Genomic DNA, 144,179 nt, shown 5'->3' on the forward strand with positions numbered 1-144,179 from the left:
CTCCTACACTGCGAAAACATTCAGGTTTGCCGGTTAAATTGGCTTCAGTGATATTGTAAATTGTCTCTAGTGTGTAGGGTAGAGCTAGTATATGGGGATCGCTGGTTGGCACTGACTCGGTGGGCCAAAGGGCCTGTTTCTGTCCTGTATCTCTAAACCAGATGGGCTGTAAACGTTCAAGCAGGCAGTGACCCACCTGGCCTGTCAAGGGCAATGAATGACAAGCGAGTAATGCGACCCTTGTTTAAAAGGAAATTACAAAAGGAAAAGCTAAGGGAAAGATACTGAGTGCAGATTAGAGTGTGTGCAAACTAGATTTTTTAACCTGACAATTTTTCTTCAATAGAAAAAGAATTTTCACTTGTCATTCAAGAAGGAAAAATAGCCTTGATTTCATCGATGTTTTTTATTAGTTTTATTCATGTCTTTGAATGTCTCAAGCTGAAAGTGAATGTGCGATCCTGTGCAAGTTATTTGTAAAATACTGTTTAAGATACTGCACTGCTGCCTGTAAATGACTGCCTGGGGCATGAGTCATCCACTATCCCAGAAATCAACTGGAATATGACTGCACTTCTGCAGTCTTGTAACTGTTCACAGTGACCTTGAAAAATTACAAGCTGTGGTCCAAAATAAGGTTTCATTCAATATTTGAAAGTAGCTGACAAAATGAAGAATGCTTATAATTTTTGGGGCAATATATATTTAGTATTCACAATGACATAGTTATGATTTTTAGCAATAAAACTGGTCATTGTTGTATTCACCCACACGAGTGTGAGAATGGTAGGTTCCAATTTTTCCAGCACATAGCTGGCTCTCCAATATACTGCCTCCTTCCCATCTCGACGATATTGGTGCAGCATCTTTAGATGGCAGGCCAGCTTCTTTTGCAGTGAGTTAGAACGGCTGTGGGCGTCACTGGGTTGCAGCAGAGAACGAGACGAATGACTTGGTCCCAGAGAACCTGAAGGAAAGGCTAAGCAGAAACAAGAAGGTAGGACGACTTACTTAAGAAATAATCGTCAAAAAGCATTTAACTTGCCCGATGCCTGTCGATGGTGGGGAACTGCATTGCATTGTCTTCAGATTTGAATGGATGGGACTTAGCTAGCTGAGGTCTGGCTGTTTTATCCCCACACAAAAGCAGTCGTTCTGTGGATGGGGGGTGAGGCGTTTCATGGATTAAGCCTCAAATAAAATGTAAGAACCCCCTCTGTGTGAAGACAGTCAGAAGCAAGGTCCTTCAGGACAATCATTACAACGCAAATCTATCTCCAAATAATTTATTTGTTCACAATGTGTTTGTGGCAAGCTTATTTTTCTTCCACAGTGCAGATTTTAAAACAGTTTAATTTTTTTTAATACATTACGATGATTCATTTTGGGAGGATGCTCATTTAATTCGAAGTAAATATCAATCCTTCCCACTTTGTTACGTGCAAAGAGGAAGCTCTTCAGAATATTGTTTTAATAAATTGCCTGTCAATTGACCTTTCTAAAGCTGCTCGGATGTTTGTCCTCAGTTTCTGGACTTGACCTTGAATGCTTGGGTTCCATTATTGGGGCGATTTCTGGATCAATATTGCTGCCCAGATCATGGAGATTTGAGGATTGAGCGAAGTGGAGGAAAGAGAGAGAGAAAAAAAGACAATGCTGGAGATCTTTTTTACTCAATGAATAATGAATGTCAATAGGCATGGAAGGGCCTCTGACTCTGTGTCTCTGATGGTTGAAGGTTGTAGCTCATGGGGGGGGGGGGGGGGAATTGCTTAGGAAGGAACTGCAGATGCTGGTTTAAACCGAAGATATCTCCGGGGAAAATTACTTAATGAACCACACTTACATTTGCAGTGTCTCTCAGACAGATCAGCAAACATTAACACATTAGCAGATTATGTGGTGCGAAGGAGATGTTTGCGTGGCTCTGACGAGAATCAAATCAAATTTAGTAAACGCAGATGATATTCCAAATGATTGAGTCATTTTAATATACTCCCGTGAGCAGCTTGCCTGTCCCCATTGCCCAGGTCTTAAGTCGCATTTAATATTTAAATGCTCGCCCGGCTGAGTAAAATGTTGTCCCGTCAAGCTGCTGGGTTCACGGGTCAGGCTGACACCAGCCTTTGTCAGCTGGTTTATTGTATTCCTCCAGCAGCAAATGCCTTTGTTAAGAGGGGCGGCCTGCAAACTGTAAACAGCCAAAGTGGAACTGGTTGCTAAGGACCAGGCCCTTTTATGTTGCGCAGTCGCTAATTATCTTGCAATCCCCTGTGTTACGAGCATTGCCACACATCAGAGTATGACATTGGTCTGGATCCTGAAGGCAAATCTGGTCCTGTCTGATGGGAAACGCACCAAAATAGTTCATAAATTCAAGTTCTAGGAGCAGAATTAGGCCATTCGGCCCATCAAGTCTACTCCACAATTCAATCATGGCTGGTCTATCTTTCCCTCTCAACCCCATTCTCCTGCCTTCGCCCCATAACCCATGGCACCTGTACTAATCAAGAATTTGTCAATCTCCGTCTTAAAAATATCCATTGACTTTTCCTCCACAGCTGTCTGTGGCAATGAATTCTGCTGCTGGTTGCAATGGTTGCTTGTGTTATGCAATAAAATTGGTGTTGCAAGCATTAATTACTGGCAGCAATTAACTAACCAACCACAACTCAAATTAATGCGTCGATAAGCTTTTGTTTGCGTGCTATCCAGTCAGAGAAAAGACGATATACGTGAATATAATCAATCTGTGCACAGTGGAGGCACAGAGTTGTTGCCTTAATGCGCCAGAGACCCGAGTTCGATCCTGACTATGGGTGCTGCCTGTACGAAGTTTGTACGTTCTCACTGTGACCACGTGGGTTTTCTCCGGGTGCTCTGGTTTCCTCCCACACTCCAAAGACACACAGGTTTGTAGGTTAATTGGTTTCTATAAATTGTAAATTGTCCCTAGTGTCAAGGATAGTGCTAGTGTATGGGATGATCGCTGGTCGGCGATTACTCGGTGGGCCAAAAGGCACGTTCCCACAGCGTGTCTCAAAAGTCCAAAATGCACAGATACAGGGTACAACATTCAGTGCAAGATATAACATTGATGTTCAATAAAGTCTAATTGAAGATAGTTCAAAGGTCTCCAATGAGGTAGATGGGAGGTCAGAACCGCACTCTAGCTGATGAGAGGACCGTTCAGTTGCCTGATAACAGTTGTGAAGAAACTGTTCCTGAACCTGGACATACGTATTTTCAAACCTCTGTATCTCCTGCCTGATGGGATAGGGGAGAAGAGGGAGTGACCGGAGTGAGACTGGCCCTTGATTATGCTGGCGGTTTTGCCGAGACAGCGTGAAGTGTAGATGGAGTCAATGGAAGCGAAGCCTGGAATTGGACTACACTGGGACCAGTTTATCGTAGTCTTATACAAGCTTATTTTTCAACATTCCATGAATTTCACCCAAGCATTTTGGCTGTGTACATCATATGATCCATGAGTATACTGTGGGATGTGAATTATTCTACATTAGTCATCCTTGATAGAAGCCTCGTTAGAAAGCAGGCGTCTCGGTGCATAATTTAAATCACCCCCACAGCAATGACAAGCTCTCACTTCACTTCATTGAGTGAGGGAGGACCAACTGTTCCAGTGGGTAGGACGCTAGTTTGTGAGACCGTAGCCGGTCCTTAGTTCGATGGTGTTGAATATTCAGTAATGAGGTCCAGATGAAAGTCACATTGAACATTGCCTTGTTTTAGACAATAGGCAATAGACAATAGGTGCAGGAGTAGGCTATTCAGCCCTTCGAGCCAGCACCACCATTCAATGTGATCATGGCTGATCATTCTCAATCAGTACCCCGTTCCTGCCTTCTCCCCATACCCCCTGACTCCGCTATCCTTAAGAGCTCTATCAAGCTCTCTCTTGAATGCATTCAGGGAATTGGCCTCCACTGAGAATTCCACAGAATTCCATAGAATTCCGCAAACTGCACACAGTACTCCAGGTGCAGGGGGGGGGGGCTCATTGAAACTTACCAAATACTGAAAGGTCTGGATAGAGTGGATGTGGAGAGGATGTTTCCACTAGTGGGAGAGTCTAGGACCAGAGGGCACAGACTCAGAATAAAAGGACATAACTTTAGAAAAGAGATGAGGAGGAATTTCTTTAGTCTGAGGGTGGTGAATCTGTGGAATTCATTGTCACAGACGGTAGTGGAGGAAAAGTAATTGGATATTTTTAAAGCGGAGATTGACGTTCTTAATTAGTAAGGGTATCAAAGGTTATGGGATAAGGCAGGAGCATGGGGTTGAGAAGGAAATATAGATCAGCCATGATTGGATGGTAGAGTGGACTCAATGGCCTAATTCTGATCTAATAATTTATGAATGTATGAGCTTAGTAGTCTGGGGCTTGCAAATGGTCCTTAAAGATTAAAATGGCATTGTGGGTAACCATCATACAGTTTTCACAGCACAGTGAAGAATAACACTGGTTGTGGACGTAGCCCAGATCATCACACAAACCCACCTTCCTTCCATTGACTCCATCTACACTTCATGTTGCCTCATCCCCGGTCACTCCCTCTTCTCCTTTCTCCCATCAGGCAAGAGTTACAGAAGTTTGAAAACACACACCTCCAGATTCAGGAACGGTTTCTTCCCAGCTGTTATCAGGCAATTGAACGGTCCTCTCATCAGCTAGAGTGCGGTCCTGACCTCCCATCTACCTCATTGGAGACCTTTGAACTATCTTTAATCGGACTTTATCGGACTTCAATGGTCTATCTTGCGCCGAATGTTGTAACAATGTTGTAACCTTCATTCTTCATCTGTGAATGACTTGATTGCTTTCATGCATAGTCTTTTCTTTGACAGGATAGCACGTAAACACAAACCTTTTACCATATCTCAGTACACGTGACAATACCAAACTAAAATAAACCAAATTAAAGTTGAACTGGTCTCACTGAAGAAAAAGAAAGATCAGTAATGAGTAAGGATTTAAATGATTGGTTTTCCACGTTGAAATTGATATTGTCGGTTTTGGCACAATGCTCTTGTGCCGAGTGACAATAAAGTGTTGTTATGTTATGTTATGTTATATTGATAGGTCACCCAGATGTCAAGATGTAGCAGATCCTACAGAGACGTACAAGGGAGAGCACCTAGGGACGAATGAACGTTGCAATGAGAGCAGGGGGGTTGGGAGCATCAAAGGCACCTCATGGGCTTGGTGAAGAATAGCTCCCATTGGAGGCATGCGCTTTAGTTTAATTTAGAGATACAGCATGGAAACAGGCCCTTTGGCCTACCGAGTCCGTACCGACCAACGACCCCTGCACACTAGCACTATCCTACACACGAGGGGCAATTTACAACTTTACCGATGCCAATCAGCCTACAAACCTGTACGTCTTTGGAGTGTGGGAGGAGACTGGAGGACCCGGAGAAAACCCACGCAGGTCATGGTGAGAATGTACAAAACTGCGTACAGACAAGCACCCGTAGACAGTATTGAACCCGGATCTCTGTCGCTGTAAGGCAGCAACTCTATCGCTGCGCCACCGTGTCGCTTTGTGGAGGGACACAGAGGTTCTTCAGGACCACTGTCAGGGACTCATTGTAAGTAGTTTCCAGAGGTTCTCCACCAATGAAGTCCCTGAATGTCTGCACTTTGGCAAAGCCTACAATGCTGGACTATTATATAATAAAAAGGTACTGCAGATGCTAGCTTACAACCGAGCAGAATGACCGTTGAATTCTCTAATTCTCTAACATACACTCCCTTCCCCCTTGTTCCCCTCCCCCTTCCTCCATTAAAAGTCAGTTAACCCACAACCCCCACCCCCTACAATCAGTCTAAAGAAGGGTCCCGACTCAAAACGCTGCCTGTCCATTTTCTCCAGAGATTTTGCCTGACCGGCTGAATTAATCCCACACTTTTGTCCATCTAATGCTGGACTATTGTTACATTCACTGGCCCCTACCATAGGCTAAAGGAAAAGCAGAGTGAGTCTTCTGTCCTTGCATGTAGAAGTCTGGTGACCTCCTCAAGGTAGTTGTGAGCAGTAGGCTGAGTGATAGGGCAGGGAACAGCCTGACTGACCCTGTTGCAGGGAGCTCAGGGAGACCCTGACCCTGACGTATTTGGCCAAAGCACACACATCAGGCAGTATCTGGTATCACAGGAGGTCACAAGGCCCAGTGAAGCCAAAACTTTGCCCTTTGAAAGACCTTCCATTCCCGTCGGCGAGACCAAGCACAGGCAGGGCGATCGTTTCGCTGATCACTTACATACAGTCCGTCTTGGCCTAGGCGATCTCCTGACCTTTATGGCCTGGACCTCCTTCTCTGTCAGAGTGAGGCCACATGCAAATTGGAGGAACGGCACCTCATATTTCACTTGGACAGCGTACAACCTAGTGGTATGAATATTGATTTCTCTAATTTCAAGTAACACCTGCATTCCCTCTCTCTCCGTCCCTCCCCCACCCTCGTCGTCCTACTAGTTCCACTAGTTTGCATCCCTGTATCCCTTCGTTATCACCTCTTCCCCAGTCAACAATGGGTTATTATGGGCTCCACCCTTCCTTGGTCTTCTGTTGCCAGCACTTATTTGTTCTGCCGTTTTCTTACCTCTAGTTCCCCCCCCCCATCTACTTTCAGTCTGAAGAAGGGTCCCAACCCATTCTCCAGAGACGCTGCCTGACCCGCTGAGTTACTCCAGCATGTTGTGTCTATCATATCATATCATATATCATATATATACAGCCGGAAACAGGCCTTTTCGGCCCTCCAAGTCCGTGCCGCCCAGTGATCCCCGCACATTAACACTATCCTACACCCACTAGGGACAATTTTTACATTTACCCAGCCAATTAACCTACATACCTGTACGTCTTTGGAGTGTGGGAGGAAACCGATGATCTCGGAGAAAACCCACGCAGGTCACGGGGAGAACGTACAAACTCCGTACAGTGCAGCACCCGTAGTCAGGATCGAACCTGAGTCTCCGGCGCTGCATTCGCTGTAAAGCAGCAACTCTACCGCTGCGCTACCGTGCCGCCCTGCTGCGCTACCGTGCCGCTATCTTCAGTCTAAACCAGCATCTGCAGTTTCTTCTCACACACTTTCTATTTGAAAGTTTCTCCCAGCTTCCCTTTGAAAGTCACTACTCGGCGTGCTTTCACCATTCTCTCTGCCGCCATATTCAAGAATTCATTGCAAAGATGTTGCTCCTCATCGAGTCATGGGTGAAGTGTTTCATTGCCGTGTGTCCCCACAATGGAACAATCAAATTCTTACTTGCAGCAGCTTAACAGGTTGGTAAACACAATACACAGAGATAATATATAAATGAACAAAAATTCAATAAATTAATAACCACATTACTGGTGCAAATAAACCCCACAAAGTCAGTGGAACCAAAGACAGTCCATTGAGGTTCATCGTTGAGGTTAGTGTAGTGTAGTGTTCAAGAGCCACCTGGTTTCTGGGAAGAAGCTATTCTTGAACCCAGTTTGAAACTAGTTTGCAGACTTAGAGTCATAGAGAGTCATAGAGTCATACAGCGAGAAAACAGGCCCATTGGCCCAACTTGCCTACATAAACCAACATGTCCCATCTGCACTAGTCCCACCTGCTTGCTTCTGGCCAATATCCCTCTAAAATGTGCCTAAATGTTTCTTAAACGTTGCGATAGTACCTGCCTCAATTACCTCCTCTGGCAGCTCGTTCCATACACCCACCATCCTTTGTGTAAAAATGTTACCCCTCAGGTTTCTATTAAATCTATCCCCTCTCAACTTAAACCTATGTCCTCTGTTTCTTGATTCCTGTACTCTGGGCATAGATCTGTGCGTTTAACCGATCTATTCCTCTCATGATTTTGTACACTGCCATACCTTCTTCCCAATGGTAGGAGTGAAATGAAAGTGTGACCAGGGTAGTATGGGTCTGTAATGATATTGGCTGCCTTTTTGATGGCACACCCCCTATAGATCCTTTCGATGGTGTGGAGGTGAGTACCTGTGATGGACCGGGCAGTGTCCACGATTCTCTTTAATCTCCTTTGTTCTGCCTACTCTATAAATCTTGTAATTTTGAACCCGCCTGTTAAATCTTCCCTTAACTTTTACTTCATAGAAAACTCATGTGGTGATTGATTGCTCTGTCTTCTCTTCTCTCAAGGTTGTTCCATCAAGACAATGGAATGTGAGAATTGAAGAGAGAACAGAAAAGGAGAGACCTGTTCATTTAAAAGGAATACATTTTAAAAAGACCATCTGATAATTTTGCCTTTGTAGATTGAAAAACACTGGGAAGCAGCCTTAGGGAGCTCGGAGCCAGCCATGGAAACAAGAAACAGGGCTAAGGCAGAAGCAAAAGAATCGCCCAAGTCTGCCACCTCAAAGGCAAACACTGGTGCTGCCGATAAGAAAGAATTTGCCGGCAAGCAACCGGAGCCCACCAATGTACCCAAGAAGGCAGCCGCTGAGGCTACAGCGGCCAGTGAAACGAAGCCCGCAGCGGACAGCTCAGTGACACTACCCGCCGTCAGCTCGGAGAGCAAGAAGACCGCAGACGCAGAGTTCGAAACCCAGGACACCAAGGAAGAAACGTCCGAAGGTCAGCCCAGCAACTTGTTTGAGAATATGAAGCCGTACATACTTGGAGGGGTTGCCATCACAGGTCTGGCAATCCTGGTCGGAGTGATCTTCATCCTCCATAAGAAATAAAGAAAATGTATAAAACTGTATATTGATATTGGTTATTTTCTGCATGTGTGTACATTGGCGAATATCTTCTCTCTCCTGAACTAGTACTTGTACAACTCTGCTCACCACTATAATCTTGGTTCAATGTGATTGTATTTAACTCACAGTGTCCATACGCATTGCAGAACATTTTGGATTAACTTGTATATTGTAAAGGTTGACTCTCCACTCCCACCCCTCCATCCCCCCCTTTCCGCAAGGCCCATGGCAATGTTGAACGGGCCACCCTTGTTCCCATGCTCGCTTCCCACTGAAGATGATCACACACTGTAGATCCCCCCCCCCCCTTTAAGTGTTGAGTGTTTATCTCGTAGGAAGCCTTGTAAAGCTATTCCATTCTCTTGTGGCGAATAAAATAAGACGCATTTCAGCAGCATGCAAGCCAAATTTTTATGCCCTGGGCTCTTCTACCATACACACACATCCCTCTTTCGTTTGACCCTTGCTATTATCGTCAGTGATAGCAACCACACAAAACAAAATACTTTTGAATTGGATGGAGGGGACAAACTGAAGCTCCAACACTGTCGGTAGAAAGAGAACAAAATGGTGGCAGCAATAAAACCAAGTTCATCCCGAACTTCCCATTCCCTCTAGGAATTACTAGTAGATTCTCTGTGTGATTTGTTCTTGGGCCCACGATAGTATTTAATTCAAATGATGGTGTCACATTTACTTTGACTTAAAACAAGCGTATACATGCAATAAAAGTTATGTTTAAAAAGAAAACAAATTACTAGTTGGAAGTTGATAATAGTTAGAATAGCTGTGACCCAGGCTGCTGCTAATGTTCCCATCCCTCGTTTACTCATATACTCTGGACACTGCTTGTTATTTTAGGTGTTGTATCCGCTTGTATATGGACAGTAAGGTTGCCTAATGGATGTGCTGTATGTGGACTATGTATTCTTTGTTCTGTACATAATAAACTATTGGTCGGATTTTAATGTTTGACTACCTGATTGCTCCGAGGAATGTCATTAAATAAAATAACATTTCCGAAAGTTGAACGTGATGCACTGCCGCCAAGTTTGAGCTGATGCATAACAAGAAGAGAAAATGCTGCAAACCACTCATGCAGTGTCTAGAGAAAGGGAAATGCTTCGATAGAAGGCGTTTCAGGTCTGGGGCCCTACACGTGTTATTGTTGCAGATTTTTAGGCTTAGGTTTATTATTGTCACAAGGGCGGCACAGTGGCACAGCGGTAGAGTTGCTGTCTTACAGCGCCAAAGACCTCGCTCGGTTCGATCCTGACCAAGCGTGCTGTCTGTATGGAGTTTGTATGTTCGCCCTGTGACTGCGTGGGTTTTCTCCGGGTGCTCCGGTTTCCTCCCACACTCCAAAGACATGCAGGTTTGTAGCTTAATTGGCTTCCGTTAATTGCAAATTGTCCATAATGTGTTTAGGATAGTGCTAGTGTACAAGGTGATCGCTGGTCTACGCCGACCGAAGGGCCTGTTTCCACACCGTATCTCTAAAGTAAACTAAAGTATACGTGTCCCGAGGTACAGTGCAAAGTTATATGGCTACTGTAATTCACCACTTGGTTTAGCTAATTGGCAAAAGATTCAAGGGGGGGGGGGGGGGGGGAGCTGAGAGTGAATAAGTTAGCGGAGGGACAAGGAAATAAGGAGAGGGGGAATAAGGGACTGATTGGATTGCTCTGCTGGGAGCTGGCATGCACCTGACGGGCTGAATGGGATCCCTCTCCTCTGTGTCATGAAAAAATCAATAGCATGCAGAACAGAACACACTAATGGACAAGCCTTCCACTATTGAACATCTAGAAGCCACCGCGTGTAAACAGCATAAAGCATCTACAAGGTGCACAACAGCAACTCACTAAAATGGAGACACAAAGAACTGCAGATGCTGGAAGCAGAGTGCTGGAGTAACTCAGTGGATCTGGCTGCATCTCTGAAGGACTTGGATAAGCGCCGTTTCAGATCGGGACCTTTCTTCAGACTCGCCAAAGTTCCTTTGGTGCAAAGACCATAGAACAGTACAGCACAGGAATGGGTCCTTCGACCCAAAATGTTTGTGCCAAACATGATGGCAAATTAAACTGATCTCATCTGCATGTACATGATCCATATCCCTCTGCAACTGCCATGTGCCTCTCTAAAAGCCTCTTAAACGCTACTATCGTATCTGCCTCTTCCTCTACCCCAGGCAATGTGTTCCCAGCCCCCACTGCTCTCTGTGTAAAAACCCTCTCATCTTACGGCTATGCCCCCTAGTGTTAGACATTTACACCTTGGGAAAAAGGTTCTGATTGTCTGTTCAATCTTTGCTTTGCTTATATTTTTATAATTTTATCGTAATTTTATATTTTAATTAATTAATTAATTAATTTATAGTAGTAATTCACAAGCACACAACATTGAAATCTCAGAAAACACCACCATCTCCCCCTCAAATGTCCATATGATATTGTAACTTAGATATATTTTGCTGATCATTCATCTTCTTTAGGTTTTGCAATGTCATTGTGGACTTTGACAACTGGGACTACAGTGGTTCAAAATGATGGCTCACACCATCTTCTCAAGAAGAGGGAAGAATATCGACCTGCAGTAATAATAATAATAATAATAATAATATTCATTTATTGTCGTTGCAACGAGTACAACGAAATTAAAAAATAGCAATCCTGACGGTGCGTAAAAACATATATGCAATAAATGCAAAACAAATAAATACAAATATATTAAATACAAAAGTTTTAACAGTCTGACCTAGTGCAGAAAGTAGTGTTCAGTTTTCGTATGGCCCTGGGGTAAAAACTGTTCTTAAGTCTGTTTGTTCGGGATTTGATCGACCTGAAACGTCGACCAGATGGCAGAAGAACAAACAGACGGTGGCCGGGGTGGGATGGATCTTTTATTATTTTGCCTGCTCTACTGAGGCAGCGTAGGCTGAACAGGTGCTCCAGGGAGGGCAGTGAGCAGCCGATGATCTTCTGGGCCGTCGTGATGACCCTCTGAAGGGCCTTCCTGTCCTTTTCTGAGCAGCTAGCATACCATGTGGTTATACAGTATGCCAGCACACTCCCGATGGAGCAGCGATAGAAGGACATCATGAGCTTCTCCTGCAGGTTGGTCTTCCTGAGGATCCTCAGGAAGTGGAGTCTCTGCTGTGCCTTCTTCACTGTGGTGATGGTGTTGGTAGACCAGGTAAGATCCTCTGCGATGTGCGTACCCAGGAACCTGAAAGCGGGTACCCTTTCCACACAGACCCCATTGATGTAGAGTGGGTCGTGTTCTGCACTGGTTTTCCTGTAGTCTATTATAAGTTCCTTTGTTTTGGAGGAGTTCAGGACAAGATTGTTCACTGAACACCATGCTGCCAGTCTTTGGATTTCATCCCTGTAGGCTGTCTCATCTCCTCCTGAGATGAGTCCAACCACAGTCGTGTCATCCGCGAACTTGATGATGGTGTTGGTGGGATGGGTGGGGGCGCAGTCGTGAGTGTAGAGGGAGTAAAGGATGGGGCTCAACACACAGCCCTGTGGTGAGCCGGTGCTCAGTGTAATGGTGGAGGAGAGGTGAGGGCCTATTTTGACGGTCTGGGGGCGGTTGGTCAGGAAGTCCTTGATCCATTGGCAGATGGTTTGGGAAAATCCAAGGTCAGAAAGTTTGGTGACCAGTCTGCTCGAGATGACTGTGTTAAAGGCAGAGCTGAAGTCTAGGAAAAGCATCCTCACATAGCTCCCCTGGTGTTCAAGGTGGGTCAGTGCAGTGTGAAGAGCAGTGGCGATGGCATCCCCTGTAGACCTATTTGCTCTGTAGGCAAACTGGTATGGGTCGAAGGTGGGTGGGAGGCTGGCTTTGATGTGCTGCAGGACCAGCCTCTCGAAGCACTTTGTGATGACCGGTGTGAGTGCTACCGGATGGTAGTCGTTAAGGCCGCTGATGACAGACTTTTTCGGCAGTGGGATGATTGTGGCGGACTTCAGGCAGGGAGGGATGGTCGATTTTAAAAGGGACAGGTTGAAGATTTTTGTGAAGACCTCAGATAATTGGTCTGCACATTCCCTCAGCACTCTGCCCGTCACACCATTGGGGCCTGCAGCTTTCCTGGGATTCACTGCTCTGAGCACGCGCTTAACATCATACTCCTGCACAGTGAAGGTGTTGCTGTCAGTTGCTGGAGAGGGTGTTATGTCTGCCACTGCAGCTTTCACCTCGAAACGAGCAAAGAAACAGTTAAGTTCCTCTGCCAGCGAGGCGTCGCCGTCGGCAGTCATGCGGTTGCTGGTCTTGTAGTTGGTGATGTGCTGGATGCCTTGTCATACCCGCCGTGGGTCATTGTTGGTAAAGTGGTCCTCAATCTTCCTCTTGTAGGACGCTTTGGCATCCTTGATGCCTCTCTTCAGGTTGGTTCTAGCAGCACTGTATAGAGCTCTATCACTAGACCTGAAGGCGGTGTTACGGTCCTTGAGGAGAGACCTGACATCCTTTGTCATCCAGGGCTTCTGATTGGGATACAACCGGATGCGTTTGTCGACGGTGACATTGTCAACACAGTTTTGAATGTAGCAGAGTACAGTTGATGTATACTCCTCCAAGTCCTGATCCTCAAAAATATCCCAGTTGGTCCTTTCGAAGCAATCCTGCAGCTGCGAGGAAGCTCCTTCAGGCCATGTCTTAACAGTCTTTATGGTGACTGGAGCTTTCCTCCTGAGTGGGGTGTATGCAGGAGTTAAGAATATGGACAGGTGATCTGACTGCCCCAGGTGTGGTAGTGGTGCTGACCTGAAACCCTTCTTAATATTTGAATAAACCTTGTCTAGTGTGTTTTTTCCCCTGGTAGCACATCTTATGTGTTGTTCAAATTTCGGGAGAACTGACTTTAGGTCTGCATGATTGAAGTCCCCGGCTATGATGTGGGCTGCTTCTGGATATGTGCTCTGTTGTGAGTTTATTGCACCGAGCAGGTAGCCTAAAGCTGTGCTAGCGTTAGCATTCGGTGGGATGTAGACTGCTGTTACTATAACCACTGTAAATTCACGAGGAAGGTAAAAAGGCCTGCATTTAACTGTCAGGAACTCCAGATCAGGAGAACAGTGGCTATCCATAATTTTGGTGTTAGTGCACCAGTTGTTGTGCACGTAAATGCGTAACCCCCCCCCCCCCCCCTTGCTCTTATCGGAGTCGATGGTATAATTTGGTATAGTTTTGTTTAGTTTAGTTTAGTTTATTGTCACGAGTACCAAGGTACAAATGCTTTTTTTTTGCGTGCTATCCATTCATCAGAAAGATTATACATGATTAAAATCATGGTGGCATAGCAATAGAGTTGTTGTCTTACAGCACCAGAGACCCGGGTTCGATCCTGACTACAACTACTGACTGTACAGAGTTTGTACGTTGTAACCGTTGGGTTTTCTCTGGGTGCTCTGGTTTCCTCCCATACTCCAAAGATGTGCAGGTTTGTAGGTTAATTGACCTTGGTTGTAAATTGTCCCTAGTGTGTATGATAGTGTTAGTGTACAACGATCGCTGGTCAGCTTGGACTTGGTGGGCCGAAGGGCCTGTATCTGCGCTGTATCTCTAAACGAAATTAAACAAAAATAAATCAAACCATCCAGGGTGTACAGATACAGGATAAAGGGAATAACTTCCCCTTAGAGCAAGATAAGGTCCTGTGAAGTCAGATTAATGATAATCCGAGGGTCTCCAATGAGATAGATGGTTCGTCAAAACCGCTCTCTAGTTGGTGAAGGTAGATGGTAGGACAGGACCGCTCAAAGTCTCAGTGATGAATAAACAAAGGTATTGAAGAAGGGTAGAAAGTCCCTGGGTGGAAATGTCAAAAACTAGAGGGCACAGCTTTAAAGTGAGAAGGGCAAAGTTTAAAGGAGATGTGCAGGGCAAGTTTTTTTTACAGAGTGTGGTGGATGTCTGGTGGTGGAGGCAGTTGCAATAATGGTGTTTGAAGCTTTTGGATAGGCACATGGATAAGCAGGGCATGGAGGGATATGGATTTTGTGCAAGCAGAGCACAATGTGAACGGCATCATGTTTAATATGACCATTATGGGCCAAAGGGCTGTGCTAAGCTGTTCTAAGGTGAAGACCTGTCCCTTTACCTCCCCCCTCGACTCCATCCCAAGGACCCAAACAGTCTTTCCAGGTGAGACAGAGGTTCACCTGCACCTCCTCCAACCTCATCTATTGTATCCGCTGCTCTAGATGTCAACTTCTCTACATCGGCGAGACCAAACGCAGGCTCGGCGATCGTTTCGCTAAACACCTTCGCTCAGTCCGCCTTAACCAACCTGATCTCCCGGTGGCTGAGCACTTCAACTCCCCCTCCCATTCCCAGTCTGACCTTTCTGTCATGGGCCTCCTCCAGTGTCATAGTGAGGCCCACCGCAAATTGGAGGAACAGCCCCTCATTTCTCGCTTGGGCAGCTTATGGACATTGACTTCTCTAACTTTAGATAGTTCCTCTGTCCCTCTCTTCCCCTCCCCCTTCCCAGTTCTCCCAGTGTCTTCCTGTCTCCACCTATATCGTTTCTTTGCCCCGCCCCCCCTGACATCAGTCTGAAGAAGGGTTCCGACCCAAAACGCCACCCATTCCTTCTCTCCAAGATGCTGCCTGACCTGCTGAGTTACTCCAGCATTTTGTGATACCTTTGATTCATTCTTGTTTCTCAGTCTCATAATGGCTTCTTTGACTTTCATTGGCACAACTTAGGTCCTCATCTTGATAAACAGCAATAAAAGTTTCCAAAGGTGATGGAAAGACTGGAGGAAAGACGAGATGCTGAGAGCTCTCTTATACCTACATTAAGGAGGCAATTAAACACACCTGAGCATTAAAGACACCTGTGACGCCATGTGTCCCAAACATTATGGCACCCTAAAATGGGGGGACAATGTTTAAACACTGCTGTAATTTCTACATGGTGAAACCAAAATGTGTAAAAATGGCCTTCAATAAAATCTGACAATGTGCACTTTAACCACGTGATTTTTTTCTATTACAAATCTCAAATTGTGGAGTAAAGAGGCAAATAAATAAATGATGGGTCTTTGTCCCAAACATTATGGAGGGCACTGTGCATTTCCAGCCATGCAGGGACCAACATAATCTGTTCAACAGAAATTCAAAAAAGGATGGAAAAATGCTACATTTGGCTAAAAGTAAGTGAAATTAAATATGTAAATGTTTACAATTTACAAATTTAAATTTCTGTCACTTTCCGTAAACAAATATGTCAAGCATAATCCAAAATCTACGAGTTAGTGGCAGTGATTATCAGGAAAAGATTACACTCTATGTCCCTTTCTCTCTCCTGATCTACCCAGGTCCTCTTATACACCCCTCTTCATTGGAAACCTCCCATCAGCCCTCTATCAACTGATTTATTTCCCCTTGCTCACCTACTCCATCTGCCCATCACCCACACATTCCTACCACTCCGTCCCTTATTCCGTCTCACCGTTTCCCTTTGCCTACCAATCTTCCAACTTTTTATCCGATTCTATATTCTGCAGCCCTTTGTTGTCTCCTCTTATAATCTCCCAGCCCGTCACTATGTCCATCCTTCTGTCCCCTATCCAACTCCATTTCCCAATTAACCCCACTTCATCTGGATCTACTTTTTATCCCTATCCTTCCTCCTCAGTTCTTTATACTGACGAGACCAGGTGCAGTATTTGCTCTCGCTGGCAGTCTGTTTGTCCTTTGTCCTTTTTGTTTGTGTGTTGGTGGTGGGGTGTTTTGTTTTGGTTGTGTATGTGGGGGGGGGGGGGGGGTGGGGGTGGGGGGTGGGGGGGGGGTGGCCGCGGGACTGAACAGCTCCCGGTGCGGCTCGGCCGCGGGGCCTTCCATCGCCCGATGCGGCGCGGCCGCGGGGCCTTCCTTCGCCCGGCGCGGCTCGGCCGCGGCTCGGCCGCGGGACTGAACAGTGCCCGGTACGGCTCGGCCGCGGGGCCTTCCATCGCCCGGTGCAGCGCGGCCGCGGGACACCATTCTGCTTTAGTTAAACATTTTGTTCAAGATGGCCGCGCCGTTGTGTTTGGCTGCCTGCCACTGTATGTTTCTTTTTTTTTTTTTTCCTAATCAGTTGTGCAGCATGGGTTGGTCAACGTGGGTTGTTTTTAAATGTGCTATACAAATAAAATTGACTTGACTTGACTTGACTTGACTGAAGAAGGTTCTCCACCCGATACGTCACCCATTCCTTCTCTCCAGAGATGCTTAGTGTTTGCAAGCAACAGTTTAAAAGATTTACTATCAGCAGCAGATTTTATATGTGGTGGGAAAGGATTCCAAACAGGGATGGTTCTGGGGTACAGCAAGTAGCGGAAACAGTCTTTGTTGGTCTTGATGGTTATATAATTCAAGGATTGGTTTAGTCGAGTTCCTGGTCTGTTGTTCCGACTGTATGGAAGATGGGCAATGTTGGATGGAGCTAATGAGTGGGTTTCTTTGTAGACTGTAGTAAGCCTGATTATTATACGGCGTCTTTGGAGGGTGTCCCATTTGAGTTCATGAAGCATTTCTGTGACGCTACTGGTCTTTCTATAGTCATCGGTCGCAAATCTGGCAGCTCTTCTCTGGGCCTTCTCAAGGTTGTTAATGTGGGTCACTTGGTAGGGATCCCAAATGGCACAGCAGTATTCCTCAGGGGTGCTGTGGGTGCGGGGCAGGGATGGTGCCATCGGGGGTTGCCACCTGTCCCGTATTAGCCGGGACATCCTGTATCTGGGCTCAATTTGTTTGTCCTGTACAGGACTGCCCTTGTCCCGTATTAGGCCCGGGGGGGGCGCTGTAGGCCCGCACGCAGCTGTAGGTTAACTGAGTGTGTTCGGGGAGCGGGGCTGAGTGTGTTCGCCTCATTGTGTGGAGGTTGTGTGGAGGGGCGCTGTGGGTGCGAGGTGGGACGGCTGGGGCCGCTAGGGGCGCTGTGGTTGCGGACAGCTGGGGCCGCTGTGGGTGCGGGGTGGATCTGGTGCCGCTAGGGGCGCTGTTGGTGTGGGACGACTGGGGCCGCTAGGGGCGCTGTGGGTGCGAGGTGGACGGCTGGGGCCGCTAGGGGCGCTGTGGGTGCGAGGTTTGGACGGCTGGGGCCGCTAGGGGCGCTGTGGGTGCGGGGTGGAGCTGGGGCCGCTAGGGGCGCTGTGGTGCGGGGTGGAGCTGGGGCCGCTAGGGCCGTTGTGGTGCGGACGTTGGGGACGCTGCGGGGTTGGACGTCTGGGGCCACTAGGGGCGCTGTAGGTGCGGGGTGGAGCTGGGGCCGCTAGGGGCGCTATGGGTGCGGGGTGGAGCTGGTGCCGCTAGGGGCGTTGTGGTGCGGAAGCTGGAGCCGGGGAGGCTGCGACGCGATGGCGCGGAGGGTGATGTGAGTGACCGGGGCTTGCCGCCGCTGCAGGGGGACGGGCCCGGGCGGGGAGGGGAGGCCTGCAGTGAGGAAATGGCGACCGGTGAAGGTCAAACCCAATCTCCCAGTCCCGTCTCCCCTCATCTCATCTCCACCCTCGCCCTGACCCCCCTCATCTTGATCCCGCCTTCCCTCCCCGTCCGTCTCTACCCCCTCATCTCCCCTCATCTCCCCTTTTTGCGCCTCGTCTCCCCCGCCTCCCCTTCCCTCCCTCCCTCCCTCCCCCAGTCCCTACCTCCTCCTCCCTTCCACCCCGTCCCTCCCCCTCTTGCTATCCTGCACCACCACTCATACTCCACCCTCCCCTCCCTCCCCATCCGGCCCTATTCCCGTCTACCCTCCCTCCACCGAATCCTCCTTCCGTCCTCCATCCTGTCATCTCTTCCTCCTTCCCATTCCAGTTCTCTCCCCCGTCCGTCCCCTCTTCTCTCCCCCCCCCCCCCCCCCATCCCGTCCTGCTTTCCCCCTCCATGGACCATGTCCTGTCCTCCCTTTCCTCTTTCCCATCCCAGACTCGTTGCTCCACTGCCCTTCCTCCCTCCGTTCCTCACCTCACCCCCTGCCCCTCTCTACTAAGATGGTCCTTTCCCTGCGTAGACGAAGATCTATGAGTCTCCCAACAATGCCTCCCATCCCCATCCTGGTCCATTAAAGCTCAGGCTCTGAGAGCCTTGTATTTGCCAGGCTCTCCTGGTGAATGGGGTGAGAGCCCATGTTTGGAGACTGCAGAACTTGCATTTTTCTAGACATCAACTGATCTGTGTACTGTTTTACAACAAGACCTGAATAAATCTCGTTTGGTATACTATGAAGGAATATTTTTGACATGTTCGACTTTGAACATATTTTGGGGGTTTATTTCCCAATAAAATGCATTGAAAATCAAAAAAATCAGGGATATAAATATTACGTCACTATTGTATTTACATTGTAAATTGGGCTTTCAATAAAACAAAGGGAGGAAGCTAGAGTATATCCTGAGGTACATTGAGTTGACTGAAAGGAGTGGGCAGCTTTGTTGGCACTACCTTCCTCCCCTCCAATCTGCCCTCCCTTCCCCTCCCAATCCTGCCCCTTCGTAAGATAGACACAAAAAGCTGGAGTAACTCAACGGGTCAGGCAGCATCTCTGGAGAAAAGGAATAGGTGATGTTTCAGGTCGAGACCCTCCTTGTCCTTCATCCCTTGTTAGACTTGAGAGATACAGCACCGACCACTAGCACAATCCTACACACTAAAGACAATTTACAATTTTACCAAAGCCAATTAACCCACAAATCTGTATGTCTTTGGAATGTGGGAGGAAACCAGAGCACCCAGAGTAAACCCATGTCATAGGGAGAACATACAAACTCCGTACAGACAGCACCCATAGTCAGGATCGAACCTGGGTCTCTGGAGTTGTAAGGCAGCAACTCTACCCCTTCCCACTGCACGGCTTATTTCCTGATGCGGAGAGTTTACGATCTTGGCACCAGACTACAAAAGCCAAATCCCTCTGTTTCACCCACGAATGCTGAATGACCCACTGAGTTCCTCCAGCACTTTGCGTTTTGCTCAAGATTCCAGCGGCTATGAGAGGCAAAGACAAGGTCGACAATCCCAGGGTGGAAATGTTCAATAGTGGCGGGCATAACGATAAGGTGAGAGGAGGAAAGTTTAATGGAGTTGTGCGAGGCAAGTTTTTTACACAGAGAGTGGTGATGACCTGGAATGCATTGCCAGGGGTTGTGGAGGATGATACGATAGTGGGGCTTTTAGATAGGCACGCAGAAGTGCAAGGAATAGAGGGGAAATGTAGAAACAAGGAACTGCTGATGGTGGTTAATACACAAATGAACACTAAGTGCTGGAGTAACTCAGCAGGTCAGGCGGCGTCTCTGAAGGACATGAATAGGTGATGTTTCGAGTCGAGGCCTAAAACATCACCTATCCATTTCCTCCAGAGATGCTACCTGACCTGCTGAGATACTCCAGTTCTTTAAGGAATAGAGGGATATGGATCATGTACAGACAGATGAAATCAGTTTAACTTGGCATCATATTTGGCACAGGCATTGTGGGCTGAAGGACTCGTTCCTGTGCTGTCCTGTTCAATGTTTTAACCACAGTTGCTTGTGTTCCCATTTTGCTGCTGCTTTTCAGTTGAGCCTCAGTGTGCCTGGTCAAGTGTGGATGTCTGAGATGAGCTGGAGGTCAGTTGCACTTAGTCTTCTGGTCGGCTGCTGAGCTCACTATTGAGCCCAAACGGAGAGCACTGATGTGTTTACAGGATCTGGATGTGCTTTATGCTGTGGTACAGAATGGCGCATTTGCCTCCATTCCTTTTTCTATGGGAAGGAATCCTCACCAACCGGTGATAACCCCTTCTCTCGTCTCCAATTGCCTCCTCTTGGACTCCCCCCAGATAGCCTTCAACCCTCTTTAGACCTTTTAATTTCTAATTGCCGGCAGTACATCAACCATCAACATCAACTACCCTTACCTGCTCTAACCTCACTCCCTCCGAACGTACAGCCCTCCGTTCACTCTGCAACAATCCAGACCTTATCATCAATAGGAGGTGCCGTGGTAGTCTGGCGGGCTGATCTCTACCGGCTGAGGCCAGGCACCAGTTTTCGGACACCTCCTCCTACGTACCCCTAGACCATGACCCCACAGATTAACACCAGGCCATTATCTCTCACACACTTTCAGTCTGAAGAAGGGTTCCGACCCAAAACATCACCCATCCTTTTTCTCCAGAGATGCTGCCTGACCCGCTGAGTTGCTCCAGCACTTTGTGTCTATCTTTTGAATGGCGATCCTATTGATTGATTGAAAGATACAGTATGGAAACAGGCCCGTCGTCCCTTGGAGTCCACACCAACCATCGATCACACCGACCATTGATCACATCGATAGATGTATGTTACCCTTTTCGCACTCCCTATACACAAGGGCAATTTACAGAGGCCAATGAACCTACAAACTAACATCTTTGGGAGGTGAGAGGAAACTGGAGCACCCGGGGGAAACCCACGCAGCCAAACTCCACACAGACAGCATCCAAAGTCATGATTGAACCTGGGTCTCTGGCGCTGTGAGGCAACAGCTCTACCAGCTGCACCACTGTGCAGCCCCATTAGAGTGACTTTATTTGAAAGGCAAGAAATAGCAGATGCTGGAGATATGAAATATCATATCATATCATATATATACAGCCGGAAACAGGCCTTTTCGGCCCTCCAAGTCCGTGCCGCCCAGTGATCCCCGTACATTAACACTATCCTACACCCACTAGGGACAATTTTTACAATTTTTACATTTACCCAGCCAATTAACCTACAGACCTGTACGTCTTTGGAGTGTGGGAGGAAACCGAAGATCTCGGAGAAAACCCACGCAGGTCACGGGGAGAACGTACAAACTCCTTACAGTGCAGCACCCGTAGTCAGGATCGAACCTGAGTCTCCGGCGCTGCATTCGCTGTAAAGCAGCAACTCTACCGCTGCGCCACCGTGCCGCCCTATCAATCAGAAATTATTGCAGATTCCCAGTAGGTTGAGCATCATCTCTGGAGAGGGAAAGAGAGTTATTGTTTAAGGTCAGTGCCCCTTCATTAGAGTTGGAAAACTGAATTGCTTCAATGTTTTATCCCATTCATTTGAATGGTGTCAGTGACCCTGCAGATAAAGCTGACTGCAGCTAAATAATTGAATTACTTTACTCTGTTGACGCATTTCTAATTAGCTTTAATTTAATGCATTTCTAATTATCGGTTTTAGAAACGGTAACTTTTAAAAATCAATATAAAGTGTTCTTGCTATGGCCATATTTCACTAAAGCAGTTAACAACCCAGCGCTATGAGTATTGATTTCTCTAATTTCAAGTACCCCTTGCATTCCCTTTCTCTCCCAACCTGGTCGTCCTGCTAGTTCCACTGTTTGCATCTATAGATCCCTTCGTTATCACCTCTTCCACAGCCAACAATGGTCCATTGTGGGCTCCACCTTTCCTTGGTCATCGGTGCCAGCTCTGATTTGTTTCCCTCTCTGCTGACTCTCAGTCTGAAGAAGGGTCTCGACCCGAAACGCCACCTATTCCTTTTCTCCAGGGATGCTGCCTGACCCGCTGAGTGACTCCAGCATTTTGTGTCTATAAAGTGTTCTCGAATGTCTTTGACAATTAAAAAGTCTCTGACAGCCAAACAGTCATTGGGATGATACTGGGGCCTGGCCTTGGGATATGCTGCCCCAGTCCTGCTTGCCTCTTGCTGCTCAATCCATCTCATGGGTAACTTTCAGTCCACCTCTCCCTCCTCTTTGGGCGAATGGGCAGGCAATACAGGCAGCGATTGTGGCCTTTAATTGGGTCCAGCATGTTGTGCCCCAGGACAGACAATGGGACTACCAGATAGGGAAATAAATGGGCCTTTATTACTAATCGTTTCTTGGAGAAAGAAATCTTCTGTCCTTAACCCAGTCTGGAGTACATACATATTGGCTGCTCAAAATTCGACGGTGCAGCATTAGAATAAAATTGGACAGACTACTCGACAATCAACCTTTGTTTAGTTAATCGGACTTTATTGGACTTCAATGTTATATCTTTGTACTAAATGTACTCTTTATCCTTTATCTGTGCACTGTGGAGGGCTTGATTTTATTCAATCTTCTTTGACTCGATAGCACAATAACTTTTCACTGTACCTCAGTATACGTGACAATAATAAACTAAACTGAAAAAAACCCTATTTTAGTTTCAACTTTCTTGTTCTAACATATGTATAAGAGTGGCAAAATGAGTAATTTCGCTTGAGATTAAGGGAATTCTTGATGGAGTTTGGCACCAAGAACCCATGAGAACACTGGTCCAAATGGACCACAGTGTTCTTGTGTGTCTCTAAGAACATTGAACCCAATGTTTTGTGTAGGAAGGAACTGCAGATGCTGGTTTAAACCAAAAGACTCAAAAAGCTGAAGTAACTCAGCAGGCCAGACGGCATCTGTGGAAAAAAGGAATAGGTGACATTTTGGGCCGAGACCCGAGTCTGAAGAAGGGTCTCGACTCAAAATGTCTACTATTCCTTTTCTCCATAGATGCTGTCTGACCCGCTGAGTTACTCCAGCTTTTTGTGTACATCTTCGGACCGAATGTTCTTACGGGCAAAGCAGAGTCCTTTTGGAGTCATACTGTGGTCAATCTTTTCATAAGTTCATTGAAAATGCCATTCAGTTTCAGGTATCTTAACTGCATTATCAATGGCCTCCTGAGGAATGCAAGGTGTAAATATTTACTACTGCTTGTGCAGTATTTTGTCAATGGAACTGATGCACTCCAATACTAAGAACTGAATTCTTAGCTCTGCCTATTGTACTTGAATTTGACTTGATTGTATTTATGTATAGTATTATTTGCTCTAATTGGACAGCATGCAGGACAAATCTTTTCACTGTACCTCGGTAGACATGACAATAAAAAACCTACATTTGATAAAACAGTGCTGAATGTCTGAAGAAGGGTCTCGACCCGAAACGTCACCCATTCCTTCTCTCCCGAGATGCTGCCTGACCTGCTGAGTTACTCCAGCATTTTGTGAATAAATCGATTTGTACCAGCATCTGCAGTTATTTTCTTATACTACTGAATATTGTTTGGGCTGGTAAGTGGTGTGGCACAATGACCATCACCACCATGTACTTCTCTTAATGTGGCATTATTGTTGTGGCATTACCATCTGACATTCAGAGACATTTAAAAACAAACCGGAAATAAATGCTTACAAAAATACCAAATGATTATAAGGGTAATCATTTAACTTGATTAAATGAACACTGACAGTTTAACATTTGTTTGCATTCTTATGCTCAAAGTCACATCCTCTCCCTTTGGAACCTCCTGCAGCTCAATAACTTGTATCTTCATGACTTTATTTTAACCTTTCTTGCCTCCTTTCACTCCTTTCCAAATTCTCTTGGTTTTGTATTTCCTCTTTTGCACATTTTCTGATTTTCCTACTAGAAGGTTCTCTTCCATAAAACCCATTTTAACCATTTTTTATTCTCCTATTGGATCAGCGTTGATTATTCTACAACGCACCTTGGGACAGTTTTCAACGTATACATATTATTCAAATGCAAGTTAGATGTGGTGGTGAAGCCAGTGTAGATCAACAAGGCATATTTGGATTTAGCTGAGGGAAAGCTTTGTAATTTGTGGAGAATCCATTTGGAAGTCTGATGGGAAGGGTTCAGGGGTGATGAAAGCATGGATTAGGAAATGGAGGTTAGAGACATCACCGTTGCTAGAATATGGATTTAAAGTGCAATTTGAGATAAACAAAGGGCTACGATTGTGTGCAATCTATTTTAGCTTGAGTGAATAATTGGTGTAGGGTGGAGAAATGGTGATTGGTGGAGATTTGTATATTGGGTGGAGAATGAAAACATAGGCTTTGCTATCCTGTAATTGAATTGGGACTTGTTGATTCATACCTTGATTCTAGATACGTAGTTTCAAAGGGAAATGAATTGTTAGTTATGGCAAGTGCAGAGAGATAAGTATGTTGATCTCAAACTCCGTGCAGAGACTGCATGAATTGGTGTGATTTTGGAAGATGATGGATTAAAGTCCTCACAAAAAGAGATCACTCATGCAACCTAAAAGTTAAATGTGTTGAGTTCAGGCTGCATCATTTCTACTTGTTCACAGGATGTGAGCAATACGTTCCTTCCTAATTGCTTCCAAAGGGTGGCACAGCAGCATAGTTACTGCCTTACAGCACCAGAGACCTGGATTCAATCCTGATTATGGGTGCTGTCTTTATGAAGCTTGCACGTTCTCCTTGTGACTGGATAGGTTTTCTCCTGGTGTTCCGGTTTCCCCCACATTCCAAAGACGTGTAAGTTAATTGGGCTCTGTAAATTGTCCCCAGTGTGTAGCATAGAACTAGTGTACAATAGACAATAGATAATAGATGCAGGAGTAGGCCATTCGGCCCTTCGAGCCAGCACCACCATTCAATGTGAGCATGGCTGATCATTCTCAATCAGTACCCCGTTCCTGCCTTCTCCCCACACCCCTTGACTCCGCTATCCTTAAGAGCTCTATCTAGCTCTCTCTTGAATGCATTCAGAGAATTGGCCTCCACTGCCTTCTGAGGCAGAGAATTCCACAGATTTACAACTCTGACTGAAAAAGTTTTTCCTCATCTCCGTTCTAAATGGCCTACCCCTTATTCTTAAACTGTGGCCCCTGGTTCTGGACTCCCCCAACATTGGGAACATGTTTCCTGCCTCTAATGTGTCCAATCCCCTAATTACCTCTTAATAATCTTATGTGTTTCAGTCAGATCCCCGGGCGATCGTTGGTCATTGTGGACTCGGTGGGCCAAAGCGCCTGTTTCCAGGCTGTAGCTCTAAACTCTAAACTAAGGGTTAGTTCCATGATACTGATACTGAGATTATATATTTTTTAAATACAGATTTATTTAGTTTCTTGAATTTAAATTCCCAGGTGCTATGGTGAATTTCAAACATGTCTTCAAGATTCTGTGGGACTAGTTCAGTGATTTAACTACTACATTCCTTATTTGTACAACTGATGCTCCCATACAGATATGCTAGTTGATCCTGTGGTTGACAATAGACAATAGACAATAGACAATAGGTGCAGGTGTAGGCCATTCAGCCCTTCGAGCCAGCACCGCCATTCAATGCGATCATGGCTGATCACTCTCAATCAGTACCCCGTTCCTGCCTTTTCCCCATACCCCCTCACTCCGCTATCCTTAAGAGCTCTATCCAGCTCTCTCTTGAAAGCATCCAACGAACTGGCCTCCACTGCCTTCTGAGGCAGAGAATTCCACACCTTCACCACTCTTTGACTGAAAAAGTTCTTCCTCATCTCCGTTCTAAATGGCCTACCCCTTATTCTTAAACTGTGGCCCCTTGTTCTGGACTCCCCCAACATTGGGAACATGTTTCCTGCCTCTAATGTGTCCAATCCCCTAATTATCTTGTATGTTTCAATAAGATCCCCCCTCATCCTTCTAAATTCCAGTGTATACAAGCCCAATCGCTCCAGCCTTTCAACATACGACAGTCCCGCCATTCCGGGAATTAACCTAGTGAACCTACGCTGCACGCCCTCCATAGCAAGAATATCCTTCCTCAAATTTGGAGACCAAAACTGCACACAGTACTCCAGGTACGGTCTCACCAGGGCCCGGTACAACTGTAGAAGGACCTCTTTGCTCCTATACTCAACTCCTCTTGTTACGAAGGCCAACATTCCATTGGCTTTCTTCACTGCCTGCTGTACCTGCATGCTTCCTTTCATTGACTGATGCACTAGGACACCCAGATCTCGTTGAACTCCCCCTCCTCCTAACTTGACACCATTCAGATAATAATCTGCCTTTCTATTCTTACTTCCAAAGTGAATAACCTCACACTTATCTACATTAAACTGCATCTGCCATGTATCCGCCCACTCACACAACCTGTCCAAGTCACCCTGCAGCCTTATTGCATCTTCCTCACAATTCACACTACCCCCCAGCTTAGTATCATCTGCAAATTTGCTAATGGTACTTTTAATCCCTTAGTCTAAGTCATTAATGTATATCGTAAATTGCGGTACCCCACTGGTCACTGCCTGCCATTCCGAAAGGGACCCATTTATCCCCACTCTTTGCTTTCTGTCTGTCAACCAATTTTCTATCCATGTCAGTACCCTACCCCCAATACCATGTGCCCTAATTTTGCCCACTAATCTCCTATGTGGGACCTTGTCGAAGGCTTTCTGAAAGTCGAGGTACACCACATCCACTGACTCTCCCCTGTCAATTTTCCTAGTTACATCCTCAAAAAATTCCAGTAGATTTGTCAAGCATGATTTCCCCTTCGTAAATCCATGCTGACTCGGAATGATCCCGTTACTGCTATCCAAATGCTCAGCAATTTCGTCTTTTATAATTGACTCCAGCATCTTCCCCACCACTGATGTCAGACTAACTGGTCTATAATTACCCGTTTTCTCTCTCCCTCCTTTCTTAAAAAATGGGATAACATTTGCATGCTATCAACAAGAACTGCAGTTGGAATAAGAGACAAAAAGTTCTGGAGTAACTCAACGGGGCAGGCAGCATCATTGGAGCACATGGATAGGTGATGTTTTGGATCGGGATTCTCTACAAACTGATTTTAAGGGGGGTGGGTGGGGAGAAAGCTCGAAGAGAGGATGAGTAGGACAAAGCGCGGCTGATGCTAGGTGAACACAGGGTTTATTTATAGCAGATGGTTGAACAATGGCCAATGGCGAAAACAAAGGGATGGGACAAAAAGAATGAAGGGTTCTGAATTGTGAAGCCAAAGGAAGGACTAGATGGAAGGGGATGGGAGAAATAGATGCGAGTCTAGGTGAGGCGCAGGGGAGTGGAGGGGGAGAAAGGGGTGTGGGGGAGAAAGGGGTTGTTAGAGGTGACTTAAAATTGGAAATTTAAATATTCATAACTTTGGGTTGTAAGCTACCCAAGAGAATAAGAGATTCAATTTATATTAGGGGAAGCGAAGATGAAATATCTTTTTGTCCAAAAGTTAGTTCCCTATTAATTATACAATATAATACCCAGATGCAGGGCATAAAGTGGCCATATGTGTGAATGAGAGTATGCTTGTTTTTTTAACTGGCGAGACAGCATGAATTGGCATGATTTTGGAGGCTGATGGTATGAAGGGATTATTTAGGCACACCATCGATTTTCCGCTACCCTTGATTCCAGAGCCTTGCTGGATTATCCATTTTGTTGGACCGACAGAGATCATGTAATAATAATCCAACAATACACCTCTGACCCATTAATTATGCCCCTCCCGTGTCTCTAAAGCACCATGGACTGCTAGAAACTTAAATAAAGGATTCACAAAGGTATTAACAAAGAAGTAAACAATTAACTCTGAGGTAGACACAAAATACTGGAGTAACTCAGTGGGACAGGCAGCATCTCTGGAGAGAACGAATGGGTCACATTTCGTGTCGAGACTCTTCTTCAGGCTGATTGAGTCTCGATTGAAGGGTCTCGACCCGAAATGTCACCCATTCCTTCTCTCCAGAGATGCTGCTTGACTCCAGCATTTTGTGTCTACCTTCGATTTAAACCAGCATCTGCAGTTCTTTCCTAAACAATTAACTCTTTCAAGATGGAGGCACACATCCTGAAAGAGCTTGTGCCAGATACAATACTTAATTGTGAATTCTTTATTTAACTTTCTAGCAGTCTATGGTGCGTTAGAGACTCGAGAGGGGCATAATTAAAGGAGGTGCCGGACCATCAGTTACCGGAAAATCAATGGTGGAGCTTTATTAATGCAGAACTTTTTTTAGTGCGCTATTGTTAAGAACCATCTTTGCCCCTTAAACTGCCATGAATTTTGAACGTTTAAAAGGTATGCTTTAGAAGTTCTGGTTTTTGTGAAATAATGTTCAAAATTTTAACTGCTGTACCTCACATTTGTCACAGATATATCACACTAATTGTCTAAAGATGTGGTGTTATGCAAGCTGTATTCCAGAATTAATTGAAGGAATAGTTGTTTGTTGGAGCGCCCCTGAAGAGGTTGCCCACAAATTTGATCAGTTCTGCCCGATAGTACGGCAATCGTTTTTGTTTTGTTAATTTTGTGCCGTAAGCTCTTTTCTAATTATTTTGACTTCCACCCCAACCCACCCCTTCAACGTTTCTCGCTTTAAGGTGAAAAATGGACGGTGAAGTTAATAATTAAACAAAACTCTGGCTTTTTAAAAGAATCCAGATGGTGAGAGGCCATTGCACCAAGTGGAGTATTGCCAAAAACAGCTTTCCATCTGCCAACTGTTGTGAATTAAACTGTGTGTGAACTGAACCTAACTGGCCTCAACCTCGTACAATAACGGGAATCTGTTTATTGCTCCCTTTTTTAACAGCCGCATAATCTTGTTCATTTTGACTTTTACCAGATAGGTAGTTACCATGCTATAAACTGTGAATTTAAAAATGGCAAAGCCGAACGGTTGGAATGTAAGGTAGAGGCTGATATGTTAGTAACTTTCTAAAAGGTATTGGGATAGGCTTGGGAAAGGTTACAAGGAAAGCACACTTAAATCTGGAGCAGGATCGCCCTCCAAGCCTGCTCTGCCATTCAGCGAGATCAGAACTGATTGTAACCTCACCTCCATTTTCCTGCAGTAATTTCTCACCATCTTACTTACCAAGAAGCTGTCTCTGCCATAAAATTATTATAAACTCTGCATCCACCAACCATTGAGGGAGAAAGTCTCAAAGATTTACAAAGAGAAAATGTCACCATGTCTTTGCCTTAAATGGTTGAACCCTGCCTTTGTAGAGTGATTCCTAATTCTAAACTATCCCACAAGAGGAACCATCTTCTCCACCTGTTAAGACTCTAGGATGCTTTATGTTTCAATAAACATAGAACAGTGCAACACTGTAACAAGTCTTTCAGCTCACCATGTCTGCGCTGACCATGATGCCAATCTAACTAATGCCATCTGCCTGCACGTGTCTGTATCCCTGTATCCCAGCTCGTTCATGTTCTGTCGAAATGCTTCTGAAATATTGCCATCGACTTGCTTCCACCACTTCCCTTGCAGTGCGTTCCAGGTGCTACCACTCTCTGTGTAAAAAATACTTGTCTTGTACTCTGTTTAAACTTTCCTCCCTTTCATTTTAAAGCTATACTATCTGGTGTTTGACATATCCAGTCACTTTTCTTCAGGACTCCTGTCAATAGATGCATAGTTTGTCCAAACTCTGTGCTAAGACAACCTAACCATCCCAGTCTAGTAAACCTCAATTACTCCCAATGTGTGAACATCCTTTTCGAAATGTGGAGGCATAATAGTGTATGAAGTAGTCCAAATGAGGGAGTGGAATAAATCAGATAACTTTGATAGATCAGATAACACTACTGCTACAACAGCCCACATAACCACCTCTTGTCTGTGATTGTAAAATCTGAAATAGATATGAAAATCTTAGTTTACTTTACAGATGAAAATCTTAGTTTAGTTTACAGATGCAGCCCTGAAACAGGCCCTCAGCCCACCGAGTCCGCATCTCCGGAGAACATGGTTAGGTGAAGTTTCGGGTCGGGAGGTGATGTTTGAGTCTGAAAAAGGGTCCCGACCTGAAACGTTCCTTATCCATGTTCTCCAGAGATGCTGCCTCACCTGCTGAGTTACTCCAGCACTTGTTGTCCTTTTAAGAGAATGCAGTGTTTGTTACTGCTTATCTTTATTTATTATATCTTTCTTTATTTTTTCTATTGTGTTCTGTTTACCTGAGCATATTTCCTTTCTTCATAGCTAACCGGTGTTTTGGTACAGTCGACTGAGAAATCTCAAAGGCTGCTGTATTTTCCATAATTATATTCATAGAGTCATACAGCACGGAAGCGGATTATACAATTCATCTTTACCCATGTCCACCAAGCTGCCCCATCTACATTAGTCCCACCTGTATGCATTTGGCCCTTATCCCTCTAAACCTTTCTTATCCAGCAAGGTTTGCTTCTGTCAGTATGCTTCTTACTTGCACCTACATCAAACGTAATTGGCTAGAAAGACACAATGTACTGGAGCAATTCAGCAGATTAGACAGCGTCTTTAGTTCAGTTTTCAGTTCAGAGATACAACACGGCAACAGGCTCTTCTGCAATTCCGTACTGCCCAGCGACCCCTGTGCAATCACACAATCCTACACACTAGGGACAACTTACAATTCTTACTGAAGTCAATTAACCTACAAACCTGTACGTCTTTGGAGTCTGGAAAGAAACCGGAGCACTCGGGGAAAACCTAAGCAGTCACAGGGAGAACGTACAAACTGCACACAGATAGCACCTGCAGTCAAGATCAAACCCAGGTTTTTGGTGCTAAAAAGCAGCAACTCTACTGTTGTGCCCCCTTCCTCTGGAGAACATGGATAAGTGATTTTTCGTGCCGGGGCCCTTCTTCAGTTTGCATTCGCTAGTCTTGTTCAACCTGTGTGCTGACTCCTGTCATTTTAGTTTGATAATGTTCTCAGTTTATTTGAAGCTTTGATTGCTTCATTTTAAAATAAGTACCTCACTGATAACACACCATTTGCAACTTGTTTTGGCTGAGCTTTCTTCATGACCTTCTCTTGGTCTCTCTCTCCTTGCTAATCCACAGCCTGGTCTGTAGGCCAGTTGCATTCCTTTGTATCAAGCTATCAGCTGCAGTTTTCTGTCATTGACCTCGTTCATCATGTAAACATTTTTCTTCATAATTCTATGAAAATTTAAAATGTTACAGCAGATAAGTGATTTAAAGGTTTTAGATAATGATGACCATCGTGGCAGAGCAGCTAGCAGCAATAGAGTCATGCAGTGTGGAAACAGGCCCTTTGGCCCAACTTGCCCACCCCGACCAACGTGTCCCAGCTACACTAGTCCCACCTGCCTGCGTTTGGCCCATATTCCTATCTAAATGTCTCTTAAGCATTGCCATAGTAACTTTTAGCTCTCTCAATAAGTGAGAGAAACACCAAGATGTAGATGAGGTGAGGGTTGGACCGAGGTCAAAGATGGAAGTAAACAGCTGAAAGGAAGAAGCTTCACTAAACTCGGTCATATCGCCGGGACAGTTGATGTCAATAGTTAATTAGCGCTGCGGTACCCATACAAGTTACTAACAGGGAGTTGAAACGTATGGAATGTGCAATGATGGATCGTAAGGCAGGGCATTAGGGGGGAAATATGTCAGAGCTGCAGCCAAAAGGAGCTGAATAAAAAAAACAATTTGCAGGAGTGGGTGAGGTCTTCGTTGAGTTCTCAGTGTTTAGGTAGTTTAAGTTGTAGTGTTACATGGCACTGTGGGGATTGTAGGTGGATCGTTTTTAGGATTATTAGCGTGGGAGTCCTTTGAGGATCAATAAAAGACACGAGGGCAAGTTAAATTGTATATTTTGTAATGCGTAAACTAAAAGTTTGTAGAATGGAATGATGCAGCCCGTCCTGATGATTATACTTCATAATTCCCTCTTCATTGCACTAGTTCTGTCAATTTGTCTCTGTGCCTTGGCGTTCATGTTCCAACAAGCCTGTGAATTGATATCACTCACCTCAACTACTCCCTGCAGCAGTGAGTTCTACTTCCTCACCTCCCTCGAAGCTTCTCAATTCCCTAGGCGGCTGTCATATTCATGGCTGAAGATATTGATGGTCACGATATTTTTTCTACCTCATGTGGAAAATAACCCTGCACCTACTCCTTCATGATAAATATGACCTTGTACTCTGATGTCATTGTAAATCTCTTTTTTATATCCTTCCTGTGCCTTTATATTCTTTTACTCTCTTTTGCGATCAAGACATGCAGTTAAAGCTGTGTGGTCTAACTAAGGTTCAATAGAAGTTTAACAAAACATCTAATTTATCCTATCCCCCTTGTGTTTGGTTTGTTTTGTTCCTGACCTTATTAACTGTGTTACTCCTTTTGGTGATTTGTGTATTTGTACTCTCAGATCCCTTTGCCCTCTTGTCCCATTTATATTATTTCTAGTTTAGTTGATCTTATTTTTATTACCAAAAATGGCACCCCATTTAGTGATGTTGCAATTCCTTTGCCTGTTATGTGACCATTCTACAGCAGTATTGGGTGGCAACATTCGTTCAACAATAGAGCTGCTGCATCACAGTGCCAGAGTTGTGCAATCCTGAGCCCTGGGTGCTATCTGTGCGGAGTTTGCATGTTCTCCCTGTGACTGCTTGGGTTTTCTCCGGGTGCTCCCGTTTTCTCCCACATCCCAAAGACTTGCAGGTTTGCAGATCGACACAAAGTACTGGAGTAACTCATTAAGCATCTGTGGATAGAAAGAATAGATGACGCTTTGGGTTGAGACCCTTCTTCAGTTGTGGCGATTAACAAACCCATGCGATCACAGGGAGAACGAGCAAACTCCATACCTGCAGCTCCCGAGGTCATAATTGAACTTGGGTCTCTGGCGCTGTGAGGCAGCATTTCCACCCTCTGTGCCACGACTGAACACTGGCATCTCCTATTGACCAGTGGTCAGTAGATATGTAAATCTCTGGAGATGTTTTATCTCTCATCTTAAACAAGGTAATTATATTTATTTACCAGTCCGTTGACACTATATTTTAACCTAACAGGTTACTGAGTGTAGAAACAAAAAACTCCCAAATTTGGTTTATGGCAAAGGATATAAAGTTATTGGAGTAACTCAGCAGGTCAGGCAGCATCTCTGGAGAATATGGAGAGATAACGTTTCAGGTTGGGACCCTACATCAGATCCTTCATGAGTCTGAAGAAGGGTCCCAACCAAAAACCTTACCTATCGATGTTCTCTAGAGATGCTGCCTGACCCGCTGAGTTACTCCAACACTTTGTGTTCTTTTCAAGTTATTGTACCTGTTTGCTTTGTGATGGATTCTACATTGTGATGGAATAGGTTAGGGAGTAGTGGTAGGTGTGAGTCTTGGGAGAAAAGGAATGGAAACACCTGGATGAGAGAAGAGATTGAAAAGCAGTGCATTTAAATCATGCTTGAAATGGGGAAGAAAAGTTAGGGATGCTTTCAGAATTTGTAACGTGTTGCATTCTCTCTGTGGCAGACTGCAACCACATTATTACAGTAGCCCCCAGGGCAATGTGTGGATGGAAGGCATGCTTCAAGTCTTGGGACATCCCAACCACTTAGCAGTTCAAAAGTTACTTTGAAAATGTGGCTAAAGTAGTACTCCTGAGAAATATAGCAGTTAGCAAGTATGTAAGGCCCCATGAAGAATAATGAAATAAATGACTGGAAAATTTGATGCGGTTTCATTTGTTGCATAACTACTGGGCTGGAAGTCAGAAGAAGCCCCCTTGACTTGCCTCAATGGAAAGTCAGGGAAGTATGGAGAAGCCAACAAAATGAACAAAGAATGCTGGCTTTCACATGATTTATGAATGTAAGCCCAGTGGCAAAAAATGTTTGTATATATTTTAAATCGCTATTATTTTTGTTTCTGCAGCTATCCACTGTATCAATATGGAAACCCTCAACTCAGGATATTTCGAACCAACTTTATTATGACCCTGGTGAGGCCTGGGAAGGAGCAACCAGAGGATACAGTCCAGTTTAGGATCCCCATAGAGTGAGTAGGAGGAGATAGAGCCAAGCCAGCACAGTGGTGCAGTGGTAGAGTTGCTGCCTTACAGCGCCAGAGACACTGGTTCAATCCTGACTACTGATGCTGTCTATACAGAGTTTGTACGTTCTCCCTGTGACCACGTGAGCATTTACTGGGTGCTCCGGTTTCCTCCCCCACCAAATATGTGCAGGTTTGTAGATTACTATTATACTAATAATCAACTATTCACACTGGTTCGCTGGAGCTCTCAGTTATTTTACTGAGGATGAACTAGTCCGCAAACGCTACTGTGCTGTGGCTTGTGCTATAGTTAGCAGGACATGACACCAGGATAGCCATTAAACTGATTTATGTATATAGGATTGTGCTTGGATTAGTGCATTGTGATTATTCCTGAACCTGTTGGGAAGCTTTTAGTTTAGTGTAGTTTAGTTTAGAAGCAGGCTCTTTGGCCCACCAGCGATCTCCGTACACTTGCACTATTCTACACACTAGGAACAATTTGCATTTTTTTACCAAAGCCAATTAACCTACAAACCTGTATGTCTTTGGAGTGTGGGAGGAAACCGGAGCACCGGGCAAAAAGCCACCAAGGTCACGGGGAGAACGTACAAACTCCGTACAGACAGCGCCCATAGTCAGGATCAAACCTGGATCTCTAGCACTGTAAGGCAACAACTCTACTGCTGTGCCACTGTGCCGCCCTATTTTTCTATCTCAACCCATTCTCCCGTAATCTTGGAAGCCCTTACTAATCCAGAATCTACCAATATCCACTTCAAATGCACCCAATAACGGCCTCCAGAGCCATCTGTGGCAATGAATTCCACAGATTCACCACTGTAAGACTGTGCTTCCAGCAGCAGGTGTAAAGCCATTTGTCAAACATGTCCTGGGCTTATTGTTGTTTTGTAATTCCAAGACTTATTTGTAGTGGAACCACTGGCTATAACTAACACAACTCGGCCACATTTGTGTGCTTCAAACTTTATTTAACAGTACTGGGTTTCATCCACTAGAGGACTCAAGAGAGCTGTGCAAGAATTGTAGATCCACCTATATTAAAAATGGGCACATCTAACTTGCAGTGCATTGTATATAGAACTGGGAGCCAGTGTGCAAAACCTTAATGATCATCAATCTATGATATTTTAGTTTAGAGATAAAGCATGGAAGCAGGCCCTCTGCCCACCAAGTCCACGCCAACCATCACACCCGTTCACACTATGCTATTCTATGCTATCCCACTTGCTCATTCACTCCACAATAGGGGCAATTTTACAGCAGCCAATTAACCTGCAACCCCGCACATTTTTGGGATATGGGAGGGGGCTACAGTAAGAACAAAGGGGAGGCCATTTAAAACTGAGGTGAGAAGAAACTTTTTGACCTAGAGTGTTGTGAATTTGTGGAATTCTCTGCCACAGAAGGCAGTGGAGGCCAATTCACTGGATGAATTTAAAAGAGAGTTAGATAGAGCTCGAGGGGCTAGTGGAATCAAGGGATATTGGGAGAAGGCAGGCACAGGTTACTGATTGTGGATGATCAACCATGATCACAATGAATGGCGGTGCTGGCTTGAAGGGCCTAATGGCCTCCTCCTGCACCTATTTTCTATATTTCTATGAAACCGGAACACTCAGAGGAAAGCCCCGCTGTCACAGGGAGAATGTGTAAAATTCACACAGACGGCATCCAAGGTTAGGATCGAACCAGGATCTCTGACACTGTTAGGCAGCAGTTCTGTCAGCTTTGCCACTGCCCCCTTTTGATATGCCAATAAACTTCTCCAATAATTAAATGGCGTTCAACTAATAGCCTGTAAAACATCTTGTTGAATTAACCACAGTTGATTAAAGCTGTAAAATTCTCATCTATTTTAAAGTTGCATAATGGTCAGATTCTAACTCCTAGATTAGCAGAAGCCTTTGATCATTTTCCCCCCTCGTATTAACATACTAATATTCTTATTTCTTTTTTTTCCAACTTGCATTGAACAGGATGACAAAACCTGATGTGAAAAATTACCTACAGGACATCTACAGTGTCCCAGTGGCTGCAGTTAGGACCAGGATACAATATTGTAAGTGACTGTTAATAACTTGTTTAGAGGCAAAGCCTACCTGCTGTGTTTATAAATCCTACTTTAATATTGACTGGGGTCTGGACATTCTTGATGAGTCAACAGATTTTGCCAAATGTTCTAGATCTTTATCTTCTTTCTGTCCAATAGACCATAAACAAGGACATAATCTTTGATTACTTATTTCTCTTTGTCTTTCATAACTTTTTTAGGTACTAACAAGAAGAAAAATCATAAGAATCAGAAGGTGAAGCGGCCTGATTATAAAGTTGCCTATGTTCAGTTAGTAAGTGCAATCAAATTTCTCTTCATTTAATGTGCTCTAATTCTCAAGTATTAATCACTTTAGTGATTTAATCCACTTGTTTCGATCCACGTGTTTAATTTAGAAAGTACAGGTTACATTTTCACGTGCTCAAAGCAGTTTTTTCCTTTGTTAATGTTCGTTCTTCCTTTGGCAGCAAATGTTTTTCTTTTATTTCCACTCATATTTTCCTATTCATCTTCCTACCCAAATAAATAAATGGTTAAATAATGGTCTTCTAGTACATCTGGTATGTGTGTACCAGCTTAACTAAATATTTAATTTATTTATCATTATGCGAACTAAATTTGTAGCTCTTTTCTCCCAGGCTAACCCCAGTGCTGTGGAGATGGTATTTACAGTGAAATGTTGGCACGGTATATATTTTAGGATACTTCAATTTTGAAATGTTGAATATCTTTGTAGATTTTAATCTGTCGGAAAAAAAATAGGGTTTGAATTTGAACACTCCTTTCAGCATGAAAATGCTTAGATTACATAACTGCTGCAGGTGCGTAAATAAGTGATACAGTCAATCATAGCTCATGTCAAAGAATATCATGACCTTAATCACAGGCTTCTCCTGGAAGTGATCACAACTGAACGTGAGCCACCACGCTAGTTAAAAAAAAAAAAAACAGACTTGTGAGCGTACAATAGTTGACATTGCCTCATAATTCAAAATAATGGATGGTTGCATCAGGATGTGCCCATGAAAAACTGACCTTCAGCGTGTGTTCCAAAGAATGCCAGACATAGACAAACGAAATGCAGTGTTATAGGATATCGATCCACTTAATTCATCCAGGTATGTTATCCGTAGGATAATGGACTTTTTTTTTGTTGCTTTGCTTCCTGTACTGAGTTGGATAGGTACTTGAGAGGGAATGAGTATAAAAGTGAGTGAGGGGATAATTGTCTAATTTCAGAGAGAGAGTGCAGGAATGATGTGATGACCAGCCTTTACTCTTGTACAATTATTTGATGGACTTATACCACCAGAATGTGACACCCTGTTCCTTCCCAGTCCATCTAGCCAATTAGGACAAATAAAGATGACTGAATCATCAAATCTACGTGACATTTAAAATTAATATAGACTTTTTAAAGAAATAATTTCTTAATGAAAGATCATTGTTGCTTGTGCGAACGTTTCTAAAAAGATCTGAACATGTTAGAGCGTAAGGGTGGTGGCACAATGGTGCAGCAGTAGAGCTGTTGCATAACAGCGTCAGAGACCTGGGTTCGAACCTGGCTATGGGTGTTGACTGTACGGAGTTTGTACGTTCTCCACCCTGACCATGTGGGTTTTCGCCGGGTGCCTCGGTTTCCTACCACACTCTAAAGACGTTCAGGTTTGTATGTTAATTAGCTTTGGTAAAAATTGTGAATTGTTCCTAGTGTGTATGATAGTACTAGTGGTCGGCGCGGACACGGTGGGCCGTAGGGCCTGTTTCCATGCTGTATCTCTAAACTAAACTAGGTGTTAAGAGAGTGGAGGCAATTGGGCAGATACATTGAGAAGTGGTTTGCCAGTCCTGAAAGACAATATCAAGTGGCTAATAGAGCCTCTGACCAACGAATGTCGTGAGGTGTTTTGTTCGACGTAGAATAGTGTTAAATATTTCTGGCAGATAAATCAGATGTAAATTGAGGCAGGTGAAGGGTTAAGGCTTCACTCGTGCAGTTTTTTTCTTAGTAAACAGGAAATGTTACCATTTTTATTCCAAGCATTTTTTTAAACGATACACTGAGCTGGTTGGAGCACAATGCCAGGTCAGTCGAGTCATGCTTGCTCACTTGTTTACAAGCTAACAAGCAATGAAGTTGGAGATGTTTCAAAGACCTCTGAATGGCAATAAAATTGCAAGGAGAGGGAGAAGAGTGTTTAAGAATTAAATCACCATTCCTCAGTGATGACATCGGGTGCAATGTTTCTCATAACTCCTCTGCAAACTTGCTGATTTAGTCAGCAGTATTGTCTTAAAGAGAAGAAAGGTCAGTGGGGAAATAGAACATAGGGATCAGAAATGAGTCATTTTAGAATCATATGGCACAAACACAGGCCCTTTGACCCAACTCATCCATGCCCACCAAGTACCCATCTAAGTACCCGTCTGAAGAAGGGTCTCGACCCGAAACGTCACCCATTCCTTCTCTCCCGAGATGCTGCCTGACCTGCTGAGTTACTCCAGCATTTTGTGAATAAATCGATTTGTACCAGCATCTGCAGTTATTTTCTTATAAGTACCCATCTAAGCTTGTCCCATTTGATTGCATTTGACCTATATCCATTTAAACCTATCCGATCTATGTACTTGTCCAAATGTCTTTTAAATGTTGTTATTGTATCTGGCTCAATTACTTTGTCTGGCAGATTGTTCCATAGAACCACCACCCTCTGTGTGGAAAAAGTTGTCCCTCAGGTTCCAATGAAGTTCTTCCCTTCTTACTTGAAACATATGCCCACTAGTTCTTGACTCCATAACCCTTCATTGCTATTTAGAGGTCCTGATATTTTGACTGCGGAATCACACACTCTGATCGGGTAAACCTATGGAATTGCACAAATGACATTTGCGCAGCGGGGTAAATATCAACTAACTTTTCTCCAGAAGCTTTAAAATAGATATCCTGATATTGCCACTGCTCTAGGAGCAGTCATTTCTGTTTCCTGCTGCACAACCGCCAACAGCTGGGCTATCTCGTGCAGGTTTCGCTCGCATTGCAAAAACGTCATTTAGATTTTTATGTGGGCAAGTTTGGTGAGATGATCCATGTCCAAACTGTCGAGTTGTGACTTAAAGAGTGACAAGGTTGGTGCACATCTGGTGGTGTCGGGAAGGATGTTCCACTCTGGGATAGTCCAAGTGACTGTAGGTAGCTATTTTTGTTTGCTCTAATTCTAGTATAAATGAAGTGACCTGAGGACTGTCTTGTAAATAAATATCTGGGTATTGGATTGAATAAAGTGAGATATGTTACTGGGGATGATGCCATGAGTCTCTTTGTAGACAGTGCATAAGTGGGCTTTGGTGCGTCTTGACTCCAGCGACTCCCAGCCAAGGCGATTCAACATATCGGAGACACTTGATTGTCTTGAGTAGTCGTTACAAATGAACCGTGCTGCACGCCTCTGAACCTTGTCAAGGGTGTCAATGTTATTTTTCTGGTGAGGGTCCCATATTGTCTGGCAATATTCCAACAGTGGGCGGACAAGTGTTTTGTACGCTACCTCCTTTGTTGGTTTGTCACAACCGGATAAATTTCTCCGGAGAAGGCCCAAAGTTCTGTTTGCTTTTGTGGCAATCTGGTTTATGTGTCTGTCCCAGGCCGGGCCAGATGTGTCTGTCCCAGGCCGGGCCAGATGTGAGTTCAACTCCCAGGTATGGGTGGGGATCAACTTCTTTAAGCAGGTTGTCTCCCATCTTGGTTTATGATCGGCTTGGAAAACTCTCATGGAAAAGCATTTGGTGTAATTGAAGCCATTTGCCAAATGGTTTCCCAATTGCAAAGATTGTTTATGTCATTTTGAAGAACCTTGGCATCTTCAGCAGCTTTGATCTCTCGATAAACCTTGAAGTTTAAGGATGTATTGTTATCTAAGTATTGTTATCTAAAGAAAGACTGTAAGAAAAAGAGAACGTTCATAATACCTATAACAACTGTCTGAAGAAGGGTCCCCACCCGAAACGTCACCTATCCATCTTCTCAGAGATGCTGCCTGAATTATAGCACTTTGTGCCCTTTGTGTAAACCAGTGTCTGCAGTTCCTCATTTCAACATAATACCTTGCATGCTCTGAAAGTATGTCAAGTGTTTCACAGCTATTGAATCATCTTGAAGAGTTATCACATTTATTATGGAAGGAAGCATGGCAGCCAACAGATGAGGTAACAGTGAGGTAAAAGACCATTCAATCAGCTTTGTATCGTTTGAACCCCCAATATTGGGTTAAACATTTTCATTCAGGGCAGGTGGTGCAGCGGCAGAGTTGCTGCCTTACAGTGCCAGAGACGTGGGATTGTTCCTGACTACGGGTGCTGTAGTTTCAACCCACATTCCAAAGACGTACAGGTTTGTAGGTTAATTGGCATCCATAAAAGATTGTAAATTGGCCCTAGCGTGTAGGATAATGATTGTGTACGGATATCGCTGGTCGGCACGGATTAGTCGGGTCGAAGGGCCTATTTCCACGCTGTATTTCTGAACTCTAAATTAAACTAAATTCTATTTCTTGGATAGTTTATGTCCACCTGAATGAGGAGGAAAATGTAGCCCTTGGTTTAATGATCCAACTGAATGAGGACAACTTCCGATTCTCTCAATAACAGCCCTTGATGAGCATTTAACCCTGTGCACTGTCTAGCAAGAGCAATTCTACTGGCTTGTGTGGGGCAGGTAGTTTTTTATTCTGCAGAATGATAAATCCTGGACTAACTGCAGGTCAGGCAACTTCTCTGGAGAACATGGATAGGTGACGTTTCGGGTCAGGCCCCTTCAGACTCAACATGGATAGGTGACATTTTGGGTTGGAATCCTTCTGTAGCGTTTCCATATTCTCCAGAGATGCTGCCTGACCTGTTGAGTTACTCCAGCATTTTGTGTCTATCTTTGCTATAAACCAGCATATGCAGTTCCTTGTTATTACATTTTAGTTTATTATTCTGTATTGCTCACTCAATATAATTGTGTGGTTTGTACTGTACCAATTATCCACTGAGGAGTTAAATTGTGAAATGTGTTAATAATAGCCATAACAGCCATATTACTTGCTTTTCTTAAAGATTTTTATTTTAAGCATCCAAATTCTTGTCAGAACTTTTATCAGTCTCTCGTCCCCGTGTAGTTAATTGTATTTCACTACTAAGTGCCATTTTGGCATTATAATATGCTTTACTGCAGTCTTTTCCAGCTTGTATCCTAATGAAAAAGAATGTAGCTACATCCACAAGCAATGACCTTTTTGTGATGTCACATTGTTCCTCATAAGTCATGTAGTTCTGGTTTGGAAGACATATCCCTATTCATTCACGCATTTCCAAGAAGGAGTGTGCCTTATGTAAACTATCTTTGTCAAGATACTTTACAACATTTCAATATCTGGTTGTCAGTTACATTTTATCATTTGGTCACAATATTCCCAGGCTGTTTTGCTCCCTATTATAGTAAGTGAAATCTTACTCTTCCACCGAGACTGGAATTTGTATCCCTTGCAGTGTCACAAATTATTTGAGGAACTTTGCAATTGGCCCAAGTATTAAATAGAACAAATTTATTTAGTATCATTCACAGGAGAAAAGATGTTGCCAGAGTGCTCCCTATCAATAAGGCCTGGATAGAGTGGAGGTGGAGAGGATGTTTCCACTCGTGGGAGAGTCTAGGACCAGAAGCCATAGCCTCAGAATAAAAGGACGTATCTTTCGAAAGGCGATGAGGAGGAATTTCTTTAGTCAGAGGGTGGGGAATCTGGAATTCATTACCACAGAAGGATGTGGAGGCCAAGTCAATGGATATTTTAAGGCGGAGATTGACATTCCTGATTAGTACGGGGCGATTAATTAGTATTATGGGGCGAAGGCAGGAGAATGGGGTTGAGAGGGAAAGATAGATCAGCCATGATTGAATGGCGGAGTAGGCTTGATGGGCCGAATGGCCTAATTCTGCTCCTATAACTTCTGAACATGAATAAAAAGACATAAAGTGCTTGGGTCAGGCAGCATCTATGGAGAGCATGGATAGGTAATGTTTCAGGTTGGGGCCCTTTTTCAGACTGATTGTAGTGGAGGGGAGAAAGCTGGAAGTGAACTGGGGAGTGGGACCAAACCTGGTTAGTGTTAGGTGTAGTCAAGTGGGTTGGTGTGAGGGAGGGATGGGTTGATTGGCAGATGGATGGATAAAGGCCAGCGGTGGGGAAAAGGCAAAATGAAAGAAAATGTGCGAAATGTGAAGCCAGAGGAAGGGATGTAGGTAAAGGGGACTGGGGAGGGGAAGGTGGTGTGGGATAGTGGGAGAAATGAGTGTGCATCCATTGTTCCGTTTCGGTACATATGACAATAAAACATTCTTGATCTTGACTCTCTCTTGATCCTCTGGATGGCAGTGTTGCCCAGAGGACAACTGCTTCCCATTTTTCTTTCATAGATTCTCAATGGTAGTTGGCAGCAGTCTTTTCATATTTATAAAATATATTTCTACCTTAAATTACCTTGCTGCTCTTGGTACCTAATATCTTTTTTTAAATTGCTACTGCTGCTTAAATTCTGAATTATATCTTCAATAGTTGCTCCATTGGTGGTGGCATAACGTGACCCTTTTACCCACCCATAAATCTTGATGAACTCTGTGGTCACTGGGCTTGTTTATGACTTTGGCTTTTCTGGATGAACTTGTGAGTTCTCCCCCTGGTTGTGTGGGAAATGGCTGGTACTTTGACTCTTTTGTCAGGGAGTTTGGGTGATTTAAGTGACTCCGAGGCCTGTCTTAACTATGGTGCCTCGTAATTGGATTGTACCCATTTTTGGTGTGCTATAACATGGCAGCATTGAACACTAATACCCTGAAGCCCCAGCAGAAAAATAAGTGGAATTGGCCAATGATGTACATGATTGCTGAAGGCACCTCACAATTCTAGGCAACCCCTGACATTTTTCTACAGAGCATGAGCAAAATGTAAATTTGGGTGACACAGTGGCACAGTGGTAGAGTTGCTGCCTTACAGTGCCAGAGACCCAGGTTCAATCCTGACTGCGGGAGGACGTTGAATGCTGTGTGGCCAATGCCTTCTCCACTGGGGGATGAAGCCGTGAATGCTGAGCAGGGACCACAATGGGATCTTCATCCTCTGGCATTTTTGTTCCTCCTGCTGTTCAGTCTGCACCCCGTGCCCCTCGGCCCCGGACCTTTTGGCTGCCCCTCTCCCTGCACTCATAAAATGTGCAGAACTGGCCTCTGCACTTGCTGTGTATTATAAGGAGCCCTTCAGGCAACAAAATCTTGTCGTGAAGAAATCGTGGCATTAACCTAGCACTTGTATGACTCTTGGTGTTCAGCTGCTGTGATCAGAGAGCACATTGGCATGAGGGATGAGGGAAGAAGGCATAAGCCCCTTGAACCCTAGGGTCCATTCAGGCAGTGCCTACTGCTGACAATCCCTGGCAATACAGTCTCCCTCAGGATGAAAGAGTTCAGTCTGACCTGGAAATATATTCTCAAGGTGGAAATTCTTCTTGTAACCCACACACACCTCTGCACATTGAGGAAGTGCAAACTTTTAATTGTTCATAAAAAGGTTCTGTTTAGTTAAGAGGAGTCCATATGAGTGCAGTCAGCAATTGCCTGCCTCTCTTGGCAGCCACCAACGCTGGGAAATCCCAGTGCCTGGGACACCACCAGTCCCTCACCAAAATCATAGTAGATTAAATACTTTATTTGCGAATAAAGTGTGTGGAAATTTCTCTGATGCAAAAGTAAGCAGCAAATAGGATACAGTCTGCTCCAGTCACTCAGACCTATCTTGCAGTTGGTAAGACAAGAGACCTTGACTTCCACAGAGACAGTGATTTGAGAGTGTAGCTAAAGTTCTGCCGACCGAATATCCCATTTGACAAATAGCTCAGCCTACAAATTTATTGCTCATCAGTAAGGTCTTGGTAGAATGGTGTGTCTCTTGTTTCATAGGGAGTGGGGTCTTTGCTGAAGTGCATGCCTTGCTTTCTGCTCCTAGGTCCCCGATTTATCCTGAATGGCCTTAACAATGGTCTTATGATGAGCGTAAACGATGAGCATTTGTCGGCACTGGGCCTGTACTTGCTGGAGTATAGAAGAATGAGGGGGGACCTCATTGAAACTTACCAAATAGTGAAAGGGCTGGATAGAGTGGATGCGAAGAGGATGTTTCCACTGGTGGGGGAGTCTAGGACCAGAGGCCATAGCCTCAGAATAAAAGGACATACCTTTAGAAAGGAGATGAGGAGGAATTCCTTTAGTCAGAGCATGGTGAATCTGTAATTCATTGCCACAGACTGCCGTTGAGGCCGTCATTGGCTATTTTTAGGGTGCAGATCGACAGATTGTTGATTGATACAGGTTATGAGAAGAAGGCAGGAGAATGGGGTTGAGAGGGACAGTTGTAGCAGTCTGGGGACTTATGTTTAGGTTTGTCATTGTCATGTGTACCGAGGTGCAGTGAAAAGCTTTGTTTTGGAAGCTTTTCAAATAGATCAGATAACACTACACATAAATACAATCAATTAAACTCAACTATAATAGATAGAGCAAAGGAGAAGATACAGAGTGCAGAATATAGTTCTCAGCTTTGTAGCACATCAGCTCCATAGACAAAGTCCAATGTCCACAATGGGGCAGAGGTGAATTGGACAGTACCCTAATTTATGGAAGGGTCATTTAGAAGCCAAATAACAGAGGGGAAGAAGTTGTTCCTGAGTCAGTTGGATGCACGTGTTCAAGCTTCTGTGCCATCTGCCAGACAGGAGCAGAGAGAGGGAGGAGTGACCGGGGCATGACAAGTCTTTGATTATGTTGGCTGGTTTTACGAAGTAGTGTGGTGTAGGTTGCATGTGTCACTTACGAAGGTGCCAGTCAAGTCTTCGTGTGTTCGCAGGGTGTTCCTATAACTTGTGAAAAATGTAATGGATTAGCATGATGTTTTCCTCATTCTGTTGTGATTTTGGAGCTTGTCCGTATTGCTGTGGGCAGAAATTGGAGTGCCATTTCAAAATGAGATCATCTGTGTTTTTCCCTACACTGGGAGAGTGCCAGGCATGTAATGTGAACAGTGATCAGACGTGTTCAGTTAAGTATCTGGCTCCGTTTAATTTGGGCACTATCTCCAGTGTGACCAACTGCGATTTTGTAAAAACTTTTGAGAGTCCAGGAAATGGGTGCAAGATGATCCATTTTCTAATGCTTGGATGTCAGCTCTGGGATTAGTGAAGATTCTTTCTCTTCCCCCATTACCAAATTCGATGACACTTTCAATGTTACCTTATTGCCACATGTAGCCAGGTACAGTGAGATGCTTTGTTTTGCATACAAGCCGGTAAAATCACTTGGCAGACCTCACCTGGGCAGTGCAGTGCACAAGTGTCGCCACGTTTCTGGCGCTGACAAAGTTACAAAAGTTCACCGAACTTTTCAGTCAGAGTTGTAAATCTGTGGATTTCTCTGCCGCAGAAGGCAGTGGAGGCCAGTTCTCTGAATGCTTTCGAGAGCTAGATAGAGCTCTTAAGGATAGCGGAGTCAGGGGGTATGGGGAGAAGGCAGGAATGGGTACTGATTGAGAATGATCAGCCATGATCACATTGAATGGTGGTGCTGGCTCGAAGGGCCGAATGGCCTACTCCTGCACCTATTGTCTATTGAACCGTCCTCTCTTTTAGTAATCAAACTCTGTTTTCAGCTTTGTCTCCTATTGCCCAATTCAAAAAAAACGTGGCACTTCTTTTGTTTGGCAACTAAAATAAAGGAAAATGAATACATTTTATAAACAACGATGGACTTGCCAGTTCTTAGCTGTTTTTATATTTATGGAGCTGGTTATCTGTTGCTGTGTGAATAACTGATGCTAATCCAGTTAAGTGCTTGGAACTTCCAGTGCAGCTCACTGTACAGAATGTGAGAAAGAGCTTCCTATTTAAAACTGTGACAAATAGAGAAATACAAATTTTACATTTCATCCTTCCAACATTGCGGTAGACCCACGAAGCAACTGTTATAAGTTTCATGTTAACAAGAAACTTAATATTTGCCACATCCACAGTTTAATCTGCGCTACTTTTTCCAAGCTTTGACGCCACTGGGCTAACTGACACATCATATTTTAATGACTGGAATTATTTGTCAACTGTATAATCGTTCTGAACCCATACCATAGTAGTTTAATTGCTTTTACTACGTCTTGATTGGAATCAAAGCACAATGGCAGTGTAGTGTAGTGATCATCAGACATATCATTTTAATATGCAGTCTTATCCAATGCTTATAAAGAATTAAATATGAATGGAGCATTTTTAAAGAATTAAATATGTAAGTTTTGATCTGGCTCATAGTACTAGTCAACTTGTACTTGGGTATGATTGTGGTCATGTGTCATAAGATTTTACTGAATTGTATGCAAAGAATCATTTTCACTGTACATAGCTACATGTGACAATAAAGTACCATTGAACCTAACTTCCAGATTTTGCAGATTTGACAATCCTGTACATTTTCTGTTCAAGTGTTAAACCTTTACTATCTATCTTTTTAATTGCATTTTGCAATTTGTGAGTTGAATGTGTTAGAATTGCCAATATTTGCCCAGATTAGTCTTCATATACATTCCGCAGCAGTAAAGATACTTGATTCAGCTTTATGATATTTAAATAAAGTAAGTATAGAGGCGGTACGGAAGAGTTGCTTCCTCACAATGCCAGAGACCCGAGTTCAATCTTGACAATTGGGTGCTGTCTGTATGGAGTTTGTACGTTCTCCCCGTGACAGCGTGGGTTTTCTCCGGGTGCTCCGGTTTCCTCTCACACTCCAAAGACGTACAGGTTAATTGGTAAAAATTGTAAATAGGATAGTGTTAATGTACAGAGATCACTATTTGACGTGGACTCGGTGGGCCAAAGAGCCTGTTTCCACATTGTATCTCTAAACTAAACTAAACTAAATTAAACTAAACTATAAAGTTTTCTTTATATTACTGAGTTGAACTTTTATAATAGAAGTTTAATTTTTTTAAACCATAGAAACTGTTAAAATCTGAGAGGGGAATACAATTCTCATTCACAGAGTGGCGCTAGGGGTCCTCATGGGCAGCATATTGTTGGTGTGACAACTCTTTGGATTGTAAATGACCTCATTTTTTTTCTGGTGTGCCTTTGTGAATAACCAATTAGTAAATAAAGTAATAAAAATAAATAGAGGCTTCACTTTTGATGTGGATTTACTTATCTACGAGTATCAGCCTTATCTGTATATAGAGGATTAGTTGTTATGAGAAAATAGCTCCTGGCAAGAAAGCCCAGTTGGCTTTTTGTAGTCTGTTTGGAACTTGGCAACTGCGAGTCAGTATAAATTATGGTAAGTTCTCAATTGACCAAACTCAACAACAGGTTCCTTCCATTATATTGAGCGTTCATAGCAGCAGAACGACGTTTTAGTCAATATCCATGGAACTAGTGTCTTGTGGTTTCTGGTCCATGTCCAAGAAAGATAATTGGATATTCTTCTTTAGTTGCAGAATTGTGTAGAATGCATCAAAGAAATGTAGGCTGGTGTCACGTGGTTTTTATTGACATAATTTTAAAAATTCATTAATGAAAAGTCAGAACCACAGGCAATGCCATCATTTAGTGCCCATTTCTAATTGTACCTAAGATTGTGGTGGAGCACTGCCTTTTTGAACTGCTGTTCTTCTGATGAAGGCACTCCAATGGCAGTGTGGGGAAGGAGGTTCCAGGATTTGGACTCCACAATAGTGAAGGAGCAGTGACATGTTACATGTCACTGGTGTGTGGTGTGACATTGGTGTCAATGGTGTGTGACTTGGTGGGAACCCACAGGTAATCTTGTTCCATTGTGCCCGGTATCTGTATCTCCCTTGACATTAGAGATGTGGCTTGGTGAAAAACTGTCACACGACTCGTGTATGACGCACACCACAGGAATGGTCTGCCAGTGGTGGAGGCAATGTTTAGCGTGGTGTTTATGGGCTGCATTTTGGATGGTAAATTCCTTGAATTGGCAGGGCTGTAGACATTCATGTGAGTGTAGGATATTCCATAACACAGACTCACCATATTGCACACAGTTTATGACCTGTTGCTGCATCCTTAGAATCATCTGTTGGTTAAGCTAAGTCTCCGGTCACAGTGACCCCAGAATGTTAGTGATTTGGGACTTGGCAATAGTACAGTTGAATGAGGAATCTTGTTGGAGGTGGTCATAGTGTGACATTGGTGGTGCAGCTGTTATAAGCAAGCGCATGCCTGAATCTAGATCTTGCTGTAAGCAGGCATTGTTGAGAGATACAGTACGGAAACAGTCCCTTCGGCCCACCGAGTCCACGCTGATCAGCGACCCCCGTACACTAGCACTATCCTCCACACTGGGGAATTTGTTCTTTCGTTCCTGGTGTCACCCCTCCCCGCCAGGTCCCCCTTTGTTCTCGGCGCCGCCCCCTCCACACCAGGTTCCCCATTGTTCTCGGTGCCTCTCCCCCCTGGACCCCCTATCGGTGGTTTAGCTGATCGTACCTGGCGGGTCCTCATCGTCGGTTCATGGTGGGGGTGGGTTTTCTGTCGACGGTCCGTGGCTGGCGAGTCGGGCCTGCTTGCCGGAGGTGTCCTGCCACTGGAGTACTCCAGAGAAAACCCACGCGATCATGGGGTGAACGTACAAACTCCATACAGACAGCAGCACCTATAGTCAGGATCAAACTCGGGACTCTGGCGCTGTAAGGCAAAACTCTACCACTGCAACACAGTACTGCCCATCGCCCATTGATTGCTTTGTTTTCTGAACATTGTTCATGAAAGCTCCTGTGGTGATTAGAATTGTAAAAGTTTACTCTTTTTTTAATTGTCATCTATGTACACATTAGCTACTTATGGATTTGATTTTACTTGCTAATAATTATTGATACTCTGTTATTTTAGCTTTTAATTTCACTCTTACACACTTTCTGCTGTATGCATTAAGCCTTTCATATCTGGCACTGCCTGAACCACAATGCACGTTGCCATCAGGAGACTCTAGATTTTACCATCCTACCCTTGTGTTTGAATGTTTACCCTGAGACTGTTGGATTTCCTTAAGTGCCTCTCTGTGCTGCAACACTTGATTTACTTTCAAGAAGCTGCATCTAGTCCATTTCTGCCAAATCACTCCTCTGTCAAGTAAAATTGGCCCTGGCCCAATGTAACACCTATTCTGCTGTTTTATCTGTGGCATTTTCAATAACACGGCTAATTCTAACTTAATCATAATCGCTGCTACAAAAACATGTACCCACTTCCCCTTCCACTTGCCCCGGATTATTTCCCAAAACAAAATGCAGAATTTCAATCCGCAGCCCTCCCCACTTGGCACACTGTGTGTGGTATATTCTGGCTATAAGGGTTCTAGATCCAATTTAGGAATGTAGTGCTAACTAACCGCTAACATTAGTGTAATTAAAATCCCCTACTATATATTCACGGTCGTAATTGCGACCACCAAAGTAAATTAAAATTAAGATAATTTTTAATCCAGGTGAAAGATTAAAATAAGGTTACATAGGATCACGATTACTTACAGCACAGGAGGAGGCCGTTCAACCTATTATGTCTGTACCTGGTCTCTACCAGAGAAACCCGCTAGTCTCTCCCTTTCTCTGTCACCTTGTCAATGTTTCTCCACTCTGTCCATTCGCTCTTGAAGGCCACAGTTCCCCGTATTTCTTAGCTCTGTTCACTTGTCGACTCCCCTCCAAAAGAAAGCAACCTCTCACTGCTATTTCTTCTCATTCCTCGTCATTTTATATACACCTGTCAAATCCTTCCCTTAGCCTTCTCTTCAACAAGATTAAAATTGTGTTCACTTTGTAATGGAGCAAACCCCGTAGCTAATTTGTGCACATTGAGGTTTTGCAAGCAGCCATGTTTTGATGCTGTTTGTTGAGAGATATATATTGGCCAGAACGCAAGGGAAAGCTCGTCTGATTTTCAAAAATAGTGCTGTGTGGTTATTTGGATTCATCTAATGAAGAGGTTGGTAGTTCAGTTTAACATCCCATCCCTAACACTGCCTCTTGAGCAGGGTGGCATTCCCTCGCTTCAACTCATCAAGAGTTAACAGTGTTTTATTGTCATATGTCCCAGATAGAACAATGAAATTCTTACTTGTAGCAGCACAACAGAATATGTAAACATAGTAAATATAATAAACAAGAGAAAAAAAGATTGGTGAGTGTGTGTGTGTGTGTATATATATATAATATGCAAGCATGCATGCACGCATTAAAACAAACAAAAGTAGTGCAAAAAGACAAAACCAATGCCCCAAGTCCGTGTAGTTCAGAGCTTATTTGAAGGTTGTAGTGTTTAATAACCTAATGGTTGTAGGGAAGACGCTGTTCCTGAACTTGGACGTTACAGTTTTCAACTTCCTATATCGACTTCCGGATGGCAGGAGTGAAATGAGTGCGTGGCCAGGGTGGTGTGGGGTCTCTGACGATGCTGAGACTTTCCACTTTCTCATTCACCACTTTCTGTGGTGGAAATTGAGCTCCTACCTTTCTAACTGTTACCCACTGATGTGGTGGAAATTGAGCCTTTCTAACTGTTACCCACTGATGCCCTGGTGACACTATCAGTTTTATTTTGTGAACTATGTCGTGACAGTTTACTTTAGGCTCCATGATTCCTCATTAGCTTTTAACTAAATGCCCATTTCATCGATACAGTTCAGAATATCTTACCTTATGAATCTTTTCTCCTTGTGTTCTTGAACTAAGATATTAAATGATTAAACCAGCACACAAATGTGTTATTTTCTTTCAAATGTTTAGATTTTAATTTGCCTGAAAGATTTTTTTAAAATAAACAATCAATAGTTGTGCCAAAATACTATTGATGTGCTACTGATATCAATAATGTCTGACTTGGGTTGAGAAATAATTCACTGCTTTCTGTTCGGAGTTATATATAGAGATTTGTAGGATAATTGATAATACCTGCAGTTCAGAAAATAAGCCAGTAAAGTGATGTGAGAAGCTCCATGCATTTTCCTGCCTTTAGTTTTTTCTCTTTTACCACTGGTTTGCTTTTGAATCTCATGAAAGCATGACTGCAACCACTGAACAGAGATCTTGCACCTTGCTTTAACTTTCGGGCTGCTGCCTTACAGCACGAGAGACCCAGGTTCGATTCTGACCATGGGTGCTGTCTGTATGGAATTTGTATGTTCTCGCTGTGACTGCATGGGTTTTCTTTGGGTGCTCCGGCTTCCTTCCACACTCCAAAGATGTGCTGATTGTAGGTTAATTGGTTTCTGTCAATTACCCCTATTGTGTAGTATGATAACTGGGATAACATAGATTTTCTCCGGGTGCTCCCATTTCCTTCCACATTCCAAATATGTACAGCTTTGAACCTTGACTGGTTTCAGTAAGTTATAAAATTGTCTCGAGTGTGTAGGGTAGTGTTAGTGTACGGGGTAATCTCTGGTCAGCGCAGACTCAGTGGGACAAAGAGCTTGTTTCCCAGCTGTATCTTTAAAAAAAAATGTTCAATTACTAACTTGTGAACTAAACAGAGAATGGCCAGGTTATTTACCTGCTGCAGACAAATGCAGTCATGCTTTTATCACATGCCCACGTAAATATACTTTCTAGCATTTATCTGTAAGAAAAGCAATAGAAGCAAGACGTGTGGCTCTTATTATAATAATAATAATAATAATATATTCCTTTATTTGTCCTACACCGGGGAAATTTACAGTGTATTACAGCAGCAAAGTGGATAGCAAGAGATCATTCATTATAAATAAAAGTAAAGACAAGGATAAATTGTATTCCTTAGCTGTTACTGTTGACTCGTGTGCTGGGATCAGTGCTGGTTGTGCAGTCTCACAGCAGCGGGAAGGAAGGACCTCCTATATCTCTCCTTCACACACTTGGGGTGAAGGAATCTGTCACTGAAGAAGCTACTCAGTGCAGTGACAGTGTCCTGCATGGGGTGAGAGTCGTTGTCCAACAGTGATGTTAACTTTGCCATCATCCTCCTCTCTCCCACCATCTGCACTGAGTTGAGGGGGCAACCCAGGACAGAGCTGGCCTTCCTGACCAGCTTGTCAAGTCTCTTCCCTTCCACCACTGAGATGCTGCTGCTCCAGCGGACCACTCCATAGAAAATGGCTGATGCAACCACCGTGTTGTAGAAGGTCCTTAGGAGTGCCCCCTGGAGTCCAATTTGTTATTGAGGTTATTTATTATTCCCACCTTCCATTGAGCAGGGCACTGGTTGATAATATTACCCCTGAATTAATCTAGCACAGATTGCCCGTAGATTCTTCAGTTCAGTCTTTGTGGCTGCATGGAATGTATTTACTCACCAAACCATGAATGCATATTGGGTGACCTTATGGAACTGAGGAGCAATTTTATCACATAAAATAATTTGGATTCTGCTTTGTAACATTTAAACAGCTAAATTAGGTAACTAACCATACACAACAGTTGCTTACCAGTTGTCTTGGGGAATGTCACACATCTTTAACTGTAATGCACTTGCATCTGTTGTTATTTTCCCTCATCTTCAAATAGTCACTCCTGCTTTGAGTTTTAATTACATTTAACCTCATGCTATGGCAAGTCTGGGCTTGATAATGGTTATATTTGGCCGTTAGCTTAAGCCTATCTTAAATAGCTGTGCATTTTGAAACCTGTTTTATATATCATTTTGCTCAGGTTTATCTTACAACGTTTTTTATCCAAAAAGGTGTGTAAGTCTAGTTCCAAATTACCGTCCAACACTTTAACCCTTCATTTGGTATACTTGCCAGTTTTATGCAGCTGAACTTTACTTGCATTCTTTGCATAATCAAGGACCAGTCTCATGCTGGTCATTCCCTCTTCTCCTCTCTCCTATCGGGCAGGAGGTACAGAAGTTTGAAAACGCACACCTCCAGATTCCGGAACGGTTTCTTCCCAGCTGTAATCAGGCAACTGAATGGTCCTCCCATCAGCTAGAGAGGGGCCCTGAACTCCCATCTACCTCATTGGAGACCTTTGAACTGTTTAATCGGACTTTATCGGACTCCAATGGTATATCTTTGCATTAAATGTAGTACCCTTTATCCTTTACCTAGCACTGTGGACGGCTTGATTGTATTCATGTATTGTCTTTTCTTTGACTGGATAGCATGCAATGAAAGCTCAGTACACATGACAATAATAAATTAAACTAAACTAATCTAGACTATACTCTCATTTGCTCCACATTTTCTGACACCCTATTGCTTTCTGTGCTTTCCTGTAATTGACTTCTTAGAAATTGTGCAGAAATTACTCTTATTTTCATTTGCATTTCTGTATGCTTCTGTCACACAATTATCACGTGCTCAAGAGTTGAGAACAGCCTACATGACTGCAAACATGAAAATTTACTGGAATAAATGGGAATCCAGTCCAGAAGCAGACGATGCAATAGCATAAATAATAAAACAGCAGTATAATTAACAGGGTAGTGACATAAATGCACCTCATGTATTATGTATGAAACCCATTTTCATATCTGTACTTCAGCAGGATGAACGGTTAGTGATTTTTAACTGTTAATGAAGGTTATTTATCATTTACCTGAAAAAGAAAACGAATATATCTGTGAAATTTGATTAGCAAATTCCATTCTGTTCGACTGAAATGTCCCTTCCTCATGAATGCATCTGACTGTGGAAGTTACCCGAAACCAATTTGGAGCAGAGACATATCATCAATTACTCATGAATAGAAATTCTTTTGACAGAATGTACAAGGATTACATATTGTGCTGCACATCCGCTGGTTTACCCAAGTGGCTGTCTAATTCTGAGTTGAACATCTTTCAGGGTAGGCACATGACTTCTTCCCAACCATCATAAATTACGATCGAGACATATTCATTAGGATAGGCAGCTTTCACAATATAGGATAAATACACTAAATTGAATAATTTAGGGCGGCACGGTGGCGCAGCAGTAGAATTGCTGCCTTACAGTGCCAGGGACCCGGGTGCTATCTGTATGGAGTTTGTACGTTCTCCACATGACCTGCGTGGGTTTTCTCTGGGTGCTCCGGTTTCCTCCCACACTCCAAAGACATACAGGTTTGCAGGTTAATTGGCTTGGTAAAATCGTAAATTGCCCCTAGTGTGGAGGACAGTGCTAGTGTACAGGGATCGCTGGTTGGCACAGACTCGGAGGGCCGAAGTGTCTGTTTCTGCGCTGTATCTTTAAAAAAATAACCACTCGAAATTGTGAAGAAGTTATGTTTTTCTTTTTTAAGTCTTTATATCATCTTATTCTCCATCAATATGCATGTCAATGATTTTAATCATTTAATCTGCACAACCTTATTGATGATACTTCACAAGCATGTTTTGATCAAAATAAGATACATGCTAATCCTTAAGAACATTTGAATGACTGACCAAAAGCATGCACAAAGAGAAGGTTTTGTATCTTAAAAGGAGGAAGGATGGAAAAAAGTTATGAAAAGAAATTCCAGCGTACACATGCCAGTGTTGGAACGAGTACGTTGGGGATGGGAAAGAAGCCAAACTTGAATGAGTTGAGATATGCAGGTTGTTTATTGGGCTGGAGGGTATGGGGAGAGCTGAGTGAGGGAAGGGCAGTGCCAAATGTAGGGGGACAAGCAGAGGGTCAAGGGGTGGTAGATAAATAGTACAAATTACACACACAGATCCGAGTTCTATTCTCACTCGCTGTCTTATTAAAAGATTCAACCCCACATCAATGGTTCTTTATTATCACAGGTACAAATGTACAATGAAATTATTTGTTTGCATTCAGTTCAGTAAAGTATCGCCATACATTGGCATAATCCCCGATTACTACAAAGTACATAGAAATAGTCCACTGAGACCGCATGCAAAGGTCACCCAGGTTTTGCCGTCATTTTCAAAGTCCAGTCAAGACCGCGCGCTCGTTCTCCTGGAGCGTTGCCTGATCCAGGCGAGCTCCAGGCTGCTGAAGAGCCTCCAGCCATCGCTTCTGTCACGGATCGTCCATCAGCAAACCGTCGTCCCTCTCCTCACCCGGCCACCTTCAGCCTTTGTGTCCTGAAGGGTGCACCCCGCAGCCGACCTTTAGGGTACAGAGGTTAAGACCATGTCTCACTTTCTTACCGGCCTGTGGTCTTGCGTCCGCCATCACCTGCTCCCTCCATCCTCTTCTTCGCCTCTCGGGGGACTAGCAGGGGCTGGGCTCGGCGGCTCCCCCTACAGGCCGCGGCCCGTCGGTCGTCCTGCTTGGCTGCGCCACCCACCGGTCACTTGTGATTCCTTACACGAGGATCTTCCCATTGAAACAGTTGTCATAGGCAGTAACAAATTATGACCAGGGTCCAGTCTCACATCTGCCTTGGTTTATCTGCCACTTAAATATTGACCCATTCCTTTGATGCAAGCTTTCTTTGTTCCACTCTTTGTAAACTTGAGATCATTCATATTGGGAATTGCAAGTGCACTGTCCCAGCTGAAAGTGAGTCCCTTTGTGAATTAGTCGACCTCTAATTTGTTGCATTTCTATAACTGTTAGTAATCTTAAAATCATATATTTTTTGGATTGTGACTTCGCATAATTATTTAACATTGCAATTCTTTTTTTTTTTATCATATAGGCTGAAGGTCAGACTTTCAAATTTCCAAACATTTTTCCCGAGAAGGATCAAACTCCTGAATCAGGCTCTCTGGAAGAAATGCAAAATAAGTTATTGGAAGATGATAAACAGAAACAGAAGGCAGACCCACGACGAGGAGGTGTCACTGAATGGTTTGGACTTTAAGAGAAACAGTTCTTTGGAAATTGAGAGATCTTTTTCAGAAGAATGATCATTTTTCAGATGCTGTTCATTATGAGGGGTAACTCTGTAAACATTATACATTTTGATAACTATTGCTCACCAACTTTCCAGTGATTTGTGTACATGCTTATAAAGCAGCGGTGTAGTGCTCTGCTATCTAATGGGCTGCCAGTCAGTTTTGATGTCTGTTAATTGAAAATCGAGTTCAATAGGCACACACTGACCATAAGATAGGAGCAGAATTAGGCCATTCGGCCCATCACGTCTGCTCTGCCATTCGATCATGGCTAATCTATTTTTCCCTCTCAATCCCATTCTCCTGCCTTCTCCCCATAATCTTTGACGCTCTTTACTGATCAAGAACTTATCAATCTCCGCTTTAAAAATATCCAATGACTTAGCCTCCGCAGCCGTTTGTGGTATTACTGAAGGTATCTCATCTGTGTATGGGTGCTAAACTGTGAATGCGTATGTAAGTTAATATATCCTGCACCCGACAGTTTATGCTAATTTGTTAAGAGGGCAGATTTGATGTTTGTTGGGGGTGGGAGAGAGGGTACGCGGAGAATAAATCTAATTATTCGAAGACCAACTGTCGTATAAAAGATTATGCCTGCCAAGGAATTTATTGAGTTACTTTTGTAAACTTTTTTTGAGAGAAAATCAAATTATAAGTGTATCTGTTCATTCTTGTTCGAGCAGCAGTCTAAAATATTGAATAAAATTTGAAAGGGCAAATGGAAGTCAGTTTGTAATTGCATACGAAAAATATAGAGAGAAAATGTTTTGTGAACTCCCAGCATGAGTTGCAATGTTGATGTGTTCCAATTCCCCAATGGTGCTGGATATGAACACATGTTTGCTTTCCTCAAAATGCAAATCCCTTATGTCAGGAATCATTCCCGGTGAGCAGCACGGCTGGGGTTGTTCCCGGTGAGCGAGGTCAAGCTGCCCACTAGGCCCGGCTCACCCACTGCTGACTTTGATGGGATGCATGCAGCAAGAGCTAGGAGGGACCCATGAACAACAGCCGAGAGTGAGGAGAGCTGTCGGAGAGTGAGGTGGATCGGAGAGTGAGGTGGGTCGGAGAGGGAGGAGGGCTGTCGGAGAGGGAGGAGAGCTGTCGGAGTGAGGTGGGCCGTCGGAGGGTGAGGTGGGCCATTAGAGAGTGTGATGGGTCGTCGGAGAGGTAGGTGGGCTGTCGGAGAGTGAGGTGGGCCGTCGGCGAGTGAGGTGGGCCGTCGGAATGAGGTGCGCCGTTGGAGAGTGAGGAGAGCCTTCGGAGAGGTAGGTGGGCCGTCGGAGAGTGAGGTGGACCGTGGGAGAGAGGTGGGCCGTCGGAAAGGGAGGAAAACCATTAAGAACAAGGTGGGGGGGGGGGGCACGGGTAGTGGGGTATTGAATGCAGTGGGACCCAGCGGGTGGCGGTGGTGGGGGAGACGGATGCGGAGAATGAAGGGACCAGGCGGTGGGGAGAGGGAGGCTTAAATGAAGGGTGGACCCGGCAGGGGGTGGGGGACTGCTGCCACATGCAGATACAGTTTGCCTTAATTAGACGAAAAATAGGGGGGAGTAAACGGTGAGGGGAGGGGAGGGGGGCTTTTAATTCCTGAGTAATGCCGTTTTGGTGCAATGTCATCTATATGGTCTAAGTGAGCTATTCCCTTGCAGATCCTGATGGTTGCTTTACTCAGCAAACATTTCAGGCCATTAGAATGTCGCACTATTAAACATGTCATTTTGCAACTGAGGCCTTCAAGTTCATTGCCATACGCACAGTACGGTGAGGTACAGGTACAATGAAAACTCACGCTCACAGCAGCAGCAGCAGAGGCACAGAGGTTCAGATAAACATATCAAAATAAATTAAACACAAATCACATGTAAAATTATCAAAGAAGAACTGCAAAAAAGCAAGACATCAGTGCAAAAACTTAATTAGAAAAAAATATGTCCATAGCAATGCAAGAGGTGGGCCATATTCTGTTGACCAGGTAGGTTTAGGATTGTGTGGTAGGTTGGTTTAAGGACCTGATAGTTATAGGAAAGTGGATACAAGGAACTGCAGATGCTGGTTTACAAAAAAAAGGCAGAGCGTTGAAGTGGTCAAGAGGGTCAAGTGAATCTCTCTGAACATGGGTAGGTGACGTTTCGGGTTGGGACCCTTCAAACTGGTCAGAAACATCACCCTTCCAAGTTCTCCAGAGATGCTAGACAAAATGCTGGGGTAACTCAGCGGGACAGGCAGCATCTCTGGAGAGAAGGAATGGGCGACTTTTGGGGTCGAGACCCTTCAGTCTGAAGAAGGATCTTGACCCGGAACGTCACCCATTCCTTCTCTCCAGAGATTCTGCCTGTCCCGCTGAGTTACTCCAGCATTTTGTGTCTATCTGGTCTGAACCAGCATCTGCAGTTCCTTCCTACACATTTCTCCAGAGATACTGCCTGACGTGCTGAAGTACTCCATCGCTCGATGTATTTTTTAGTTTTAGGGAAAAGCTGTTTCAGAGCCTGGTACTGTGTGACTTTAAACCCACAGCCCCATCTATTGTATTTAAATCCGTGTCAAAATTCCCACAGCACTATTCTGCAGGAGAATCTGAGAAAATAAAATCCTCAATGTCCTGGGTCAGTATCTATTCAATTGTCATGAGTAAAAAGATTATTTGGTCATTGTCTTATCACTTGCTGCGTGCCAATTGCCTCTTGTGTTCTGTACATTAAACAGTGGCCATCGGTCAGAATTACCTCAGTAGCTGTAAAGTGCTTTGGGCCATTCTGAGATCATAAACACTAAAAAAAATGGAATCTCTTTCTTGCCTTCACACTTACGTGAAGGTTTGGACACTGGTGCCAGCTTGTGATGGATGGATGGTCTTTTCCTATCAATAAACTTCAAGGTAGTTCAGCAGTTTAAAATGTGGTTTTGCAATTATTTTGCTGGCAGTTTGTTATGACAGACTCCCTTGACTGAGTTTTCAGGATTCTACTGCATGTCTTGCATTGATGCGGCACAAATACTTGTCTTCCTTTGACCTTAAAAAAACACTTGTAAATTGGGCAGAACTTCAGTCAGTGGAAAGTAATGTGTGATTAAATATTAAATGTAGATTTACCCAAAACTGAATCACAGGAGTTTCCAGTGAAGATTATTTTTTTGTGCTATGTTTAACAGCACATTGAAAATACATTATATCAGTTTAAAGAACCAGACATATAGGATTTAATATGTGTAGCAAGGACCTGCAGATGCTGGTTTATACAGAAGATAGACACAAAATGCTGGAGTAACTCAGCGGGTCAGGCAGCATCTCTGAAGGAATAGATGATGCTTTGGGTCAGAACCCTTCTTCAGACTCTCAACATTCAAAAAAGGTTTTGATAGGAAGGCCGAGAGCCAGCTTCTCCAATGATAATTTTTTTTTTTGAGATGATTAAGTTTTATTTTGACGACGTTTACTGCAATATAGTTAATGACTCACACAGCCTTCCAATGGCTTATCAAAGATTTGAAACATTTTTTACATGGCTGACATGAATGCTGGCTACATCATCCGCAACTGCTAGAATTCCCAAACACCCTTAATTAGGAATGAAAGACCAGTGAGTAATTGTGAAGTGATTAATATGGTGCGTTGCCAGGGAGACACACAAACATGCACTATAATAGATCATGGTGACTGTCTCCTCTCATTACAAAGGATTCTCTCTTATCAGTTCTCCCATGTTTGGACCACCGCAGCAGCTACCACATCTGACCATATGGGTTATGTTATAGTTTTGAGTGTGGTAGGGATTTTGACATGCACTCTAACACCAGACAGTCTCACTTGATAGCCCCTCAAGCTTCGAGAACAGCTTGACTTTACAAGTAATGATTACAAGTGCCTGGCATGTTTCTTGCGATCTCGGTGAAAAGCAGGTTGGACTAATGATCTGTAAATTGTGTAATTAGAAAATAAAACCACTGCTGACTGGCTTTGATTGACCAATGAAGTCAAAATAAAAACGAACAAAGTGAAGCTTGACACCAGGAAAACATTTCTTTTTCTTAAAAAAAACAAATGTGTTTGTACCATTTTGTCATGCAGTTTGTTGCAAAGTTGACTGCAAAACTTCTCTCACTCAAGGTGAAAGGTCAGCTGGGCTATTTCCTACTGAAGTATTTATTTTCTTCCTTGTGGGTCTCCAGAATACAAACCTGTCAGAAAACAGATGAAAATGTTAGGGCCTCGGTAATGTAGACACCCATGAGGATTTGAGAGTGCCTTTGGACATTGTACCTGAGATTTAATCCACAACCTTTCCAAGTCTCCTTGGCACCTTAAGCCAATTTGACAATCTCAAAGAGGAATATTTGGAACACGTTTGTGCGCCAGTTTTTAAACATTTAAGGCGTGAAAACCATTGTTTGGAAAGGAATTCTGTTCAAGTTTTAGCTATTTTCCTTTTCATTTAAAATTTCAGAGAATTTTACTGATTGGAGCATTGTCATTTTCCAAGTCAGGATCGAACCCGGATCTCTTGCTCTGCGAGGCAGCAGCTCTACCAACTGTGCCACTGTGCAGCTGATTTGAAGTTTGAATGATTAATTTTATTGCTGAAAGGAGCTGTTTTTCGATGGGTTTTATTTGACAAGTCGAGAACTAATTGAAACTTGTAATTACGTTTTTTTTCTCTAAAGTCCATAATACAGATACAAATGTGAACCTACTTCAATTAAAATGACACTTAATAGAAATGTAATTTTTATCTAAAGTCTATAATACAGATACAACTGAGACATAAGTCCAATTAAATATACACTTAATTGAAACTTGAATCTGACGACCCATAATATCTGACTGACTTTATCGAAACATGACAAGAGTCCTGTGGTACCATTAAGACTTGACCTCTCCCAATGAAAAGCCACTTTCCCGGCTATCAGTTGGCTTTGTGCACTTTCTGCATATTTGCCATGATAATGGAAGCATTTAAAGGGAGTTAGGAGCTTCAAATCTTTTCCAGGCTGGAAGAAAAAAAACGAAGGTGGAAAAATCAGTCTTGGAAAGTGGGGGTAGGGTGGGAACGGAAAAGGAAGATCTGACAGCAGGGGGAGCCATTTGGCAACAGGACAATCTAAATAGGTCCATGACAGGTGACACTGAAGAACCAATTTAAGAGTAAGAGAATGCATGCTTGTACGAGTTATAGCAAGGATATCGGTTTGATGCTTGGAAGCAGTGCGTGCTATCGTCCATCTACAATGAAAGATCTATTGAGGTGAAACATTTAAAGTGTAGGCTGTGATACCTGTAAATAAAAAAAATCTGAAACAGCTTCTAATAGCAATCAAATAAGTTTCTGTTTATAAGAAAATAACTGCAGATGCTGGTACAAATCGATTTATTCACAAAATGCTGGAGTAACTCAGCAGGTCAGGCAGCATCTCGGGAGAGAAGGAATGGGTGACGTTTCGCGTCGAGACCCTTCTTCAGACTGATGTCGGGGGTGGGACAAAGGAAGGATATAGGTGGAGACAGGAAGATAGAGAGAGATCTGGGAAGGAGGAGGGGAAGGGAGGGACAGAGGAGCTATCTGAAGTTGGAGAAGTCGACGTTCATACCACCGGGCCGCAAACTGCCCAGGCGAAATATGAGGTGCTGCTCCTCCAATTTCTGGCGTTTCTGTTTAGTTTAGTTTAGAGCTACAACATGGAAAAAGGTCCGTCAGTCCACCGAGTCCACGTCGACCAGCAATCCCTGTACACTAGCACTATCCTAGACACTAGGGACAATTTACATTTTTAACTGAAGCCAATTAACCTACAAATCTGTATGTCTTTGGAGTGTGGGAGGAAACCGGAGCACCCGGAGAAAACCCACGGGGTCACAGGGAGAACGTACAAACTATACAGACAGCACCCGTAGTCAGGATTGAACCGGGGTCTCTGGCGCTGTAAGGCAGTTACTCTACCGCTGCGCCACTGTGCTGCCACACGTATTGTGTACGTGTATTATGGACTTGAGAGGGAAAAAAAGTAATTACATGATAAACTTTCTTTTGGGATGTAAATTCATATTATCATTGATAAGACCAGCATTTATTGTAGAAAGAAGGAACTACAGATGCTGGCATACACAAAAGGACACAAAGTGCTTAAGTAACTTAGCATTTCTAGAGAACATGGAGAGGTAGCGTTTTGGGTCGGGATTACCTAAAACTAGAGAATTCAATGTTCAACCTTTCAACAGGGTAAGCATATGAAGAAATTAATTTATAGAGTAATAGGGGAATGAGAGTGAATATGTTGCTTGAGCAGATGCAGGGATTGATGTTATGCCTCCCTATACCATATCAAATCTACGATTCTATGTCCATACTTCCTCAGTGCCAGTATGAGAGTTATTCTTGAGGGGGGGGGGGGGGGTGGAACAGAGTGTTGGTGTGGGCTGCAGCCTCACTCCTCCACTTCTCTGTGATCATGTTATTTAAGAATACGATTAAAAGCAATGTCGAACCGCTTTACGAGAAGTCTTAAGACCATAATGGTCATGGAGAACATGGATAGGAGGCATTTCAGGTCACAATCCTTCATACTTATTGTGGGGGAAGAAAGCTGGAAGAGAGGAGGTGTACAAAATCATGAGAGGAATAGATCAGGTGGACACAGAGTCTCTTGCCCAGAGTGGGGGAATCGGGAACCAGTGGGCCTAGGTTTAAGGTGAAGGGGGAGAAATTTTATAGGAATCTGAGGGGTAACTTTTTCATGGAAATGCTGGTGGGCGTATGGAACGAGCTGCCAGAGGAGGTAAGTGAAGCAGGGACTATCACAACGTTTAGAAGCAATTAGACAAGTACATGGATGGGATATGTTTAGAGCGATATGAGCCAAGCGCAGGCGTGGGACTAGTGTAGAGGTGACATGTTGGTCGGTGAGGGCAAGTTGGTCTCAAGGGCCTGTTTCCACACTGTATGACTATGGCTATGGCTCTATAAGACAGAGGGGCAGAATTAGGCCATTCACCCATCACGTCTACTCCACCATTCAATGTGGCTCTTCTATTTTTCCCTCTCAACCCCATTCTCCCACCTTAATTGTGAGGCAGGGGCATGTGAGGCACAAATCTGCAATTGCTCTCAGAAAAGCAAGTTCTTTTGGCAGAATGGCCTGAATGTATTTTGCTGTGCAAATAATTTTGAAATAAAAATATTCCTTTTAGGTACTGTGGTAGTTTGCTTTAATGTTTTCATGCAGTGCATTCAGAGATTCAACGAAGACATTGTTATTGTTCATTGAGGAAAAGTCTATCAAAACTGGAAACCAATTTAATTAAAATAGAAGAGGTTAATTATGAACAGTTTTACTGATATCATCTGGTTTATTTTTAACATTGAACAATTTTGATTAACTTTCTTGTTAAATTAAAGATATCCCTCGGTTGCAGATGTCCACATTCTTCAGCGTTCCAGTTCTCTCTCTCCCACTTGACTCAGGTGCGGCTGGAAGCTGTATTGGATAATTTGTAGGCCAAATTGCTCTGTGCTTCAGGTGTAGACAGCTTGAAAATTTGAACCTGTTCTGTTCTTGGCCCTCATGGTGGATTAGTTAGACAAATCGTGTTGAAGGGCCAAAATCTGCAAAGGAATTTGGGCACCACCTTTGGACCAGAAGTAAGATGAAAACAACTCCTGCACTTTTTTCCTCTTGTGTGGTGATTTAACCAACTATGCACCAGAAAATCTGGCGGAGAAAGCAAAGAAATTCACCCTTGATGTAAATACAATAAGAACAGAAATACAGTTCAAGGCAATTCATGATAAAAGTGACAAGGAAGCAGTTGTTATTTTGTTTAACAAACACATCAACATATACTGGAAACTTCAATTGTGATTACATTCCTAGCAAGTGACAGTGTGGTTGCAAGCAAGTTATTTGGCTTTGCAAATAATTCTGAAAGAGGAATATTGCTTTTAGGTACTAAGGTACTTGTACTATTATTAATATAACTACCTTAGTAATGAAAGGTTTAGTTTAGTTTATTGTTTATTGTCACATGTACCAAGGTACAGTAATAAGCTCTGCGTTGCAGGCTACCCAGACAGTGGATAGATAGATTATACATGATTGCAATCGAGCCGTCCACAGTATGCACATACAGGATAAAGGGAATAACATATAGTGGAGGATAAAGTGCAGTAAAGTCCGATTGAAGATAGTTTGAGGGTCCCAATGAGGTATATGGTAGCTCAGGACTACTCTCTAGTTGGTGATAGGATGATTCAGCTCCCTGGGAAGAATCTGTCTCTGAATCTGGAGGTATGCGTGTTCACACTTCTGTACCTTTTGCCTGATGGGATAGGGGAGAGGAGGGAGTGACCGGGGGTGAGACTCGTCCTTGGTTATGCTGGTGGCGTTGCCGAGGCAGTGTGAAGTGTAGATGGAGTCAATTGAAGGGAGGTTGGTCTGGGCTGCGTCCACAATTCTCTGCAGGTCTTGGATGAAAGTTCCCAAACCATGCTGTGATGCATCCTGATAAAATGCTCTCTCGGGGGTACATTGTATTAAAGGTAGTTGCATTATGTAAAGGAACATTAAAACAATGTTTTGATCTTCGTGTGCAGTGCTTTCAGAGGTTCAAAGAAGAGCCAGCACAATGGTGCAGCCTTACAGCGCCAGAGACCCGGGTTCGGTCCTGCCTATGGGTGCTGTTTGTACGGAGTTTGCATGCTCTTCCTGTGAGCGCGTGGGTTTTCTCCAGGTGCTCTGATTGCCTCCCGCACTTCAAAGATGCACAGGTTTGTAGGTTAATTGGTTTTGTTAAAATTATAAATTGTCCCTAGTGTGCAGGATACTGTAAGTGTACGGTGTGGCCGCTGATCAGCGTGGACTCAGTTGGCCGAAAGGCTTGTTTCTAAGCTGTATCTCTGAACTAAAGTAAAGTGAATTGAAACTGGAAACAAATTTGATGAAATAGAACAGGTAAACTATGAACAATTTTATTTAGAGTCAGAGACAATCATAGAGTCATAGAGCGTGGAAACAGGCTGTTCGGCCCAACTTCCACACACTGACCAACGTCCCATCTGCACTCGTCCCACCTGCCTATATTTGGCCCATATCCCTCTAAACCTATCCTATCCATGTACCTGTCCAAATATTTCTTAAACGTCATGATAGTACCTGCCTCAACTACCTCCTCCGTCAGCTCGTTCCATCGGCTCAACATCCTTTGTGTGAGTTTATATTATTTGAGGGTTTTTAAAAAATACTGAACAGTTTTGATGAACTTGCTTGTTAGAGTTATGTTAAAAATCCGAGCTGTACAATGTCTGTATAGCAAAGGGGAAAAAACCACTATTGTGCTAGCAGGCTCTGGGGCGGTGCAGCACTATTCCCGTAGGACTACTTTTAATTACCATAACATTTTGTAACCAGCTAAAACAAGTCCAGACGCCACTGAGGCCCAAAAGAGTCGAGCAGCAGATGAAAAGAACCACACAGAAACTCCACGCACTATAAACTGTATGCCGCTGGATTTGTTAAACATATGTATCTTTCAGACAGTGCATTCTTTGATTTTTCTTTCTTGTGTGTGTGTTCTTAACTGAGTTGTGTAGTTCGGCAGCTAGTCAAGTTCACCTGCTGTGTGTTTCTTCAGACTTCTTTGGCAATCTTCTCCAAGTCAGTGATTTATTCTCCTTATTTACGTCAGAGGAGGAGAGATCGGCACTAAAGCAATATATCCCCGTACCAGCCATGACCATCTGCATCTGTAGGGGAACTGCTGTATGAAGGTGTGCCACTGGAAGGATGCCATTAAGCTCCAAAGAGCGCAGAGAGGATTTATGAGGATGTTGCCAGGAACTCGATTGCCTAAGCTATAGGGAACGTTTGGGCAGACTAGGACTTTATTCCTTGGAGCATAGGAGGCTGAAGGTGATCTTTTAAAGGTGTATGAAATCATAAGGTGGAATAGACAGGGTGAATGGTAGGGTGATAGGGAAATAGTGTCTTTTACCCAGGGCAGGGGAATCAAAAACCAGAGGTCATAGATTTAAGATGAGGGGAGCAACATTTATTTGGAATATGAGGGGCAGCCTTTTCACACAGAGGGTGGTGGGTATATGGAATGAGCTTCCAGAGGAGTTAGTTGAGGTAGGAACCATGATAGCATTTAAAAGCACTGGGACAGGTTCATGGATAGGGAAGGTTTGGGAAGATATGAGCCAAATGCGGGGGCTTAGATGGGGCATCTTGGTCGGCATGGACGAGTTTGGCCAAAGGACCTGTTTCTGTGCCGTATGTCTCTGTGACGACAGGACTAAAGGTTGATACATTGGCGGAAGGTTAGGTGTGGAAGCTAATAGTCATGAATAGTCATGACGCCGATAGTCATGAAGTGCTTTGAAAGGCTGGTCCTCTCACACATCAAATCCAGCATCCCTGACTCACTGGACCCACATCAATTTGCATACAGGGCAAATAGATCCACAGAGGACGCCATCTCTCTGGCTCTTCACACTGTCCTGACTCACCTAGAGAGACAGGGCACGTACGTGAGGATGCTATTCATAGACTATAGCTCCGCCTTCAACACGGTCATCCCCACCAAGCTCGTCACCAAACTCCACCAGCTAGGCCTCAGCTCGTCATTATGCTGGAACGACCGCAGGCAGTGAGAATGGGCCCACACCTGTCCTCCACTATCACCCTGAGTACCGGCACACCACAGGGCTGTGTTCTGAGCCCCATGCTCTACTCCCTCTTCACACACGACTGTGTTCCTGCATTCGACACCAACACCATTGTCAAGTTTGCAGACGACATAACGGTGATCGGGCTGATCACCAACGGGGATGAAACAAACTATAGAGCGGAGGTGCAGAACCTGACGGACTGGTGCTCTGATAACAACCTGTCCCTAAATACCACCAAGACCAAGGAGCTGATCATCAACTTCGGTAGGTCACACAACGGGGAATATGCCCCGATCTCTCTCAATGGGGACAGTGTGGAGAGAGTGTCCAGCTTCAAGTTTCTGGGCACTCACATTTCGGAGGACCTAACATGGTCCAATAACACTGCTGCGCTGGTCAAGAAGCACAGCAAAGACTGTTCTACCTAAGAACACTGAAAAAGTCTGGTCTACCCCAACAGCTGCTGACGACCTTCTACCGCTGCACGATAGAGAGCATCCTAACGCATGGCATCCCTGTGGGGTACCTCAGCTGCACGGAGGCAGAGAGGAAAGCTCTTCAGCGGGTAGTCCATAGAGCTCAGAGGGCCATCGGAACACAGCTACCAGACTTGGAGGGCATCTACAACACACGATGCCTCAGAAAAGCCACCAGCATCCACAAAGACTCTTCACACCCCTGCAACAGTCTGTTCGAACTCCTTCCATCGGGCAGACGATGCAAGGCCTTCTACGCCCGCACCTCCAGACTCAGGAACAGCTTCATCCCCAGGGCCATAGCTGCTATGAACCGGTCCTGCTGAGCCGGATGGTCACAACGCATAGATCAACTTGCACTTTACCCTGTCTAAAACTGTTACAATTGTTTCGTTGGGTTGCTGTTGTCTAAATTACTTAAATTATTGCATCGTATGGGAGGCGCATTCCCAATCTCGTTGTACCCTGGGTACAATGACAATAAAGATATATTGTATTGTATTGTATTGTAAACGTTTGTTTTTAGACGCGAGTCTTAATGCAGGAAGGAGAGGTGAAGAGGCTTCAGAAGGGAATTCCAGTGTTTTGTGTCTAGATGATTACAGACACACCTGCCAGTAATGTGAAGATATGTTTAGTTTAGTTCAGAGATACAGCGTGGGAACAGGCCCTTCAGCTCACTGGGTCCACGCTAAGCATGCAATCACGCCTACACTAGTTCTATTCTGCACACCTAAGCGCCAAAGATGCGGGCTTGATCCTTACAAGAGGCGCTGTCTGTGTGGAGTTTGCACGTTCTCCCTGTGACCACGTGGGTTTCTCTAGGTGTTTAAAGGAGATGAGAGGAATATTTTTTAAACAGAAGGTGGTGGGTGTGTGGAATGCACTGCCAGGACAGGTAGTGGAGGCAGATATGATAGTAATGCTTAGATAGACACATGGATATTCAGGAATGGATCATGTGCAGGCAGATGAGATAAGTTCAGCTTGGCATCATATTTGGCACAGACATTATGCACTGAAGGCCTGTTCCTGTGCTAAACTGTTCTATGCTCTAATGTCCTTTAACGAATGAATGAATGAATGAATGAATGAATGAATAAGTTTATTGGCCAAGTATGCAGATACAAGGAATGTGCCTTGGAGCTCCGCTCACAAATGACAACACAAACATACAGTTAACAATTAAGAATAAAGCATAAACACATCAAAACAATAAGGGTACACCATTACGGTCTAAACATGTGGGTGAAAATAAACCGGAGCAAAAAAGGGACTACAGACTTTGGTTATTGAGTAGAACGATCACTCGTGGGAAAAAAGCTGTTTTTATGTCTGGCTGTGGCTGCTTTGACAGTCCGGAGTCGCCTTCCAGAGGGAAGTGCTTCGAAGTGTTTGTGGCCAGGGTGAGGGGTCAGAGATGATCTTGCCCGCTCGCTTCCTGGCCCTTGCAGTGTACAGTTCGTCAATGGGGGGAAGGTTGCAGCCAACAACCATGCAGGTCATGGTTATAGAAACATAGAAACATGGAAAATAGGTCCTGGAGGAGGCCATTTGGCCCTTCGAGCCAGCCATTCATTGTGATCATGGCTGATCCTGCACAATCAGTAACCTGCGCCTGCCTTCTCCCCATATCCCTTGATTCCACGAGCCCCAAGAGCTCTATCTTGATAAATTCATCCAGTGAATTGGCCTCCTGTGGCAGAGAATTCCACCAATTCACAACTCTCTGGGTGAAATAAATTCTTCTCACCTCAGTTTTAAATGGCCTTGGAGTGAGTCCAAAACGAGCGTTATTGTTCAAAGGTCTTTATTCGTAGGTAACCGTAACAAACTGCAACTCTTTGCTTTGGACACACACTACTTAACTAGCCAATACAATCTAATCTCATCTCTCCAGCTGGTCGCCAGACACAACTATACCTCGCGCTCCCGCATCTCGTGACTCGTTAGCCCAACCGAGGGTTCGAGACCCCCCCGCTAATCCGTATGTCCCGGTGACCCAAAAAACCTACCACCGACAGGCCGAATTGGCATTTGTCCGGGTGCAGAATCAGGCCGTGATCCTGCAGCCTCTGGAATATAGTGCGGAGGTGGACTAAGTGCTCCTGGACCGAACGGCTGGCAATCAAAATGTCATCGAGATAAATAAACACGAACGGCAAACCTCGACCCACACGGTCCATAAGACGCTGAAATGCCTGAGCTGCGTTTTTAAGGCCGAAAGGCATGCGCAACCACTCAAACAATCTGAACGGAGTAATGGTAGCCGTCTTTGGGATGTCCGGCGGATGGACCGGGATCTGATGATACCCCCGCACCAGATCGATCTTCGAAAAAATTGTAGCCCCCTCCAGGCTAGCTGAGAAGTCCTGTATGTGCGGAATCGGGTAGCGGTCCGGCCGTGTTGCCGCGTTAAGTCGTCAGAAATCCCCACATGGTCTCCACCCCCCAGATGCTTTGGAAACCATGTGCAAGGGTGAGGACCACGGACTACTTGAAGGCCGCACAATTCCCAGCCTCTCCAAGTTCAGGAACTCCTCTCGAGCCATGGCCAGCTTTCCGGGTGGGAGGCGCCGTGCCCGGGCAAAAACCGGCGGGCCCTCGGTCGGAATGAAATGTACCACCCCATGCTTCTCGGAAGGTGCATCGAACCGCTGAACGAGGAGCTGCGGGAACTCCGCTAGGACTGCATCGAACTGACCGGGGGCCGTGATGGCCTGGATCACTGAACTGGGTGGGGCGGCGCTTGGAGGGGCCGCAGGCCCCGTACTTCGGGGCCGTACGTCGGCCGAGGGCTGCAGGCCGCTACCGTGTACGTCTACGACCAATGAAAACGCCCATAGGAAGTCTGCACCCAAAATGGCCTGGCCCACATCCGCCACGATGAAATTCCAACGGTAGGTCCTAGACCCAAAGGACAGGGACATAGTCCTCTTACCGTAAGTGCGGATGGCGCTACCGTTCACTGCAGTAAGAGGCGGCCCCTTCCCCCCTGCTTGAACTTCACAGCCGTAGGGGGGTACAATACTCACCACCGTTCCCGTATCCACCAGAAACACGATCCCGGTCTCTTGGTCCCTCACGTAGAGGCGGCGATTACAGCCAATCGAAACTGCCTCTACGTTCGATCGGCCCAGGCATTTCCCGGAAACGTACACGGGGCTCTGCAACTTCGGGCGTCACTGCCCCACCGCCGATGGAAGAAACACCAGCCGCTTTTATTCTACCGTGCTGGTTGTGCCCCGGACCAATAAACATGTTCTGCAGCCCCCACTTGCCTGGCAGACTGCGAAATAGCGGCCGAGCCGTCGCTCTCCCGGCCGCTCCCCCGACTGCCGCTGGGCCTCGAGACACGATTGACCGAGTCGTCCCGGGTGTGCAGCTCCCTGACGAGCACGTCGGCTTTCTCGGCGAAAGTTTCCGGGTCGTCAAACGAGACGTTGGCCAACACCAGCCTGACGTCCTGGGGTAGCTTCTCTCGAAATGCCGCCTCGAACATCATGCACGGCTGATGGTCGCCCACCAAGGTCAGCATTTCCGTCATCAACTCGGACGGCAGCCGCTGCCCCAGCGTTGGTAGATGGAGCAGCCTCAGAGCCCGCTGGTTCTGGCTCCAGCCGAATTTCTTCAGTAGGAGCCTCTTGAGCCCCACGTACTGCTCCGTTTGGGGTGGACTGGTCAGATATTGACTGACCCTCGCCTCCGCCTGCAGACAGCTCACGAGGTGGTGGAACTTCTCCAGTTTGCTATCCACCTTTTTAATATGGAACTGCGACTCCATTGTACAAACCACAGGTGCGGCTGATGGGCCCAGAACGGCAGTAGGTGCACCTCGCCCGCGCTCGCTCCCACTTGCGACATTCTGCGTGTTCTTCGCGTTCGGGTCACCAATGTAGTGAGTCCAAAACGAGCGTTATTGTTCAAAGGTCTTTATTCGTAGGTAACCGTAACAAACTACAACTCTTTGCTTTGGACACACACTACTTAACTAGCCAATACAATCTAATCTCATCTCTCCAGCTGGTCGCCAGACACAACTATACCTCGCGCTCCCGCATCTCGTGACTCGTTAGCCCAACCGAGGGTTCGAGACCCCCCGCTAATCCGTATGTCCCTACAGCCTCCCCTTTATTCTTAGACTGCGGCCCCTGGTTCTGGACTCAACATTGGGAACATTTTTCCTGCATCTAGTTTGTCCAGTCCTTTCATAATTTTATACGTCTCTATAAGATCCCCTCTCATCCTTCTAAACTCCAGTGAACACAAGCCCAGTCTTTCCAATCTTTCCTCATACGACAGTCCCGCCATCCCGGGGATTAACCTCGTGAACCTATACTGCATTGCCTCAATAGCAAGGATGTCCTTCCTCAAACTAGGAGACCAAAACTGCACACAATACGCCAGAAGTTGTCTCACCAGGGCCCTATACAACTGCCGAAGGACCTTTTTACTCCTATACTCAAATCCTCTCGTTATGAAGGCCAACATGCCATTTGCTTTCTTCACTGCCTGCTGTACCTGCACACTTATTTTCAGTGACTGGTGTACAAGGACACCCAGGTCTCATTGCGCTGCCCCTTTACCTAATCTGACACCATTGAGATGATAATCTGCCTCCTTGTTTTTGTCGCCAAAGTGGATAACCTCACATTTATCTACATTATACTGCATCTGCCATGCATCTGCCCACTCACTCAACCTGTCCAAGTCACCCTGCAACCTGATAACATCCTCTTCGCAGTTCACACTGCCACCCAGCTTTGTGTCATCTGCAAACTTGCTAGTGTTACTTCTAATTCCATCATCTAAATCATTAATATATATTGTAAATAGTTGCGGCCCCAACACCGAGCCTTGCGGCACTCCACTCGCCACTGCCTGCCATTCTGAAAAGGACCCGTTTATTCCTACTCTTTGCTTCCTGTCTGCCAACCAATTCTCTATCCATGTCAATACCTTACCCCCAATACCATGTGCTCTAATTTTGCTCACCAATCTCCCATGTGGGACCTTATCAAAGGCTTTCTGAAAGTCTAGATACACTACATCCACAGGCTCTCCTTCATCCACTTTACTTGTCACATCCTCAAAAAATTCCCGAAGATTAGTCAAGCAGGATTTCCCCTTCATAAATCCATGCTGACTCGGACTAATCCTTTTACTGCTATCCAAATGTGCCGTTATTACCTCTACTAATTGACTCCAGCGTCTTCCCCACCACCGATGTCAGGCTAACTGGTCTACAATTCCCCGCTTTCTCTCTCTCTCTCGCTCCTTTCTTGAAAAGTGGAATAACATTATATCTCAAGAAAAATCACAGTAATACTAATCTGTCATTCTGAAGTTGGGTCCTGACCCAAGATGTTGTCTGTCCATTTTCTTCTGCAGATGCTGCCTGACTCTGAGTCCCTCCAGCAGTTTAACTGTCCAAATCAGTGGTAAAGATGATGCTCCTGAGAGCTAATTTGCAGTGGTAAAAGAGCTCTGTGGTTTTTAGCAACCACAAAAAAATAGTGGTTATAAAGTACGATTGATGTCTTTGTTATGTCTCAAATGCAGAAGTATCTTTTAAGTGGAGTTTTATATGTAGGAACCATTAATTTCTAGCTAATTTGCACACTGCTGTGTCTACAAACAGCAACGATAAATGATTATCTGTGGTGGTGTTTAAGGGATAAACTCTGACTTGAGATCTACAAGTAATGATCAGATCATAAGACAGAGTTGTGCAATTAGGCCATTTGGCCCACCCAGTCTGCTCTGCCATTCGATCATGGCTGATCTATTTTCCCCTCTAAATCCCATTCTCCTGCCTTTTCCCCCTAACCTTTGACATCCTTACTAATCAAGAACCTATCAATCTCCGCTTTAAAAATACCCAATGACTTGGCCTCCGCCAGCATCTGTAGCAATGAATTCCCCAGATCCACCACACTCTGGCTAAAGAAATTCCTCGTCATCTCCATTCTTAAGGTGCATCTTTTTATTCTGAGGCTGTGCTCTCTGATCCTAGACGTTTCTGCTACTGGAAACATCCAGCCACATCCACTCTATCTTGGCCTATCATTGTTCGGTAGCTTTCAATGAGATCCCCCTCATCTTTATAAAATCTGGCGAGTTCAGGCTCAATGCCATCAAACACTCCTCATACGTTAACACAATTCTAAGACCTTACGACATTGGAGCAGAATTAGGCCATTCGGCCCACCGAGTCTGATCCACCATTCGATTCATTCATCACCTGAATCATTCTTGTAAATCTCCTCAGGACCATCTCCAGCACCTGCATGTCCTTCCTCAGGATTAAAAATAACAAACAATGCCATGGATTGACTTCTACTCACCTGATTAGGGGTAAGTGTGGCTACAATTTAACATCACATCTGATAACTTTAGACTTTAGAGAAAAAGTGTGGAAACAGGCCTTTCGACCCACCAAATCTGCTCTGACCAGTAATCAGTCCGTTAACTACCATTATTCCACACACTAGGACCAATTTAAAATTTACAGAAGCTAATTAACCTATAAACCTGCACGTCTTTAGAGCGTGGGAGGAACCCAGAGCGTCCGGAGAGTGATGGACACGACCCATGGTCGAGTGGATTATAACCGCTCCATGCTGCCCTTGCTCCTCTAGGCCATATATCTCTGAATTAAAAGATACATTGGATGTTAGCCACAGTCGTGTTAACCTGCAATAATCAGTTATTACTTTTATGATCAAATATATGGCTGGGTAATTGATTGAGCCAAGTGTTTTCTCTTTGGGCTTCATCAGCAATCTGGGTGGAGATTGTACAAGCTTCAAAGAACATATTTCTTCTCTGTCAAGTTTCAAATGCTTTTGAATGTCAGAAAACACCAGATTTGCCATGAATCATTTCTCTTGGGAAATGCTTTAGAATTCAATATTTAAAGATTAAACTTTCTATTAAAAATATTCCATACTTAATTGTAAGCCTCTCACATTTTTATATACTTCTATCAGGTCTCCCCTCAACATCTGATGTTCCAGAGAAAGCAATCCAAGTCTGTCCAACCTCTCCCTGTAGCAAATACCCCCTAATCCAGGGATTATTCTGATAAACTCATGCACCCTCCCCATCCTTCCTGAAATGTGTTGACCAGAACATAAACAATTCTCCAAATGCGGTCTAACCAAAGTCCTATAAAGCTGAAATATGACTTTAGACTTTGCTTTGGACGTTAGAGATACAGTGCAGAAACAGGCCCTTTGGCCCATGGAGTTTGCATGGACCAGCACTCAGTCTGTACGCTAACACTATCCTACACACTAGGCACAATTTACAATTTTACTGAAGCCAATTGACTTACAAACCTGCACCTCTGGAGTCTGGGAAGAAACCCACGTGGTCAGAGGGAGAACGTACAAACTCTGCAGACAGTACCTGTAGTCAAGATTGAACCCGAGTCTCTGGCGCGGTAAGGCAGCAGCTCTGCTACTGTGCCACCATGCTGCCCACTTGCTTATAATCTATGACCCGACTGATGCGGGCAAGCATACCAGTTGGCAATTATTTAGAGTTTGCAATTATTTTGATTTGACAGTGTCTTCTGGGTGAGAATGTTTGCTTGCACAGTATCTTTCCAAATAGCATATAAAGATTTGTGAAACTTGATTCATGCCCAATGTTCCACGCTCATTGAGTTTGGTTTCTTTGATAAGGATGCTGCCATCCTCTTCGCAGGCAGTGCCTTGGGTCGAGCGAGGATGACTTGCCTCCACTGAGTGGAAGATGCCTGTGCGTGAGTCCTTTTTATTGTGAAGCGGCCATTGTGTCTCAGCTCCCAACCAGCCTTAATACAATACAATACAATATATCTTTATTGTCATTGTACCCAGGGGTACTACGAGATTGGGAATGTGCCTCCCATACGATGCAATAATTTAATTAATTTAGACAACAGCAACCCAACGAAACCCAGAGCATAGTCTTAGTCATAGAGTCATAGAGTGATAGTGTGGAAACAGGCCCTTCGGTTCAACTTGCCCACACTGGCCACATGTCCCAGCTACACTAGTTCCACCTGCCTGAGCTTGGTCCATATCCCTTCAAACTTGTCCTGTCCATGTACCGGTCTAACGGTCCCAACTGTTGGGATAGTCCCAGCCTCAACTATCTCCTCTGGCAGCTTGTTCCATACACCCACCACCCTTTGTGTGAAAAAGTTACCCCTCAGATTCCCCTTCACCTTGAACAATAGACAATAGACAATAGGTGCAGGAGTAGGCCATTCAGCCCTTCGAGCCAGCACCGCCATTCAATGCGATCATGGCTGATCACTCAATCAGTACCCCGTTCCTGCCTTCTCCCCATACCCCCTATGCTCTCTGGTCCTCGATTCTACTCTGGGCAAGAGTCTCTGTGCATGTATCTCGTCCTATAGCAGAATGGTTCAATGGTTCTTTATTGTCACCTATGCACAGCACAGTGAAATTCTTTTGCAAAATCCACAAATGCACAGTCGCCATATTTTGGTGCCATCTACAAAGAAAAATTCCAAAGTCCAAAGTCGGGTCCTCGTGCTGGAAGTACTGGAGCACCCCTGATCCAGGTAAGCCCAGGTGAGCCCCAGGCTGCTGCAGGACCACGACCCATCGTCCTTCTCCTCGCCCGACCGCATCTGAGTCCTGGGGCCACATTCTGAAACTGACCTTGCATGCGCTGGAGACAATACCCCGCTCCCTCTCCTACCGGCCCACTCCTTGCGTCCGTCGCTGCCAGCGGCTCCCTCTTCCTTGACCCTCCGGTCTTCAGGCCTTCCGAGCTTCCACCTATAGGAAGCGGCCCACCTGGCCCTTCAGAGCAGCGGTGAACTAGGCCTGCCACCGCACGTGGCCACAGGCGGCCTGCCAGGTCTTTGTACTCGTTGGCCGCCGGGTCCATCCTTGGTCTTGGCCGGCCGCCAGGTCTTTACAAATTTAGTTTGATTGGAGATCAAACAATCTCAGGTTGCTGCCTGACCCGCTGAGATGCTCCAGCACTTTGTGTTTTCAAGATTTCAGCATCTGCAGCTCCTTGCGTATCTGGCATCAGCATAACTCTCTTCTCTTTCAGATGTTGATGGACTAGAAGTACGACTCCAGACTATTTTGGTATTTATTTTAGATTTCCAGCGCTTGCAGTATTTTTTCTTATTCCCACAGGAATTCTGCAGGACAGTGTAGTTTTAACTTTTGCCAGGAAAAAAAAAAGTAAATAAGCAAAATAAAATGGCAAATTGCTCCACACAGAGGTCCTGTGAGTTATGTCTTGGGCAACCCATCAAGTGCCAAAGCGTGTTTCCAAACTACTGGGCACCCTGCCTTTGAACCTTGCAGCAGGCCATGGAACCGACTTAGTGCCTTTGTGCAAGCTGGTTATTTTTATTATTTTTTAATTTAATTTTTTTTAAATTTCATTTCTTTTAACCAAAAATAGATTTATTCAATTATTACAATATGGCGAGTCCGAAACTTGTTGGTTGTAGACGAAGTTTATTGCAGCCACAATACACGAATACAGAGTTAAACAACAAGGTACAGGACAACCAATACAAACTTACTGTCTTCCTTGAAGACTTCGCCGAACTGTCTAAAACGGGCGCCAAACGCGCACATGACATCGCTGGCCAATCAGCGATGTCGCTCCCTGGACCAATCCCCATGGTCGCGTTCCCACGTGACCTCGCTGGCCAATCCGAGGGTTCGACGACCTGGACCATTCTCTATGGTTGCTACATGACCCCCCCCAGAACCCGAGGTGCGGAACCTAGCAGGGAGCCGGATTTCGCGACCATAACGAGTACGGAGAGGGACAGCCGGAACCACAGGAGCCGGAGGTTCCGGACTTGGTGGAACGGCCGGAACGAGAGGTTCTGGAGGAACTACCGGCACGGGGGGTCCTGGAGGAACTGCCGAAACGGGGGGTCCTGGAGGAACTGCCGGAACGGGGGGTCCTGGAGGAACTGCCGGAACGGGGGTTTCCGGACTGGGCGGAACTAACGGAGGTCGGCCTCTCCTAGGGGTTTGACCGACCAGGACTGGTTGATCCGGGTCCAAATGGGCCGGTTTGAGCCGGGACACCGAGACGAGTTCACTCTTGCCGCCCATGTCTAAGGTGAAAGTAGCCGTCCCCTTACGTAAAACCCGGAACGGCCCTTGATAGACCCTCTGCAACGGGGCGCGATGGGCATCTTTACGCAGAAAAACAAACTCACAGTCCTTCAGGGAAGACGGTTCATGTACCATGGGACACCCATGACGTGAAGTCGGAACTGGAGCCAGGGAGCCCACCCGTTCCCGGAGAGATGCTAACACTGATGGGACTGTAGGGAGCAGGTCTGAAGGGTCCGGAAACAGATCTCCGGGTACTCGAAGTGTCGAGCCATATACTAGCTCTGCGGACGACGCACTGAGATCTGGCTTAGGAGCAGTCCGGATGCCTAAAAGAACCCAAGGGAGTTGGTCTACCCAGTCCGGGCCTTCAAGCCTTGCACTGAGGGACGCCTTAAGTTGGCGGTGGAACCTTTCTACGAGTCCATTTGCCTGGGGGTGATATGCAGTTGTGGGTTGTAACTTGGACCCGTACAGTTCCGCCAGCGCGGCCCAGAGGGACGAAGTGAACTGTGGCCCTCTGTCAGTTGTAATAACTGCCGGGACCCCGAAACGAGCTACCCAATGAAGGGCCAAAGTCCTAGCACAAGACGCTGACGAGATATCAAACAATGGGAAAGCCTCTGGCCACCGGGTGAACCGATCCACCACCGTGAGGAGGTGGGTGTAGCCCCGGGAGGAAGGTAAAGGCCCGACCAAATCCACGTGGATGTGGAAAAAACGAAAAGCCGGGACCTCGAAATCCTGTACGGGGGGCTGGACGTGGCGCTGGACTTTAGCGGTCTGACAGGGCACGCAGGAACGTGCCCACCCCGCTACCTGTTTCCGCAGGCCATGCCAGACAAACCTCGCTGCTACCAAGGCAGAGGTGGAGCGGATGGACGGGTGCGCCAGCCCATGAATGGCATCGAAAACCCGGCGCTGAAGGGAGGGCGGTACTACCGGCCTGGGACGAGGAAGAGAAACATCGCACCAGACTTTCGTGCCCTCCGACCCACAAGCTACCTGGGCCAACTTCAATCCCGAAGTGGTGGACCGGTAAGCCGAAACGGTATCCGCTAGGAGCTGTGCCTCCGCAAGCTCCTGGGGATCCACTTCGCAGTCCACCGCCGAAATAGGGGGAAAAGCAGGTCTAGACAGGGCGTCAGCAACGGCATTAAGCTTACCCGCGACATGATGGACATCTGTGGTAAATTCGGAGATAGCAGTTAGATGCCGCTGCTGGCGGGCCGACCATGGGTCAGACAATTTCAAAAAAGCAAATGTTAATGGCTTGTGGTCCGTAAATGCCACAAATGGGCGGCCCTCGAGGAAGTACCTGAAATGACGGACAGCTAAATAGAGAGCTAGAAGCTCTTGGTCAAACGCGCTATATTTCATCTCGGCCGAATTTAGTTGCCGGCTGAAAAACGCTAAAGGCTGCCAACGGCCACCGACCTGCTGCTCCAGAACCCCGCCCACCGCCACGTCAGAGGCGTCAACCGTCAGGGCCGTGGGGGCGGAGGGGCTCGGATGGACCAACATGGTGGCGTCTGCCAAGGCTGCCTTAGCTGCTGTAAAAGTCGACTCTGCAGTCGGGGACCACAACAACTCTACCGGATTCCCCGCAAGGCATTGGAAAAGCGGGCGCAGGACTCGCGCCGCTGCCGGAACAAATCTATGGTAGAAATTAACCGTGCCTACGAACTCCTGCAGCCCTTTTACTGTGGTGGGCCTGGGAAAAGCCCGGATAGCCTCTACCTTCTCGGGCAAAGGGGCGGCGCCGGCAGGAGTAATTCTGTGCCCTAGAAAATCGAGAGCAGGCAGGCCGAATTGACATTTGGAGGGTTGGATAATGAGCCCGTGGTCTTGGAGCCGCTGGAACACGGTCCGCAAATGGACCTGGTGTTCCTGCACTGAGGGGCTGGCGACCAGGATGTCGTCCAAATAAATAAACAAAAAGGGTAAACCCCGGCCCACGCGGTCCATCAGTCGCTGGAAAGCCTGTGCCGCGTTCTTTAAACCGAAAGGCATACGCAACCATTCAAACAACCCGAACGGAGTAATAGTTGCAGTTTTCTGTATGTCCTCCGGTCGCACCGGAATCTGATGGTATCCTCGCACCAAATCGATTTTGGAAAACACCACCGCTCCTTCCAGCCCAGATGAAAAGTCCTGTAGGTGCGGTATGGGGTAGCGATCAGCCGTGGTGACAGCATTGAGACGCCGATAATCGCCACATGGCCTCCACCCCCCAGATGCCTTGGAGACCATGTGTAACGGCGAGGCCCACGGGCTGTCAGACTGACGGACAATTCCCATTTCCTCCATCTTCCTGAACTCCGCCCTTGCCACCACCAGTTTGTCTGGCGGTAGTCTCCTGGCCCGAGCGAAAACGGGAGGGCCTTCGGTGCGGATGTGATGGACCACACCGTGCTTAGCCGAAGGTGCGTCAAAACGTTGGACGAGCAGCTCTGGGAACTCTGCCAGAATCGCAGCATACGAGTCGGGGGCCGCGACGACGGCCTGGACAGTAGGGCTGGGCGAGGAGGCGATTGTCGGAGCGACGTGCTCATCTTCGGCAGAGGGTCGGAGGTCGTTACCGCGGACATCAGGAACCAGTGAAAAAGCCCAGAGAAAATCTGCGCCCAGGATCGCTTGTTTGACGTCGGCTATGATGAATGGCCATTCGTACGTGCGGAGGCCTAACACAAGGGACATCTTCCGTGTACCGAAAGTGCGAATTGGGCTGCCATTAACCGCGATGAGGGTGGGACCTGTCTTACCCGATCTGGTTTCGAGGTCGGTCGGCGGCACTATGCTGACGATGGCTCCCGTGTCTACCAAAAATTCTGTGTCCGTGAATCGATCATGGACATAGAGGCGCCGGTTCTGGCCAATCGTAACTGCCCCTATGTACGATCGGCCGAGGCATTTCCCGCGAAGGTACAAGGCAAACGACAGTTGCGGGATTCGTTACCCCATCGTAGGTGATAATAGCACCAGCTGCGCTTGTGCGGATCTTTTTGGCGGGCTTTCGAAGAATTGGCGGGAGACGTGGCGCCATCTTGCCGTCGCTGTGGCGTGGTCACCGATGTCGAGACTTTGTTGATTGAACCACTTGCCTTGTTTTTTGCCGCTATGAGCGCGTCCGCTTTCGCTGCATATGCTTCGGGGTCCTTAAAAGAACAATCCGTGAGCAGCAGTCGGACATCCTCGGGAAGTTTCTCGCGGAATGCCTGTTCAAACATCGGGCAATCCGTATGCTCACCGGCTAGCATCATCATTTCGGCCATGAGGACGGAAGGCAGTTGGTCTCCAAGATCCGGTAGGTGCAGAAGTTTTGCCGCACCACCATGCTTATTAAACCCGAAGGTTCGCAGTAATACCTTCTTCATGGCCTCGTACTTGTCTTCCGCAGGTGAATTTACGATGAACCGCATCACGCGCTTGGTTGTGTCCGGCGATAGAGCGCTGACGAGGTAGAAGTACTTTGTGGATTCGTCCGACACCTTCTTTATATGGAATTGAGCCTCGGCGTGGATAAACCAAGCTTGCGGTGCGTACGTCCAAAATAACGGAAGATGGACGCCCGCCGCGCTTGACTCCGGTGTGCCCTGCTCGGTCATCGTCAACGAGGCGTCGGGTTCCTGCTCAGTCGGTGATCGTCCAGATCACGTCGGGGTCACCAATATGGCGAGTCCGAAACTTGTTGGTTGTAGACGAAGTTTATTGCAGCCGCAATACACGAATACAGAGTTAAACAACAAGGTACAGGACAACCAATACAAACTTACTGTCTTCCTTGAAGACTTCGCCGAACTGTCTAAAACGGGCGCCAAACGCGCACATGACATCGCTGGCCAATCAGCGATGTCGCTCCCTGGACCAATCCCCATGGTCGCGTTCCCACGTGACCTCGCTGGCCAATCTGAGGGTTCGACGACCTGGACCATTCTCTATGGTCGCTACAACAATACTATTTACAATACTAAACGATACAAACAAACGAGCACCATAATATAAGTAAAACAAATATTCTTAAATAACTATTTCCCAATCCTTGTCAAGGATACATTCCACCCCCCCCCCGGCAGTGGCCAGCGGTCCCAGAAATCCCCCAGGGTTCCCCTGGACAGCGCGTAGTCCCCCTCTCAAACAACCCGGGAGTGGACGTAACTCCAGAACAGGGACAGGCAGCTGGCTCGGGCAGCGAGCTGATTATTACTGTCCTCGGCTGAAATTCCAGAGAACCGGAATCACCTGAAATTTCAACTCTTCCACTCCCTGGCTACAGAAAAAAGCATTGGCTGCTTTTCTTAAAACAAATCTGTGAGTAACATTTACCTCACAAACAAAAATCAAAATGGCGGTAAAATTCTCCACCGCACGCTGAAGTGACTAAAATAGTCCAAGTATACTATCCACAGGCTCCACTGGGTAAAGTGTACTCGGCTAGCTTGTGCTTGGTTCCTTTAGAGATACAGTGCGGAAACAGGCCCTTCGGCCCACTGAGTCCATGCCGACCTGTGATCTCTGTACACTACACTATCATACACACTCGGGACCATTTGCAATCTTTACCGAAGCCAATTAACCTCCAAACCTGCACGTCTTTGGAGTGTGGGAGGAAACCGGAGCACCCGTAGAAAGCCCTTGTAGTCACAGGGAGAACGTACAAACTCCGTACAGACAGCACCTGTCATCAGGATTGAACTGGGGTCCCTGGCGCTGTAAGGAGACAACTCTTGGCTGTGCCACCGTGCCGCCCTCATCATCAGCGTATCATTTGTTTGGAAGTGAGGGACACTTGCAGTTCGATTTCATCGTTTTATTGCCGCTCCCCTGGGCTGAAATAATTAAATTTCCAACTAGCCAGTTACAATGACAAACAGTGCATTTTAGATTGAAATAATGTCAGGAGTCTTTAATCAAACCATTTCAGACTCTTGTAGGACACTTTCACAAACCGCCACATCCTGCAGTGAGAACTAATTGCTAACATCCAGTCCGTATGTTGGAAGTGCTGATGTGTTATTTAAAAAAAAACTGTTTTCAGACTGCAACATAAACATGTCTCATAGACTGGACCCAAGTCATCACAGTTGATGGTGTAATTGGTGTCCTCACAAAACCCGGTTGGAGGCATTTTTTAAAGCCTTTGATTCAGAAATGTGGCAAACAATGAATAGCTTTCACAGTGACTGAAGTAATTCATGATGCAGCGTTAAGAGGATCATGCATTCACGACACAAGAATGCCGAGTCACATTATTTATTTCCAACAGAGGGACTCTAGCGTAGTACAGTACAGCACAGGAACAGGTCCTTCATGCCAACAATGTCTTTCGTTTATGTGTCGGAAGGAACTGCAGATGCTGATTTACGTCGAAGATGGGTACAAAATGCTGGAGTAACTCAGTGGGTCAGGCAGCATCTCTGGAGAAACAGAATAGGTGACGTTTCAGGTGGAGACCCTTCATCAGACTGAGTCAGGGGAGTTTCCCTCTCCCGACTCGGTCTGAAGAGTGGTCTCGACCCTAAATGTCACCTATGTCTTTAGATTAGTTTAATTCAGTTTATTGTCATGTGAAAAGTTTTTCTTTTGCATGCTGTCCAATCAGTGGAAAGACTACATGATTACAATCAAGATGTCCACAGTACAGATGAAGGGTAAAATGTTTAGTGCAAGGTAACGTCCAGCAAAATCCGATTAAAGATAGACTGAGGGTCTCCAATGAGGTAGTGGGTAGGCCGGAACTGGTCTCTAGATGGTGGTAGGATAGTTCAGTTGGCTGATACAGCTGGGAAGAAAATGTTCCTGTTCTCATCTGCCTGCCATGAACCATATCCCTCCTCTCCCTGTTTATCCATGTGCCTGTCAGAAAGCATCTTAAACATCATTATCATATCTGTTTCTAACGCCACTCTCTATGCAAAAAAAGCCCCACACATCTATAAACGTTGCCCCTTACTTTAAAGCAATGCCCTCTAGTTTCTGACATTTCCACCCTCTAAATCCTTTCAAAGATTTTTTGAATCATTTTTATCATTTTAAAACACCATGCCTCGTGACTTTGTGAATCACATTTAATTTGCGCTGTGACAACTCAATGAACTTTCCTGGATTCACAAGAAACTGTAGATGCTGGTTTATTTAAAAAAAAGACATGCAGTGAGGCTGCACAGTGGCACAGTGGTAGTGTTGCAGCCTTACAGCGCTAGAGACCTGGGTTCGATCCTGACTACTGGTGCTGCATGTACGGAATTTGCATGTTCTACCTGTGACCACGTGGGTTTTCTCCAGGTGCTCCAGTTTTCTCCCACACTCCAAAGATGTGCAAGTTTGTAGATTAATTGGCTTCAGTAAATTGTCCCTAGTGTGCAGGATAGAACTAGTGTACAGGTGGCTGCTGATCAGTGTGGACTCGGTGTATCGAACAGCCTGTTTCCATGCTGCATCTCTAAACTAATCAAAACTAAAACTCACTCAGCTGGTTAGGTAGCATCTCTGAAGAAAATAGATAGGTGTCGTTTCGGGTCGAGACACTTATTCAGGCTCAATTCAGTCACAATTCAGACGCAAAATGCTGGAGTAACTCAGCGGGTCAGCCAGCATCTCTGGAGAAAATAAATAGGTGAACCTGGCTACGTACTGTGCCCCAGTGGGAAAGCACTACAGTTATGCTAACTAAAGACTGGGTGCTTCTGAATCATTCAGCTTACTTTGTGCAAACACAATCAACTCTTAAGCATAGAAATTCCCACATACTTTTTTCATTCTGCTTCCAAAAAAGAACTAAAGGAAAGAAAAACTGGCGTTTACACAGTGTCTTTCATGTCCTTAAGACATTCCAGGGCACTTTACAGCCAATGAGGTGATTGTGAAGTGTGGTCAATGCTTTAATGTAGAAATTAGGCAATGATCAGTTCATTGTTCTTTTATGAAGTTAAGTTGAGTGGGAAATTTGCCGACAACATCACTTCTACTTTCTTAGAAGTTTAGAAGTTTAAAGATACCCACTGTTGGCTAAATATAAAATGATGAGAGGCACAGATAGGGTAGACAGTTAGAATCTTTTTTCCTGGGGTGGAAATGTCCAGCACTAGAGGGCATTTGCTATAAGGTGGAAAGTTTAATGGAGGAAAGTTTAATGGAGGAAAGTTTTAAGTTTAAAGAGATGTGCAAGTGTTTTACACAGAGAGTGGTGGGGGCCTGGAAAGCTGCCTTGGAAAAGCTACCAACATAATCGAAGACTTGCCCCACCCCAGTCATTCCTTCTTCTCCCTGCTCCTGTCTGGCAGAAGATTCAGAGGCTTGAAAGTATGCACACCAGACTCAGGACCAGCTTCCTCCACCTCTCTTATCAAGCTTCTGAACAGACCTTCCAAAACCAAATGTATTATCTGATTCACTTCTAGCCTGTTATGGACATTGGACTTTCTCTATGGAACTGATGCACTACAATGCTGAGGACCATATTCTGTACTCTGTTTGCGCCTTAGCTCTATCTATTGTGCTCGAGTTTGATTTGATTGTAATCATGTATGGTATATCTGGTCTGTTTGGATAGCATGCAAAACAAAGCTTTTCACTGTACTTTGGTACACGTGACAGTAATAAATCTAAATCTAAAATGTCGCTGAATACTCTAACAAACTACTGCAGATGGACTGTAGAAGATTTGCAAGGATGTTGCCAGGACTGAGCTATAGGGAGAGGTTGAGCAGGCTGGGACTCTATTTCCGGGAGCACAGGAGGATGAAGGGGTGATCTTATGGAGGTGTATAAAATCATGAGAAGAATTGATCGGGTCTCAGTCTCTTGCCCAGAGTAGGGGCATCTACAACAGAGAGCATAGGTTTAAGGTGAAGGGGGAAAACTTCGTAGGAATCTGAGAGCTAACATTTTCATGCAAAGGATAGTGTATGGAATGAGCTACCGGAGGAGGGAGTTGAGGCAGGGACTATCGCGACCTTTTAAGAAGCAATTAGACATGGATAGGACAGGTTTAGAATATGGGCCAAACACGGGCAGGTGGGACCAATGTAGATGGGACATGTTGGTCGGTGTGGGCAAGTTGGGCTGAAGGGCCTGTTTCCAGGCTGTATGACTATGACTCTATTGAAGTCAGTGGAGGATAGCATTATGTCAGAAAGAATTATGCTGCAGATGGTGGTTTAAATCAAAGGTAGACACAAAATGCTGGAGTAACTCAGCGGGACAGGCAGCATCTCTGGAGAGAAGGAATTCCTTCTCTCCAGAGTGTAACATTGTGTAGGGTGCAACACTAATGTTGACCATAATCTGTGTCTTTGCACTCAACAAATGAGAATAAAATTGTCTCTTTGTAGGTCCAAAACAAAGCAAATTGCTACAAGTAGCAAGCTGTTAATCCTGGGGTCAGGGACAGGCTGCTGATTAAAACTACAGCTTCCAGTATTTCAGTCCTTTATTGATTTTGTTTTACTGCAGCACCTCTCCATCTCAGAAACTTGGCCTTTGATGTCAGGAATTTTTAAAATTTACTCAAATAATTTTGTTGCCTCCCTTGTAAAATTCCCTCATAGGTTTTACAAAGAACAAGTTCACTTTGGGTGGGCATTGGGAAGAAAAAGTCCAGAGTGCCAAACGTTGTTAACTTGTTTTTGGGAAATACATTTTTTTAACGTTGATTTGGATGAATGACGATCGTGTTTTGGCCAGAGATGTTTGTTATGCCAGAAAAATAAATAGGCTAGTTTTATTAACTAAACGTACAATGAGATTTTATTTTCATGCCTTTCTGTTTTATAAGAAGTACATTTTGTATTTCAAAGATACGATCTTCATTTACACAAACAAGTTGAATATCATGACCGGGATTTTGTAATAATTGTGATTCCATCTGTCAGTTGAAAATTGAGCCCGAAAAGAATAATGTGTAATTCTATTGAACTAGCCAGCATGTTCCTTTTTAAGATGTGCTATCCTGTGGCAGAAGTTCATGATCTGTGTGTATTGGCCTGGAGACCACATTCTAATGTCCTGATGTCTAATGCATTGGAACCAAATGCTTTAATAATGTAATGTTGTGCTCAGTTCTGGATTAGTCATAGGGTCATACAGTGTGGAAACAGACGCTTCGGCCCAACCTGCCCACACCGACCAACAATGCCCACCTACACTAGTCCCATCTGCCTGCAATTGGCCCATATCCCTCTAAACCTGTCCTATCCATGTACCTGTCTAATTGATTTTTAAACATTGTGACAGTACCTGCCTCAACTGCCTCCTCCGGCAGCTCGTTCCATACACCCACTACCCTATGTGTGAAAAAGTTACCCCTCAGATTCCTATAAAATCTTACCCCCTTCACATTAAACCTATGGGTTCTGATTCTCCATACCTCTACTCTAGGCAACAGACTCTGTGCATTTACCTGGTCTATTACTCTCATGATTTTGTACACCTCTATCATCCCTCATCCTCCTGCGCTCCAGGGAATATAGTCCCAGTCCCAGAATATAGTCCCAGTCTGCGCAATAGCTCATGCCCTCGAGTCCTGGCAACATCCTTGTAAATCTTCGCTGCACCCTTTCCAACTTGACAACGTCTTTCCTATAACATGGTGCCCAGAACTGAATGCAATACTCTAAATGCAGTCTCACCAACATCTTATGTAACTGCAACATGACCTCCCAACTTCTATACTGTGATTGTAAAGTAATTCATGATATTGGTGGTTATTGTCAAGAGATTTTGAAGTAATGCAGTTGAGATTAATGCTGCCTACTATTGCGCAACCTTTTCCGTAAATGTTCACCTGGTCATTGGAAAATTGAAGGCCACGCTTCAATTTGTGGACCCGTTTTTTCAATGACTTGTGAATGCACTCAGAGTTGCTGACTGACTTCAATTTCGACTATGAAAGATTAGAGATACAAACATACCAGAGGACATAGGTTCAAGGTAAAGGGGAAAAGATTTAATAGGAACCTGAGGGGTAACCTTTTCACACAAAAGGTGGTGGGTGTATGGAACAAGCTGCCAGAGGTAGTTGAGGCTGGGACTATCCCAAAATTTAAGAAACAGTTAGGCAGGTACATGGATAGGACACGTTTGGGGGGATATGGACCTAGTGCAGGCAGGTGGGACTATTGTTGACTAGCTGGGACAAGTTGGCCGATGTGGGCAAGTTGGGCCAAAGGGCCTGTTTCCTCACTGTATCAATCTATGACTCTATACAACATGAAAACAGGCACTTGGGCCCACCGAGTCCACGTCGCCCTTCAATCACCCATTTATACTAAATGACACAAAGTGCTGGAGTAACTCAGCGGGTCAGGCAGCATCTCGGGAGAACATGGATAGGATGACGCTTTGGGTCGATACCCATCTTCAGTGTCATTGTAGGCGGGGGGAAAGGAAAATGGGAGAGGCAGGATAAACCATGGCAGGTAATTGGTCGACAAGGGGATTTTCTGACAGGCAGATGGCTGGAAGAAAAGTCAGAGATAAGAACAGTAGGTGTGAGACAGGATTGAAGAGCTGTGGATTGTGAAGCCAGAGGGGGGAAACTAGCGGGGTCGAGGGTGATGGGAGAAATAGGTGGGAGTCCAGGTGGGGCAAATAGGATGGAAGGGGGTGAAGGGAGAGGTGGGGGGTAAGTGTAATGCATTTATGTTGTGTGCTCCAGTTCTATGTTATCAATCACTCCCTACACAATAGAGACTGGTGGGAGTTGGATGCATCCTGGATAGGGATTGTAATTGTATAATAGTTTCATTTGGTATATTTGTTTGTATTGTATTCTGGTGGTGGGTTCCATTTTGTTTTATTGCGTTGTAAATATTATTTTTAAATAATAGAATACATTTTTTGATATAAAAAAATAGACTGGTTGCAGAGGCCAGTTAACCAACAAACCTGCACGTCTTTGGGTAGTTATGGTTCAGTAGGATTCTATTATCTTAACAAATCATACAGCAGGGCCCCTGAGTATCCCTGTTCCAATCATACAGGATTCCCTTAAAATGTCACAATATGCTTTACAATTAGAGATTTAATATTGGGTCTTTAGACTATAGACTTGTGACTTCAGAGATACAACCTGGAAACGGGCCCTTTAGCCCACCAACTCCGCGCTGACCAGCGATCACCCCGTACACACGAGAGGCAATTTCCAATTTTACTGAAGCCTACAAACCTGTACGTCTTTGGAGTGTGGGAGGAAACCGGAGCATCAGGAGGAAACCCAAGCGGTCAATGGAGAACGTGGAAACTCCATACAGACAGCACCCGAGGTCAGGATTTAACCCAGGTCTCTGCATTGAGTGTAAGAGTCAGGAAGTCATGTTCCAGCTTTATAGGACTGTGGTTAGGCCGGAGTTGGAGTATTTTGTGCAGTTCTGGTCACTCCATTACAGGAAGAATGTGGAGGCTTTGGAGAGGGGGCAGAAGAAATTTACAAGAAAGCTGCATGGGTTAGATATTAGCTAAAAGGAGAGGTTGGGTGAACTTGGAGTGTTTTCTCTGGAACATCAGAAACTTGAGGGGAGACATGAGAGAAGTACATACAGATATGAGAGGCATAGATAGGGTAGACAGTCAGAACCTTTCTCCAAAGGTGCAAATGTCAAAGAGGGCATTGCCCTAAGGTGAGAGGGGCAATGTTTAGAGGATACAGGTATCTAGAACGTGCTACCAGGGGTGGTGGTGGAGGCAGATATGATAATGGTACCCGAGGCTTTTGGATAGGCACAGGGATATGGATGGCGTGCAGGCAGAGGACATTAGGTTAACTTGCATCATGTTCCACACAGACATGGTGGGCCGAAGGGCCTGTTCCTGCGCTGTTCTGTTCTATGTTCTAAGTGAACATAATATCTAATGATGCATGCTTTCAATTTGGCAATAATACTTTAGTAGCCAGAATATCTCAAGGGAGGTGGAAGGGTTGATAAGGACATGCGAAGCAAGGGAATCCAATGTTCCATAACTCCCTTTGCATTTCAGCTACATAATTCATTTTAATCGGAATCAGATACAGACTCTGCAATGTTTCACTTCAACGTTATTTGCTCGGTGTGATTGTTAGTCCACAGGATAGTTCGAATGTTAATCACTGGGACTGAAGCCACCGTATCGTCCTGAAACTTTGTTGATCAGAACATCCCATTCCCAGCGAACTGGTAATCAAATGGAGAGCAATTCTGAGATGCCATTAAACAGCTAGCAAATGTGACAATTACTACAACAACCACCATAATAGCCAAACAACCACTGAGAAACAAAAAAATGTAGAATCAAGGAACTGCAGATGCCGATTTACAAAAAAAGACACAAAGTGCTGGAGTAACTCAATGGGTCAGGCAGTATCCCCTGGAGAACATGGCTGGGTGATGTTTCAGGTCAGGAACCTCCATCAGAGTGATTGATCAGTCTGATTTCTTCAGATCAATCCCAAGAAGGTTTCTGGCCTATCCATGTTCTCCATGGATGCTGCCTGACCCGCTGAGTGACTCCAGCATACTGTGTCGTTCCTCATTCATTGTGAAAAACTCAGTGAACCATTCTATGGATCGAAACGTTGGATGTATTCTGATCAATGAATAGGAGAAAAAATAGCCTTTGGTTTTCCTGAATAAATAGTTCTATCTGGGACATATGACAATAAAAAACTTGATTCTTGACTCTTGGGTTTCCTCCAGGTGCTGTTTCCACTCGCATCCCAAAGACGTGCAGGTTTTTAGGTTAATCAGTGCCTGCAATTTGCCTTCAGTGTGTAAGGAGTGGATGAAAAAGTGGGATAACATTGAACTAGTGTGAATGGGTGATAGAAAGTGGGTGCGGACTTGATGGGCCGAAGGATCTGTTTTCATGCTGTATCTCTAAATTAAAACTAAACTAATCTATGGAGGGAATGGATAGACGATGAAGAGGAAGGGTCCCGACCCAAAACGTCACCTATCCATGCTCTCCCCAGATGCTGCCTGACCCATTGAATTACTCCAGCATGTTGTGCTTTGATCAAGATTCAAGCATCTACAGTTCCTTGTGTGCCTCTCTCTGGATAATTATATGTTTTTTTTAGAAAAGGCAAATTGAATACTATAGAGCTATGTATTAAACAATCTGAGAAAGGAGCTAGATGACATGAATCTATGATGTTATCTTTGAACATTGAGGCTGCAGGAATGGTAATAAACCAAGACGTTTACAAGAATCAAAGCTGACACTGGAAGTTTGCGCTGACATCTGTAATGTCATTCAACTGCCAAGAAAGCAGCTGAACGAATTAAACTTCCAGGAAAGGAGCTGAGCGCTGAGTAAAAAAAATTGAAAATGTATGGGCAGAAGAAAAAGCTATGAAATTTTGGAAAGCTACTGAGTTATACTGTAAAGAGTGGTTTCAATCGGAACAAGCGGCTGGGTCAAATATTAGAAATTAAAGATGCATTGAAAATGAAACAGCAACCAAACCAAAGTCCTTCTGGTTCAGTAGAAACAAGGAACTGCAGATGCAGGTTTACAAAACAAAAAGAGACGCATAGTGCTGGAGTAACTCAGCAGGTCAAGCAGCATCTCTGGATGGTTGAATGGTTTAATGGTGCTTTTATTGTCACCGTGACAAAGTGCAAACGTGCAGTGAAATTATTTTCTTACAAACAGTCTAGTAGGATATTGCCATACATCCCGATTAGGAAATTGTACAGAAATAGTCTACTGAGCCCACGTGCAAGAGGAGCCATGTTTTGGTGCCATTTTCAGAGTCCAGTCCACTCTCTAGGTATTATGAGCGGTGCCCGATCCAGGCGAGCCCCAGGTTGCTGCGGGGCCTCCAGCCGTCTACTTCCCTTGGATGTGTGTGTGGATCGACCAGCGAACCCATGCCCCTCTCCTCTCCTCGCCCGTCTGCCTGTGTTCCCTGGGGGCGTCTCTCACAGCCAACCACAAGGGCGTGGCAGGCTCATTCCCTCTCCTCTCCCTACCGGCCTCGCACCTCGCCGATCGCATCCATCGTTGTCACCGGCTTCATCCTGCCAGTCGTGAGCATGGGCCGGCTCAGCGGACTCCCCCCCTTCCTTTTTTAAAAATTTACAATAATAAATGTAATCAATTATTGCAAGAATAATATATACAATACAAAACAATACCAAACATTGTTACACTCCCCATCCTTCCCAAATGGCGGTGCGCCGGGATCGCCGAGCAGGGGCCGGCTCGGACGTTGACCATCCTCAGGATGTTGAAACCTCTTGTCATCTCAGTCATGAACGTACACGCCAGTCCGTTTTTGATAGCCACCCCCATCCACCACATTCACGCACTTCCCCACCAACACCCTGCAGCAGTAGTTTGTAGCACCGACAGGGTGCATTGCAGCAACTCACTAAGACTCCTTACACAGCACCTTCCAAACCCACCACCTCTACAAGCTCGAAGGGCAAGGGGAGTAAAAGCATTTAATCCGGACAAAATCCTCGTTCTCCACGTACAAACGGGGAGAATGTACAAACTCCGTACAGACAGGCACCTGTAGTCAGGATCGAACCCGGGGCTCTGGTGCTGTAAGGCAGCAACTCTACCGTTGTGCCACAATAAAACTTGTAACGTAACAGTTCCAGCGTAAAAGTCCAATGTCCGCAATGAAGTAGGTTAGGGAATCGGCACTGTATCCTAGCTCATGGACGGACCGTTCAGAAACCTGGGGTTGAGAGGGAAAAATAAATCAGCCAGCATTGAATGGCGAAGCAGACTCGATGGGCTGAACGGCCTAATTCTGCTCCTGTGTCTCCTGATCTTATGAACCTGAAATCAGCCAAAAAACCTACAAAGCATTAGCCCTAAAACATTGATGCCTAATGTTTGCCGTCCCTGTAACTCATGGAAGGCTGGCCGTTAATGGTTGTCAGCAATTTGCCACCGCACATTTCGGATTTCAGTTGGTTCTGACATTCAAATGGAAATCCCTGCTACCTAACCCGCTCACCCACACACACGCACGCACGCACGCACGCACAGTCGTGGAGTGGAAGACGCTGCTGTTTTGGAACGTTGGTTACTGGTAGAGAATGCTCTTGGTAACCTATTTTTCCTATCGCGCCTCGAGGAGCTGAAAGCCGACCACTATGCTTTATATTATTTCCTACTCAGAGGGCAGTTACATAATTGTTTTCTTTTCTTCGTCCAGCTGGTGATAGATCTATTGGCTTTTGGGGGGCATAGAAAGCTCGAGTAACTCATTGACTCTGAAGAAACATTCAACTGATGGTGCCAGGAAACACTGAGTTAGTTTGATGATTTTTTAATATATATATATATATAAATAAAACCATTGCCCTTCAACTAAAAATGCTACGAAATGTGATGTCACGGATTTTCCAGTTAGCAATGGGAATGCAAGAGGGCTTTCCCATATTAAATCTGCTAAACATTCTTTTATGAATGCCTTGTACTGTGGTTATTCCAAGACTTTACTTAGAAACAAACTCAACACATAATTGTGTTTCTGAAAACACTTGCTTGTTGACTACTCTCCCAGACCAGTATAAAGAATGTATCTGTTAATGCTAAAGAATTTTTTTCTCGTTAAGTGGTCCCATTTTTTTGGAAGGCACCACAAATATTTATGGAATAATAATATATCTTTTTTTAAATCCACTTTTGCTCATTTGAAAACCATTGCATTGGCCACTGTTAACATTTCCATTTTGATTGGCAAAAGATTATTCTGTGGTGTTTATGCCCTCAACATAGAGTGACTAATGCAGAATTAATTTAGTCGTCAACATGGAAGAAAGTTGATGTTTGATGCGTGTATTTTCACTATATCCCGCAGCGCATTAGCAGATCATAATCCTGCTTGATGCCCCCGACCAACTGTCATAGAGTTATAGAGTCACCGAGTGCAACAGTGTGGAAACAGGCCATTCGGCCCAACTTGCCCACGCTGGCCAGCATGTCCCAGCTCCACTAGTCCCACCTGCCAACATTTGGGCCATGTCCCTCCAATCTTGTCCTATCCATGTATGTCCTTCCCATTGGTTCTGTTTAGCATGGCACAGTGGCTCAATGGTGGAGTTGCTGCCTTACAGAGCCAGAGACCTGGGTTCGATCCTGACGACGGGTGCTGTCTGTACGGAGTTTACACATTCTCCCTGTGACCGCGTGGGTTTTCTCCAGGTGCTCCGGTTTCCTCCCACACTCCGTAGACATACAGGTTTGTAGGTTAATTGGCTTTGGTAAGTTGTAAAAAAATATTGTACCTAGTGTGTAGGATAGTACTAGTGTACGGGGTGATCGCTGGTCAGCATGGACTCGGTGGGCCGAAGGGCCTGTCTCCATGCAGAATCTCTAAGGTGTAGCCTAAAGTAAACGTATAAAATAAGACAGTTTGATCCTCCGTTGAAATGTGGTAAAGCAGTAAACTACACTCTATTTATGATCCCCATCGTTTAAGTTCTGGTCAGCTCACTATCAGGTGGGCACAGTTGGTTTAAAGATCCCGTTAACCCAGTCAAACTCACTGTGAATATTTGCACGTTGATGCCTAAGTTGGGAGAACTGTCCCATAGACTGCCAAAGTGGTATTTTTAAAAATTAATGCAAGGAATCAGGGCTTCGCATGCTGAGCCAGCATTTAATTGCCTGTCCCGATCCCACATTGCCCTGAAGGAATGGCGATGTATTTCCAAGTCGTGATGGTGTGTGGCTTGTGGCTCAATTTCCAGGAAGTGGAGACCCCAACCTTTTGCTGCTCTTGTCCTTTTAGCTGGCAGAGGTGGTGGGGTTGCAGGGTGCTGTCCAAGGAGACTTGGTGAGTTGCTGCAGCACTGTAACCTATGCATGGTGCAAACTGCTGCTACTGTGTGTCAGTGGTGGAGTGAGTAAATGGTTGTGCGTTGGGGTGCTTATCAAGTGGGCTGCTATGCCCTGCATGGTGTCGAGCGTCTTGTGTTGTTGAAGCTACACTCATGCAGGCTAGTGGAGAGTACTCCATGGCACTCCTGACTTGAACCTTGTAGATGGTGGACAGGCTTTGGGGTGTTAGAAGGTGAGGTGCTTAGTGCAGGGTTCCTTGCCTCTGACCTGCACGAGAGGCCACATTGGGTATGTGCTTGCTCCAGTTTAGCTTCTGGTCAATGGTGACACCCATGATATTACCAGTGGGGGATTGAGTGATGGTATTGTCATTGAATGTCAGGAGGTGCCAGCTGGATTTTGTGTGTTGGATATTGCCATTGCCTGACACTTAGCAAATCTCCCCACTGCCAGAGTGAGGCCAAACGCTAATTGGAGGAACAGCACCCCATATTTTGCTTGGGCAGCTTACAACCCAGCAGTATGAATATTGATTTCTCTAACTTCAAATAATCCTTACATTCTCTCTCTCGTTCTGTCCCCTCCCCATCCTAGTCATCCTACTAGTTTCACTGTCGTTCTGCTTAGTTTTACTGTTTGTATCCACTCGTTATCAACTTCTCTAAAGCCAACAATGGACCATTGTGGGCTCCACCTTTCCCTGATCATCGTTGCTGGCTTTGATTTGTTCTTTTCATATCTTTCATTCAATTTTTCCTTGTACCTTTTCATATCTTTAGTTTCCCTCTCTACTGACTCTCAGCCTGAAGAAGGGTTTTGACCCGAAACGACATTCTTTCCTGCAGAGGTGCTGCCTGTCCTGCTGAGTTATCTCTTCTTTATCACCTCTTCCACAGACACCAATGAACCATTGTGGGCTCCATCTTCCCTTGGTCATGGAAGTCAGCTCAAATTTGTTCTGAACCTTTTCATTTCTCTAGTTTCCCTTTCCCCTAACTCTCAGTCTCAGGAAGGGGTTTGACCCGAAACGACGCCTATTCCTTTTTCCAGAGATGCTGCCTGGCCTGCGACCTAAAAGCCCACGGCTGGATATTGTCCCATTCTCGCTGCATTTTGGATGTGGATTGCTTCATTATCTGAGGAGTTGCAAATTTAGAGGGTAGACTGGTGATGGAGCCTGTGTTATCATCAGCGAATATCCCCACTTCTGACCTTAACGACCGAAGGAAAATCATTGAAGAAGCAGCTGGAGATTGTTGGGCCAAGAAACTCCCCTGAGGAACTCCTGTGGCTGAGATGATTGACCTCCAACACCCTCAGCCGTCTTCCATTATGCTTTGTATTTCTTTAGAAGGCTTGGGAAGTTCGACATGTCCTCACCAACTTTTACAGATTTGCTGTAGAAAGCAAAGCACCAAGAGAAATTCCTTGTATGTATACATATTTGGCTCAACAAATTAATTCAATTCAATTCAATTCAATTCTATCAGGATGCATCACAACCCGGTTTGGGAACAGCTCCATCCAAGACCACAAGAAATTGCAGAGAATTGTGGATGCAGCTCAGACCCTCACGCAAACCAACTTCCTTACTTAACTTTTAACTGACTGAAAAGCAAGTTTACTCCAAAGAAAGACACAAAATGCTGGAGTAACTCAGCGGGTCAGGCAGCATCTCAGGAGAGAAGGAATGGGTGACATTTCGGGTCGAGACTCTTCTTCAGACTGATGTCAGGGGAGAGGGCGGGACAAAGATAGGATGTAGTAGGAGACAGGAAGACAGTGGGAGAACTGGGAGGGGGAGGGGAAAGTGAGGGGCAGAGGAACTATCTGAAGTTTGAGAAATCAATGTTCCTACTGCTGGGGTGTAAGCTGCCCAAGCGAAATATGAGATGCTGTTCCTCCAATTTGCGGTGGGCCTCACTATGACAATGGAGGAGGCCCATGACAGAAAGGTCAGACTGGGAGTTGGAGTGGGAGTAACTCAGCGGGTCAGGCGGCATCTCTGGAGAAAAGGAATAGGTGACATTTCGGGAGGAAACCCTTCTTCAGTCTTAGTTACTGCAACATTTTATGTCTATCTCCCGTGTAAACCAGCATCAGCAGTTCCTTCCTGCACAAGCAAGTTTAATCTGACTGTCATTATTTTATCCCCGAAAAATAAACTTCACTCAGAATAATAAAAAAACATGTACAAAACAAGAACAGTCCAAAAACTCTTCTGACATTCTCAGTGGCTAAACTTACATTCACCAGCGTTATATTTGGTGGTGTTTCCGGAACTATCCTTGCACCAGGCATCCTTGTATTCATGTGGCCCCTTGGGTTGATATCCCTTCCCTACATCTGGCATTATCATTGGAAAATAAAGTCATTCATTTGCAGAGTTATAGTTCGGGGGCTTGGTTGGTTTATAGAGCTCAAGAAACACTCATTTGTCACTTGCGATTAAAAAGTGTAAGCTCAATTTATTGTAAATGTTATTGTAAATGTTTTTATGAGCAGCATATTTTGAACTTGAATTCGATTCTGAGAAAATTTGGAAACATTGCTTTCTAATTTTTTTTTAGTATTTCCAAGATTTACTTGCTTGTTGCTCCAACCAATGTAATCACATTTAGGTCCATGACAGATAATATATCTACATTGTGTAAATATTATATATCTGCTGATCTAAATGTATTGCTTCAGTTCACGCTGCACCAGTTAAATTTGCTGGGGCCTATTTGGGGTTGCGATCTAGTTTAGTTTAGTTTAGAGATACAATGCGGAAACAGGACCTTCGGCCCACTGAATCCGCGCTGACCTGCGATCACATCTAGCACTATCCTGGGGACTGGGGACTGGGGACATTTTTATAATTTTGACCAAGCCAATTAACCGGGGCATCTTTGGAGTGTGGGAGGGAACTAGAGCACCCAGAGAAATCTCAAGCAGGACACGAGGAGAAGGTATGAACTCTGTGCAGACAGCACCCGTAGTCAGGATCGAACCTGGGTCTCTGGCGCTGTAAGGCAGCAACTCTACCGCTGTGCCACCATGCCACCCATTGCCACGTTCCCGATTATTGTGGTACATTTTCAATTCATGTTGTGTTGGATAATTCAGACAAAGCAAAGTACAGATGTTGACCTGGAACAAGCAATAAACAGTCTGAAGAAAGGTCCCGACCCGAAACGTCACCCGTCCTTTTTCTCCAGAGATGCTACCTGACCCGCTGAGTTACTCCAGCACTTCGTGTCTATCTTTGGTATAAACCAGCATCCGCAGTTCTTTGTTACAACAAACCCTCTATATGCGTTTGTATATCAGGTTTGTAAATGAGACTTTTCACACCTGATTTTGCAGATGGGACCCTTCTGGAGGTGTGTATGTTTCCTGGTTGCTATCATAGTGCCTTGAGAAGTTGCACGCGCCTTAAAGAAAAAGTAGACATAGGTTCAGTTACACCCTTTGCGTTTCTTGCATACTCTGCCTTACAATTCCTTTCAGATAAATTTTCATTCAGCACATGTTTGGTTCAAACATGTTTGGTTCATTTTCGATAAGCTGCAAATTGAACAGTGAGGGAATCAACTAAAATAAACTGAAACCCTTACAAATTAAAGATTATTTTTTATAAGGCAATCTCTTGGCATTTCTAAATAAAATTACGAGAGGCATAGGTAGGGTAGACAGTCAGAACCTTTTTTTTCCAGGATGGAAAAATCAAAAAACTAGAGGGCACAGCATTGAGATGGGTGGTGCAAAGTTGAAACAATATGGGCAGGGCAACTTTTTATACAGAGGGTGGTGAGTGCCTGGAATGCAATGCTAGGGGTGGTGGTTGAGGCATATATGATAGTGGCATTTAAGAGACTTTTGGATAGGCAGGGAATGGAGCGATAGGGATTATGTGTAGGTAGATAAGAGGTAGTCTTGGCATCATGTTCAGCACAGACATTGCAGGCCGAAGGACCGCTCCTTGTGCTGTACTGTTCTATGTTCTATGACTTTCTTCCATAACATTTCTATAGGATCTTAGGTGGTTGCTGAGGTTAATGTAGGATCTTTATGAACTTATCTCCTTATACGTCAACACAATATTACCCTCTCTTGCCTAGTCGCTTCCCACCTACATCCAGAACAACACGCATGCACTCCACCATTTTAACTATTTCCAATTCCTTGGCTGCCACTGCCTAATCTTCACCGTACAAGTCCAGTTTATAGACACAAAGTGCTGGAGTACTCAGCCCTTTACACTGCCTTTCCCCATCACACAGGCCTTAGCGGCCTCGGTTTCTTTTTACAACAGAGATTCAACCAATTCCCCTCTACTAACGTGCTCTTCCACCTGGCAGAATATGTGTGTACCTTGAACAATCTCTCTTTTGATTCCTCCCACTTTCTACAAATGAAAGGTGTATTGTCAGAATAGTTTACACGAGACGTGAGTAACAATTAACTTCTTTATTCGCAACAACTTGTCGGACAAGGAGAAGAATGAAGCAAGAGTCTGCTCTGCCAACGCAAAGCATGCAGTGTTTTATATGTCTTTCTTTATAACATAAATGATAGGTCAGTCACGTGCACTTTGTTAGCTATTGCGATCCGCTTTCTGTAATATTCCCCTCAAAACCAAGAGGTTCACTTAGTGCGCCTCTCAAAGCATCAAATTCCCAGGAGTAAATATCACCAACAACTTGTCCTGGACCACCCATGTTGAAGCAATGGCCGAGAAAACGCACTAATGCTTCTACTTCATTAGAAGGCTTAGGAGGTTCGGCATGTCCCTGACCACTCTCACCAACTTCTACAGATGAAATCACTGCAGAAAGCACTTTATCGGGATGCATCACAGCAATGGTTTGGGATCAGCTCCATCCAAGACCGCAAGAAATTGCAGAGAATTGCGAACATAGCCCAGACCATAACACAAACCAACTTCCCTTCCATTGACTCCATTTACACCTCGCTGTCTCGGCAAGGCCAGCAGCATAATCAAGGTCAAGTCGCACCCTGGCCACACGCTCTCCCATCAGGCAAAAGGTAAAAAAGTGTGAAAATGCACACCTCCAGATTCAGAGACAGTTTCTTCCCAGCTGTTATCAGGCAACTGAACCATCCTACCAACAACTAGAGAGCAGTCCTTCGCTACTATCTACCTTATTGGAGACCCTCGGACTATCTTTGATCGGACTTTACTGGACTTTATCTTGCACTAAATGTTATTCCCTTTATCATGTCTCTTTATACTGCGGATTACTTGATTCTAATCATGTATTGTCTTTACATTGACTGGTTAGCACGCAATAAAAGCTTTTCACTGTACCTCGATACACATGACAATAAACTAAACTCAGAACTCAGGACAAGACATATTTAGCCTCGCGCTGAAGGGCAACTTCACCAGTGTAAAGCTCAGTTCCCACAGAATGAAGTGCTGTCCACATTTAACACAAGAACAGATCAATTCTTCCCACAATTTCCACTGTATCCATGGGCACAGGTCCCACCAGCCTTTTCACTGATCGCAAGGAGCAGTTCCAAACCTACTCTGGCACCACTCCTAAATACTTTCCACAGTCCAGATCAAGGGTTCTGACCTAAAATATCGGCTGTACATTTCCTTTCATGGATACTGCTCGGCTCGCTGGGTTCCTATAGCCACCTGTTTGTTGCCAGCAATTAGATCTCATGGCTGTCTCTGAATAGAGTCAAAGAGTTATAAAGTCATACAGCGTGGAAACAGGCCCTTCGGCCCAACCTGCCAACGCTGACCAACATGTCAGGGGTTAAGGCAGGAAAATGGGGTTAAGAGGGAGAGATAGATCCACCGCGATTGAATGGTGTCTACTTGATGCCCCATCTACACTAGTCCAACCTGCCTGTGTTTGGCCCATATCCCTCTAAACCTATCTTAGTCTGAAGAAAGGTCTCGACCCGAAATGTCACCTATTCTTTTTCTCCAAAGATGTTGCCTGACCCACTGAGTTCCCTCAGCATGTTGTGACTATATTCATGTACCTGTCTAAATGTTTGTAAAAAAGTTGCGAAAAGCTGCAATTACTTCCTCCGGGAGCTCGTTCCTTACACCCACCACTCTTTGTGTGAAAAAATTACCCCTCAGATTCCTATTACATCATTCCCCCCATCACCTTAAACGTATGTCCTCTGGTTCTTGATTCCCCTACTCTGGGTAAAAGACTCTGTGCGTTGAACCAATCTATTTCTCTCCTTATTTTGTATACCTCTATAAGATCGCCTCTCATCATCCAGCGCTCCATGGAATAAAGCCCTAGCCTGGTGAACCTCTCAATTCTGGAACTCCTTACGAAGTAGAAGTGTCAGAGGAACGTCACTGTGTGGGCCACAGCTAGTTAAAATGTGTACTCACCACTACTTGTGAAGTCAGTCAAGGAATAGGCAGCAAAGTTTGTTCAAGGCCACAATGCCTTCATCCTGAGAATGAATTAAAAAAAAAAATTTTAACAGCACGTACTTGTTTCGTGCTAGACAATACTTCCAGAATTTGCCAGTAAGCTATTTAATCCTTAACGATGTCTAGGTTTGAGAATACTCCATCTGATTCTAATAAGCACCATCATATTTTGGAGCTGTTTCAACTAAATAAAAACTTCCCAACCTCCCCGTCCCCCATCACCACAAACTTATATACTCTTGGGGCAAAAATAAAACTGAGACATGCCTACGGTCAATTAGAGCAAACAAATACTCAGAAAAAGAAACTTTTACAAGCCTTTCAAGTAATGTAAATCATTCCAGAACAATATTTGTATACTTGTGCCCAAGTATAATTGGAAAAAAAAAACTCCTAAACATGCAGATGCTGGAAACCTGAAATAAAAAGAAACAGAAAATACTGGAAACACACAGCAGGTTAGGCAACGTCTGTGGAAAGAAAAATAATTAAAGTTTCAGTAGTGGGACCCTTCGTCAGAAGTGGGAAAGGCAGAAAACAAACTAGTTTTCTGTATTAAAGTAAATGGTTGATGGGTGGGTGGAACAAAGACAATATCTAAGTTAGGACAAGACCAAATTGAATAAATGTCGCGGTTATCAGTTGTTGGGTCAGACTATGCTTCTTTGCTTGTGTTATTATAAGGCTGTACAACTTGCCCAGGAAGTTTACATTGGAAAAGAAAATCTGAAGCAAATTTTTAGTTTAGTTTAGTTTAGAGATACAGCGCGGAAACAGGCTCTTTGGCCCACCGTGTCTGCACCAACCAGCGATCCCAGTACACTAGCATTATCTTATACATTGGGGACAATTTACAATTGGCCTACAAACCTGTACGTCTTTGGAGGGAGGGAGGAAATCGGAGCACACGGAGAAAACCCACATGGTCACAGGGAGAATGTACAAACTCCATAAAGGCAGCACTCATAGTCAGGATTGAACTCGGATCTCTGGCACTGTAAGGCAGCAACTCTATCACTGCACCACTGTGCCACCCTCTGAGACTACCTGCCCCAACCAGCCCCCTGGCAGTGCGTTCCATATTCCAAGCACCCTCTGGGTGGAAAACACCTCTCCTAGAATTCTCTCTAAACCTCTTCCCCATAGCCTATTAATTTCTAACCTGAAGAAGAGTCCTAACCTGAAACATTGTCCGTCCATTCCCCCCACTGAATACCTCCCACACTTTATGTTTGGCTCAGGATTCCAGCATCTGCAGTTCATTGTTTCTCCATAATATTCTACAACGCTTCTGCGGTCAAAAGGTTCCTACTATCTACCTTATTATTTTAGTTACTTCTACCAGTTCCCTTACCCACCCTTTCTTATTTAAAAAAAGCAAATCCAGCTAATCTTGTTTCTCCTCATAATTGAAATGCTCCTTTCCAAGCAACTTTCTGGTAAATCCCTTTTATACTCTTTCCCATCCAATCACTTTTTTGCGCTGCCTTTTTTTTAATCAGATTGTCGCTAAATCTATGCTGCTACAAAATAAGTCGTTGAAGCCAAACTTGGACGCTAAACCCATGCCTAAAGTAAACAGTGGATGGGATCACAAGTCTGTGATTCTATCTCGTAGTCGACCTAATATCCATAAGATGCCTGAACTGGAAGTTGTGGTTTATGAATTACAGTTATTAACAAAGCCCATGACTAATTACACCTTCTAGACTAGCCATTTTTCTCCACTTATTATGAAAGCAGGATTAGGAAATTTGGATTGTTCTTCCTCGAAGGAAGATGATTGATGGGGACAAATGATTCCAGGAGTTCACTTATAGAAGGAATTGTTAAGAAGGCCTCTGCTCAGTTTAATGTAATGTTTTACAGGCTCTTGTATATAATAACAGCCTGTGAGCTCTGTGAAGGAAATATAATTTGTGTGCGTTAAATAGTTTATATTTTATGCTCACTGAGTTTTAACACTGGCGGCTCTATGGGGGGGAACAGCCAGGACACATTGACCTTACACAAGTCTCCAATCCAGTCTGAAGAAGGGTCTTGACCCGAAATATTCCTTTTCCCCTTGAGATGCTGCCTGAGCCGCCGACTAACTCCAGCTTTTAGTGTCTATCCCCAGGTTAACCTCCTGCTGATTTGACTCATTGCACCATTGGAAAGAACAAATGTGTGTGCGTCGTATTTGTGGGAAAAGGGGGCAATGCAAGGAAAGTGACAAGAGGAGAGAAGAGAAAAACGTCAATGGCAACGTTCAGCCAACAGTACCAAAGGAGTAACCCAGCAGGTCAACAAGCATCTCTGGAGAACATGTAGGAAAATAACTGCAGATGCTGGTACAAATCGAAGGTATCACAAAATGCTGGAGTAATTCAGCGGGTCAGGCAGCATCTCAGGAGAGAAGGAATGGGTGACATTTCGGGTCGAGACCCTTCTTCAGTCTGATGATCATGTGATCAGTCTGAAGAAGGGTCTCGACCCGAAACGTCACCCATTCCTTCTCTCCTGAGATGCTGCCTGACCCGCTGAGTTACTCCAGCATTTTGTGATACTTTCTCTGGAGAACATGGTTAGATTACATTTCAGGTCGGGACTCTTCTTTAGACTGAAAGTGGGGGAAAGGGTGAAAAGCTGGAGGCGAGAAAAGACAAGGGCCGACAACAAAGGACCTCAGGCAGGGCGGTGCCTGGTAGGCCCACTCTTGGTTAGGGAAGGCGTGATCTCAAGAGGAAACAATGTGGTGAACCGTGGAACTGGTTAAATGACAAGGGTGGAGGATGAGGGCCCTCCAGCTCTTCACCCCTACTTTCAGTCTGAAGAAGAGTCGCAACCCAAACGTCACCTATCCTTTTTTCCGGACATAAGGTCATAAGGTCATGTGATTGGAACAGAATTAGGCCATTTGGCCCATGAAGTCTACGCTGCCATTCAATCATGGCTGATCTACCTCTCCCTCCTAACCCCATTCCCCTGCTTTCTCCCCATGACCTCTGACACCCGCTGCCTGACCCGCTGCCTGACTCCAGCACTTTGTGTCTATCTTTGGTGTAAACCAGCATCTGCAGCTCTTTGTTTCTACATTTAAGCTAACAGTATGCTTTGTTCAAAGAATTAAGCCATTCATTGAATTAAGGTGTCATCTGCCCAGGATAATGCAGTTCAATTAGAATTTAGTGTCATAGACTTGAAGAAGGTCAGAAGAAGGGTCTCGACCTGAAACGCCACCTATCCATGTTCTCCAGAGATGTTGCCTGACCTGTTGGGTTATTCCAGCACTTTGTATCCTTTTGATTTTTGCTCACCGTTCCAGCCGTGAATTTTATTCTCTTCCTTCTCACACCTCACTGTGTGTCGTTTTATGTCTTTTGCAAATTGGAGATGGAGTCAATGGTGGGGAGTCCGATCTGTGTTGTGGAATGTGCCGCATCTACAACTCTCTGCAATTACTTGCAGTCTTCGGCAGAGCTGTTCCCCATCCAAGCTGTGATGCAACCCACCAGCATGCTCTCCATGGTGCATCTGTAGAAGTCGATATGGGTCATTGGACATATGCTGAATTTCCATAGTCTCCTGGGGAAACTGTGAATGATTCGGATCTGCCTTTGTTTATTGTCTAATGCCGCCGACAGTAGCAAACAGAACGAGATGGTTAGGAGAAGGTAAGTGGGAACCACACGAAAAGCATGCAACAGAGTGTCTGAAAAGCATTTTAATTTTGTCTTGGCAGCACAGTGAGATGGTCACCTTCCAATTCTAATTGCTTGACCATAAGGCAAGTCATCATTGAACAGAATGTTTCATTTCAATAAGAGATTATCGGGAAAAGAAACTGAGAGCAAGCAGTACAGTTCCAAAAGAACACATCACCAGGGTCACGAACAGTGGCTGGGGCTAATCAGTTTGGTCAAACATCTCCAGTTTACTTAACTATTAGTTGTAGGCAACAAAACGAGAAGACATACACACAACTTTTCTGCCCCATTGTTGTTGTACTGAGATGCCCTGTCGGTTCATCTTTTCTGGAGAGTTGGCAGCAGTTTTGCAAACTTAATGTTATTGCTTATATGGTTGGGACCGGCAGTGTCTCAATAAAGTGAGCATTCTGTAAGAACAGCTCATTTGATTGTAAAATACCGGAAGCTGTATATTGAAACTGGTTTTCAGAACAATTGATAAGCTGGAAAGAGTGCAGAGATGATTTACGAGGATGTTGCCAGCACTCGAAGGCCCGAGCTATATGGAGAGATTGAGCAAAATAAGACTTTATTCCCAGAGTGCAAGATTAGTTTAGTTTAATAGAGCCTGAAAACAGGCCCTATGGCCTAACGAGTCCACTCCGAACAACGATCGATTACCTGTACACCAGTTCCCAGTTTTGCGTCCTAAACACTAGTGACAGTTTTACAGAAGCCAATTAACCTACAATCCTGCATGTCTTTGGAATGAGGGGGGAAACTGGAGCACTGGGAGAAAACCCACATGGTCACGGGGAAAACGTACAAACACCATACTGTCAGCAACTGTGGTCAGGATGGAGCCTGGCTCTGTGGCGCTGTGAGGCAGCAACTCTACCGCTGCGCCACCGTGCCACATCAGACTAAGAGATAGCTTATAGAGATATAGAAAATCAAGAGGGGAATTGCACAGAGTCTTTTACCCGGAGTAGGGGAATCAAGACTCAGAGAACATATGGGAAAGATTTAATAGGAAAGATTTAATGATTTTCACACAGACGATGGAAGGTGCATACGAGCTGCCAGAGGTGGTAGTTGAAGCAGGTACTATGCCAACATTTAAAATATGTTTGGACAGGTGCATGGAGAGGAGAGGTTTAGAGGGATAAGGACCACACGAAGCAGAGACCAATTGAACACATTGTAATCCCGTAATGCTGCCTCACGGTTACATCCAGATTAGTTGAGCTCATCTTAGATATACAGCATGGAAACTGGCCCTGCGAGCCGCCACATCCAGGCCCCGCACACTGGCCCTGCGAGCCGCCACATCCATCACCCGCACACTGGTTCTATCCTACACACTAGGAACAATTGACAGAAGACAGTTTACCTACAAGCCTGCACGTCTTTGGGATGTGGGAGGAAACTGGAGCACCTGGAGGAAACCCACGCGGTCACAGAGAGAACGTGCAAACTCCACAACGGCAGCAAAAGTAGTCAGGAACAAACCCGGGTCTCTGGTGCCGTGAGGCAGCAGTTCTACCGCTGTGCCACCTCCTAAGGACCTATAAAACATTTTACATCAATCATAGTTACATAATCTGTTAAAATGAAAGCTGTTTGCATCACACATGGATTGAATATTGGCTCAATTGATACATAAGACAATGAGATGTAATTTTAAAGCAATTGGTGATATTCTTTCAATTTAAAAAGCTCAGATTTAAGAGGGAGTAAATAAATGTAAGTAGTAAAGCAGGCTGAATCAGGGAGCATGTTCACCATGTTACTTAGTTTCCGACGGACAGGTTTGTGCTTGCTTGGCTGGAGACTGGTTTCCACTATTTAGTGAAGTAACAGTACTTAGTCACTGTATTATCAATACATATAAAACTCCTTCCCAGTGGCTCTATTGCTGTATCAAATATCTTGCTTTTTTCCTCCTGTGATTACCTTTTATTCAGCAGTTTGAAAGTGCTCAGTGTTCTTTTTTAAGGATTTATAATGTTTGGCAAACTGTGTGTGTTTGTGTCAATTGGGAGTAAAGAGACTTTTATAGTCTGTGTTGTTATTCCAGGGAAAGATTAAATGCCTGTTCAAAAATAAATATACACAAATTAAATCGTTATGTTCCACTGTAAACAATTGCTAGCCTGGTGCAAGTTCAGAATCCATTCAAATGTTGGCATAAATTCACATGACGAACTGAATGAATTCTTAAGGCTTTCTTGGTCAACTTTAGGTCACAGTAGACTGAAAGAGCTCAAATCAATTGCTACCAGCAATGCTTGGAGAGGATTAATTTGTGCAATTATTGCAATTATGTGTTTCTTTTAACCTTTTATTCGTTCAGAGCTTACATTAGCACCATTGTACAATTACAGATAATATTTGCTTTTGTTCTGAGGGGTGCTTACTCTTAATTATATTTTTACTTCAGAAGACCGTACAACTGAGGGTGGCAAGAGTTTACGGTGGAGAAAAATAACTTTATAAACTGCATTTCACATCTGTGGAAACATAAAAGCATTAAACAGCCAATGAATCACCTACAACTAAGTTATAATTAGTGTTGCCATGAAGGTACTCTGGCACCAGTTCGTATACAGTAAGGTTCCACATACAGAAAGCAAGATAAATTGGATGGGATTATGTAGCATTAATGGCATAAGGCCAAATCATTTTGGCCAACTGTTCCATGATGGTGTTTATAGACCAAGTAAGTGTTCTCCCAACTTATTTTGTCCCACCCTCCTAACATATCCTTTCTCCCTCATGCTTTTGTCTCGCTGTCTAATTTAGTTTAGAGATTCAGTGTGAAAACAGGTCCTTCGGCTCACCAGGTCCACACCGATGAGTGATCACCCGTACACTAGTTCTATCCTACACCCGAGGGACAACTTACAGCAGCCAATTAACCTACCAGCTGCACACCTTTGGAATGTGGGAGGAAACCGGAGCACCCGGAGAAAACCCACGCGGTCACGGGAAGAACGTGCAAATTCCACACAGACAGCACCTGTATTCAGGATCAATCCCGTGTCTCTGGCGCCGTAAGGCAGCATATCCACCACTGAGTCATTGTGCTACTCCTAAGCCATTTTTTAAATCTGTTTTAATAACTAAGACCTTTGTATAGGACACAAAGTGCTGGAGTAACTCAGTGGGTCAGGCAGCATCTCTGGATAACATGGATAGGTGATATTTCATGTTGGGATCTTTCTTCAGACTTTGTATACCTTTGCTCTCTTTACTTTTATATTACTCTAAATGTGTTTAGTATTAATTAGTTTAGTTTAGTTTAGTTTATTGCCATATGTACCAAGGTAGTTTAGTTTTGTTCAGTTCAGTTCGGTTCAGTTCAGTTCAGTTCAGTTCAGTTCAGTTCAGTTCAGTTCAGTTCAGTTAAGTTTAGTATTGTTACGTGTACTGAGGTGATTTATTTTTCTTAAGTTTAATTCAGTTTATTTTAGTGTAGTATAGTCTAGTTTAGTTTAGTTTATTATTGTCTTGTGTACAGTAAAAGCTTTTATTTGTGTGCTATCCAATCAAAGAAAAGACTATACATAATTACAATCAAGCCGTCCACAGCGCACAGACAAAGGATAAAGGGTACAACATTTAGTACAAGATAAAGTCTGATAAATTCCGATTAAAGATATTTCAATGGCATCCAATGAGGTAGATGGGAGGTCAGGACCATACTCTAGCTGGTGAGGTGCCTGATAACAGCTGGGAAGATACTGTCCGTGAATGTGGAGGTGTGCATTTTCAAACCTCCGAACCTCTTGCCTGATGGGAGAGGGGAGAAGAGGGAGTTTATGTCATGTGTGCAGAGATGCAGTGAATAGCTCGTTCTGCGTGCTATCTGGTCAAATCATACTGTACATGAGTACAATACACTCACTTCTGCACCCCAGAGAGTGGCCGCATCCGGCACCATCTTGCAACTTCCAAGTCTCTAAAAGTCTGCAGTATTGCCTCCTGCGGCCGTCCCCACCGAAATCACGACCACTGCAAATGCACAGTTAACATGATTGAAATATGGTCTCCATTTATTGAATTTTTAAAAAAGTAAATGGGTTTGTCACAAAACTAAAATTTTAAACTAAAGTTAAAACTTGAGTTTAGGGTTGGATGTACAACTATACTCATTAACTCACGGATCTATCCCCATAATCTTTATATTTGTAATTCTCTTTTTTCTTTGCTTTCTCTCTATTAGTTTATAGTCTTTTTTTTCAGTCTCTTTTCATCTTTATTTTTTCTTTAAATATTTAAAAATTGAAGCTATGTAAGAATTCTATAACCAGTTTGTCGTTTATTATTATTTGTACATATATTCTTAAAAAAATTAAAAATTAAAAAAAAACAAAAAAACAAGATTGAAAGGCATTATTTCTGCACTTTGTTGAAGTCTTCCCCATTATCATCAATACCCTGCTATCAGTCACAATTTTAAAACTGTCTTGACTTCCCTGTGCAATTTGCTTATGAAGTTGTTGAGACCCTTTTTCAGACCCGAAATGTCACCGATCCATGTTCTCCAGGGATGCTGCCTGACTCCAAGGTGAGTTACTCCAGCACTTTGTGAACTTTTGTGTAATGACCAGCATCTGCGGTTCTTTGTTTCTACAAGGTAATTATTCAATGTTTCCATCCTGAAGGAGGCCTCCAGCACCATCACAGCATGCAGCCCTAAGATATCAGGAAGAGTGAGATCAATTCTGGGTTTCCAGGTACAGAACTTTTTTGTTTTTGCCTCGACCTGTGCAGAGTGTGTGGACAGACAAGGTCAGAGGTGGCAGAAATAAAGGAAGAACAAATAGAATGGAGAACAGAGTACAGCACAGGAACAGACTCTTTCGCCCAGAAAATCTGTGCCAAACATATTGCCAAGATAACTAATTACCTCAGCCTGCGCATGATCCATATCACTCTCTCCCCTGCATGTCCTCGTGCCTATCTACAAGCCTCTAAAATGCCACTCTGCATCAGCCTCCGCCATCAGAGGCGGCACAGTGGCACAGGGGTAGAGTTACTACCTCACAGTGCCAGAGACCCGGGTTGGATCCAGACTATGGGTGCTGTATGTACAGAGTTTGTACTTTCTCCCTGTGACCACGTGGGTTTTCTCAGGGTGCTCTGGTTTCCTCCCATATTCCAAAAGATGTGCAGGTTTGTAGGTTAATTGGCGTCTGCAAAATTGTCCCCAGTGTTTAGGAGAGAACTAGAGTATGGGTGATCCTTGGTGCGGACTTGGTGGGCCAAAGGGCCTGTTTCCACACTGTATCTCTAAACTCTAAAGTGCTGCAGTAACTCAGCGGGTAAGGCAGCAACTCTGGAGTACATGGATAGGTGACGTTTGAAGTCGGGACTCTTCTTCAGACAAACTTCTATCAGGTCTCCCCCCAACCTCCAATGCTCCTGAGAAAACAACACAAGTCTGTCCAACCTCACCTTGTAGCTAATACCCTCTTATCCAGGCAGAATTCTGGTGAACCGTTTCTGCACCCTCTCCAAAGCCTGCACGCTCTTATTGTAACGGGGCACCCAGGACTGTACACAATACTCCAAATGTGACCTAATCAAAGTCCTATCAAGCTGTAACGTGACTTCCTGACTCTCATACTCAAAGCGTGTAGCTTTCATGAAGAACAGATGAGAAGCAAGCGATAGATCTTATAGGCAGTTTGAGGGATGGATGTTTTCATGCTGCACTATGAGAAGTATGAATGTGGATGAATATCAGTGGTTGATTTTTTTTGTCTACAAAGGTGAAGGAATCCCTATTAGGAAATACACATCATTTTACTGAAAATGTTGGTGCTGTTATCACATTTAACAATGAACCTTGTTAACTTTTTTTGGTTTAGTCTAGTTTATTGTCACGTGTACCAAGGTTTAGTGAAAAGCTTTTGTTGGCTTAAAACAATTCATGAGACACAAACGTAAGATTTCCACATGTTCATGTTTGGTTAAAGCTATTCTAATGCCATCTTAGCTCAGTTTATGGCTAATTATTCTTCAGTGAGTTTGACAAGTAGTAGGCTCAACCATCATGGTGGTCTCCAGTATAGATGTCTGCTTCAATGTGGTGTGGAGCAACTAGAATCTTTCAGGAGCAGCCATTAACCTAGTTTCAATTTAGCTGGAAATAAAGAGACCTCTATCAAGAGTTATAGGTGAGAATGCCATTGTACTGAAGTTCTCCAGGAGAACCACAAACTGATTTAACTAGCCACTTCACTTTTGGGACTAATTCCAAAATGGCTGCTCTGTTTGCCATTGCAACAGAGAATCCACAAGTTTTGTTGTTGATTACTGAGTTCCAGAGGTGTTGCAGACAATGCTGTACAAATACCAGTATACTAACCTCACAGTTATTGAGGCATTACCTCTGTAAAAAATTAATCTAGGATTATTTGATACAATTTGTGTAACAAAGATCTATGTTCACAATCTGGCTCTGGTTCATAGTCAATGTGCAACATGTGTCCCCACGCAAGATAAACTTATAATGTTAAATACTTCCACGATATTCACAGAGAGTATTTGGCCCACTCATTTATCAGGCAATTGAAAGGTCCTCTCACTAGTGAATGCATCAAGGGAACAATACTTGACTCACCCCATGTATGTATGTGTGTGTGTATATATATATATATATATAAATATATACACACACACAAACACATACATTCATATATATATGTGCTACACACACACACACACACACACACACACACACACACACACACACACACCCATAAATATATACAGTATATATCTATACATATATATATATATATAGGAAGAAACTGTAGATGCTGGTTTAAACTGAAGATAGACACGGAAAGCTGGAGTGGGACAGGCAGCATCGCTGGAGAGAAGGAATGTGTGATGTTTAGGGTCGAGATCCTTCTTCAGATGTCTGAAGAAGGTTCTCGACACAAAATGTCACCCATTCCTGATGTAAGTAAGAATGTCATTGTTCTGTCTGGGACATATGACATAAAACACTCTTGAATCTTGACTCTTAATATTCTTGGCAAAAGCCATTATGTTCTTAAGACCTATCTATCTATAGTTTTATTATTTTAATACTTTATGTTCTCTAGCAAAGACAATTTAGCATGTCTTTGAATACTGCATCAAACTTCTACATCGATACTGCACAAAGTACTCATGATCTGGTATGGCAATTCCCATACACAGGAATAGACAATAGACAATAGACAATAGGTGCAGGAGGAGGCCATTCGGCTCTTCTAGCCAGCACCACCATTCAATGTGATCATGGCTGATCATTCTCAATCAGTACCCCGTTCCTGCCTTCTCTCCATACCCCCTGACTCCGCTATCCTTAAGAGCTCTATCTATGTTAGAGGCCGTAGAAAGTTGTGGATTCAGCCCGGTCCAGAGACCCGGGTTTGATCGCATCTACAGGTGCTGTTCGTACGGAGTTTGTATGTTCTCCCTGTGACCGTGTGAGTTTTCTAAGGTGCTTTGGTTTCCTCCCACACTCCAAAGACATCCAGGTTTGCAGGTTAATAGGCTTCTGAAAGTTGTGTAAAAAAAATTGTCCCTTGCGTGTGTAGGTTAGTGTACGAGGTGATTGTTGATCGGTGCGGACTCGATGGGCCGAAGGACCTGTTTCCGCATGTATCTCTAAAGTCTAATGTTTAAAGTCTAGAACCCAAATAGGCCTTCTCTAAACTCTTCCTGTGGGCCACACTTTGTTTGTTACCCTCGTCAGCTTGAAGTACAGCAGATGGAATCCATACAGCGTACACCTACCTCCCACTTGCTAATGTCTTAACCACAGCACTTAACTGAGGCTCTGTTGTGCTTCCCTTGTATGTCGAGGGTGCTTTTAATTTCATGCAGTACCAACAAGTGCTCCTGACCCGAAACGTCTCCTCTTCATGTTCTCCAGGGATGCTGCCAGATCCCATTGAGTTACTCCAGAACTTTGTGTCCTCTTCTTTGATATTGTATGCCTTTTCTTTGAGCAGAAGGGCACATTTTCAAACTGAAGGGGGTTTGGGAAAATGGGCCATTTTAGTGCAGTGTATGAATGACTAATGGAGAGTGTTTAGCTATTTGCCCTTGCTCTGATGATCTGCTAAATATTAGCTGTACTGCCAACTCTCAGTAGAGTTGCTGCCTTACAGCGCCAGAGACCTGGGTTCAATCCTGACTATGGGTGCTGTCTGTACGGAGTTTGTATGTACTCCCCATAACCTGCGTGAGTTTTCTCCGGATGCTCCAGTTTCCTCCCGCACCAAAGACGTACTGGTTTGTAGGCTAATTGGCTTAGATAAAATTATAAATTGATCCTAGTGCATGTAGGATAGTGTAAGAGTGCGAGAATCGCTGGTCGGCGCCAACTAGGGCCTGTTTCCGCGCAGTACCACTTAACCAAACTAGTACAGGAAAACTTGCCTTGTTCATATTAACTTTGTGGCAGCGAGTCGTACAGGAACAAGTCAAACTCCCTGTGTAGAAAGGAAATGCAGATGCTGGTTTAAACCAAAGATAGACACAAGTAACTCAGCGGGACAGGCAGCATCTCTGGAGAGAAGGAATGGGTGACGTTTCAGGTTGTGACGAAGGGTCTCGACCCGAAACGTCACCCATTCCTTCTCTCCAGAAATGCTGCCTGGCCTGCTGAGTTACTCCAGCATTTCATGTCTATCTTAAGTAAAACTCCCTGTTGATTATGGGGAAAAAATGGGAGATAAAATAACTTGTAAATGAGCAGCTCATTCCTTTACAAAAAAGTCCCTGACTAAATGAGAGTTTAGAAGGAACATTTCATGCAGAATTGTTTATTTAGGTAATAAACTGGCACCTAGGAGAATGAACACTGAGTCTACAGAGTCTTTCAAAAAAGAACTGCATGTGTTTTTGTTAGATGATTTAAAACTTAAACTCAAGGCGGGCTGGTAACAGAAAAGGTTATGGTTTTTGGGATGAGAGAACAGGAGAATAATGGTGGATTTTCACCACAGATCTGTCGGAAATAATGAGCTCAGAGGGTATGGAAAATGCTGACAATTCACAGCAGGACAGCAAGCAGCTGAAAGGAGAAGTAACAGTTTAAAGTTTCAGTGTAGAGTATTCTTGAGAACGACATAAAGAGGGTAAAAGTTCGAGGTTTATAAGAACGAAGAGAAAGAAGGGGAGAGTGCTGGAACTTGCGCAGCATCTAGCAGCTTGGAGAAGAGCTAGTTTTTTACACAGAGAGTGGTGGGTGCCTTGAAAGTGAAAGGCAGATGCAATAGTGACGTTTAAAAGTCTTTTCGATAGGCACAGGAGTGAGCAGGGAATGATGGGATATGGATCATGTGCTGGCGGATGAGATTAGTTTATCTTGACGTCATGTTCGGCATGGACATTGTGGGTCTAAGGCCTGTTCTGTGCTGAACTGTTCTAAGTTCAATGTTCTATGTATATTGTGCTTATTAATACAGAATTATCAGTGCTCAATTATTGATGTCATTTTTTTAGATCTTGTATCAACCGAAAGCACATTTATCCTTATACCTTCCTCACTCCATCCAGGGACCCATCAGTCCTTTCAGGTGAGACAGAGGTTCACTTACGCCTCCTCCAACCTCATCTACTGTACCTGTTGTTCTCGATGTGGACTCATATCGGCGAGACCAGGCGCAGACAGGGCGATCATTTCGCTGAACACTTACGCTCAGTCTGCCTTGGCCTACGCGATCTCCCAGTTGCCAAACATTTTAACTTATCTTATCGAAACGTATAAGATTATTAAGGGGTTGGACACGTTAGAGGCAGGAAACATGTTCCCAATGTTGGGAGAGTCCAGAACAAGGGGCCGCAGTTTAAGAATAAGGGGTAGGCCATTTAGAACTGAGATGAGGAAAAACTTTTTCAGTCAGAGAGTTGTGAATCTGTGGAATTCTCTGCCTCAGAAGGCAGTGGAGGCCAATTCTCTGAATGCATTCAAGAGAGAGTTAGATAGAGCTCTTAAGGATAGCGGAGTCAGGGGGTATGGGGAGAAGGCAGGAACGGGGTACTGATTGAGAATGATCAGCCATGATCACATTGAATGGCGGTGCTGGCTCGAAGGGCCGAATGGCCTCCTCCTGCACCTATTGTCTAATTGTCTAACTCCCCTTCCTAATCCCATAATGACTTTTCTGTCCTGGGCCTCCTCCACTGTCAGAGTGAGGCCACACACAAATTGGAGGAACAGCACCTCATATTTCGTTTGACCAGCTTACAACCCAGCACTACAAGTTTTGATTTTCTCTCATTTCAAGTATCGCTTGCATTTCCCCTCTTTCCGTCCCTCCCCAACACTAGTCATCCTGCTGATTTCACTATTCATATCCCTTCTTTATCACCTCTTCCACAGCCAACAATGGACCACTGTGGGCTCCACCTTTCCTTGGACATTGGGACTGGCTCTGATTTGTTCTGTACCTTTTCATACTTTAAGTTTCCCTCTCCCCTCTGAAGAAGGGTCTCGACCTGAAATATTACCTAGTCTTTTTCTCCACAGATGTTGCCTGATCCGCTGAGTTTCTCCAGCATTTTGTGTCTATCTTCGGTGTAAACCAGCATCTGCAGTTCCTTCCTACAGATTAAACATTTTTAGCTCAGATACGAATCTCACAAATCCCACAAAACACACAAGTGGAACTAATGATGTTGTTTTACAGGCAGTTTTCTGTTGACAACTTAATCCTACAATGAACCACAAAAGAGGCTAGCCGTTGGCAATTTTTTCTTGGAAACTTTACAATCATTTCTAGCCTCTCAGTCTCATCTAGATTTAAACCCAAGTTTAAAGTACTGAACAAACTATGGTAACACTTTAGAGCACAGGAAGTAAATAAGAGGGAGGAGAAAGGATAGATATATAATCATGTTTCTTTCAATATACCTGCACATTCATCTAGATCAGCCTTTAATAATTATAATAGCTTGATGGCCATTTATGAATTATTTTTTATTTTACCTTCTTCGTTTTTTCTATTTCACAACAGTTTAGTTTTTTCTTAGTTTAGTTTAGAGATACAGTGCGGAAATAGGCCCTTCAGTCCCCCCGAGTCCACGCCGACCAGTGATCCCCATACACTAGCATCGTCCGACACACTAGGGACAATTTACAATCTTTACCAGAGCCAATTAACGTACAAACCTGTATGTCTTTGGAGTGTGGGAGGGAACCGGAGCACTGGAGAAAACCCACGCAGTCATCGGGAGAACGTACAAACTCCATACAGGCAGCACCCGTAGTAAGATTCGAACCGGGGTCTCTGGCGCTGTGAGGCAGCAACTTTACTGCTGTGCCACCGTGCAGCCAGCAGTTGAATAATATCGCGAAAACATTTGTGATTTAATGCTTGGAACTGTAGTTCCTTTTACCTGCACTAAACATATAGCAGCGTGGGGAGTTGCTAGTTGAAGGCCCTTGCCAGCTCTTGAGTCCTTTACAGGGAGCACCGAGGGATTGCTGCATTGTTTAACTAGTTCAGAGGTGTGTAATAGGTCCCATAGCATTTTTCAAATGAACCCATTTACCTCATTTCAAAAAGTAATGCATTATATGCAAAGCATTTTGGGGTAGAATCATAAAAAAAGCACAGAAATTCACAGTGCTGGTCATTTGATGCTTCATACACATGGCAGCTGATCTTGGGTTTCAGGTTTATCCCACTTTCCCCAGACTTTTTCCATTGATCATAGCATTTGTACATCCAAGACCTTCGCAAATGTGCGAAGATTTCGTGAAAACATTGGAGGTTGAAAAATAAAATATTTACAGTCAATTTTATAATGGTTCTTTAATTTGGTCTAGTGTTTCCCAGGTATCATATTCCATCCTGCCCTTGAATTCTAATCTCACTACCTCAATTTTTAAATTTGGTTTGTAAGATGACTGTAAATGGGTTCATAAGATCATAGGACCAAGGAGCACAATTAGGTCAAACAGAAGGTTATGGGGTATGAAATAGATCAGCCATTAATGAATGGTGGACCAGACTCAATGGGCTGAATGGCCTTATTCTACTCCTATGCTTTAATGTCTTATTCGGCCCTCTCAACCCCATTCACCTGCCTTCTCCCCATAACCTTTGATGCCCTTACTAATCAATTTCCACTTTAAAAATACCCAATGACTTTGTCTCCACCGCTGTCTGTGGCAATGAATTCCACAGACTCACTGCCCTCTGGCTAAAGAAATTCCTTCTCATGGATTGTGCCATCGAATAATATTATGGTTAAATTATTCATTTATTGACTATTGAATTAAGGAAGAATTTAAAGAATGGAACTTATTTACGTCAAAAAGGTCTCGATAGAATCAATATAATGAGTGGCAGATACAAGGAACACAATGGGCCACGTTTTACGTAGCTTCATTGAAGTGAACCGTGAAGACACGTCTAACATAGATATTAAAGTAACTCAGCGGGACAGGCAGCATCTCTGGAGAGAAGGAATGGGTGACGTTTCGGGTCGAAGCCCTTCTTCCCATGTCACCCATTCCTTCTCTCCAGTGATGCTGCCGGTTCCGCTGAGTTACTCCAACATTTTGTGTCTACCTTCGATTTAAACCAGCATCTGCAGTTCTTTCCTACATATAGATATTAAAGTTTAGACTTTGGAGATACAGTGTGGATACAGGCCCTTCGGCCCACCGAGTCCATGCTGACTAGCGATCCCTGTACACTGTGTTAAAGGTGAAACACAGGGGACAACTTACAATGTTCCCAAAGCCAATTAAGTTACAAACCTATACATCTTAGGAGTGTTAGAGGAAACCGGAGCACCCGGAGAAAACCCACGCGCTCACAGGGAGAATGTACAAACTCCGTACAGACAGCACCCTTAGTCAGGATCGAACCCGGGTCGATGGCGCTGTAAGGCAGCAACTCTATCCCTGCGCCACTGTGCCGGCCTGAATGTTATTGCAAGACCAATACAGATGGAGTCTTGATACAGGCTGACCAGTGAGTCCTTTTCAGGCCTCATCAAAATAGTACAACAATATAGTCAAAACCATCAAGAACACACAGATTGATTGTGTGAAATTCACCTCAATTTCTTTGACTAGCACATAAGGCTACTGTCTAGCCAAGTGCTCAGTTGTAAGATTTCCAGAATGAAAAAAATAATCATGGAAATCAGAGGGAAATTGTGTGGAAACATTTGCAAACACTGAGTTAATAGAAAACTATACTTTCTTCATCAATTTGCTCAGGCCTAAAGGTCATTATGATTCTAACAGGCCCGTATACTGACACAATTATGCCCTTCATTATTCCTATGGGGCACATGGGACTTTCCTTCCAGTAAAATTCTGGTTCAAGAAGGTAAAACAGCAACATAGGAACAATTTAGAAACTGGCTGGAAAGTGCCCAAAGCCACAATGGAAATCGGAGCACGCGGAGCAAACAAACTTTAAAACAAAGGCATTCAGATTGTCGTCATTGAGTCATTTAGGAACAAGCAAGCAAATGAATTGAGCAATACCAAATGTATTGTCTGCAGTCGCTCATGCTGAAGAACCTCGCCCGGGCAGTGCAGTCACAGTCAAATGTATTCTGAAAGCCCAAACACTGATGTCAAAATATGAATTTCCTAAACGTAGAATTGGGAAAGCATAAATGTTTCCACATGCGTACTTTGGCAAGAGGAGGGTTTGTTCATGGCCCTAGGAAAATAAAAATCTTTAATATGTCGCCATTTCAATGAATGTGATCCTTGACTGTTGCAAAGCATCTACAGGTAAACCGAGGGAAATCGAAACCAACATTTTCCCCTCCAACAGGTTATATCACAAACAAATGCCTTTAGGTTTTCCCCGAAATCTCTGACATCTCTCTGAATAATTGCTCATTGAAACACCAGAAAAGTCATGCAACCTTCCATTACATCATTTAATTGGGCTGAAGTGGAAAGTGTATTCATTTATATCAATGACTTTAAACATATCTGGTCTCTCACCTTTAACACAGTGTACTGGTGGGTTGAGGGTATTGCTAGCACTACGCGACAGACTGACTAGTCTTCAGGTGAGGGAGGGCTAAAGGAAGAAGCAGCAAAAAGATGTGGCAAAATAGAGCAGTTGAGTTGGAGTTTGAGTGTAGGTTAGTTTATTGTCACATGTACCGAGGTTCAGTGATAAGCTTTTGTTGACAATACGTGATTACAATCGAACCATCCACAGTGTACAGATACAGGATAAAGGGTATAACGTGAATAATGTTTAGTGCAAGATAAAGTCTAGTAAAGTCCGATCAAAGATGTCAAGCAGATATGAATCTGATAAGATAAGAATCTGATCAGATAAGAGTCTGAAGAATGGTCTCGACCCAAAACGTCACCCATTCCTTCTCTCCAGAGATGCTGCCTGACCCGCTGAGTTACTCCAGCATTTTGTGTGTCTATGTCAGACAGATAGTTCGAGAGAACAGAGTGGACTGGAGACATGGACCAGTCCATGACTGGAGGCATGGTGGTGGTGGGGAGGGTGGGGGTGGGGGGGGGTGGGTAGAGCTGCTGCTTTACAGAGTCAGAGACCCGGGTTAGATTCTGACTATGGGTGTTGTCTGTACGGAGTTTGTACATTGTCCCTGTGACCACGTAGGTTTTCCCCGGGTGCTCCGGTTTCCTGCCACATTCCAAAGACGTGCAGGTTTGTAGGTTAATTGGCTTCTGTAAAATTATAAATTGTCCCGAGTGTGTCGGATAATGCTGGTGGGGATCGCCGGTCGGCACGGACTCGGTGAGCCAAAGAGCCTATTTCTGCACTGTATCTCCAAACTAAACCGGTTTAGTGCAGGCGCTAGTATCTTGAGTTTAAAACAAAAAGTGCGGGAGGAGATGCAAGGAACTGCAGATGCTGAAATCTTGAGCAAAATACAAAGTGCTGGAGGAACTCAGAGGGTCAGGCAGCATCCGTGGAGGGAATGCACAGGCGACGTTTCAGCTCAGGAACCTTCTTCAGACTGATTCACAGTGATGTGGTGAAAGCTGGAAAAGAGAGGTGGGGGTGGGGGGAGACAAAGCCCTGGCAAGTGATAGGTGGATACAAGTGAAGGGGAGAGGGGGTTTGATTGCCATATGAATGGAAGATGTGAAGATGTAAAGGAGACAAAAAGGTGTCAGATGAGGAGAGAAGAGGAGTGAAATGTAAAACCAGAGGGAGAAATGTAGGTAGAAGGGAGAACAGTGGGGGAGGGGGGGGGAGGGGAAAGAGGGGGGATAAAAGGGAAACGAGGGACTTGGGGATGAGAGATGGGTGTATGAAGGAGAGGAAAAGGAGAGTGGGAGAAATGGCTGTGCACTAGTGTGGGAGGGGAATATGCAGAAGGTGCTCGAGGAACTCAGTGGGACAGGCAGAATATGCAGACTGAAATGGACAGACAACGTTTCAGTTCCAGACCCTTCAGACTGGGGACTCCAGGTTTTCGAGCAGAAAATCTGAATAGCTGAAACATAGCAGAACCAGATTGGAGCAGAGTTGGAAAATAAGACTGAGATCAGCTAATGAAGCTAATGAGGCTGAGTGGACCCTTGGCAAAAGCAATTTAGCAGATGAGAGCAAATGGGAGCAAATTTGAAAACCGTTGCTTAATGAAGGTGAAACTCTCTGACATGGTAAACAATACCAGTGACTTTATGTGTGTCACAGCATCTAATGAAATCTCTTTAGAGATTTAGACTTTAGAGATACAATGCGGACACAGGTCCTTCAGCCTACCAAGTCCACACCGACCAGCGATCCCCATTCACTCGCGCTATCCTACACACAAGGGATCATTTACAATTTTCCGAAGCTGATTAAACTACAAATCTGTACATCTTTGGAATGTGGGAGGAAGCCCATGCGGTCACAGGTAGAGCATACGAACTTCATCCAGACAGCACCCATAATGAGGATCAAACCCGGGTCTTTGTTCCAGTAAGGCATCAACTTTACCGCTGTGTCATTGTGCAAACTCCTTTTGTTGAAAATTCTCTTTTGAATACATCAACACTTTGTTCATCTTGCATGTGGCTTTTGATTGATTGATACAGCATGGAAACAGGTCCTTCGGACCACCGAGTGCACACTGACCATCAATCGGCTGTTCAGCCGTGTTCTACGTTATCCCACTTTCTCATCAACTCCCTACACACTGGGTGCAATTTACATAGACCCATTAACCTACAAAGCTGCATGTCTTTGGGATGTGGGAGGAAACCAGAGCACCCGGAGGAAACCCACGCGGTCACAGAGAAAATTGGCAGACTTCACACAGACTGTACCCGAGGTCAGGATTGAGTCCAGGAACAATGAAATTCCAACCTGCAGCAGCATTGTGATCTGAGAACACTCCGAATATCTGAGAGGATTTACTGATCATGAATTCTGCTAATTATAAAGTGGTGTTTGAGGACAGGCGGGGGATGCTTATACATAGAATTTTATAGCATTTACATCTGTTTCTTAAAATAATGGCTGACTGCAATTGCAACAACTGCCTTACATATAAAACGAATATGTACTACAGCAATAATGATCTAATGGATTGTCTTTAGGATGTGGGAGGAAACCGGAGCACCTGAAGGAAACCCACGCAGTCACAGGGAGACTCCACACAGACAGCACCCAAGGTCAATATTGAACCTGGGACCCTGGAAGACCCTCGGCCGCGGGGCCTAACATCGCCCGGTGCGGCTCGGCCGCGGGACCTAACATCGCCCGGCGCAGCTCGGCCGCGGGACTTAGCTGCGCACGGCTCGGCCGCGGGGCCTTCCATCGCCCAGCTCGGCCGCGAGACGTTTCAGCGCCCGGTGCGGCTCGGCCGCGGGGACTTCCATCCCCTTGCGGGGACTGTGCGGGTCGGTCGGGGACGAGCTGTCTGTCCGTGGGCGTGGGGAAGAGAGTGGAAGTTTTGTTGCCTCCATCACAGTGAGGGGGTGTTTGGAGTCACTGTGATGGACGTTTGTGTTGGGGTCATGTGTCTTGTGTTCTTTTTTTTTGTGTGACTGCTATGTAATTTCGTTCGGTACCTTGGTACCGAATGACAAATAAAGCTCTGTTGACTGTTGACTGTTGACTGTTGAAGCTGGGAGGCAGCAGCTCTACCAGCAAAGCCATTGTGCCGCCCTAACTTGTAATCTGCCAGCGGGGTTTTAGTCTAGTTTAGTTTAGAGATACAGCATGGAAACAGGCAATTGGCCCACCAAATCTGCACCGACCAGCGATCATCTGTACACTAGTTCTATCCTACATACTTGAGCCAATCTACAGAAGCGAATCAACCTACAAACCTGCACGTCTTTGGAGTATGGGAGGAAACCAGAGATCCTGGAGAAAACCCATGTGGTCACAGTGAGAACGTACAAATTCCGTACAGACAGCACCCCTAGTCAGAATCGGACCCGGGTCTCTGGCGCTGTAAGGCAGAAACTCTACTGCTGTGCCACTGTGCCACCCTAAACCTGTCCACTTGTGCTGTTGGACTGACCTGACAGCTTAGGGCATTAAGGTAATGTTCTGCCATTGGACCTGCCATTGAGATCAGCCGTGAAGCAAGGATATGCTGGGGAGAGAGGCCGGCTGGTTTTCACACCTGTCCCCTTAGCTTTGTGCCAGGACTGGCTGGCATACAAACAGCAAACCCATTCATTAGATGGAGCCATCAAGTCTGTGGAAAAAAGGTGGGTGCGGGGAAATGTTTTAGTGTTCTTGCTTTACTGGTTTTAATTATTTGTTGGCATGTTAAAGTGTTTCAATCAGTCTGAAGTAGGGTCCCGACCCGAAACGTCGTCTGACAATTCCCTTCACAGATGCTGCCTGACCCATTGTGTTTTGCTCAAGATTCCAGCATCTGCAGTTCTTTGTGTCACTCTTTTTTTTAAAAATTGTTTCGGGCTATTTTAACAGTTTTTAAATGTCTCTGACTATCAGTGGCATCTAAAAAGTGTTTGACAGTCAACATTCATCTAAAGCCATCAGGGGCATAATCTGCAGTTTGAGGACTACTCAGCTTTGAAGCTCAATTGGCAAGGGTCAACCATAACTGACCGTCTGCATCCTGGGAAAGACAAGTCCAGAGAGGTGGGCACCACAAATGGTGACGCCAGGTGGTGATCCAAGTCCACGCCATCCGGCCCAGTGTGCTAGTCTATGAGATAGACACCGAACAATGTCGATTCATTTGTAGAAACTGAGGAATGGCAGATGCTGGTTTACAAACGACATTTCTGTCCTGGGCCTCATCCATTGCCAGAGTGAAGGGACAGGCAGTCTGGGGGGGATCAACAGTTGTTTAACAACAGAAGACAAACAAAAAAAGGCTGGAGTAACTCAGCGGGACATTTCCACATTTTGTTACGTTACGGCCTTATTTTAAATTGGATTAAATTCATTTTTTAACATCAATCTACACACAATACCCCATAATAAAAAAGCGAAAATAGGATTTCGAAATTTTTGCAAAGTAATTAAAAAGAAATAACTGAAATATCACATTTACATAAGTATTAAGACCCTTTGCTATGACACTCAAAATTGAGCTTAGGTTCATCTTGTTTCCATCGATTATCCTTGAGATGTTTCTACAACTTGATTGGAGTCCACCAGTGGTAAATTAAGTTGATTGGACATGATTTGGAAAGGCACACACCTGTCTATATAAGGTCCCACAGTTGACAGTACATGTCAGAGCCAAAACCAAGCCATGAAGGCAAAGGAATTGTCCGTAGACCTCCGAGACAGGATTGTGTTGAGACACAGATCTAGGGAAGGGTATAAAACAATTTCTGCAGCATTACAGGTCCCAAAGAGCACGGTAGCCTCCGTCATTCTTAAATGGAAGAACTTTGGAACCCCCAGGACTCTTCATAGAGCTGGCCGCCCGGCCAAACTGAGCAATCAGGGGTGAAGGACCTTGGTCAGGGAGGTGACCAAGAACCCGATGGTCACTCTGACAGAACTCCAGAGTTCCTCTGTGAAGATGGGAGAATGTTCCAGAAGGACAACTATATCTACAGCACTCCACCAATCAGGCCTTTATGGTAGAGTGGCCAGATGGAAGCCACTCCTCAGTAAAAGGCACATGACAGCCCGCTTGGAGTTTGCCAAAAGGCACCTAAAGGAATCTCAGACCATGAGAAACAAGATTCTCTGATGAAACCAAGATTGAACTCTTTGACCTGAATGCTAAGTGTCACATCTCATTACCTGGCCAATACCATACCTATGGTGAAGCATGGTGGTGACAGCACCATGCTGTGGGAATGTTTTTCAGCGGCAGGAACTGGGAGACTAGTCAGGATCAAGGGAAAGATGAATGGAGCAAAGTACAGAAAGATCCTTGATGAAAACCTGCTCCAGAGCGTTCTGGACTTCAGACTGGGGCGGAGGTTCACCTTCCAACAGGTCAACGACCCTAAGCACACAGCCAAGACAACGCAGGTGACAAGTCTGTTAATGTCCTTGAGTGGTCCAGTCAGAGCCCAGACCTGAAAATAGCTGTGCATCGACGCTCTGTAGATTAGTGTATTGGTGTCACTCATGTTATGTGTCATGCTTTTGTAGTTACGCCCCTTTAGCTTTTGGGTGACCGCTGTTTGGGTGATTCGGGTTAGTGTAAGTGCAATGTGCAGGCGTGAGGTCATGCTTGCTATGTAGTTAATAAAGTCTTTGGATCACTATCTAGGTGTACGGCTTCTGTTATTATACAGTCAACACAACATGGCGTCAGATGTGTACGGACTTACACCAAATTCTATTGTTTTCCTCTTGTTTTTATCTTAATTTGTTATTTTTCTACTTTGTGCGATGGCTTCTGCTCTCAGGAAACTGGAGATCTTGGTGTTTGATGCAGATCTCGCGGAACGGTGGCGTGTTTTTGAAGAGGATTTTTTAATCTACATTGATGCTGCATACTCTACGGCTGTTCCTGCTCTTCGTGCGTCAATCCTTCTTAATTTGGCGGGCACGGCAGCTGCTCGTCATGCCAGAAGATTTCACTATGCACTGGCTAGAGTTGACGCTAATGGTGACCAAATTGCTGCGGAGTCTACCCGTGACCCTGAATGTCTCCTACGTAAATTCCGACAATTATGTGAGTTACAAATCAATGTGAGCATTGAACGCCATAAATTATTTTCAAGGAATCAAAAACAAGGAGAGCCTGTTGAGTTATATGTTAGTGCGCTCAAACATATCTCTAGTCGATGCGAATTTGGAAATATTCACGATAGTCTTGTTCGCGATCGTTTAATCCATGGCATACTGAATGATAAGTTGCGCGATGAATTACTGCGGGAAGTTGACCTAACCTTAGCGGCTGCTGGAAAACGCTGTCGCATAGCTGAATTGACTGATGCTCACATTAAAACTCTGGGATATTCTGCTGCTCGTGAAATTAATGCAGCCAGCATGTCTTATCAAACTTCTCCGTGTTTATCTCAAGTGCCAGTCACCAAGTTAAGATTGATCGATAATTGCTTCAACTGTGGAGGTTCAATCCAGGTTGCAACAAAAGCATGACACATAACATGAGTGACACCATTACACTAATCTACATCTACTAAATTTAGTTACGCCCCTTTAGCTTTTGGGTGACCGCTGTTTGGGTGATTCGGGTTAGTGTAAGTGCAACGTGCAGGCGTGAGGTCATGCTTGCTATGTAGTTAATAAAGTCTTTGGATCACTATCTAGGTGTATGGCTTCTGTTATTATGCAGTCAACACAACACGCCTCCACGTTGCACTTACACTAACCCGAATCACCCAAACAGCGGTCACCCAAAAGCTAAACGGGCGTAACTACAAAAGCATGACACATAACATGAGTGACACCCATCCAACCTGACAGAGCTTGAGAGGATCTGCAGAGAAGAATGGGAGAAATTACCCAAATACGGGTGTGCCAAGCTTGTAGCGTCATACCCAAGAAGACTTGAGGCTGTAATCGCTGCCAAAGATGCCTCAACAACGTGCTGAGTAAAGGGTCTGAATACTTATGTAAATGTGATATTTCAGTTATTTCTTTTTAATTACTTCGCAAAAATTTCTAAACGCATGTTTTTGCTTTTTTTATTATGGGGTATTGTGTGTAGATTGATGATAAAAAAAAAGAATTTCATCAATTTTAAAATAAGGCTGTAACGTAACAAAATGTGGAAAAAGTGAAGGGGTCTGAATACTTTCTGAATGCACTGTATTCTGTTTGGGTAGCTTACAACCCAATGGTATGAACATTGAATATGGCAATTTTAGGTAACTACATAACTCTGCCCTTCTCCCTCCTTCTTCCATATAATCACCCCCTTCTTGCCTCGTGCCCTCTCTCCCCTATTTCCCACCAGTACTCACACCTATTTCTCCCTTCCCCTCCTCCACCACCCGTATTCCTTCCTCTAGCTTCACTATTCGCAATTCTTCAATCCTTTGTCTTTTCACCTCTGCCCTTTGCCCGGCCATCTGCCTGTCAAAGAAAACTTCCTCACCTGTGTGAGCCCATTACCTGCCACTCTTTGTCCTGCCCCTCCTCTTCCAGCTTTCTTCCCCCCACTCCACCCCCCGCACAGTCAGTCTAGAGAAGGGGAATGTCACGTGAAATGTCACCTACCCATGTTGTCCAGAGATGCTGCTTGACCCACTGAGCTACTCCAGCACTTTTTGATCAGGCACCATCTTTGCAGTGAGAAACAGAGTTAACGACTTGGGCCGATCACCTTTCTTCAGAACAGTTAGAAGGCAAAACATGTTGTACGTTTCAGAGAAATTTAGGTGTGGGCACAGTGGCGCAGCGGTAGAGTTACTGCCTTACAGCACCAGAGACCTGGGATCGATCCTGACTACGGGTGCTGTCTATATGGAGTTTATACATTCTCCATGTGGGCTTCCTCTGGGTGCTCCGGTTTCCTCCTACACTCCAAAGACGTACAGGTTTGGTAATAATTGTAAATTGTCCCTACTGTGTAGAACAGCACTAGTGTACGATGTGATCGCTGGTTGGCATAGGCTCGGTTAGCCGAAGGGCCTGTTTCCATGATGTATCTCTAAAGTCTAAAGAAAGAGGGAGGGTAGAGAGAACAGAGAGACTGCCTGCGGTAGAGTGGAGACCAAGAGAGACTGGGTGGATGCCTGTGATGGTGGTGCTAGCTGAAGCAAGGGGCTGAAAGCCTGTTAAACACGGACAATCGTTCTGGGGAAGATGTAAGCAGCCCGCAATGGTTCAAAATCAGGAAGGCAGGGAAAGGAAAAAAAAGGTAACAAAGAAAAAACAACCTTCTGAACTGTGAGGTGAAAAATTCTGAGACAAATAAAATACTGAAGATGCTAGAAATGCCATGCTTTGTTATTTCTTTAACTTTTCATTTAAATCTAAAATTACTTTCAATTTTGTGTGGAACTTTTCATTTGCACCATCTCCGAATAATTTAATTTCCATATCTAAAGTAACTCTTGTTTCTACAAAACCAGGAACAGTAAAGTGTGTGTAAAAAAAAACATATTGGACTGTGAACTGTGATTTTTTTTTGTACAAACAGAAAAACTCTCTCCTTAGTTCTAGTAAGTCATGGGATCTTACTGGAAAACGAGTCATTTCATTTCAACCATCAACCTTTTTGTACTCTCGTTCTTCATTGGCTTCACTGATTTTGAGCAGTTTAAAACAAACATACACATTTAAACAGAAGGAGAAGGAACTGAATTTATATGGGACTTTTCATGACTTCAGCATCACAGTACGCACTTGGAAACCACAGACTGCTGGAGTAGCTCAGTGGGTCATAGAGTCCTAGAGTGATACAGTGTGGAAACAGGTCCTTTGGCCCAACCTGCCCACACCGGCCAACTAGTCCCAGCTACACTAGTCCCACCTGCCCACGTTTGATCCATATTCCCCCAAACCTATCCATGTACCTGTCTAACTGTTTCTTAAATGTTGGGATCGGCAGCATTTTTGGAGAGCATGGGTAGGTGACATTTTGGGTTGGGATCCTGCTTCAGGCACTGAAGGAGTCTTTAAATACCTCCAATGATCTTGCCTCCCCAACCCCCAAGATAGAGAAATCCTGACATTCATCACTCTCTGAAGCTCCTGCACATCTAAGATATTAATCAGCAAGCCCCCCCCCCCCCCCCCCCACCTCCCCAATTTATAGCAAAGAATAAATATTGGCCAGGACAGCAATAAGAAGCAAATGGATAGTTATCACGAGTCAATTTTCATATGTCCCCAAAACGGAACAACGAAATTCTTATTTGCAGCAGCACAATATTTATATAAACATAGTATTCTGTAAAACCCGCAATAAACAAAAACAAAATATATAGATGTTTAAAGAAATTCTATCTATGAATTTCCTTTGAGGGAAGCAATGGTTTATAATCAGCTTCCATGCACAAACATTTACTGTCCATGGTTCCTTCCATGTTCTTTTCTACTATTCCATGAGTGGAATAGATCGGGTGGACACACAAAGTCTCCTGCCCAGAGGAGAATCGAGTAGGGGAATCAAGAACCAGAGGACATAGGTTTAAGGTGAGGGGGGAAAGAGTTAATGCAATATTTATTTTTAGGTGGCATAGCGGTAGAGTCTTGCATAAAAAACAAAAAGTGCTGGAGTAACTCAACGGGTTGGGCCACATCTGCAAAAGGAATGGATAGGTGAAGTTTTGGGTCAGTACCCTTCATCGGACTGATTATAGTAGGGGGGGGGGGGGGGAGGGGGAGGGGACAATGCCTGGCAAGTGATAGGTGGAGACAGGGGACAGGGGTTGATAGGCAAATGGGGGAACAAAGGCTAGAGTTGAAAAGGAGACAAAAGGTTGTCAGATAAGGAGAACCGAGGAGTGAAATATAAAGCTAGAGTGAGGGAGATAGGTGGAAGAGGATGGGGTGGGGGAGAAAGGGGGGGAATAAAAGGGAAATGAAGGTCTTGTGGGGTGGGAGATGAGCATATGAAGGAGGGGAAAGGAGCAGGATGATGGGCAGAATAGTGGGAGGGATGGGTGCACGAGGGTGTGGGGGCAACAGGAAAGAAGGATGTGGAAAGGGGAGTCTTACTAAATATTGGGGATTTCTATTCATACCATTGGGTTGTTCTTAACTCACTGGAGCAGAATTAGGCTATTCGGTCCATCGAGTCAATAGACAATGGACAATAGACAATAGAGAATAGGTGCAGGAGTAGGCCATTTGGCCCTTCGAGCCAGCACCGCCATTCAATGTGCTCATGGCTGATCATAGCTCAGTCTACTCCACAATTCATTCTTCGCTGATCTGCCTTTTCCTCTCAACCCTATTTTCCTTCATTTTCCCCATAACGTTGACGCCCTGATTACGTAATCTCCGCTTTAAAAATACTCAATGACTTGGCCTCCACAGCCATCTGTGTCGATGAATTCCACAGATTCAAAGACCCTCTGACTGAGTTTCTCCTCATCTTGAGTTACAGTGTACGTCTTATTATCCTGAGAACTACCCCAGTGGAATATGTGGTGCAGTTCTTCCAGTTTGTGTGTGGCCTCACTCTGGCCTCACTCTGGCACTTCTAAGAACTTCATGGGCTCTCGTGCTCTTCAAGATGTTCTGAAGCAATGACGGGTACTGTATAAAATCCAAGTATTTATGATGTTTTCTTTCTTTCTTGGAAAGTTGTGCTGAAATACGTTTGGAGATCTTAAGACTTTACTTTAGACTTTAGAGATACAGTGGGGAAACAAGCCCTTCGGCCCACCGTGTCCGCGCCAGTGGACCAGTGATCCCCACACGCTAGCACTATCCTACACACGAGGGGCAATTTAACCAAAGCCAATTAACCTACAAACCTGTACGTCTTTGGAACGTGGGAGGAATCCAGAGCACCCGGGGAAAACCCACGCAATCACGAAGAGAACGTACCAACTTTGTACAGGAAGCACCCATGGTCTGGATTGAACTCAGGTTTCTGGTGCTGTAAGGCAGCAACTCAACCGCTGCGCCACCGTGCCACCCCAAATTTGAGAAATTGGGCTACCATTACAGGGAAATAAATAATCACAAAAACAGCCGGTTTATCAATATAAACCCGAGTGTTTCATAGATGTCTTCTGGGGCTGGAGGATGCTCACTGTTTCACACTGGCCAGCAGACAAATGCAGCAAGGTTGATGCTTAAAGGGACCTCACAAGTTGCCAGGGGCCCACCATCATTCTGATTTTATCAGGGACGTTGAGCATGGCCAGAAGCTATGGCCTCAACATGATTAACTATGCCAAAGGAAAAAGGATTTTAAAAAAGATTTTAAACATTGAGACAGCTACACGGATAGGATCGGTTTAGATGGAAGATAGACACAGAGTTCTTGAGTCTGAAGAAGAAGTCTGAAGAACTGAAGAAAGGTTCCACCGGAAAGGTCACCCATCCTTTTTCTACAGAGGTGTTGCCTGACCCAGTTACTCCAGCACAGAGGTTTAGGAGGATGTGGACCAAACGCAGGCAGATAGATGGGGCTTGTTGGTCGGTGTGGGCAAGATGGGCAGAAGGGCCTGTTTCCGTACCGCATGACTCTGTGACACTGTATTTGAAGTTGAAATATGCCTGATCCTTTAACCCGATAATAACGTGAATGAAATAAGGATAGGAAATAGTGCAAATGCACAGTGGTTTTAGCAGCATTTGTGGAGAGACACTCCTGAATTATTATCTTTGTTTCTCCCTGCACAGATGCATATTGTTGGTATTATTTATTATTATTACGTGTAATGAGGTACAGGGTAAAAATTGTTTTGACTGTTAATCCAGGCAAATCACACCATATATCATCATGTAGTGAAAAGAGAAAATAAAACGGAATGCAGATTATAGTGACAGGATAAATGCAGATTAAAAAAGAGCACAGACCGCTATGAAGTTGATTGGAAGATCGGGAATTCATCCCCAGTACATGTGAGGTCCATTCAAGAGGCTGATAACAGCAGGGAAGAAGCTGTTAATGGATCTGCTTTCAAGCTTTTGTTTCTTCTGCCTGACAGGAGAAGGGAGAAAAGAGAATGAATGGGGTGTGAGTGTTCCTTGATTATGTTGGCTGCTTTACAGAAGCGTTAAAGTATTAACGTGTCAAAAGTCTGAAGAAGGGTCTCGACCAGAAATATCACTTATTCCGTTTCTCCAGAGACACTGCCTGACCCATTGAGTTACTCCAGATAAGATGTCTTCCTTGATGCGTCTGTGTGAAATTGGTATGAATCATTGAAAACATGCCAAATTTCCTTATCCTTGTGAGGAAGTAGAGTCATAGAGTCAAACAGGCCCTTTGGCCCAACACGCCCACACCGGCCAACATATCCCAGCTACACTAGTTCCAACTGCCTGCATTTGGCCCATATCCCTCCAAACCTGTCCTATCCACGTACCTGTCTTACTGTTTCTTAAACGATAGGATAGTCCCATAATTTTACAGTTTTAGTTCAGATTTCCAGTACCAACACTTTTTTTTTGCTTTCCAAACAAATCTATCTTTTTAAGTCCTACATAAATGGGCTCCTGATCTAGTTATTTGGGACATACACATTCCAAAGATATACACATTTGTAGGTTAATTGGCCAGTAAATGGTCCCTAATGTGTAGAATAGAACTAGTGTAAGGGTAATCGCTGATCAGCATGGACCTGAAACGTTGCCTGTCCATGCCTTAGTTTGGTTTAGTTTAGAGATACAACGTAGAAATAGGCCCTTCGGCCCACCAACAAACAATTGACCAGCAATCCCCGCACACTAATACTATCCTACACACACTAGGGGCAATTTACAATTACCAAAGCCAATTAGCCTACAAACCTGCTCGTCTTCGGAATGTGGGAGGAAACCGGAGATCCAACGTAGGTCACGGGGAGAACGTACAAACTCCGTACAAGCAGCACCCGTAGGCAGGATCGGACCTAGGTCTCTGCTGCTGGAAGGCAGCAGCTCTACGGCTGTGCCACTGTGCCTGACAAGCTGAGTTGCTCCAGCACTTTGTGTCTTTTTTTTGGTAAACTAGCATCTGCTGTTCCCTGTGTCTCTGCTAAATCTGTTGACTGCTGTAGATGACGTTATGGGGCAGGTCAGGGGTATGTGGGGACAGCAAGATTGGCATTGTGCCTGACCATGATTAACAAGGCAGTCTGAAAGCAGTGGTTGTGGGCATCAAGGCCCAGTCTGTGTGTTGAGCAATGAGCCTGAGGATGGGTTGCCAATTCTGCTTGAATACATTCCTGGACGTTTCACCATGTGATCTTCTTCCAATCGCTCGCATGGTTCAAAAAAAAAAAGCTTTTGGTCTTCCGTTGAATAATTATCCACCTTGTAAGCAAATGCTATCAAAAGAAATGGAAAAGCAAGCATATGTCAAACCGGGATACCAACAGCAGTGAACAGAAGATGACCTTTGTTTTGTGGTGACTCCAGAGTTACGCTAGTGTTCTGTGGAAATGCAAATATGTTTGCCATTGTGCACTTCTAAATGAGCTGCTTTAGGGTAAGATCTATGGCATCTTTGTGAATAGTCCCATTGTTCCATCTGTCCCTGCTTCACCTTCTGTGTGACATACAACTGATTATTTTTTCTTGTGTAGGAAGGAACTGCAGATGCTGGTTTATACCGAAGGAAGACACAATGTGCTGGAGTAACTCAGCGGGTAACTCAGTATTGTAGGAGAAAAAGGATGGGTGATGTTTCGGGTCGTTACACTTCCTTAAACTGAACGTGAGCCTGAAGAAGGGTCCCGACCCGAAACGTCACCAATCCTTTTTCGTCCAGAGATGCTGCCTGACCAGCTGAGTTACTCCAGCACTCTTTGTCTAATTTGTTTGCTATTTTTCCCCACTTCTGACAAACATTGACCCGAAACATAAACTCTGTTGGCTTTCCACAGATACTATCTGACCAGCTGAGAGTTTTCATCTGTTTCTGTTTATGTTTTAGTTTCGGATTTCCGGCATCTGTTGAAATCTCTACCATCGCTCTTCAAGAAATGCCATCTGCAATAAACATCTGCTCTCTCTGATGGCATTCCTGTCCATCTCACTTGCTCTGTTCACCCTTAACGGTTTCAGTTTTGATCCAGATCTTCATAAAGTGTTGAACAAAACTTGCTTCCTTAGTTACATCTCCTTCCTTAGTAAGTCTCTGGCTTCCACATGGATTCCAACTGGTATTACACCAATGCCCAATGAGGATCCATCCAGGATCACAGATATGTTCAGTCTGAAGAAGGGTCCCGACTGAAAAGTCACCTATCTATGTCCTCCAGTGATGCTGCCTGGCCCGTTGTGTTACTCCAGCACTTTGTTTTTGGCTCAAGATTCCAGCATTTGCCACTCCTTGTGTATCTATGTTCAAATTATCAAGTGCTTTGTTTCATTGATGTGTTCCGTACCTTTCCATAACCTCTAGTTTCCTTTTCCCCAGACTCTTAGTCTGAAGAAGGGTCTCGACCCGAAACGTCACCTATTCCTTTTCTCCAGAGATGCTGCCTGACCCGCTGAGTTACTCCAGCATTTTGTGTCTATCTTCAGTGTAAACCAACATCTGCAGTTCCTGCCTACATATCATCTTCTGTTACCTCGGCTTTATTACCACTTTTGTATGTCAGGATTCTTCACCAGTCTGTGAACATTTTCCCCCATCTCCAGAGTCCCCAATCCATCCAAACCCTCCTCTTTGGCCTCTTACTTTCTGCAGACCTGTTGGCCATTAACCCACTAATGCCTCCACATCCTTACTGTAATGGGGCGAACTGAACTGCAAGCAATACTCGAAATGCGGCCTCACTAAAGTCCGATAAAGCTGCAAACATGGTAAGCTATAAGGTCCTGTCTTTATTGACAGCGTTTGGAAAATCTTACTGCTTGTAACCTCAGATCTTTTATGGTATTCTCACAGCGATGATCTGAGTAAAACTGAATATGTCGCACTGTCGAGAGGATTTGACCTTTCTACCTTTCAGCTGAGGCCCCAAAAAGTGGAAAACACACAGGCCCATCCAAAATTAAAGTGAGCAGGATTCAGAGTTCAGATTTAATACAGGAAATATCATACTGGTGTTAGAAGTGTTTGGTCTCTTTTTAATGTAGTATTCTAGCTTTCAAAACACCACACTGCAAGAACAAGTCATGGGAACCCTACAAGAACTGTGTGAAGGTAGTGAAATATGCTGTATTATGATCAGTTCAATGAGTTCGTCTTGATATTGAGCCTGAGTCACGGATTAAGTTAGTTGATTTAATTGCACAGTGTGCTACAATTTCCCTTAATATTCATATTTGTAAAAACTGAAACATTTGCTTTTCAGCACCATTCTTAATAGAGTTCCCACATCTGAGATGAATTTAGCGCACAGTATTTATTACAAACCGTTCCAAAAATATTTATGTCAGGAGGGGTTACATCGCAGTTGTGACAGATTGCCAAATATAGTCTTGCAATAGAAAGGATAGTTGGCCTGAAGTGATATGAAACGTTATAGCATTGTTGACCAATGCTGGGTGCTAAAGAGTTGCGTGCATTGCGCACTTACATCATCTGCTGTTTTGTTTAATCTATAGATACAACATGAAAACAGGCCCTTCAGCCCACCATGTCCACACTGACAATCGATCACCCATTTATACTAGTTCAATGTTATCTCACCTTATCCACTCCCTCCACATTGTATCTGTACACTGTGGACCACTTGACTGTAATCATGTATAGTCTCTCCGCTGACTGGAAAGCAAGCAACAATAAAAAAGCTTTGCACTGCCCTCGGTACATGTGACAATAAATGAACTGAACTAACTAACTTAAGTAACTATACGAAACACATTAGGGGTGTTTTACGGAGACCAATTCAATCTTTGAGATGTGGGAGGAAATCGGAGCACTCGAAGGAAACAAATGCTGTCCAAGGGAGAATGTACAAACTCCACACAGGCAGCACTCGAGGTCAGGATCGAACCTGGGTCTCTGGCGCTGTGAAGCAGCAGTCTACAGCTACGCCATATGCCGCCCCAATTTCTTTATGATTTCCAACCTTTGTAGTCCTACTGCACGTACAGTATCAGGCCCTTTGACCCACCAAGTATGTGTTTTCCACTAATCCTACTCTGATCCTTGTTTTTTTATGCACCTCATATCTCACTTAATTCTTCCCAGAATCTACCTCGTACCTACACACTTGGGGCAGGTTCTACTGGCTAATTAGTCTACCAACCAATCTTTGGGAATGCTGGAGGAAACCTGCACTCTCTCAGGAAACCAACACAGTTACAGGGATATAGATAAAAATGCTGGAGTAACTCAACGAGTCAGGCAGCATCTCTGGAGAAAAGGAATAGGTGACATTTCGAGTCGAAACCCCTCCTGAGGCTGAGAGTCGGGGGAGAGGGAAACTATAGAAATGAAAAGGTTCAGAACTAATTTGAGCTGACACCCATGACCAAAGAAAGATGGAGCCCACAATGGTTCATTGTTGGCTGTGGAAGAGGTGATAACGAAGGGATATATCAATGCGAACAGTAGAACTGGCAGGATGACTAGGATGAGGGATAGGCAGAGGGAGAGGGACTGCAGGTGTTACTTGAAATTAGAGAAATCAATATTAAGACGGCTGGGTTGTAAGCTGCCCAAGTAAATTATGAGGTGCTGTGCCTCTAATTTGCATTTGGACTCATTGTGACAGTGGAGGAGGCCCAGGACAGAAAGTCCTATATGGTAAGAATGGGAATGGGAGGGGGAATTACTCCAGCTTTTTGTGTCTATCGTCGGTGTAAACCAGCATCTGCAGTTCCTTCCTACACAGTTACAGGGTGAATGTGCAAACTCCACACAGGCAGCGCCGGACGTCAGGATTGCACTTGGGATGCTGGAGTTTAGTTTTAGTTTAGTTTAGAGATACAGCGCAGAAACAGGCCCTTTGACGCATCTAGTCCGCACCGACCAACGATCCCTACATATTAACACGAAGGACAATATCACATTTATACCAAACCAATTAACCTACAACCTGTACGTCTTTGGAGTGTGGGATGAAACAGAAGATCCTGGAGAAAACCCATGCAGGTCATGGGTGATCGTGCAAACTCCGTAGAGCCAAACACCCGTAGTCAGGATCGAACCCGGGTCTCTGGTTCTGTAAGGCAGCAACTCTACTCCTGTGCCACTGTGCCACCCACATCCCACACCAGTTCTGAGCCAGCAGCTTAACTGACTGAGATACTATGAACTGCCTCATGTTGGGAAATGAGAAATCTTGCATTTATGTGGCACCTTATGCAACTCAAAAACATCTGGAAGATACTCTTGTTTCATTTGCTTCACTCTGCACGGACACTGCTTGACCTGCTGAGTTTTTAGTTTATTATTATTGTCACATCTACTGATGTAGAGTGAGAGGCTTTTGGTTGCTTCCTATCCAGTAAAAAAAAGTCTATGCATGAATACAATCAAACCATCCACATTGTAAATATAAAGGATAAAGGGTACAACATTTAGTGCAAAGATGTAACAATGACGTCTGAGAAAGTCTGATTAAAGATAGTTCAAAGATCTCCAATAAGGTAGATGGGAGGTCAGGACCATATTCTCACTGATGAGAGGACCGTTCAGTTGCCTGATAACAATTGGGAAGAAACTGTTCCTGAATCTGGAGCTAAATGTTTTCAAACTTCTGTATCTCCTGTCTGAATAAATCACAATGACCTTTTTCCAGTTCTATGCAGAGCAGTGTGTGGTTATTCCAGATCATGAACAATGACAGTGTGAGCTGGGGATGTCATCACAACCAAGACTGATTAGAGGGCGGCACGGTGGCGCAGCGGTAGAGTTTCCGCCTTACAGCGCCAGAGACCCGGGTTGGAAGCTGGTAGCACTCTATTCCCTGCATTCACATGCTTCCATCCAAAAGTCTCTTCCACACCACTATTGTATCTTCGCACCACCCCATGTACAAAATCATCTCATCTCCCTTTAACATTGTCCTTTACACCTTAAAGCTGTGCCTTCTAGTTTTTGATTTTTCCATCCTTGGAAAATCATCCATCCTACTTCGATCAGGTCTCCCCTCAACCTCCAGCATCCTAGAACCAATGAAGGCAAGCATACCATATGCCCTCTTTACCGCTCCATCTACTTGTGTTGCCACTTTCAGGGCATTATGGACTTGAACCCCAAGAAGCCTCTGTACGTTTCTTCCATATGCTTTTACCAAGACAGTACGGAGCACGATTCCCAGCTCTCTCTTGACCATTCTTCCCAGTTGTACTTTGGTGACTTTCATGAAGAAAGGCAATGTCACAATCTCTGGGAGATGCTTTGCTTACCCTTCCAGCTTGCCTCAGAACCACTTCCCAAGTCATTTCTCGCCTCTCACCATAAAAAAAGTAGGATCTTATGTTTTTTAAAATTCTTTCTTTTAAAAGAGTGTCTTGTTTGGCCAATGGTATAAACACTAGTAAAGCATTTTTTTTTTAACAGAATTGCTTCTTACAACTTGGTTACTCCCCAGTTAGTGTAATTCATCTGTCTTGGGATGTTATGCATGGAAAATACTGTACATATTCTAGCAAGCTAAATTTGTCATGGTAGAATGCAGTGGTGATGTAAAGGTGGCAGAGTGGCACAGTGGCACAGTAGTTGAGTTGCTGTCTTACAACACCAGAGACCCACCCGCGTTTGATCCTGACCTCGTGTGCTGCCTTTATGGAGTTTGTTTGTTTTCTTCGAGTGCTCCGGTTTCCTCCCACACTCCAAAGACGTGCAGGTTTGTAAGTTAATTGGGTTCTGTGAATTGTCCCTGGGGTGTGGGATACAACTTGTGTATGGGTGATCTTCATTCGGCATGGACTCTAAACACCCTGTTTTCAAACTGGATCACTAAACTAAACTAAACTAAACATGGCAGTGCCAGAAAAATGATATCTAGCTGCCTCCTGTGCTATTTTATTACAGTCCCAGCTCTTATCTGAGTTTGATTTCTAACTGCTTGCCTCTTCACAAGATTATGATCTATGAATCAGTTTTGAACAACATCAACTGTGTTTACATATCTATTCACAAATGGGATCTGACCTAATCCCAGGCAGTTGTCCATGTTCATTCTTAGCTGCTTGCTAAAGGTCATTTCAATTGAGCCATTTATGTTATGTTTACAACACCCATGGAAACAGGAAAGGGGACATCATCACACATTGAAGTACGATAAAGAAGCGAGAAGCCTGTGATAACTTATCTGATGTGCAGAAAGGAACTGCAGATGCTGGTTTAGACCGAAGATAGATGCAAAGTCCTGGAGTAATTCAGTGGGTCAGGCAGCATCTCTGGAGAAAATGGATGGGTGATGTTTCAGGTCGGAACCCTTCTTCAGACTCACCTGATGCCTGACCTTGAATGTTGCCTGCATTTACTTTCAGGCATTTTAGAGTCTTACAACGTGGAAACAAGCCTGTTGGCCCAACTTGCCCACGCCGACTAACATGTCCCATGTTAATATTTGTCCCACCTGCACGCACTTGGCCCATAACCCTCTAAACATGTCCTCTCCATGCACCTGTCCAAATGTCTCTTAAATATTATGATTGTACATGGATGTTATGATAGTACCCGCCTTTTGGTTTTAGAGCTGAGACAAGTTCATTAAGCTCATGGTGTAATTCTTCTCGTCCATTTTACGTTCAAATATTTTGGGGATGAAATTTATTTCAGACAATGGAAGTTTGACTGATTTAAACTCTTGTCTGTTTTGTACCCTGTAGCTCAACAAATATCTCTGTGCACATGTAATATCCTACATCAACTGCAATTAATACACATCAGAAGTACTTCATAAGTTGTAAAGTGCTGCTGATTATCCAAAAGTTGATAAAGATATTACATAAAAGTGAGTCATCTTTTATTCATTGTTAAATAATGCATTCTGTTTTTTTTAATAAGTTAATCGTGTATTACTTTGGGAAGAACTGTTATGGTTGCTGGGCTAATTGTTAATACTAAAGTACTACCAAGTATCATTCTTAATATACCGCATTGATTTGTAAGTTTTTGAATCACTTTTCTATAAATGCTATGCAGTGGCTGACCTGTTGAGTTACTCTAGCAGTTTGTGTCTATCCTTGGTGTAAACCACCATCTGCAATTCCTTCCCATCATGTCCACCTATTATACAGTATGTGAGGCTTTGGCCTGCCCCTCCTCTCTTCCAGCTTTTCCTTCTCGCCCCTCAATCCCACCACAATCGGTCCAAAGAAAGGTCCTGACCCAAAACGTCACCTGTCGATGTTCTCCAGAGATGCTGCCTGACCCGCTGAGTTACCCAGTACTTTCTGGACATTTCAAGCCTGGTTCATGCAGGAGCTGTTGGGCCACGCACCGTGGCCTTACCCCGGCAGCAGGCCTGGCTCGCCCGCAGCGGAGTCGGGAAACCCGCCTGGAGAGGGGAGCCACCGAATCCGGCCCCTGCTGGTCCCCGAGGACCGGAGAACTGGAGAACCGGAGAGGAGGGCAGAGGGAGTCGGCGACGGAGGAGGACGCACGAGAGAGGGCCGGTAAAAGTGTGAACCGGGAGGTCTTACCCTCCGCCCCCTCAAGGTCAAGGCCGACTGCGGGAGGAGCCCTCGGGGCACGATGGATGAAGGTGGCCAGGCGAGGAGAGGAACGACGGTTCACTGGACGATCTGGATGGAGGTGACGGCTGCAATGGGCCTTTATGGGCAGCTACAGCTGGGACTTTGAAAATGGTGCCAAAACCAAGCAACCCTTAGATATTCTTAATTCTTGATTAGTACGGGTGTCAGAGATTATGGGGAGAAGGCAGGAGAATGGGGTGAGGGTTCGATAGATCAGCCATGGTTGAATGGCGGAGTAGACTTTTTGGGCTGAATGGCCTAATTTTGCTCCTATCACTTATGATCTCATGATATGGTCTCAGTGAACTGTTTCCATACATTCCGTACTTAATCTGGTATTGTGGTTTTGTATAGCAGTAACTTTACTGAACTGTATGAAAAGAAAAGAATCTCACTGTACCTTGGGTACATGTGATGATATAGAACCATTGAACCATTGCGAACTGACAATGGGTGCATATTTAGCTTAAGACTATGAATATTTCATTTGCTATACGTATAAATAATTGATGCTCTCCTCTTTCTCCATCTCTGCCTTAGTGCCGGCAATCCGATCGCCGCAATGAAGTGAATGTCTGAAAGGAGAGCAAGAAGAATTCCAGCAAGTACAACACGTTGTCACTTTATGCATTCATTATTAAGATGGTACATAATCTGAGTTGCTTTCTTGTTCTGCAGTGGGGAGTTGCATTGCATTTTCCCAGTTATTACCGTCCATTTTTAACCGTGAAACGTTATCTTTTGAGCTGTGATACAGAGTGAGCTGCCCCATGTTAAATGTGGGTGCTCCTGACATTGCCAGTGATTACAGGTCATTCACTAGTTTCCTGTAGGGGCAGCACGGTTTGCGCAGCGGCAAAGTTGCTGCCTTACGCTGCCAGGGACCCGAGTTCAATCCTGACTACATTTAAAAAAAAAATTTTTTTAATATAAAAGTTTTATTCCAAAGAAAAACATACAAACATACTAAGCAAAATGTGATCAAACAAAAGCCGCCTGTATCGGCAGTTTACAAAATAAACAATTATCATATTAAAATCCCGCCATCTCTGTCAACAATACATTCGACCCCCCGCGGCGACCAGCGTTCACGGAAGGCCTCCAGAGTCCCCGTGGACACCGCGTGTGCGTGTTCCCTCTCCAGGGACATGCGGGCGTGGACGTGCCCGGAACAGGGGTAGGCAGCCGACCTCTGTGAGGCCGTCGACTGCCCGCTGCCTGGACCCACGAATGGCCATCTTGGCCAGGCCCAGGAGCAGACCGACAGGGAGACCCCCTCCTCCCTCCTGACCCTCCCCCCTCTGTACCGGTTGGCCAAAAATTAAAAGCGTAGGGCTAAAATGGAGCCAGAACTTGAGGAGCAGCCCCTTCAGATACTGGAACAGGAGCTGCAACCTCACGCACTCTGTATACAAATGGTACAAGGTCTCCTCCTCACCGCAGAAGTGACAGGAAACAGACGAGACCTTGAACCGGCTCAAGTACCTGTTACAGGCCACAGCCTTATGCAACACTCTCCACCCCAGGTCCCCGATGTAAAGCGGGAGGACCCCCTTATAGAGAGACCTCCACTGGGGACCGTTCCCGCCATCAGGTGGTAACACGGACCTCCAGGGCGTGTCCGGACGGAAGACGAGAGCGAGGAAGTGGAGAGTGTGCAGGAGCAGCCTGTACAAGACGCGCCTCTCCGCGTCACGGAACGGCACGCTGGGCATCTGGGAAAGGCGGCTCATATTGCATGGGGCCGGCTCTCAGGAAGCGACCCAGGCCGTGGGCCCGATGAGCAAATCCGACGGAGCGGGGGTAAGCCCGGTCGGAATCGCTCCACGTACACGCCTCCCCCCGACACCCACCGTGACAGGGTGAGGACCGGCCCCTCTCACAACCACAGCACCCCCCTCCCCCTGAGGAGCAGCGCCCTGGCTGAAAGTGACCAAATTCCTGGCTCTCAGGAGATCACGGTAGAAACCGGGCAACTCCCGCCTAGCGCGCTGACTCATGCCCGCTACCGGGAGTTGTGATCCCTCCTGGAGGCAGCGCCCCCGGCAGAAAAAGTACGTGGCCAGCGAGTGCCATCTGGGAGGGCACTCGGAGTACACGTACCTCTACAGGGTCCTGAGTCAGAGGGCCGCCACCTGAGTGCGGACGCAGACCAGCGCCTGACCGCCCTCCTCCAACGGGAGACTCAGAACCCCAGCAGAGACCCAGTGGTTCCTCTCACACCAGAAGACGTTCACTAACCTCCTCTGTATCATGGCGATGAAACGAGAGGACAGGATCAGAGTGGCCAGCCGGTACCACAGCAGAGAGGCCACCAGCTGGTTTATGACCACAGCCCTACCCCGATATGATAACACACCAAGGAGGCCTGACCAGCGCCCCAGACGGGCGACGACCTTCGCCTCCAGCTCCTGCCAATTCGCCGGCCAAGCCGCCTCAGTGGGACACAGGTAGATCCCCAGATAGAGGAGGTGCGTGGTGCTCCACGCAAAAACTGCCATCTCCTCCGGCAGGGAGTCCACCTGCCACCGACCCAACAAGAGCCCAGCACACTTCCCCCAGTTGATCCTGGCGGAGGATGCGGCTGAGAACACCCGCTGGCACTCACGCATCCTCCACAGGTCAACAGGGTCGGTGAACATTAGAAGCATGTCGTCGGCGTAGGCCGAGAGAACCACCTCCACCTCCGGCCCCGGCAAAGCCAAACCTGCCAGCCGCCAAAATCCTGACTACAGGTGTTGTCTGTATGGAGTTTGTATATTCTCCCCGTGACCAGGTGGGGTTTCTCCAAGCGCTGTGGTTTCCTCCCACACTCCAAAGACATGTGGGTTTGTAGTTCAATTGGCTTCTGTAAATTGTCCCTCTGTGTGTAGGATAACACTGGTGTACAGCAGATCGGCGTGGACTCATTGAGCTGAAGAGTTGTACAGGGCCCTAGTGAGACCGCACCTGGAGTACTGTGTGCAGTTTTGGTCTCCAAATTTGAGGAAGGATATTCTTGCTATTGAGGGCGTGCAGCGTAGGTTTACTATGTTAATTCCCGGAATGGCGGGACTGTCGTATGTTGAAAGACTGGAGTGACTAGGCTTGTATACACTGGAATTTAGAAGGATGAGAGGGGATCTTATCGAAACGTATAAGATTATTAAGGGGTTGGACACGTTAGAGGCAGGAAACATGTTCCCAATGTTGGGGGAGTCCAGAACATGGGGTCACTTTAAGAATAAGGGGTAGGCCATTTAGAACGGAGATGAGGAAAAACTTTTTCAGTCAGCGAGTTGTGAATCTGTGGAATTCTCTGCCTCAGAAGGCAGTGGAGGCCAATTCTCTGAATGCATTCAAGAGAGAGCAAGATAGAGCTCTTAAGGATAATGGAGTCAGGGGGTATGGGGAGAAGGCAGGAATGGGGTACTGATTGAGAATGATCAGCCATGATCACATTCAATGGCGGTGCTGGCTCGAAGGGCCGAATGGCCTCCTCCTGCACCTATTGTCTATTGGCTATTGTCTATAAGAGCCTGTTTCCATGTTGTATCCTTAATCTAAACTAAGCTAAATTGTGAGGCATGGATGCTGAGCTGCCTTCTTGATCCTTTGCCTTCCCTGTCGTGAAGATGTTCCAACTACTGTGGAGGAACAATACACCAGCAACATGTGAGAGGCACATTAGTTGCTTTTAGTTGGGGAACTTCTCATAGTGCAGCACAGTGGCGCACCTGGTAGAGCTGCTGCCTAACAGCGCCAGAGACCCAAGCTCGATCTTGACCTTGGGTACTGACATTGTGGAGTTTGCACGTTCACACGAGGAATGTGTGGGTTTTCTCCCACTTCCCAAAGATGTGTGGGTTTGCAAGTGAATTGGCCTCTGTAACTTGCTCCGAGCACGTAGGAAGTGGTTGCGAAAGCGGATAGTATAGAATTAGTATGAACGGGTGATGGAAGGTTGGCGTGGACTTGGTGGGCCGAGGAGCTTATTTCCACGCTTTACCTCTAAACTACGTTAAAGTCTTCAAACAATTCAGACAGTCGATGGCAACGTGTACTATGGGGATGCCAGCAATCTTTGTAAAATAATATGCTTTGGTGAAAGGGAATAAAATGCAGTTGGCTCACTTTAACTAGAAGGCATACACAATGTGATTGACTCTTTGATATATTTTTCACTGTAGTGAATAGCATGCCACTCCTCTTATAGGAAGACATTGCAACAAAATGGATTTTATTCCCAACTATGGTACTGGTAGCTCTCACAAAGCCGGTTAAATGCTTGGTTGCGAAGCTCATCCAGTCCCAGTGTGATGGTTTTACCTAGACAGTACAATGAGAGGTGCTGGGCCCTTGGTTGACTATCCTTGAAGTTGGTTAATGTAGAAGACTGGAATAAAAGCCCATCAGCACATGCCTCATTACTTGCTGTGGACTATAATGGCTGCAATCAGTCTGAAGATATGTCCTGAAATGAAACATCACCTATCCATGTTCTCCTGGGATGCTGCTTGAACCTCTGAGTTACTCCAACTCTTTGCATCCTTCTCTGGAGGTAACTAGGAGTTGCTGGAATTAGTGATCACCACCAAAGACACATGACCGTGAACTCAGATTTTATTGTCCTCGGACTCAAAACGCTTGGCCTTACGTTGGCGGGTAAGTTGTGTGGCTCGGTACTCTGAAGCAGTGCCCCGACGCGAAACATCATCCATCCATGTTCTCCAGAGATGCTGCCTGACCCGCTGAGTTACTCGGGCACTTTGTGTCTTGCTCTGACGTATCATTAGCCTTGGACCTGCAGTGAGCCAAACGTGCATCCAGTGGACCTCCTGAGCTCCAGCTTTCTCTCGCCTCCTTGTTGAGCACAGCAATGAACGCTGGAGACTTTTGACAATATCAAACAGTAGAAAATAGGATGAGGTCATGACAGGGTCACATGAGTGCAGTCCTGGCACACTTCTGGTAGTAAATCTGCCTCAAAGGGAAATCTAGGCCCTAGATCCAACTAGGCTCAGAGTATTGAATTTTTGTTCAGAACAAAGGTCTTTTTCATATAGCAGATTTAAGAGGGAAATTGTAATATAAATAGTATTTCAGTTACTAGGA

The 144,179-nt window shown here is 44.8% G+C and overlaps 2 protein-coding genes across 7 annotated transcripts; both read left to right on the top strand.

The window, feature by feature from the left end:
* Positions 1-773: 773 nt before the first annotated feature.
* Positions 774-9,716, top strand: LOC144602264 (uncharacterized). Of its 2 annotated transcripts, none has more exons than XM_078415148.1 (2): positions 774-997; positions 8,188-9,716. In XM_078415148.1, exon 2 carries the CDS (start codon positions 8,349-8,351, stop codon positions 8,733-8,735), a length of 387 nt encoding a protein of 128 aa, XP_078271274.1. In that variant the 5' UTR covers positions 774-997; positions 8,188-8,348; the 3' UTR covers positions 8,736-9,716. The 2 variants fall into 2 exon arrangements, with proteins under 2 accessions (XP_078271274.1, XP_078271275.1); XM_078415149.1 differs by having other exon boundaries at positions 778-997; positions 8,304-9,716.
* Positions 9,717-18,016: 8,300 nt separating this feature from the next.
* On the top strand, positions 18,017-57,022 carry mrpl23 (mitochondrial ribosomal protein L23). 5 transcript variants are annotated; one of them, XM_078414760.1, is made up of 6 exons: positions 18,093-18,132; positions 25,501-25,588; positions 34,215-34,337; positions 36,335-36,417; positions 36,630-36,703; positions 56,109-57,022. In XM_078414760.1, exons 3-6 carry the CDS (start codon positions 34,273-34,275, stop codon positions 56,271-56,273), a joined length of 387 nt encoding a protein of 128 aa, XP_078270886.1. In that variant the 5' UTR covers positions 18,093-18,132; positions 25,501-25,588; positions 34,215-34,272; the 3' UTR covers positions 56,274-57,022. The 5 variants fall into 5 exon arrangements, with proteins under 5 accessions (XP_078270885.1, XP_078270890.1, XP_078270886.1 ...); XM_078414762.1 differs by lacking the exon at positions 18,093-18,132 and adding an exon at positions 18,195-18,220; XM_078414759.1 differs by lacking the exon at positions 25,501-25,588 and having other exon boundaries at positions 18,017-18,132.
* The last annotated feature ends 87,157 nt before the right edge of the window (positions 57,023-144,179 follow it).

This window comes from Rhinoraja longicauda, chromosome 18, assembly GCF_053455715.1.
Source record: "Rhinoraja longicauda isolate Sanriku21f chromosome 18, sRhiLon1.1, whole genome shotgun sequence".
Lineage (NCBI taxonomy): Eukaryota > Metazoa > Chordata > Chondrichthyes > Rajiformes > Arhynchobatidae > Rhinoraja > Rhinoraja longicauda.

Excerpts from the sequence above, each read along its gene's own strand:
- LOC144602264 (XM_078415148.1), top strand. The coding sequence starts at position 8,349 with ATGGAAACAAGAAACAGGGCTAAGGCAGAAGCAAAAGAATCGCCCAAG.
- mrpl23 (XM_078414759.1), top strand. Across the intron at positions 36,418-36,629 it reads TAGGACCAGGATACAATATT|GTACTAACAAGAAGAAAAAT; the intron begins GTAAGTGACTGT and ends TAACTTTTTTAG. Across the intron at positions 36,704-56,108 it reads AAGTTGCCTATGTTCAGTTA|GCTGAAGGTCAGACTTTCAA; the intron begins GTAAGTGCAATC and ends TTTATCATATAG.